This window comes from Ceratosolen solmsi, unplaced genomic scaffold, assembly GCF_000503995.2.
Source record: "Ceratosolen solmsi marchali unplaced genomic scaffold, CerSol_1.0 scaffold6, whole genome shotgun sequence".
NCBI lineage: Eukaryota > Metazoa > Arthropoda > Insecta > Hymenoptera > Agaonidae > Ceratosolen > Ceratosolen solmsi.
In genome coordinates, this window is record NW_011948414.1 from 121,344 (window position 1) to 262,535 (window position 141,192).

General features: G+C 26.7%; 9 protein-coding genes across 14 annotated transcripts in view; 5 read left to right on the forward strand and 4 right to left on the reverse strand.

Annotated features, from left to right (window-relative positions):
- Nucleotides 1–2,913: 2,913 nt before the first annotated feature.
- LOC105367749 (perlucin-like protein) lies at nt 2,914–22,201 on the reverse strand. 2 transcript variants are annotated; one of them, XM_011506519.1, is made up of 5 exons: nt 21,733–22,201; nt 18,411–18,554; nt 6,131–6,240; nt 5,168–5,403; nt 2,914–3,309 (listed from the first exon to the last, which is right to left on the reverse strand). In XM_011506519.1, the coding sequence occupies exons 1-5, from the start codon at nt 21,809–21,811 to the stop codon at nt 3,195–3,197; spliced, it is 684 nt and encodes a 227-aa protein (XP_011504821.1). In that variant the 5' UTR covers nt 21,812–22,201; the 3' UTR covers nt 2,914–3,194. The 2 variants fall into 2 exon arrangements, with proteins under 2 accessions (XP_011504821.1, XP_011504822.1); XM_011506520.1 differs by lacking the exon at nt 18,411–18,554.
- Nucleotides 22,202–38,083: 15,882 nt separating this feature from the next.
- Nucleotides 38,084–54,346, reverse strand: arm (armadillo). 4 transcript variants are annotated; one of them, XR_913071.1, is made up of 12 exons: nt 52,711–53,039; nt 48,504–48,549; nt 47,915–48,151; nt 47,325–47,757; nt 46,541–46,902; nt 45,659–45,927; nt 43,896–44,237; nt 43,238–43,411; nt 42,444–42,746; nt 40,497–40,593; nt 39,446–39,510; nt 38,521–38,597 (listed from the first exon to the last, which is right to left on the reverse strand). XR_913071.1 is itself a non-coding variant. In XM_011506523.1 (11 exons), exons 2-11 carry the CDS (start codon nt 48,523–48,525, stop codon nt 38,413–38,415), a joined length of 2,424 nt encoding a protein of 807 aa, XP_011504825.1. In that variant the 5' UTR covers nt 48,526–48,549; nt 53,990–54,346; the 3' UTR covers nt 38,084–38,412. The 4 variants fall into 4 exon arrangements, 3 of the variants coding, with proteins under 3 accessions (XP_011504825.1, XP_011504823.1, XP_011504826.1); XM_011506523.1 differs by lacking the exons at nt 39,446–39,510; nt 52,711–53,039 and adding an exon at nt 53,990–54,346 and having other exon boundaries at nt 38,084–38,597; XM_011506521.1 differs by lacking the exon at nt 39,446–39,510 and having other exon boundaries at nt 38,084–38,597; nt 52,711–53,037.
- A 1,513-nt stretch (nt 54,347–55,859) lies between these two features.
- On the forward strand, nt 55,860–58,171 carry WDR79 (Telomerase Cajal body protein 1 homolog). Its single transcript, XM_011507329.1, has 5 exons — nt 55,860–56,275; nt 56,667–57,142; nt 57,276–57,508; nt 57,606–57,839; nt 57,919–58,171. Exons 1-5 carry the CDS (start codon nt 55,988–55,990, stop codon nt 58,146–58,148), a joined length of 1,461 nt encoding a protein of 486 aa, XP_011505631.1. The 5' UTR covers nt 55,860–55,987; the 3' UTR covers nt 58,149–58,171.
- A 243-nt stretch (nt 58,172–58,414) lies between these two features.
- LOC105367751 (putative histone-lysine N-methyltransferase 1) lies at nt 58,415–66,872 on the reverse strand. Its single transcript, XM_011506525.1, has 12 exons — nt 66,430–66,872; nt 65,358–65,674; nt 63,408–64,997; nt 62,160–62,665; nt 61,291–61,670; nt 60,464–60,930; nt 60,119–60,217; nt 59,882–59,980; nt 59,476–59,562; nt 59,159–59,407; nt 58,842–58,937; nt 58,415–58,663 (listed from the first exon to the last, which is right to left on the reverse strand). Exons 1-12 carry the CDS (start codon nt 66,665–66,667, stop codon nt 58,631–58,633), a joined length of 4,161 nt encoding a protein of 1,386 aa, XP_011504827.1. The 5' UTR covers nt 66,668–66,872; the 3' UTR covers nt 58,415–58,630.
- Nucleotides 66,873–68,123: 1,251 nt separating this feature from the next.
- On the forward strand, nt 68,124–93,825 carry LOC105368330 (nucleoprotein TPR). The gene is given in 32 exon segments (XM_011507330.1): nt 68,124–68,461; nt 69,219–69,341; nt 69,530–69,787; nt 70,157–70,324; nt 70,458–70,661; nt 71,438–71,785; nt 72,006–72,219; nt 72,709–73,359; nt 74,257–74,610; nt 75,011–75,207; nt 76,017–76,160; nt 76,547–76,785; nt 76,942–77,328; nt 77,576–77,915; nt 78,870–78,923; nt 80,483–80,653; nt 82,494–82,571; nt 84,359–84,652; nt 84,969–85,328; nt 85,645–85,863; nt 86,363–86,515; nt 86,969–87,436; nt 87,771–88,238; nt 88,458–88,835; nt 89,231–89,343; nt 89,345–89,612; nt 89,902–90,202; nt 90,404–90,789; nt 91,384–91,677; nt 92,111–92,266; nt 92,586–92,974; nt 93,394–93,825. Coding segments are annotated over 32 exon segments (8,340 nt in total). The 5' UTR covers nt 68,124–68,410; the 3' UTR covers nt 93,506–93,825.
- Nucleotides 93,826–95,054: 1,229 nt separating this feature from the next.
- On the forward strand, nt 95,055–108,525 carry LOC105367752 (Rap1 interacting factor 1). The gene is made up of 20 exons (XM_011506526.1): nt 95,055–95,370; nt 96,883–97,089; nt 97,239–97,868; nt 98,246–98,828; nt 99,001–99,203; nt 99,264–99,404; nt 99,581–99,746; nt 99,858–100,068; nt 100,414–100,820; nt 100,949–101,176; nt 101,312–101,616; nt 101,861–102,084; nt 102,359–102,612; nt 103,026–103,506; nt 103,746–103,906; nt 103,998–104,154; nt 104,342–104,937; nt 105,160–105,878; nt 106,250–106,871; nt 107,517–108,525. Exons 1-20 carry the CDS (start codon nt 95,276–95,278, stop codon nt 108,114–108,116), a joined length of 6,990 nt encoding a protein of 2,329 aa, XP_011504828.1. The 5' UTR covers nt 95,055–95,275; the 3' UTR covers nt 108,117–108,525.
- Nucleotides 108,526–111,161: 2,636 nt separating this feature from the next.
- ZnT63C (solute carrier family 30 member 1) lies at nt 111,162–121,342 on the forward strand. Of its 2 annotated transcripts, XM_011506528.1 has the most exons (9): nt 111,162–111,435; nt 111,707–111,929; nt 114,469–114,654; nt 115,432–115,654; nt 116,738–117,011; nt 117,425–117,542; nt 117,878–118,093; nt 118,267–118,377; nt 120,204–121,342. In XM_011506528.1, exons 3-9 carry the CDS (start codon nt 114,478–114,480, stop codon nt 120,405–120,407), a joined length of 1,323 nt encoding a protein of 440 aa, XP_011504830.1. In that variant the 5' UTR covers nt 111,162–111,435; nt 111,707–111,929; nt 114,469–114,477; the 3' UTR covers nt 120,408–121,342. The 2 variants fall into 2 exon arrangements, with proteins under 2 accessions (XP_011504830.1, XP_011504829.1); XM_011506527.1 differs by lacking the exon at nt 111,162–111,435 and having other exon boundaries at nt 111,585–111,929.
- A 7,048-nt stretch (nt 121,343–128,390) lies between these two features.
- Nucleotides 128,391–134,385, reverse strand: LOC105368331 (trypsin-3-like). The gene is made up of 6 exons (XM_011507331.1): nt 134,062–134,385; nt 132,798–132,904; nt 131,907–132,157; nt 129,958–130,194; nt 128,871–129,072; nt 128,391–128,552 (listed from the first exon to the last, which is right to left on the reverse strand). Exons 1-6 carry the CDS (start codon nt 134,189–134,191, stop codon nt 128,391–128,393), a joined length of 1,089 nt encoding a protein of 362 aa, XP_011505633.1. The 5' UTR covers nt 134,192–134,385.
- A 5,622-nt stretch (nt 134,386–140,007) lies between these two features.
- Nucleotides 140,008–141,192, forward strand: part of LOC105368332 (putative uncharacterized protein DDB_G0277255) — a 5,576-nt gene continuing 4,391 nt past the window's right edge. Inside the window, exons 1-2 of the mRNA XM_011507333.1 lie at nt 140,008–140,256; nt 140,481–140,687. Coding sequence (XP_011505635.1) covers nt 140,160–140,256; nt 140,481–140,687 — 304 coding nt within the window. The 5' untranslated portion in view covers nt 140,008–140,159. The remainder of the gene's footprint in view (nt 140,257–140,480; nt 140,688–141,192) is intronic.

Genomic DNA, 141,192 nt, shown 5'->3' on the forward strand with positions numbered 1-141,192 from the left:
ATTTTTAAAACTATTATTATATAAAAATGTATAATAAAAAGCAAATCAACAAATTTCTATTGTAAGCTATTTTAAAGAATTGTGAAAAAATATAATTAATTTTTGAAGTTTATTTATTAGATTTATTTATAAAAAGATCAAAATACCACAAACTATTACTGCTTACTTATGTCGCAATCTAATTCTATATACATATATATATATATATTTCTTTTTTGAGAATAGTTTTATTAATTTTTACGATAATTATAACGAATGAACAAATTTATAAAATAATATTTATAATAATGTTTATTATCTAGAGTGTAAATCCACACATACCCACTATGTTTATATAAGGCCTTCATTGATATACCTGTATAAGAGTATTTCTTACGTAAACCTTGCCTTCACAATAAAACAAATTGCAAAAGTAAATGTCATTCAAATTTTTAATACGTGATTATTTTATTAATTATGCATATAATTATTTTAAATTATGATATTAAAATTTACAGTTGTCAACATATTTACGTACTTAAAATTCGTTGACGATAAATCTTCAAAGAATTTTATCAATAGAAATAACAATTTTTATTCATATTAATAAGAAATGCAAATAGATGGTTGCATATTTAAATTTATTTGAATAAAAAATTATACATATATAAAATAGAAAAATTAAAGCTTAAGTTCGTATTATAATCAGATATATTAATACGAAACAAAAAAATGATCATCTAAAATATTAAATCCTATCAATTTCTATTTATTTAGACAAGGTCTCGTTAATATATGTAATGACTGTTAAAAAAACATTGTAACTTATTTTTGCATCAATCGTCAATTAGTTTTAGTATAAAGGGACTGTTTTTTTATAACAATTTTTAAAATCATATTATTTGTTTGATTAAAACAAATTAAGTAGATATATTCTCATTGAAAATGAAAGTAAAGTCAATAAAGTGGTTTCATTTAATAAACTGTTAAATTTATGATATAGCAGCATTTTTGTAAATTGTTTTATAACAATGAATCTTATAATTTTATTAAATGAAATTAAGAACGTTCAATCTTAACAAATTAAATAATGGATAAACATATAAAAGAGTTGAGTACATTTTTTATTTATAAATTTTCAAGCTCTGTAATAAGATCTTAATTTTATTGCAGATCACAACAATATTCCATTTATCGACAGTCGATATATCAAATACCAATGATAAAAAAAGTTGATTTTAAAGTACATAATTAATTTATTTGTTAATTAATAATGAAGAAAAACCTATATTAATTGAAATATAACTCCGAGCATATTGTTCTTATAAATAGTTGGTATTAAATGCAGTAATATAGATTATTAAAATATTGCTATTAGAAAGTAAAATTTAGAATATAGCAATTTTAAGATAAATGTAATTGAATAGAATCAAATTATTATGTATACAATAACTATTCATAAGTATAAATACGCATCTACTTAAGATTAGTTAACTACTTAATTTTCGTATACAGACTATTGTTTAATAATTTCAATTGAATCTTGATTGAATTTGTTTGCATCCTCTAATTGGTTAATAAACGTTTCTACATAATGTATTTACTCTATTCACTTAAATATTAATGTATTGCAATATAAAATCGAATATTTTAATTATACATAGTTCATAGATTATTAAATAAAATTCAAAAAGTATAATGAATGCGTACAATAATCTAACAATACATACTGTTTTATACTCATACTGGCCCGTACAAGAGAATGAGAAATGAGGTAATTCATTAAATAACAATATACTTTTTCTCAAATATAGTAGCAATAACGAATGCAAAATTTTTTCACACCTAGATTTTTATAAGAGCTACATTTATACTGAAAAATAATGCATTTATATTGATAAAAATGTAAATTCAATGCAATTTACGTATTACATAATCATCTTTAAAATACTTAATTTACTTACAAATTTCTTTTGAAAATTAATTAATATATATGAAAGGTAGAAATACAAATAATTTTTATGTAAATATTATTCTACATATTTTAAACTCAATTTTTTTTTCTTTATTTTTATTAAAATTTGTTAATTTTTATCATGTACCCTATAGAAATATTAGGACAAATAGATGTATAAAAAAAAAAACATGAGTTAGTTATAATGGACTATGTTATATTTATATTATTAAAATATGTGTTAAAATCCAATGTTTTTTTATTACATTTGATTCTACGTTTGGAACTGTAAATTGGCATTCAAAATAAAATAAATAAAGCAAGGCATTTGTATGACAGATATTAGTAAAAAGTAAAATATTATATAAAAATACAAATTTTTTTTTGTAACTCTATTTATTATTTAGTTAATAAAATAGTAAAAATCATGTATACCCAATATATACTTAATATCTTTGCGTAATCTATCAACTATTTACTAAACATTACGTTAAATTGTCTTTCTTTCTTTCGTACTTCCTTTTCTTCTTTATAAAATACAGTATACGATTTTATTATAAAATTAAATAGATATATGCTATGTAGTAATCGTTAAAGTAAAATTCAATTACTTTTAAATATATTCGTTTTTTGATTTAAGAGAATCGTATTAATCATGATTATCGCTCTTTACCCTTTAATTTATTACATTCCTTTACAGAGTATATTTTATCAGCTAGATATTATTGATAATATATAAACACGTAATGAGTAGTAATCAAGTTGAAGAATACAATATGTGAGTGTAAGTTGTTGATAATTATATAAAATTAAGCTATGAGATAAAACATTTATCATTCAGTTGCATTTGAAAACGTTCATCAATAAATAATATTTATGAGCTATTGTGGAATGCGCGATAGCTTTAATATAAAAAATACGAAAGAGCATTTTTCTTTGAAAAGAGTTGATGTCAATTTACCAATAATATAGAGTTAAGAAAGCATTCTTTTGCAAACGATATCTCGACGATGGAATAAAACATTATTTCTTCCGTGCGAATTGATGTGAATCGTTACGGAGGCCCGAAAAGTCTCGCATGAGATTCTTAAAGTCCTGCTATACAACCGAGCCTCTTTTCGTTCTTCGTCGGCATAAAATACCATTTCATACCATCGACAGACAATCTCTCGAGCTTAAAATTTTTTAAGTAAGTTTTATCGTCCTTCCTCATCGAAGAAGAGAGATTGAAGAAAAGAGAATAAAGTTATAAAGGATGTCACTACACTTCACACACAAAGAAGGTTTCGAAACTGCATGGGCTGTCGTTCCATTTGAGTCCTTTGCTATCGCGGTTCCACAACTCCAAGCAATCCTCCTCCTCGCCATTTTCATACCTACGAGGAGAACCAGAATTATATGAGACGGTATTTTTTATTCATTAGAAAGCGTTGCAATGATTTTTCTCGTACTATTCATTGCTTTTAACGAACTATTATTGTAATTACGATTTTATTTTTAATCATTTGACGGCCAATGAGAGAATAAAATATATGCTTATCTATTTCATTTATCTCAAGTTTGTATATTCGGCATTGTAATTGACGTTGATGTAAAATAAAAATAAACATAGAAACAGTTATTTGTGCAATTTATAATATATATATATATATATATATATATATAAGTTTATTTTCATCAAATCGTTACTTTGTATAATTTTCACCATAAAAATAATTAATTCATATTTCATTTAAATCTTTAACCTCGTTTTAAAATATTTTACACTTAAATTGTACACTCGTGAAAGTAATTTATATATTATATTCTATTTAATACTAATTAAGTATGCTGATTCATTGCCCCTTAAATAAAATTTAAAATTTTTTTTTGAAAATTTATACTATTATTAATGGAAATGCAGCATTAGATTCGATGACATTCAATCAAGAATTTATGTTAAAATTAAGATTTTTTTTTTTAATTCGAGAATTTAAGAATGAGAAATATATTTTTATTTCCAATATAGTCAAGTAGATTTGAATCAAAGTTCTTGCACGTTATTATAATTTGCTATACAGAAAGACGTTTGATTATTTTATTATATATATATATGTGTGTGTGTGTGTGTGTGTGTGTGTGTGTGTGTGCGCGCGTGCGTGTGTAAATTACATAACACGAACGCTACAATGTAAGCGTAATAGGCACGTCAATACAAAAAGTACTCTAATTTCAAATAAATTAGAATCAGTACAATGCAGCAATTGCATTGAATTAAAAAATTCTTGTTACGTATCCGTGATACGAGAATAATTACGAAATGAAAGCTCTAATGTTCTAATTACACATCGTTTAATTCATGTCCGATTGGGAGACGGTGATTAGCCTCGTCTTTGCGTAAGTCCCAAGGAATATACATTGAACATTACCCAAGCTCCCGAGGTAGATCCGAGAAAGATATGCACTCTTCTTTGCAACTCTTTCCTTTCATTCCTTTATTTTCCGAAGATAATTAGTAAATAAGAAAACTTAAATTTCCGCCTTGAGATTAAGAATTTCATATTGCTTTTTCTATCGAACTTCTAAATATCAATTAACTTTACTTTTTTCTATAGATTTTTGTAATCATTAAACTTTTCGTTCATTAGTGCTCTTGTATATGATATGTATTATCGAAAGAAAAAAAGAAATGATAAAATGAAAGATCGAAAATTTATTGTTATCAATTTCTAACGAATAATATTCGCATTAAATTAAATTTATATAATAAAGGTGCTTAAGTAAAGTAGCGAGTATCGGATTCTGATTTACAAATTGTAATTGACCTGAAAAAATAACAAAAAGTATTATTTCGAAAAATTGACGGAAGCCCGTAGAATTAATTATTCTCAAGATTTTCTTAAACCAATAAGAAATTCTTTTTACGTGCATTAGACCATATCCTGCAATAATTATTCCATTCGTATGTTATAAAATACTTAAGTAATGGCGAATACCATGCGAGTAGTGAATTTTTTATACTTAATTGCCGTTTGTCTATAATTTCAACTACAGCCTATCAATCTCAATAACGTAAACGGTCATTCAGACTCTCACCCAAATTAATGATGCAGGATGCTCGGGGACGCTCAAATATCTCACATTAGTCACATATATATTACTGGTACGCGCAACAATATTTCGCAATGTATAATCCGTCCATGGACCAAAATATACGATTCTCAAACTATCACGATAAACGAATGCTGTAAATACCGAAAGTTATTAGGTTCGCCGGCGTTCCAATTCTCGAAAGTGATAGGCCAGCCATTCGCCATCCAGAAGAAAGCCCCTTCCACGCCTTGATCGGTGCCCGATGTCCAGAAGTGCTCGTGACCCAGCCCGAAGTCCTTTATATGCTTTTCCAGCTTATCATTCTCTTCCTGGGAACTTATGCTAACGAGGTGCATACCATGATAGCGACAGTACTGGGCCGCCTTGTACCAATTAGCCTGCGAAAAATATGCGTGTCATTTCAGTTATCCCGCTTTAAGAGGAAAAGATATGTTTCATTAGGACGGAGCAAACAGGATTGAGCCGATAAAGATGACAGGGAAACGAGGTTATTGTTTATACACGATGATACTCGTTGCTATAAATAATGGACGTTATAGTCATATTACGAGGGAAATTTTACTCTAATAGAAGTGTTGTTTACATATAATTATAGATTGAAGGAGCGATAAGAGCCCGGTTTCTTGTGGCTATGAAACTTAGTAACTTATGATTTTAATAGCTTTATTTGGACATTATTTTAATGTAAATAAGTTCCAAGATAATCGTTGATGTTATAATGTCGTTTATGAAATAAGCTTAAACAACTGTATAATCAGACTATGAAAACAATTAAGATAATTAAATCTTTCTGCAACTTGTAGTCTGCAGTATTATAGTAACTGGAGATAAAAATTATTTGTCGTAATAGAATTTTACTACAATATTGAAGAATTGAGATATTAAATTATTGAAAAAAGAATATGTCAATGTGTTATAATTCAAAAAATAATTAAACAATAGATATTTATAATTAATAATATGAATTTCACTCTAATTATATATACAAATTTCTTATGATACATAATACACACACACACACACACGCGCACACACACACACGCACACACGCACACACACATAGATTTACGTTTGATTTATGAATGTCGGAAGCTTCTTTATTACCTTAAAGAAAATTCCTAAATAATAGCGCTTCTCGCCAAGTTTTAAAAGTGGCATAGTCCATTTCGTGGTCCTTGAGCTTATCGTTTCATCAGCGCAATTCGGACAGTCATCTACAATATATAAACATATCTAAAATATTGCAATAAATGCCAATGTTTAAATAAAACTATTAATATTACACTATTATCAGATAATATCATTCTTATTCTAATAAATTGTTCATCTCTGTCAAATCTAATATCGTATTAATAATCTATATAATGAAATAGAATAATTGATTGGTAATTTATATCGTAGCATATAATTGGTATACACTTCTCGTATCCTTTATCTAATCAATTTCAAACGAATTTTTCACCTTCTATCGCTTAACAATTGGTACATATAATTGAAAGAATTATTTGCTAATAAATAGCTAACTTTTGCAAAAAAAAAAAAAAAAAAAAAAAAAAAAACCCCGAAAAAAAAAAAAAAAAAATCCCGAGTAAAAGATAAGTGATCGACATTTATTGCCAATTATCAGTTACTTTATCGATAAACTTTATCTGTACTGACATAAGGTTTCGGCAATTTTTCTCTTTATTAAACTTAAAATTAATAATAAATTAGTAATACCCTCTGCGCAATTACTTTATAATGATAAATGAGTTAAATAGTTCATACTGCATTTGATGAATAAAGTGACGCAAATTTAATCAAATCAATTACAATCAAATCAATCTCCTAATTCTAATTACATTACAAACGAACTTAAGACCAATTCAACCGAATTAATGCAGAGTTTTTTATCAACTGTTACGCGCAAAAATCTGCAAACGACGCAAAAACCTCCAATCCACACAATAAATTAGCTATATTGCAATAAAATGCTTTGTTGTTGGTTTAAAATTGTTATACAAAAGATTAATAATATTAAAGTCATGGAGAAATTTTGAAATATTAGTTATAGCGAATAGAGTTATTCTAAATGATAGTCTATCTGGCATGCACACGCAAGGTTAACTACGAGTATAATCAAAAGGAATATTAAAATTTCAAGCGATATGACTATAATCTAACTTAATAATTCACTTTACCTTCTTCATTACATTCAAATTAAATATACATTCAGTCCTTAATAATACTCAATAGAGAAATGGATTTTGTTTTCATAAACTATACAAAGATAATATTATCATCCCTCCCAAAATATAAGGAGATTAATTTAGCCTATGGGGATTATATGTCACATAAACATTTATGATTCTAAGTATTTACGCTTCATCTGTTATGAGAAGAAACAATCGATACATTTCATTTGATTGGATCAATGAAACATTGTTTCGCCTATTTCGTAATTATATTTTATTTTTATGTCTCAGTATCATAAGAATCCCGATTTATATAAATTATGCACTTCTATAAGATTGTTTTCACTATTACATTTAGTAATGACAAAAAATTAATAAATACTAAAACAAATAATTTCTCATCTATTTATCATACGATTCTTCTTATTAATTATTTGTATTGCTAGAATTTGTTTAAGCGACTGAACTTTAAACGTTATGAAAATGGTTATACAATTATTAAAGAAAATAAGCGTTGCGCTGTGAAAATCGAAATCAACCATTTAATTCAATTCCAACAGTGCGCCACTAGAACATAATAAGACTGGCTCTTACGTAGGGAAATCATTTTCCAGAATAGGATAGTAGGAATGACACAGGTTTCATTTCCTGATCTTTCTTTCCAAGAATGAATGCAATGTAAAATATGTACGAAAAAAATTCAATGCCTTCATATAGTTTATATATATATATATATATACTCTTAAAGAATTTCTATTTCCTAATCCTATTCAAAACATGATTTAAAATTTATTAGAATAAGGTAATTAGTGTTAGATTTAACCATCTGACTTGTCAAAATAATATATTAAATAAAATACACTAGTCATAGTGTGTTTTTCATAATAACATTCAATTTACGTTTTTTCGTAACCAATAATTTCATTGTTAGCAAAATCAGAATTTCATTTAAATGTGCAAGTGTAAGTATCCGAGCGCGCGCGCGCGCACGTACACACGTAAAACAATGCATACATGCACATCGCAGAACACGTCCGAATTAATATAAAACACATAAGAATTGACAAATATAACATATAATTTTTTTTGCATTTATAACATACATGCACACATTTTTTCGCTGTTTCCTACTTTTATTATATTTCATAATAAGTGGAGTATCGAATAAGTTTAAAGAAAATTCTTTTTTACTTTGTATTAAGCTTTCTCAGTTCGTAATTCATAACTTGTTTCGTCTCATCTTCCTTTCCATATTGATGATACTTGATATTCATATAGAAAGCAGCCAACTAAAAGAAAGTTAAATCAGATTATGAAATATGTCTAGAAATAAAATAAAACCAAAACTATAATTTGTACTGAAAAAAAAAGCTAAATATTAAGATTAAATTATTTGGATGGTCATTTTTTATCGTCTCACTTCAATATTACAGTGCTCACTGTTATATCACATATCCAATGTTAATTGTATATTCTATTTTATTGAAGAGTAATTAACTTGATATTTTTAAACGTGAAGAAATTTATGCCTTTATGTAATTGTGCATTAAATAACAGGTATGCAAGTGTGTCGATAAATTATCAATATTCCAAGATAAAGCGAAGATTTATTAATCGCCATATTAATATCATCAAATAACAAAAAAAAATTAAAATAGTTTTTTAAAAAATTTGAATGACTGATAGATTTTTGTTAGAGGCTCATATAATAAATAGTACATTAATAGTTTTACTAGAAAAACTTACATACCAACGATATTTAACTTTTATTTTTATAATATACAATGTATTTACACTCACATCGACTTTTTCTTTTATAATTTTGAATAAATTTACATACTTATATGTTTTTATTTTTTTCTAAATTGAAAATTTGCAAAAGAGTATTTAATTAACAACACATTATGAAAATGGTGAAAAAATATTTTGACATTTCTGCATGCATCAAAGTATATTATTTGTAGAAAGTTATAGTCAGCGTGTTTTTTCACTTGTATATGTGTATATTATTCGTATCCAAGTGAAATGCACGTGTGAATATACGACTCGATTAATTAAAAAATGACTGAATAATTTTTATCTCGGTTGATTGATTTCATTCTTTTAAAAATAGTTGATGAAATTGTTTCGCTCAACATTCATAAGATTGAATTAATTAACATTGAATATATATATATATATATATATACATATATAATAAATATCTTTTACATTGCTTATTTTTAATTTTTACATTGATTTGAAAATTTTAATGAATAAGTTTAACAATTTACAATGTTATGTTATGTTATGTTATGAAAATAATCTGTAGTTTTCAAAGACATTTCCAAATAAATTTTCTTGTAATTTTTTATTTCATTTGCTATTGTTCTTGTTGTATTATTATAGTGATTGTTATTGTTATTACTTTGAAATTACAAGAATAAGTAAACAGTGCACGGTTCCTTTAGAATCGGGTCAGTAGGAGAAGTGTGTAAAAAAATTTTTTTTTAAGCAACTTACGATAACTTTTCACAACATTAACTACGTTTTATAAAGGTTTGTAAATTGCTGATTTTTAACGATTTAAACTTATTATTACCCTTAAGATTTTTAGCAGTTAAATTATTAAATTTTGTAAATCATTAAAATAAATTGTAAATTACTCATTTATTTGATAAATGCATTTTTTATTTATTTTATATATAGTGAAAAATTTGTAATGAAAAGTGCACCATTTTGCTATGTTAAATATATAATGCTAAATGCTTATATATATATATATATATATGATATAATATTATGAGATTATTAGATAATATAATGATATGCTAAATATTTCTAAATATATATTCGACTATAAATACGTAGAAAATTATAATTCTTGTACAATCATAATATTCAAAAAATTAAACTTTTCATATTATTAAATAAGCATTGCTCTGAATGTACTATCTTAAATTATAAGAGAAACTGCATGAATAATTAAAGAAATATTAATAAATAATTTTTCAGAAAATAAATTTTAAATTGAAACAAGTCATTGACAAGTTTTGTGAAATAACTTTTCAATTTATATATTTCAATTTTAGAAGAACACTAGTAAAATAGAAATCTTACAGATTCTTTTATAAATATTAGATTATTCAAACATATTGTATAGCTCTTTGTTAAACTATTTTTCAATAATATTATAACTATTAAATTTTAAATTTACATAAATGCAATATCGTGGATATAATTCATTTAGAATAACGTATCGTCTGACTTTTGATAATCTTCTGAGATATCACGAGTTAGTTCTAAATTCTTTTCTGAAAAGAAGATAACGAACGGGAGGCAATAAAGCAATCAATCCACTTTCATATCTGTCACATCGCGAAAGCGCCAACATACCGAGTTTCGCATTAGCCGGAATAAATGATAGAACGAAGGTACAAAGTCAGGTGGATATGCCCCAGGTGGTGGAGTTTCTCAATCAAGGTTAAAGGATGGTTGCTGAGTGACGTTGGCAATAATAAATACCTGAATTATATCAAAAGGTGAGTTTATACAGACGGAATAGTTTAATTATTCATTGTACATATATGGAAACTCACAAAATCACAATATTAATTTAAATACTTTGAATTTGAATGACAACAGAGTAAACGAAGATTGAAAAACAAAGAATTCAAAAGATTCAAGTATCATTTTTGACAATAATTTTAAGAAAAATAGAGTAAAAGAATTTTTATATACATTACAGCAACAAAGGAAGTAAACTGGATGTGTAAAACTGGAAGCTATTATTTCTAATAATATTGTTTTATTTATTAATAAATCATTATTTAGCGTTAAGCTTTTGTTTAAAGCTTAAGTATTAAAATCATATATTTAATTGTCGAAAATCAATATTTCATGCGATTAAGAGAATTTGTTTAATTTTAATCTTATATTCCTCTCATAATGTTGTTAAATATATTAAATTACAAATTGTTTTTGTATTGTGTTGAAATGCATAGAGTTAGATTTGTTTTACATTATAAAAGAAGCAGCAACGTGGAAATCTCAATTAAAAATAATTTAAAAAATTTTATCCGAAGCTATAAAATTAAGATATTAAAAAGCAAAATATTTATTAAAATCATAGAATTAAAAATGACTCTGTTAAAAAAAAAGATAATAAAATTAATTTTGAAATATAAAATATGTTTATTGAAATAATAGTAGTCATTTATTTACTTTAAAAATACTTTTAAATGAGAAATATATAAATGATATACAAGAAAATTTCTATAATTTTATCATTGATAAATATGTTAATTTCAAAATTTTTAATCAATCACCGATAATGAATGTTACAAAAAAAAAAAGAAGAAGAATTTTCAAAAACTTTCTAAAATTTTTCTAGATCAGTTATGAATTCTTTTAGATTAATTAATTTGCATTCCAAATTAAATTCTAAATAATAATAATATTTCTTATATCAATAACTTGGGTTTAATAATAATATTTTAATTTACAAGAATATAAAATCGCATTAAATGATATCATATTTCTATTCGTTTTTACAGACTTTTCCCTTTAATGTAAGCAAATTAATAATTTAAAAATAATAAAAGCTTATTCCATTTTCGAATAGTCAAGTTTTCATAAACTACAAATTGCAACAATTAATTATTACTATATTTAATAAATTATAAATTATTTTAAATTTAAGTAATGGTAAAAAAAAAATAAACATAGATTTATGCAAATTTCGTTTTCTATAATTGATTGTTAAATTTCTCATTGCATACCTTGAATTTCAATAATTCACTTTTCTTGTTACTTGCAAAATAAAAAATAAGGTAAAACAAATACTACACGTTTTATTATATCTGTTTTATCATTATATTTAAATGATTATGTTAAACGATAAATATTAATATGCCCATAAACTTGGTTATTGAATGTTTAATTATTATGTCCTTAGACCTTAATTAATGTCTAAACAAAATATCTTAACTTAATGCATAAATTTTCTTTGCTCGACCATGATTTCATATTAATGAAAACCATAAAAACAAGTATAATAAATGTCAGCATATGTTGTTAAAATACAAATAAAACTTGGAAAAAAAAAATAAATAAATTACATTTTGTATAAAGTAAAATCAATTCTTTTATATACTGTTACATAAAAATAAGAAATCTCAAATAAACGGCTTGACTCGATTGGAAATTGAAGCCAGGACCTTCCATTTTTTACTTTGGATTCTCTCCACCCAACTAAACCTACCGGTTATTATATGCTTTTTATCGTCATATCGTAATCGCAATACGAAACCAGATACCAGCAAAGCATACGTGACAATATAAATATTATAGTAATTTATTAATAAATAAAGTAACGAAACATTCGTTATAACGACTAGCACTCCAATTTTCAAATATAATTCAAAGAAAATTTTTCATTTCTTTTCGCTTCAATTAATTATGAAAATCTTTCCATGTATAAAGTATATAAAGATAATTATTATTGAATTATAAACCTTAGTGATGTACAAATAATGTTTTTAATAGCAATCGTACTTCACTTTTTAGTTATTTACAATTTATAATATTAATTGTGAAGGAAAATCGGTGTCAATTTAGTATTCAAATTAAAATTTAGTATTAAAATCTTGTACGAAGAGAGTGTTTTTGTAACAAAATAATAATTATTATTTCAGCAATGAATTATACTTTATTCGTTACTTTAAGCTATAAAAATTATGTGCAATTTTAGTTTCTTCAAATTCAGTTTCTCAGTTCTTCAAATTTAAAAGTATAATTAAATTCTAAATTTATCAGAGAATATATTTATGGATTCATAGTATTTTATTATTTATTTAATTTACATTCATTATTAATAATTTTTATCGGTGTCTATTTTATTATGTATTAATTTCGTTCATTTTCATTTCCATGTATATTAATTTTATAAAATAAATATTTTATATATATATATATATATATATAATACAATTATTAAATAAGAATTCCTAAAGATGTTTCGATTATCAATGTTATTAAAATTTTCATATATTCGTAACTTTGGAAAATTAATATATACGGAATATGCATGATTGTAATGATTAGTTTTTGTTAAATAGATAAAGTAATAAAATTAATGAAACTATTATAATACACAAAAATACTGTATTTTTTTTCTAAATGAATTCAAATAGATGGCACTATTATTGATAAGAGTTATACACTGAAATTGAATAGTCAAAGCGTTATTTAATATGAAAAATTTATTGCAATAGAGGTATGAAATTTATGAGAAATTTACAGTTACACACAAGTAATTTGAACACATTATACAATAACATAAATATTTATTCAAAATTATTATTATTTTTTCCGAATTATTATTTTCATTATATATCGATATATTAATGTACTTTTGTAACGTATAAGCCAATTGTTTAATAATTATATCGTATCCGTAATAGTCATAAAGAAAATCGACAATATTCATAAACACTGCGCGAAAGAATTATTTTGAATAGGAAAAAAACTTTTTTTGTTGATAATCGTATCTAATTAATCATATAGTAATTTACCTTCAAAAATGTTTTCAAAAATCGTCGAAATAATTATAAAGAATTATTTTTTCTGGACATATTTATGCAGGATTATTTTTGCCGATATGTCAATATTATTCTGCCCATCAATCTCCTTTATACTTCCTAAGATAAATGTTTCCCTCACCTCCCCCCCCCCCCCCCACAACCAACTGATATTATTATGATTATATTGCCTTATTATCAGAGTAGTACGAAAAGTCCACAATTATATTTTTTACAAAAGCAAGTGATTATGCATCGAGATCTTCATGTAAGAAGTCTAGGTGAAAGTGGACCACACTTTATAAATGTTTCGTTTTCATCGATATTTGCGCAATAGTTAAATAAGAGACCATCATAATTCTTATGAGTAGAACAAAAATCATGGAAAATAAAATAATACGAAATATTGTAAATATATTTAATAATACATAAAAATTATCTAATACAAAATACGACGTATAATTAAGTTTTAAATTCTTTCCAAGGGTCATAAACAAAATTTTAAGTGAACGTACAGATATAGAGCAATTAAATACGAAATGAATAAATGTAGAATTATATAAACATGGATTAATTATATATTTGGTTTAGTTTATAAATGTTATTTTTATCATTTAATTCGTAAATATTGTAATTAATTAAATGTGATTTGCTTACTACTCATGTAATTAACGTACTTGAGTAATTAATAATACTTGTAAGTATATATATATATATATATATATATATATATGATTGAAAAAAATAGGACAAAATATTTATTTATAAGATTTCTTGAAGTATAATAATATATTAATAACAAATATATTAATAAATATATTTATTTAAGAAAACACTTAAAAGTATTTATTTACATTATGATTTGTTTTATAGTTTTCACTTATTATTATTTTTTTTTATTTTAACTTTAATTTTAATTTTTAAGATATTATATGGAAGATTTAATTTCGGAGTTGTGCACATTTCCAGTTCAGTAAATCATTTGGAAAATTTAGTTAAATGACTCTAAATTCACTAAATTTCAACTAGCTAAGCCTACCTAACCCCTACCCAAATGAAAAATTAAATCAACAAAGAATCATTATAATAGTACCAAAAACATAAAACTTTTAGTAGAGAAATTGTTAAACGAAGTCTATTTTTATAAAAGTACATATAAGATGGTAATTTTAAATGATTGAATAGACGTATTTTAAGATAAATTAAAATAAAATATAAAAAACGATTATTAATTAGTGAAAACGTTCACAATTCTAATATAGTCGCGCACTTTTTTTTTTTTTTTTTTTTTTTTTACCTAAAACCGTATGAGTTAGTTTAAAGGAGTAAAAATTTATTAAAAAATATTTCGCTTTTTGATATTGATTTAGTTTGATGAAGCGAAAGCTTCACTCACCACCAATCGCAATTGTATAAGACATAAATAAAAATTTGTAGAAAAGTATAAAGTAATTAGAAGTATTACTAATGTTCTAATATACAAATGACATTATAGAAGAATAAATTGCAGTAGAACTACTTTTTGAAATAAGAATTGTAACGAAAAAAAGTTACATAAAGCGTCTCCGTCTCAATTAATCTCAGCTGCACTGTTTTTTTTTTTTTTTTTTTTTTTTTTTTTTTTTTTTCATTATAATTCCTATAAACGATCCCAAAAAAGATCTCAAGCCGTTCTTTAAACGTTGGCCAACGTATTTTAAAAAGTTTGAAGCTGCAACAGGATCTCGCTTCTCCCTATCCATCCTTTGCAGAAATACGTTACGCAGGCGGAATCCTTTTACCGAGTGTACACAACGCAGTTACAAATCGTCGAGCGCCTTCTCCCTCATCCGTATAAAGTCAGATATAAAAAAATGAAGGCGTAACGCGAAGTATCAATCCAATCGCGCGCATCTCATCGACTGCGCGAAACACAATGGCGCATTATAATAATAGAGTAAGAACTTGGAACGGAAGTTCTGTTTTCAGAATGAGGAGAGTATTGGCGCTGGTCCCTCTCGTTCCTCCACTCATGAGCTTCGCGCGACGTAACTTTCTAATTAGACTCGATTAGACAACGAAATTGGCTACGACGGCTAATGGTTGATATGTGTAGCCGCTCATTGCGGATATACATTCGTTTCACCGGGCGAATGGAGAGAAACGTACGCTGTGAGAAATATCGGCTGCATAGCAAAGCCGTTGTGTACGCTGTCGCAATGTTACGGCCGTTACGTTATAACTTTAAGGTATACGATGCGGTTGAAATAAAAAACGCGAGATCTTTTAATTGCATGGAGAATCTTGAATCTTTCGACCTTATGCGGTTATTGTGAACAGCTCCGTCAATTGCTTAACTCCGCAGCATCCACTCAACCTTCATCGCTTGTTAATTGGGAATAAGTTTATTTTTGTGGAAAGATTTGCTTAATTTGCATATGAAACGTGAAATATTTCTTGGGTGCAGAAAATTGGTGATATTTTTGAGATGAAGGAAATCCAGAAAATAATTAAATACGAATTTAAATACGAAAGTTTCGAATTTAAAATAGAAATTTTCTCTTCATTAATTCCAATGGGTATAAATATATAATTTTTTTTTTTTTTTTTTTTTTTTTTTTTTTATGAAACTAGAGATAATATATTAAGTTCACGATTATCACATAAATCAAGGCCTTGATAAAATACTGAATTTGAGAAAAGAACTTTTTCAAGACGGATATTTGGTTTGTTTTTCGAAAGTTCGCACTTAATTAGAATATATTATTTTCCTTAGCTTAAAGTTAATCATTTTAATACACGCCAATATATATTAAAAAACTTTTGAATAATTCTTACATTTTAATCTTTTGATACATTAAATCATATTATATTAGTATCATGAACTAGCACCTGTAGGTAGAATTTTATTAAATTAATGATATAATGGTACATCGTATATTATGATTTTATGATAAATCGACATGCGGCGAGGACTATATCACCGATCATTCAAGCCTACCGTAATGAAAATATCAATAGTTTTTTAGCACATTATTATTATTAAATTTGCTACGAATATCTTTTTAAAGTAAAATAATGATGTAAGATTTCATGTGACTTTTAAACATATGAATTATTATTATATGGAAATTATTTCAAAATAGATAATGTTTAGAAATAAATAATAAACTGTAAAGAAATAATAAGAATATTGTATTTCATGATTTATACAATATTTTTATATTAAAGATTAAGTAAGTTTAGATAGATGCTATCCTTATAATTTGAATATATCAAGTTATATTTGATTGATTATTATCAATATTATGAGCTTTTTATATCTAATTATTATGTTGTTCATACATTTTTATGCGTAAAATAAATGACAGGTTAAGTGTTCACTTATTTAAATACCATTATTTAGATAAAATGTGTAATGCTTATACGTGCAATTACATAAATAAAAAATATGAAATATATTTTCATTCGATAAAAGAAGAATTCGGTAAGAAAAGCATTATGAAGTTAACTTTTCATATACTAAACAAAGGTTATTTTACTATTGTTAAATTATTCCTTAAAATAAGTAATCGTTATCACTTATTTTATATAGCGTACATATTATAATTGTAATAATTAACGCCTTTTGTTATTAGCTAATCAGTTAGGTAAATTCGTTCATTCAACGCTTCATTACGAAAAAATAATTGAAAACTTATTTAATAATTAATAATTTGATACTTCGCATAAGTTTTACAAGCTTCATCTGAATAAATAATTAAAGATGATTTTAATAACAATAGATAATAAAATAATGTAATATAGTCATTTGATATTAGGAATATTAGCGTTTGTTGATTAATTTAAAAAAAAAAAAGAAATTTTTTATCATTTAAAATACATAATTTGTCTCAAGAAGATTTAATTGGCGACAAAGTTACAAAAAAATATATATATATTGTTCAACGTGATATATGTAAGTGAAAGTCTTTTATTACATATTTCCTTGAAAGGCCAAATCAAGTTTAATACTAAGATTAAAAAATAATACAAGTACTAATTTATAATTTATACTTGATTTCTAGTGTAATTTCGATTAAAAGCAAATTTTTTAAATAAGTACCATTAATTCGTGCACAAAATTCGAAAAAATCAGTCTTCAATCGGTATAGATATTATTGCATCGATATTAAATGTTATTTAAATATAAAAGCGACATCCTTTCAGTATGGATAATGAAACAACATATTATATAATAATGCAAAAAATTTGCAATATCTGTACGTAAAATATGAAAATTGAGTAATTTATTATAATTTATGTTACATCGTATATTGATTCATATTGTTATTTAATCAAGAAAAATATGACAAATTTCTAATATTGTATAGGAGGCTTTTATTATTTGTAACTTTTACAATCAAAGTAATTTATAGCCATATTAGGTCAGAAGACCCTAATATTCCAAATGAATACTGGAAAGAGATAAAGAATTCGGTTATATTCAGGCATTTTTAGCGATAAAATTTCAAATATTTAGTATTATTGGTTTTTTTTTTTTTTTGTTGACTTCTTTGTTTTGTAATAAATCAATTTTTCAATTTACAGCATTGAATCGCTCTATTATGCTAAATGGATAAGGATGATTTAAGCGTCTACCACCGAATAAGAGCAGAGAAACGAACTTACATGTCAGCTCGTTTTCAATGTTTTGCAGCTTAACATTTTCAGCAAAGGAAAATCTGAGGGGGCTCGAATGTTCGCGCTGTCGCTGATTGAGATCGAGCTGGCGTTTCTTCGCGTTTCTCCCCTGATAGTGCAGGTGGCTTGTAGCTGTGTGCACGTGTATTGTTGTTTTTCATTGAGAGTGAAAAAAAGTAAAAACAAAGAGGACGGATAATAGAGGAAGGATGACAAACAAGAATGAGATAGATTAAACAATGTATGCTACGCATTATGAGCTTATATATTAGTATGCACTGACAAAAGTATTTTTGACATTGACGAGATGATAGATTGTTGATCACGATTACAATTGTGCGATCAGGAGCTTGGGAGTATAAAATCGAGCTATGCTATATAATTACGAAGAACGTTTGCATGAAGCATTTTACTCTTTTCGTTTATAAGACTTATAAGAATTATTATTTCCAAACATAATTAAAAGTTCCTCTTACGAATCACGTTAACAAAATATTCAAAATAATTTACATACCATTGGATTCAGTGCAACGAAATTAAACATAAACTTATAAAATACATTAATAAAAAAAAGAAAAAAAAAGAGAAAAAAAGAAAAGAAAAAAGAAGAATAAAATTTAAATCGACGTGTTAAAAATATCATTTTTAAATAATTAATTTTATTTATTAAGATTTTTTTAACCATGTTTAATTAACTTCCTACATTATTTTCATACATTATACGTACACAGTTTTTGATTTTGATAAAATATTGTAATAATATTTTATTATAAGACTTATATTTTGTTAGTGCATAATAATAATTTATACTTTCCAAAAATCACAATCAATAAATGCTTTTATAGTATCTTGATAATAATAAATTTTACATAATTTTTTAATTAATTATTAATTCTATTGATTATAATTACAATTTTATCAAAATAATAATTGAAAATATTATTTTTAAATTATATTTTCGGAGAAACATTTATTCGATAGACAAAAATGTGCTCATAAATTTGTATTATAATTGTCTTAAAATATAGAATGATACAAAATTATAACTTATAATCTATGAAAAACTTTATTATACAACTAAAAGTTTCAACTTTTGACATTTTTATATTATGTCATACCACAAGTCATACATGTATTTTATAAAATTATTTGTAAGAAATGAAGGGATTAATTTGTAAAATAAAATCTCTTATTAAATTAAAAATTACTTTATATATGAAAAATGGGAAAACAATGATTATGTATTTCTTAATTTTTCGCGTTGGCTCTTTAATTACATTAATAAGTAAATTATACAGAGTCAATTGACTTATTATCTAAATAATAATTCAATCTAATTTTATATATTTATAGTAAAAAATATATTTATCTTACATTACTATACATAAATACAAATTTTTTAATTACATTATAATTTATTTCCATCGATTTAGATCACTTTACATATATTATACATTATAAATGTAAAAAAGTTGTTCGATTTTATACTATTTATTATACATTCGAATGTAAATGTAATTTAATATTCATCTTAAATTTATATGGGTTTATAATGCAATAATATTGCAATTAATATAATAAAAATATTATCAACGCTATTAGCTTTATTATTTGTTTTTGTTTTGTTTTGTTTTTATTAAATTAAAATTTAAACCATTAAATTAATTTTAAAATCCTTGAAATATATTTATATTTAAATTGGAAAGTTTGAGTTTTTTTACTGACTAATTAATTAATTCTAATTTTAACTGCCTTTTTGAGTTAATGATAAAATCATCATATATTTGTTATAATTTTTTATATAAATCATATTACGTTACTTACGTACTGCAAATATTACCTCACAACTGCAGATTATGCTTTAATTGTGATATATGATATTTTTAAAAATTTATTAAATTTAATTAAAAATTAAAAATTAAAAATTAAAAATTAAAAATTAAAAATTAAAAATTAAAATTTTTAATTTATATTAAAAAATCGCATGTAATTTAAGACTGTCGTTAAATTATTTTAATTTAATTTTTAAATAAACAAATACATTTTATTATAAATAATATATATTTTATATTTGATGATAAAGCATTGTTAGAGGATAATACATAATTATATCAAGGAACTGAAATTGCTTTTACCAACAAAATTATTGCTATCTAGGCCATTCTGAATATATAGTGTATTGTTTTAAAGTGGAAAGAATAGTATTTAATTCGAGAATCGTGAATATTATTGAAAATTCTAATCAATTCTTATATTGAAAGTCAATCTCTATAAAATAAATGTTTAAAATTTTCTTGAATATGAAATATACACACTGATAAATGTTCTTTAATACGTTAAGAACAGCATTATGAAATTACATCGCTAAAAATATTTTATATAATTATTTATTATTGAATTATTGAATAAAGCCATTCAATGCTATTTTAATCTGCATATTTTAACATTATATATATATATATATATATATATATATATATATATATATATATATATATGTATGTGTGCGCCTGTTTCTTTGTGTCCATGTGTGTTAATACTAGGTTATACAGGATTCCATATGTGTGTTCAATAATTTATGTTGAAGTATTTCATATTATTATATGCAAATTAAATCTATTATTTATAATACAACTTTTTTATATATATATATATATTTTTTATATAATTCATGCTCAATGATGGTATATCATAAATTTTAGAAAACGTTTACAAATTTATATGTTTTTTATTTTAATCGAATTATCTTTGGCTGAATATCGTCGAATAAAATATTTAAAAATTAAATATTTATTTATTGAATATTAACAAAGTGAAATAAGTGCGTCGAGAATCTTTAGCATTTTTTAATCGAAATGCTTTATATTTTCTGGGTGTAATTATATTATTCTGAATTAAAACTTGTCATCACTATAAATCTGATATTGTATCGTATATTAAAAGTAATTAATATTTAAATTGTATGTTACAAAGGGGTGTTGCAATATGCTGTGCTAATGCAAAATATACAAATATCATAGGTACGTATGCACATGTATGTAATACATTCATATTTGAATATGTAATAGATGTAACGTAAAGCTAAGTTTCGCGAAAAGTTAAGAAACCCGTGTCATGAATTTAAAAAAATCTCTTATCGCCTTTATTTTTTGAAAGGATTACCTTGTTAGTCGGTCAAATCTTCTTGTAAGTATCTTATAACGTCTGTTCAGTGATCGATGAATCGTAAGTAACAATGATGTTGGGATGTAAAAAAAAAGAAAAAAGAAACTTATATCGAGCATGATGTTATTACGCGTGTTATACCTACCGTTCAGCCTACCGGGTACGGCATTCATCCCGGCGATACTCGTCGCCACGACCAGCCCCAAAATAATCGTCACTAACATCCTCTCGTATTTCGTTCGGTTTGATATTCGGTCAAAGAAAGTTACTCTTCCACAATCGGCGCACAACCTTGGGAAAGGACTTTCACAGGTACACTCCTATAGCAGCCTTAGCACTACAGATTTCTTACAATCTGAAGCTGAATGTTATATCGAAAGCTGAGACGAATTATCTGGCGAGAGGATCGTTTGGATTGCTAGCAAGGATGCCGGGAAAAGCTCGACGAAACCTCAAACGAAAGGTTCGCGATGATGCTCCGTCAACTCCGGAACATCGAAATGCCGTCGCGAACGCAAAAACTTTCTCGAAGGCGCGAGTGCTTTTCCCGGGGCCTGCGCCTCTATGCGCACGGACAAAAATGTGCGGGAAGGAGGTTCGGAGACCGTGACGGCCGGCGAGAGAATGTCCCTTCAGATTTGGTGCGGGACGGCCGTCGTAGCCGCCGTCGCCGTAGACGCCGATTCGCGCGTTGTAAAATGAACAGGGAAAAGGAGCGCCTCCAGAGGTATAGCGTTTCTCTTTTGCCGTGCGCAAGGAGGGAATCTCTCCTTGAAGCTATGGGCCAAGACGAGCGAGGCCTCGTTATCGGGGGAGGAGGAGTAAAGGGAAGCTGCCAAGGAAAACGTGATCCTCGTCATTGGAAGCACGAGGGTGGCGAGTCTTGGCTAGACTGCCCGAATACCTCGACATCTCGTTGGAATTTAGTAATAATAATTGCCTTCATTGGTAAGAGGACGTGAAATGATTACGACAAGACTCATTGAATAAACGATTTGGGACTTTGAGAAAGATGTATTATTCATATTGAATAATTATTGTTCCGAAGAGGTCAACTTTACGATACTTCAGGAGCTTTAACAAAAATTTTACAAAGCTTTGATAATGAAAGTACTCGTCGTATAGATTTTGTACAAACTCATTATCTATATGACAAATGTAGCAAAATTTCTTTCTAATAGTAAATCAAACACCTCACTCGGTAATCTCGAGAAAATAGAAGCAATATTTGAAAAATAAAAAAAAAGAAGAAGAATTTAATTGGTTTGGCATCTATATGCATTGATTATTATTCATCATTCAGAAGATTAATGATCTGTTTTTTAATAGGAAGAAATATAAATTTATAAATATAATAAAAATGTTATTTGAAAGTATTATAACAATATTTATATTTACATTATACATTGTATTATGACTTATCCAGTAACAAAAATCTGTTTACTATGCGAAGGTTTTTTTTTTTTTTTTTTTTTTTTTCCACGGTAGTAAATAACATAACGATATTTATTCCTTTATATTAAAGCTATGAAAAAGAATTATTTCATCAGTTTTCGGAAATTACAATGATAAAGGTACTTAGATATTGCTGTCTTTTCATAATACGTATATATATTTCTTTATTTTTAAAGGTTCTTCTTAAAGGTATTTATTGCCCGTTCAATGTATAACGAATATTTGCTTGATTCTTAACGTCAATTAAGGTTAATTAGCCTTTTATATTAAAACATAAAATAAAAACAAGGCACGACTTTTATTTAAACGTTTACATTGAAAAAACGAAATGTAATAAATAAAAAGATTTATACAGAATCGATGTAATTTAATGAACAGGTGGTGCAAAACATTACAGATCTCATATCGAAGGAATTATAGGCCCGAATGTATAATGAAATATTAAAAAAGTATTTCATGAATTATTGTTACAAGCTTCTATTAAATAATTTATTTAAAATATTTATTACGGAAAATGTAGGCAGTACGTGTATTATATTTGTTAGTAACTCACGATAAATAAGTTTAAACAAATCTTAATTTCTAAGTGTAATGTTGAAATATCGTAATGAAATTTGGAAATTTTTACTACATACTTAAATAGAATTAATATTGTAAGAATTTGAATTAATAAGTACGAATCCGAATTAAAATGCGTATAAAAATAGTAACTTCATTTTAGTAAATATAAATAAAAAGAAAGTAAAAATTACAGTTCATTCGATTAATTATTATGTATAATTTTTTAATCGTTTATGAAAATAATTTCTTGACTAATTATAAGGAAATTTTAACATTTTATAATAATGATAGAATAGACTTTTATATTGTTTGATTATATTTTATTGGCATGCCGTAAGATAATAAAAAAATATAAAAATTAATTTAAGACAAAAATTAATTGTTTTACTAAATTAGGAATTAATTTACATTAATGAGAAATTTTTAGTTTCTTGCAATACAAACTAAGGTCATCATAATCAGTATTTTTCATTAATGCGTATTCTTAATGAACTTTCTTCTAGTTTCAATATAAGTAATAAAATAGAATAAAGATTTCATATAAATAATAAAATAAATATCTATTTTAATTAGATAATTACAAATGTAACAATAAGATAAAAAATATTAAGTTGAATATCTATTGTAAATAATTTAAATATAATGAATTAAACGAATTTTATTCCACTGGTTAAATTATACTTTTTTCCAAGCATGAATCATTATTCAGCATTCATCATTTATTACTTTAAAAAGAATAAATCGTTTTATATGCTTATAAAAAGCTTTTGTGATTATTTTATCTGCAGTGCTATAAAATAAAAATTATAATTATGTGTAAATAATGAACAGCTTAAAGTAATGCATATCGGATATCTGGAGAATACCTTATAAATATTAGCATTGAAAGTATATCTATTTTACCATAACAATGTTGTTTAGAAAGTGGTTTTTTAATAAAATTGAGAATGACTTTGTATAAATGAAGGGGAGACGTAAAAATTGCATAAAAATTAATTTAGCCATAATAGTTTTACAAGTCATTCCTTTGAGAGAAAATCTGGCTTGCAATTGGTAGGTAATAGCTTATTTAAAATTTTGCATTTATATTTTGGTTGGCTTCAGGCTTCCTGTAATTATCAAGACTTTCAATAATTATTTAGAATAAATTCCTATGATTTGTTATGCTTTGTTTACAAAATATAAATACGAATAATATTCAAGCAATATATATATATATATATATATTTTTTTTTTCTTCAAATAAAAATATGACAGTTTGTAAATCTAAACATTAAAATTATAATATATGGCAGATTGGCTTACACGAATGACTATTACTCGTGGAATTTCAAGTTGATACATCCAAGTTTTATCAAAAGCGAAAGTACAAGTAATTGGTTCATACTTTGATTATTAAATGCCATAACAATACAAAGAAATTTACATAGCGTGAATGTATATTTTAAGCATTAAAACTTCATTATTAAGTTTACAATGTTTCAATAAGCACAAGTTTCATAAATAATCGCTCATTTGGTGTATATTTTAGAAGTTAAAAATAGAACAATAAATTGTATGCATGTCAGTTAATACAAAGTATTTTCGGTAATAAAAGTTAAAAGTCATCAGCAGAGCATATATTTTCTTCCTTACGAATTCTTAAGTGGCAAACAAACCGATAAATTTTCTAATATATCCAAGAATGCGATAAGGCAACGCTACTAGTTTGCGTACATCGATTTAAACTTTTTTGCGCGGAAAACGATGACACAATTTTCTTTTTTAATTCCACGACGTCGATTGTATAAAATGATTTTTTGTCCTTATGTTCATTCGATGACGAATGACTAATGGAATTCGACCGGATTTTCTTAATAACTTGCTAAATATAGAGACAAATAAACAAACAAACAAACAAACAAACAAACAAACACACACACGCACGCACGCACGCACGCACGCACGCACGCACATACGCGCGCGTATATATATATAGGAATTATTTCATGAATACAAATACTTTTGCTTGTAACATAATTGCACTTTCTTTTTCATTTAATTCAATTAAATTAGGAAAAAAATTATCTAAACTTTATCATCTAAAATTTTTTTTAGCATTTGTAAGGAATGATCTTACAATCAAAGTGATTGGAAAGTGAAAATAGAAAATTAGATCATAGAAACTGAAATATAGATATTTAATTTTTACTCGATATAGAAATCGATATTTCACTATTAAATTTTTTATTATAATGAGTTAATAAAACACGATTTGTATTTAAATTTCATGTAATGCAAATAAAATCAAATTGTAGCATTTTTAAATATTAACAAATAATACTTTACTTATTGATTTTAAATGAAAAGTTATATTCTTATTAATTCTTATGTATATATTTTGAATGAATATAGATTACAATGTAAGTATTTGCGTATATAATTTCATTCAAATGTTTATTTTCATAATTTCTAAAATCTCTATTTACATTTTGTTACTTTGTGAAAGTAATTATTAATAAAGTATCAAATATAATTTACATTAATAATTAATTATACGTATGTGTATGTAAAGGTAATTTTTTTTTCAACATTTATTCTTTTCGAAAATATTTTATTAGATATCTGTTATTCAGATACGAATCATTTTATTACTCTACAAATTTTAATTAAAAATTTGTCTTAAAGTTCACAACCTCTTGTATGTTACATTAATTTAACGTATTACTAGAGTTGCAAATTTTAAATTGGACCATAAAGTCTCTTTGTGGTTGTATTTTCAAAAGAATATCGTGCGTATAAGCAATAATTAAAATTTAAGTTTCAAGAAAGAATGACGAGTGATAGTATCATCGATCCACTTTCTATTTAAACGAATGAATGGTCATATATAGAAGTAAGGTTTTTCAATACATGAAGGATTATGTAAAAAGAAAAAATACAGATCTTGATAATTATAAGAGATGTGCCATACGATATGAGATATCCCGGATACTAAGTTGATAAATCGACTACACGTGTATTTAACTATTTCAAATTTAAGATAAATAATAAGGTAACGCAACCTACGTATACTAATGTCGTTCATCTTATATTTCTTGTTATGAATGAACATTGCGAGGATTAGAGAAATTAGAGAGTTTTAACGAAACTACCACTCATTTATTACTCAAGTATGTACATTAATATTCTTCATGTATTATATAAATAAACAAGCTCAATGAATAAACGAACCACACGCCGTCAGATGTACAAAGAAATTCTACATACCTCACTAATGTTGGACGACTATTGCAATTTTTATTCCCGCTTAAGAGTTAAATTATAAAACGTTAACTTTAATTGTAAAGTAGATAATATTATTTACGCAATCGCCAAAAAATTTATGAACACATGACTGATATCTTAAGGATTGCAAACAGCACAACTTTTGCATAAAATGCACGTGCTTTCATGCATATTGAGTCTATATGCTTGTTGATACATATATATATATATATATATATATATATATATATATATATATATATATATATATATATATATAACATAAATATATCGAATACTTATGAAAGCTTAAATTTTTAAGAAGAAGAGCACAAAAACCAAGATGAAACCTACGTGAATGAAATCATTAACGGACGACGTCATCATATACACAATAGAAGAGATTCAATAAACAAACTAACAAAGTCCAATGCCTATAATAAACGTTTAAATAAAGATATTATTTTTCCATTAGATAATTATCGACAATATTTTCTATAAAATAACGACGGCACAAGACGTAACTAAGAATCTACTTAGATATTTATGAAATATCGATCGCTACCTAGAAGCAAGATTTTAATATTTAAGATTTTAATGTTTTGTAAAAAATCTTACATCAACGTGTTGTCAATCATCAAATTTTTATTTATAAAATTTTGTAAATGTAAGCGAATAGAATAAATATATTGGATTAGATTAGATTGGATGAGAAATTAATTCTTATAAATGCAATATGAAATCGACTCTTTCTAGAATATATATATATAATGTCACTGTTTATAAACGCAAGATACAAACCCTTTAAAATTAAATGAACACATTATTTAATTTTTGTTAATTTTTCAATATCGTGAATATTACTTCAATGGGAATTTACCGTCAAAATTTGACCTTCCTGACTACATTAGTGAGATTAACAAGCCAGGCGTGAGCGAAAGTAACGAATGTAATTTATAAATATTGAATTACAGCTAGTTATTTTCAATATTTCTCCATTTACTACATTTATAATTTGTATTTATTACACGCGCAAGTTCCAACATTGTTCAATACACTTACGAAATTATATGATAATTTGATAATTGAATTTAACATACACGTTTATCCAGTATATTTATCATTACCACTATAATTATCATTAATCATTTGAAGTAAAAAAACAGCAAATGCTTTAGTAAGCAGTTAAATTAAAATTTAATTACAAATTTTTAATGTCAATTTTGTACTAAAATGGTGCATAATTTACATAAAACAAAAACCATAAAATTATTAAATTAATTGGCTAGATACGTAGAATAAATTTAAAAAATGCTCGATCAATTATTATATTATTATTGAATTTTTTAATATTCATCGATAAAAAAAAAAAATTATTATAATAACAACATGATGCTTTAGTAATATTGTTAATATATCAATTAGTATAATTATTGTTTATTACTTGTATTATATAAATAATATTACATTTAAGACATTTAAAATAAAACTATACATATTATTGAATTCAATTTCAACTAAAAAGCATAAAAGTGCATGAAAGTCTTGATTTTTGTAGTCATTTATATTATTAAGATTCTTAACGTTCTACAAAATTACACTAATTTTCTTTTTACATAATTAAAAAATACCCACTTTCTTTTTATTTAATACTTATCATTTTGAACTTTGAAATAAATGTATATATATTCTTGTTCCACTTTCTTCGATTCTGTATAATATTAAAATGATGTTCGTGTAAATAAGGACCAGCTGGATAAAATCTTTTATCGAATGGATTCTCTTATACGTAGTTTCATTAGCATAAAACTATGGAATTTATGACCTCATCTAAGCCCTTAGTTACAATACATGAAAGTTTCCCTTCTGGGAAAATAGTTTATTATCAGTTGCGCTCTAAATCCATACTGTGAATGAAATCACAATTCAATAGCTTTCCGATACGCGTAACTGAATAAAACAACATATCTACGTCAATCAGTAGCCTCACAACGTGCCTAATAAGTATGCATTTTATCAAGTTTCTTTTCCTATTTAAAAATCTTGTCGTAATTATGCAAACACTCGTTTATTAAATATAAAGAATATTAATTTAGCATGCTTCCGTATATTAATTGTTGTAGGCTTCTGATTTTTAAGTTAGAATTTTAAATTAAATTATACAACATAGAATATTTTGTAATGACTTGTAACCGGTAAAAATTCATTAAACTTATTATATATATATATATAATATATATATATATATATATATATATATATATATATATATCAGTGAATTTATTCATTAAAATTAAATGATAGAACTGATCTTTTTTCAATTTTACATATTATTATCAAGCATTTTATTCTTTTAACAATTTATTAATTAATTCTTCTCATTGTTCATAAATTCGTAATAAAATTTTAAATTACTATAACTAAAATTTATAATATGAATTATTTTATTATAATATAATTGTATTATGTTCGATATAATATTTTATCACAATTTTGTATATAATAAAATTTCTTGATCTATATATAATTTAATATTATTTTAAAGATAAGTAATTCAATTTGTATTATATATAAGCATGGATATTTTATTCGTAAATACATACATTTCATGATGGAACTATGATGCATAACTGATCGCAATTCTTTTGTAGTTGACTAATTCTCTAGGAATAATTAGAGAGACTAGTTCAGTCAATAAGGCGTCACATTAAATGATATAAATAAACATTTTTTGGTCTTTTAAGAATTAATGATTATTTTATTAAGATTATCATTTTTATATCATAATATATAATTTTTCTCTGTTTGGATAATGTGCGTGTGTGTGTGCGCGCGTGCGCGTGTACTGTATGTGAGTGAGTGAGGGAGGGTGTGGTGTGAATCACGTTATAAAATAACATATTTTATTATTATTCTATATATAATTTAAAGAGCACATACTCCTATACATATATAAATATTAATATATGATAATTGTAAAAAAAATGTATAATTAATATTATTGTGATACACGAATTGTGATGCATACACATATGTGTCATTACGTGCAGTTAAAATAAGTTATTGCTTTAAAATATATCTGTACTTACGGGTAAACATATTTAAAAATTATAATTCTTGTTATTATTATTTAGTTAAATTATTCTTAATTATTTACTGTAGTTCCGTTTTTAAATCATTCATTCCAGTATTAATGTCAGGAAATATGTAAATGCAAATAGTGAGAAATAAAATTCAAATGATCTGTACTAATTGTAATAAATATCGCTTTGTACATTAATCAATGGACAAATTATTTCTCAGAAACTTAAAAAAGTATTACTATTGCATTATCTACTATACGCTTTAATAATTAAAAATAAAATAATTTTTTTTTTTATTTAATTTAAGTTATACCAGGCTACCAATTTTTATTTGTAAGAACTTTGGTAATCGAGTACGAGGGATAATAAATTAAAAAATTTATTATTACAATCGATTCAGTTTTTGAATTTCGTTAGTCGATTTTAGTGTGTTATTACTTGAAGACAGAGTCTAATAATTGTTGAAGTACATGCAGTGTCAAAGCTTCGATCATTTTCGAAATTGTTATAATTAGAATATTTTTCTGTCCAATTTATTTAATAATTTACAATTGAATTGATTTATTTAATCCTCGCTAAGAGGCTCTTTTTACCTCTTGTGCAATACTGCATTACTTTGTATTAGTTTTCTGTCGTTAAAAAAACTAAAGAAGTCTTCATTATATTGTAGATATGAATAGCATTTTAAAATTAATATGAAGTATAACGTAAAGTAAATGTTCCAAATTTAATAATTGTCAGAGCTAGTAATTAAATAGTCATTGATTTGAAAATTTTGTACAAGAGTCAAGATTATTAAATATACGTAATATTATTAACTGTCCAAAGTCTATGTTTCACGATTTGATGAAACAACAACTTTTATGTATGGATTTATAGACGTTAATAGATCCCCATTAAAAGATTATATTTAATTAATTTTAGAATTAATTTTTTATACGCAATTTCGAAAATTTGTTTTTATTCCTTTTTTCAACGGTAAGAGATATATATTTTTTTAATATAATATTTCTATATAACAATGATTTTATTGAAAATTAAAAACTATCATGGATTAGTATTGCTGCTTGCGCGTGAATACTTAGGCGTCAATCAATGACGCTATAATTCAATGATAAATGCTTTGCATTTAAATGCTTAATATATTGAACCAATGTTAATACAAAGAATTCAATTATAAAAAAAGGATTAAAAACTTTGAATAGATATTAAAAAAAAAAAAATTAAAAATCTTAAAAATATATTTAACATTTTTTTAAAAATGACCATAAGTATAAGTGTGCAATTCTTTACATCATGGCATTGTTTAAATAATGTAATTATTCATTTATATTATACATTATATATAGATTATAATTCATTTATTATATAGACTATTTAAAATCTATGGATTCTCGTATTATTAATCAAATCACTATTAACATATTAAGCATTATTCAAATCTATTTTAATTTATTGCAACATTAAACGAAAAAGTAAAATAAATATAAATCAGACAGATAAAATAAATCTATTTGTATATTAATATTTTATATAGTAACAAAGTCTTTCCGAGTGTTCAGATTTTATCTGAAAAAAATTATAATCAGTTAGTAACCGAATGAATCAACATTCTCGTCCATTAAGTATCATGACATACAAGATTTTAAAACATAAACAAGATTAGGAAAGTTTATTGATTATCTGAATTTAATTATGGAAAGAAAATATTTTTCTATTTTTGTCTTCCTTATTTAATCAAAAGCCAAAATGTGACTGTACTGTGAAGATTAATTACAACGTATTAACAAGTATTTTTAATTTTACATATAACCATATCAATTGCAATATTACTTTATCATTCTTGTATTATACACACATATGCCATTGTCTATAATTTATTAAAGTATAATCTTCATTTTTACTCTACATGACTTTAATCCTGTAATATTTAGGAAGAGTTATTTTGGATAATCTCTTTTCCAATTTGATTAATTATTAAATCCTACGATGTATTAAACTTTTTTATTTTTTAATACACCTTTTGACAGCACTATAGTTGAATATTAGCGACTAATGCTTAAATAATTATTTCTGTTTTTATAATTTTTAGATCTAGATATATGTTTAGAACTGTAATTTAAACATCTCACAAAGGCTAATATTAACATTTATGATTTCTATAAATCTCACTACGATGGAAATCAATCTAAGTAATAATTTCAATAATAATTTTAAAAATCTAATTAGTAATTTATGAATAATAAAGCAATAAATATCGATGTTTGAAAATTAAATTTGTATTTAATGCTCGGCTACGATTGAATTAAAAAGATTTAATTAATGCATAACGCGGGGAAAAGTTATCTTAATTTGTAAATCATTTTAGAATTTAAAAAATTTATTAAATTTGATGTATGTTTGTACATTTATAGATCTAAAAGTATTTCATGCTTTAATTGATTAAACTGCTTTTCAATAATTCATCCAATAGTTTATCATTAATTTGATTCCAATAGCGAATCCAACTTAAAATTATTTTATCGTTTTAAAATCGTTTTAATTGTGATTAAATAACATCTTTGAAACTATAATAATTATTATTAATAATTATAATAAATATAATACATAGTGCCGGAAAAATGAAATAAATAATGGCGATATAAACTCACATTTATATGTTAAACGAATCGTAGTGTATAATTTTTGAAAATTAGAGATTAATATATAGAGATAATACTACGCACACTACAACTTAATTGTACAATTATACGAAATGTCAAAAATACATTATTGAATTGAACAACATTGCTAAATAGCTTCGTTCGCTATTAAAATCAATTTAGTAATCATAGCCAATAAACCATGAAAGAGAATCTCTATTTTTTAATACAAGTAAATCCGGCATACTGAAATAAAGGAAAAGAATTTGTAAATAAGTTGCCATTTCAACTTGTCTAGAAATACTAAGGGAGCTTTCGCATAGCATTTTTTAAATAGCAAAACAGATGCCGAATAATTGAAAAATCATTCTAAAAGGAGATGTGTAATCTGCAGTACTTCCAATTAAAGAAACTCAGAATCGAGGCCATCAACTCAAAATGCAGAGATTCTTGACTTCACATATTTTCACACCACTGATTTCTTAGATAAACTATTGGCAATTCTGTCGTAGTCCCTAATTTACAAGCTTTAAAGTGAAATATTCACATATTCGGATAGTAAAATCGATGAAAATGTTCAAATGTGACGAATTATATAAATTCCAACAATGGATTCATAAAATACATAATAAGATTAATTAAAATATTTAAACGTAAAGAAGGCTCGCTACAGCTTAAATAAATTAGTCGCTCAAGACTTTTAAGATACAACATTATGCCCTTAATTTTTTTCCAAATCATATTATGGCTTGTGCAACTTAACCGAGGCTAAACTTCGTATCTTTGAGACCAGCATTACAAAATGTACGCGTTGCATCCTTAAATCTCGCTATCGTAAACAGCACTGGCAAATATAAAAATGAAACTCAACGATACAATTGAAAGATCTTGAGAGAAGATCGTTTTCTCTGCATTGTGTTTGATAATATTTATGAATTACGCACTCCGCCAATGTCTAATAATTGAATATAACTGATAGAAATACTTGCATAAAACAAAACATAAAAGAAAAAAGGAAGTGGATGAGAGAGAGAGAGAGAGAGAGAGAGAGAGAGAGTGAGAGGTTGGGGGATGAGGTGGATGATGTGGATGAGGAGGTGGGGTTAGAGGGAGATAAATAGATAGACGGAGATGTTAAGTATAGACTAAGCAGCAGGTGTTCGGACTCTCGATTATTGCAACACTATGCAGAGCTGCATGTATACTTGAACCCGGCGTTTGTGGAATCTCAACTTTCATTTTCTGCATCGCGTAAGGATGGCGTTCATTCTATATCACGTCCGACAAACAGATGCATGTGCGTACGTGTATGCGTTATTGCAAGAGACATTTCAGGGGCAGACGCGAGTCGATGCGATTATCCCCATTTCAGGCGAGTAGTCTGCACTCGTCCAAGTAATCCTTCGAGCGCAAAATTACTATTTTTGCTCCTAAATCACTCACTTATTTACTACATTGATTTATTGTCGTAATGGAAGTTTGTTAATTTTTTTTTTTTTTTTTTTTTTTTTTTTTTTTTATATAAAACGTGTTTTTCTTTCCTGAATCGTCGCAATGTTATTGTTTTTTTTTTTTTTTTTTTTTATCGTGTCGTGTAGACGCCATTAATGAAATACATTGCGTGATTTAAATCGAATTTGGGCATCCGTTGGTTTTCTTTTAACTGGCTTTTAACGATAATTTAATCATTTAAAACAAGAGACTCCGTGTATATAACAACTTCATACCTTTGAAAAATCGACCTTAATTTTTAATTTATTCATATCATATCAGGTATTGATTCATATCATTGTGCTTTTGTTTTGTTTTCGTTTCTTTTTTTTATTAATATTACTACTTTATGCTTAAAATAAATGTAAGTATTGGTGAAGTTATAAAGGGAACGATACAAACGATGCCTAATTTATGTAACTTTCTACTTTTTGCTTTGCTATTCGAACTATTTATCTCGAGCTGATGATGTATGTGCAGTAAAAGAAAAATTAACGGTATACGATATAATCAGTAGCCTCAAAATTATACTTGACTATTCATATCTGACCGATCATTATATAAGATTTCATACCAATAATTTAATGACTTTATAAATTATATTAGAAAGTATCAAAAACCATATAACAAAAACCATTTTGATGTACAATGAAAACTAAAAAATTCGTCTAATGATTTTATCGCTTTATAACATCTATTTATAAACTATATATTTAACGCTGATATATTCATGCGTTGATTATAACATAATTAAATTACAGACTTGTACCGTTATATTATTATTTCGATATAAGGAACTTGTTTCCTTATTTGTTATATATTTCCTTATTTGTTATATACCTTTATTTGTTATATTTTTATCATACTTTCATATACTAACTATTAACTTTTAAAATTACTACAAAATACTAATTTATTACTCAGAAACCTTCATGAAGCATTATTTTCAAATTATTTAAAATATCGATCTATCTTAAGAATCATATTCTTATAGCATAAATAGATCCTTATTCTGTATTGATAATTCTATAATTGATATAAAAAAATTATACTTTATTCACTAAGATTCTTTCAAAAATGAAAATTTTGCTACTTTTAAAATTGTTTTTTTTCTGCGTTTTTTTTTTTTTTTAAATAAAAATACTAATTGCTTAAATTATTATAAATTATTGAAGGAAGATTGACTGCTAATAATTAATAGTTAATTAGCAATGATAATTATTAAGAAAAATATCAATGTTTATCAAGTACGTTTAAATTTTTAATACTAACATATACACTAATACATTATTTACAAAAATTTTCAACAACAGTTAGATAATGTAAATTAAATTATGAAAATAGAAAAATTATCATTTAAACTACTTTATCATAAAAATTATTTTTTTAAGATAATTTTTCCATTATAAATACATCCAACCAACATAAACAACAATAACGTATAAAACTTTTTATTTTTTATTTTTATATTAATTTTTATCCAAATACAATATTTTAAGCTTCCACCAAGTAAATATATTTAATTGCATATATAATTTTTCAAACAAAATAGTACAGGATTATTTATGGCATTTTAATTTTTGCAATAATTGAATAATTAGAGTAATGTGTCAATAAAAAAGAAGAAATTATATTTTTTAATTGACGTTTAAATAAAGATAAATATGTCATTACATCTGCAGACGTAACGATTTCACATTGGTGTCGTTACATGATTCATTAGACGACTGTCATATTATTACATGACTTGCTTTAAGTAGAAAATAATTTTTAATATTTCTGAAACCATTCGCTGCTTTAACACAAGCATTTTGTATGCCCTGCCTTTACTTTAATTAATAATAATTAATATTATTAATATATATATATATATATATATATATATACACATATATTTCGATGTAATTGTAAAGAATTTTAATTCGCAAATATTTACATATAGAATTATATGTAAAGTAAATGAATTTATCTATTATTACTATACTATTACTATCAACACACGGAGGTATAAAAAAATTGTTGCATATAAATTTCGTGTATATGAAGCTATGATATATACAATGGATACAAAGAAAAGAGGAAAATATTGAAGAAATTAGAATATCAAATCTCTTCAGCAATATTTCATAAATTGTCAATGTACACTACGTATTGATAATACAACAATCTTTATAATAAACTACTTAAGATTTAAATATATTAAATCATATTTATGCAATAAACAAGAATTTCTCATAGTATATAAAAAAAAAAAAAAAAAAAAAAATTATTGTTCAGTTATATTTACCTAAATATTTAGTAATTTTATTATGCTTTTCAATAAAATCGATACATAGTAGGGGAAAGTATGTTGATTTTGTATCTGTAAAAATATGCAAATACATTGCAAAACTATATAATCAAAAACGAAAACTATTATGTATTTTTGAATATAAATATTATATGTATAAATTATGAATTTTTTATTATATTATTTTGAATTTGAAATAATGAATTTTCTAATATATTTGATTTTATTATAAAACTAAATTAAGAAGTTTTTCTCGAGAATTGAATTATTTTTCCTTGCTCTTGAATATGAATTACACATAGTAAATGGTTATGCGTCAAATTTTCAGAAAAAAAAATAATAGAAAAATCATAACGAGGATGTATACGAGGATATAAAAAGAAAAACAAAAGTCTTACGACCATTTATGTTTTATTTGCAGATTGTACCTAAAATTCTAAAATACAAATACAATATTGTATATTCGCAGTATGTGTTATTAATATTCTGTCTTATGAAAAACGACGTATTGAAATGTACAACAATGTTACAATAGTTTTGTTGTATTTTTTTATTTTTAATTTTTCATCTTGTACATTTCATATTAAATTTATTCCAGTAATTCATTTAGTCGTCATAATTGTATTTTACTATGGACAATTAAACAATACATTCGTATTTATATCTGATAGTGAAACATTTTATTTAAGCATAATGTGAAATAATTTTGTTTCTTATTCATTAAATGTAATTACGTTTGTGTCTGTATATGCTTGATTTTTTTTCCAAGTGTATAAAGATGTGTATAAAGACAAGCGGATCGATAGTAAATACTTAATCATTAGATTAATAAGGTGTAAATACTCTCTCCTTATGGCTTACTTACAATAAAAATGAATAGTTCTAGTAATATATAAGTATATAGTTTGATGTATTTTTTTTTTTTTTTTACTACAATGACATGCAGCTTTTTCAAACTCCCCTAATTAAAAAAAATTGCGGTTTCTTGTTACAATTTTTCCTATTAACAACGATTTCCAAGGTTTTTCTTTTTATTTTTTATTACATTAATCAAGTTCTAAGCATTGCTTTTAAAGTTCTATAAATTTTTATGTAACTTTAGTAATCGTCGTTTAAATGAGAGTTTGAAACAACTTTGTACAAAGGTGTAAATTTCTTAAGATAGTCCTTTCATAAAATCAAATATTACGGGAATATTGTTTTATTTGTTTTACACTATTTAGTATACATAATAAGATGCAAGTTTCTATATTCTCTTTTTATTAGAAAATTTTTTAAAAGTAAATCACCAACTATAAAAAGAATAAAAAATAACTTTAAAATTGCATAATTATCACGAGTTCTTGCAGGAGTCGCAAGTTAAATGCCTTAAAGTCAATATAATATTTTTACACTAAGATTATATAACATCAAAGAAAAAAGTTGAATAAACTTCAGTTTTGGGATTCGATGATTCTTATTATTTTTTTATTTAAACGAACATTGTAAATACTTCAACGATACTTTTTGTTTTCATTCTGGCTTTGAAAGTTTATAAAAGAACTTTGTAAAAATGACTTAAACTGCGACCGATAAATTCTATTTTTATCTACTAATTACAATTATTAGAAACAAGTTGGTAAATACGTAATTGTCGAATCGATAACATGACAATTACAGTGAATAAAATACCTTTTAGTTATTTACTTTCATTAATTACGATCGTTCGGACGCAGTCGAATTAATTATATCATTTCTGCAAATGCCTCAACCACTGTAAAAGTATAAAATAACAAAAAGTGTCAGCCTTAAAGTACTTGACAATTTATCTCCATTACGAACTTTTATCATTAAGCCTAGTTATAATAATCATAGCGAACACTGTTCGTACTTAAATTTTCACGCCTGACATATTCCATTGAAGGAAGCAGCAAATTATAGCGATGAGAAAGCAGTAAGATTCCTAATTCAGCATACTGCTAAAATATTTGTTTTTACTTTTTTTTTTTTTGATAAATATGTTAAAAAATATAAATGTTTTCCTGTTTTGATGCTTTACTTGAACGAAAGGATAATTTCTAAAGGTCCGTGTCGTACCAAGCGGCCGCGACCGAACTATCCTGAGGTGGCGCAGGGAGCTCTTCCAAATGGTCGAAACTTAGATCACCTTCGTGTGCCACGTCCATGGTGTCCATCGCTCCATACGTCGAACCACCACCTATTTCTAGTCCCTGCATGGAATCTACTGGTATCTGGTCATAACCTGAAAATTCATCAATGAGCATTCGTTAATATTATAGAAGAATTTCTGCTTCCTTTTACGTTTACTACACTTCTGCAACGTATAAGAATACAAAATATAAATACACAATACAAAGTAACGTTCTTTTTCTTCGTCAACTTTGAAAATTCATTCAAACATCGACTAATTATAGAATTTTTCTCCTTAATCCAGAATAATTTACCAAACTGATCAATCTCGGATTCTTTAAATATATATACTATTTATGTATAGCTGATTATATTGAAAAATACTATGGAGTAGCACGATACTCTTCGGTTTCCAAAATGTACATCTAATAATAAGTATCTAACAGTAAGTCACATACATAAACAGTATTATATTAAAATTTTAATATATAAATTAAAAGAATTAATAAAAAGAAAAAAGTATAAAGACAAGTAAAACTCCTATGTAAATTTAAAAGAAAAATTCTGTAATTCTACATACTTCTATAATTTGTTCATCTTTCATTTACCCATACACGCGCGCGCGGGCGCGCATACACACACACACACACAGACGCACACCCACACACATATATAATCATAATTTTTATCTTTTCTCTTTTTTTATGAGAGCATGCCGAAATACTTTTGTTCAGCAAATAAAATTCAATGAATAAAACTATTAAAACATAAAATAATAAAAATAATATTTATAAAAACAACGACACTTGCGTAAAATACTTGTGATCATTCGTCATGCGAGTTGTGTATAACAAATATTACAATAGGTTATCACAATGCAACATCGAAATACGTACAACATCAATATTAAGCAGATAAATAAAAGTTTTTTTTAAGGATAAATCTGAGGAGTTTTTTCACCTATGATCTTATACTGCAAGATATTGTCGATTGCCTGTTACTTATAGTTTAGTCCATGGGTTACGCTGTTAAAATAATAAAGCGATTTAAATTCCTTGATAGATTTTTATTTTTGACTGTAACGAGCCACTAATTAAATTAATTTAACGTTTTGTAGCGTTATTTTATAAAAAAAAAAAAAAAAAAAACTTCACGAGCAAATATAATGATGCGATGGGCAAATTCAATGTTTTCATAACCATTTGTTAATTTTAAGATGTTTTGTAATTCAATCTAATACTATCATCCTATGAATTTATGAATAAAATATAACTAAAAAATAAGAATATCTAACAATACCGAAGATTCTATATTTTAATTATAACAATTTTTCCTTTTTATCCTTTAAAAAATCAGACTTACTGTTAGGAAATATAAAAAAGTAATTGGAATGAGATCATACTGTTACAATTACGATGTTTTAAAAGTATATATTCCCATACTTTACTTCCATTCATTTTTTAAACTTAAGAGACGAAAAAAAATGTATTTAATAATTACAATAGATTTAAAAAATTCTCATATTATATAAAATTTACAAAATAAACATTCCATTCGTTTAGAAATGTTTTTTATCTATTTAAATTTCTTTATTTTGAGATAAATATAATATTATAAAATGAAAATGGAAATTTATAAGTCATTATAAATTGCTTGATATGATTATATTTAAAATGTTATTTCCGAATCTGTAAAAAATATCACAAAATAAATATTTAATCAAATAATTTTCAAATAAAAACTATTCAGCACATTTCCTTTGTAAATGGAGTGACAGATTTAATAACTTTAATTATTAATTTATATATATATATATATATATATATATATATATATATATATATATATATAAATACAAGAAAAATGAATAGAACATGAATAAAACATAAAGTTCAAATACTTTTCGATTACTTAGCCTAAACGCAATACATCATGAAATTTATGATGAATTAACGAGTAATAAAAATTATATATAACTTAAAAGTGAAAAGAAATTGATGATATAATTTACCTTGGGGCTGGTATATACGGCCTCCGTGGCTGCTATGTATACTAGGAGGTCCTTGTCCATACATACCGTCATAAGTCTGATCAGCACCGAGCATGTCCTGAGGATTGTATGAGAGGTCATCACAAAAATTTAAAATGAAATAAAAAGTGGGCAGGCTAAATGAATGATTGCCATACGCTTCAGATGATCTTCCATATACAGCTTATGGGTCATTTTCCCTTATAATTATGATATTATTTTATAATAAACATAGTTTTCTATTCCACTTTGTTAAAATTGAATTTTAATTTAACTTTCAATTCTAGACAAATTTAAAAAGAATAGCATTATTTGTCCTTATTCATATGTTGTTTGAAAATATATATTCTTTAAATATCATGGTATATCATAGTTGTTATTTATTTGATTACAAATTGCATTGCAAGTTTGTGTTAACATGCTCGCGTAAATTTAGATGTAAATTAATTGTTATTTGTCATAAAAAATAAAAAAATAATCGTCGTGCCGTTTTGTTCGTAGATTAGGAAAACTATGTTATTCTGAAGTAAATATGTCGTTTTTAAAAGAACAATTTATACATTACATCAATAAATAATATATTCAAGTACTACAAACGTTTGTTAACATCAATATTGATACCTGATTTGTCTGGCAAGACATAAATAGGTCAAAGTCAAGAGCATTCCCATGCAAGTTATTTATTGCATCAATGTTATTATGCTGCATTGTAAATATTAACTATATTTTTCTAATTAAGCTAGCTTACGTAATTATTTTCCTTTTCATATGATGCTAAATTATAATTATACATACTGGAATTTTAGCACGATTTCATCAACATTGATTAACATATTGCTAAACATTAAAATTATAGTGGTAAGCAAATAAATTCTGACATTTGAACATCATGCTGTTCTTATAATGAGTATAAAATTAATTAAAAAAATATTCAAAAATAATTTAGTAATAATTGTAAAAGATATTCTAAAAGAAATCTTTCTTTCTTTTTTCTTTTTTTTATCAAAATACTAGTTTACATTTCTGTCTTCTTTTTTATATTTCAAAATATTTGACGATATTGAAAATCATATTTTTTATTACAAAAATTTTCCATTTGAATGAAATAAACAAGACTATAACGATTTATTTTTTACAATATTCATTGCAATGTCATATAATTTCATATATAAATTCCTTAATTAGCCAAGATCTATAATTGAAAGACAAATCGGTTTAATTAGAATTTTCAGTTTGATCAACTACTTGCATTTCTAAAGTCTCTGGATCTCAATTATTTAATTTGCAATTACTTTTCGCGATAATTAAAGAAACGATTTATTCTTTGTACACTAACTTAAACTAACCTTTGTTCAGATTTAAAATTTGTTATTCATTTTGCAAAATCTCCAAAAATTTTTTTCATTATTTAACTTGTTTGACAAGTTCAACAATATATTTCACATCGATAAAAATATTTACATAATTAGTTAAATTTGGTATTATACAAAAAAAAAATATTAATAAAAGTACGCATTGCATAATATAAAAGAATATATACTAATAAACATTAATAATAGCCTTTTACGAAGTATTTATTTTACCTTGCAAGCACTCTAAAAACTTATATTACAATACAATAATATCATATCCTTATTACAATATATAATATACTATAATATAATCCTATTATATTAATAATTCTATTATCAAAACTAATAGATTTAATCAAATTTATAAATACTAATACATATGAATTAAAAATTTTCAAAGTAAATGATTTGCCATGAACAATAAATATTTAAATTAAAGCATAATGAAATCATTCCAAATATCTTAATTTATAGTTTGGAAGGCTTCGCGGCATTGACCAACATTTTCGTAAGACTGTTTTGCTTATGACATATCAAATCTTATCTAAATTCAATAGACTCGCGCATCTCGAGATACCTGTAGATCCGGACCCATGCCGAAATCGGTGTTATTCCAAAGGTTGGTATCTTCACGCAACAGTGAATTCGTCAGCTCGACAGAGAGCCGCTTCTTGTAGTCCTGGGGCTTATCCTCGCTCATGCGGAAGAGGACCGCTGCGGCATAAGTGGCCACACCTTCGTTACGCGAATGCAACAGATCAGTGAGCGGAGCCGTCGCCCCGTCTTGTTCGATCATCTCCGCGCCTTCCTTGTCTGCAGCAAGCTCACAGAGCACACCAGCAGCCACGCGCTGAATGTTCTCGATCTCATTGTACAATAGCTGTAAGAAACAGGGATCAAGGATTAAATGTATGTTTTTTTTCGTAGTTGTAGGCTGTGAGAAATAGAGATTTATTTTAAAATATATCATTACACATGTATGAATAAAGTTACGATAGCCACAAAAAAAATTATCGCATGTGTAGTTAAATTTAGATTTTGTTTTTCAAGCGACAAAAGTGAAAGTAATATAATTATTTAATCTATTGTAAGCATTCATTGATATTTCTTATTAAAATGTAAACTATTAAGCATTAATAATTAATTATAAACTAATAACAAACTGTATAATAATAATAATAATAATAATAATAATAATAATAATAATAATAATAGTACATTTATAAAATTATACATTTATATAATAATACGTTTATATTAGATGTACAATTACGTATTCACGTATTTTGGTTAAATATTACAGATTTTTTTTAATTTTCGTTTATGTGCGCGCGCACGCGAGTGTTTATGCACAAAAATTTAAGTCCTTACCTGAACGAAAGTTGTAATAACATTTTGTGATCGAATGATAGTTCTATTATGAGATTCTCTAGCAAGAATATGAAGTGCACCAACAGTGCCTTCAACAATTTCTTCCATACGTACACCATCTGCGTATGCTCCTGGAGCCGCTTGACTTCCAGCGTTAGCCACTGAAGAACGTTGCTAAAAAAAATCGTATACAAATGAAGATATGTACAAATTATGTAAATTGATTTTCCTCTAAGATTTTAATTACTACAAAATAAATATAATTGCCTAATTCTTATATTCAACTAACGTCCTGTGATAGCAAAGTATTGGTTTTTATTTTATTTCAATTTTACTAACATCTACACATACTGGGTGAAAAAACTTGAAAGAAGTATTTGTTTCGATTGTATAAATTCTATTTAGAATTTCAAATATTCCAATGGTTTTATAATATTTAACAAAATCATACGAATTTTTTTGAGTGTGCGCTACACAAATTACTATCATATAGCCAAACAGTTATTTTATATTGTATTTATAACATTAATTATGTTCTTTTTATTATTATTTATTTTTAGAATTTTTTAAGTTTATAACTATATCATATGATAATATATCTCTATCTAAATATGTGTATATATATATGTATGTATGTATATTATGTATATGTATATACCCTTTCTGTGTCAAGATAAGCTCGTGTTAAAAGTCGCACTAAATGATGAATAGCACCATGTTCCCGTAACGGAGCGTAGTTTGCTGGGCACAAGGCAAGGTTCCTAATGAGGCCTATGACAGCTTTAACAAGGGGCCAACGGGAAGGTGGCTGGAGCAGCTTCACAATCACTTGGATTCCGTAATTTATACGCACTGAATTTTGTGCCATTTCCGCTTCGACGTGCCGCGACGTCAGGTGACGTAAAGCACAAACTGCCGGCTCTGTTATCTCTTCGCGATCACCAGCATTTACAATTGTGCGCACCAGCGCGTCAACACCTCCAACTTGGCAAACAGTCACCTAGAAATTCCAATGTCATTATCAAGTGAAACTTTCTTTTTTAATCTAATTATGTTTAAAATGAACTATTATGAATTTTTCAAAATTGTCCTAAATATAAAACACTGACATAAAAAAATTAATAATAACAATAATAATAATAATAATAATAATAATAATCATAAAACAAAAAAAACAAAGTAAAAATAAAATAAAGATTAAATTTTTTAATTATTGTGCCGTTAAAAGGGCATGGCATTGTCGAAAATGGTCACGATTTTTGACTACATTGATTAATTTAGATCTAACATCATCGAATCTAAGGTGCTTATACTCTTATTATAAAACGATCCTTTAGCAATTAACTTACAATTATATTTGATTTATAAAACAATTACTGTTTTAAATGAAATTCAAGGCGGTTATAGGTAGTAAATTAAAGCGAATTGGTATAGTTTTTTTTATAACGAGTTATATTTAATATTTTAAATAATCGAAAAGCATATTCATATCGATTGACACGCAAATACAAATAACACTTATTCTTATTATTGAAAAAATAAAAATATCGTGCATTAAAATATGTACAATATGACACGATGTACTTATGTTTAATTAAATTTGCAAAAATAATTGTTACACTGAATGAATATGAGTTAGAGGCGTATTATTTCCGTATTATATGTATTTGTAAATTGACCACAACTAGTTGTTCGATCATCAATCGAAAGGATTACTTTAAATGAAAACGGGCGAAAAATGTGTTAATGATTCCATTTTTATTGAACTGTCGGTGAAGTATACATTCATAGTGTATACGCATGTTAAGCATATAAGACGGCCATAATTTATTACGAAAATTGTGAAATCATCTGGAATTTAACAGCGCATACTACATCATATATATTTTAACGTTATAAGAAATATATTAAACGTATGAGATATTTATATTAGATGAAGAGAAAATATTGTGTTGACATCTACTTATACCAATGTTAAATATCATTTTGCGCTAAGAAAATTACTATTATTGATATCAATTTAACTTCATATCAGCAACAGGTGAATTCACGCATCTTGACTGCCTAAAATGCAAATTAGACCTTAATCTAATCATCATTTTTTGTTCTTCAACTAATATGGGGAACTAACGTGTTATTTCTTTAAATCTTTCCGTTATCTCGAACCGAAACCATTAAAGGTATAATACTCGATCTGTTAAGTTGTCGTTTAAACACAACAGTATAAACTTTTATCGAATCCTCTCTCACCAATGGCATGTTTATCTTCCCTCATTTGTACAGAGATTTATTTATAACTTAAATAACTCGATTATCCATAATAAAATTGGGGGAAAGTTTTTTTATTAATTGACCGAGGCATCAAATATTATTAAGTCATAAATAGCAGGTAATTTTACCAAATGCATATTGTTTACTTACCTTGTTACGCTGATTATTGCAGGTCAAATTTGAGAGGATTCCAGCAGCGCACGTAACAACATTAACGTCGGTCGAGGCAAGTACTTGCACAAGGCTTTGAAGTAAACCTTCGAGTCCATCAACCTTTGTACCAGCGTCAGATAGATTTCTGAGTGTCCAGAGACAATTTTGTACGAGTCTCTGACTTGCATTACCGAGATGCATCGCCAATGCCTGCATACCACCGGCGTCAACGATCGAAGGTTTGTTACTCACGCATACTGACAGTACTAAAAATAATATTAATGGTTTATTATCGATACGTAAGTGTGCATTTAAATGAAAACGAGCATAAAAAAATATGGGCATATTTGTCATTTGAATTTATAACATTTTTATACGATATCGTGATATTGCCTTTTGAATTTTCATTTTAGTTATTTTCATATAAAAGAATTTTAAAACAAATTTTACGTGAAATATAATACAAACGATTTACTTATACTGCCATATATATATATATATATATATATATATATATATGTGTGTGTGTGTGTGTGTGTGTGTGTGTGTGTGTGTGTGTGTGTGTTAAAAAATGTTCGAAAACAATGGCACAATAGTATTTTTACTACGTACTGAAACTTAAAAAATAAATTAAAAAGTTTTTTTTTCCTATTTATTAATAGGCTAAGTATATTAAATTTTAATTTTGCCTGAATTTCAATATTATTTACTTCAATATTAATAATCATTAAGCATATAATTGCGAACAGGATAATGTGCTACTCAAAATTTAACTGGCACTTTTTACAATTATGAATTAAGGCTAACGGCCAGTCTAGTTTTTCTTCCTAATAACTATAAAAACGTAATTAAATTTTAATTGAAGGAACAACTATAAACCTTTGAGTACTCTAGATGTAGTCCACAGCAGCTTCTCATAGTCATAAGATCTCATGATGCGCACGAGCTCTGCCGGTCCTTGCGAGGCCAAAATGATCAATTTGCTCTCCTGATTCCCGTATGCGAGAATCTGTAGGCAATCAGTTACTATGGCCAAAAACTTTACATTGTTTCGCTGCAACAATATCACCATGCGCTGCAAACCCCCAGCTAAGCGCACCGCTGTCTTAGAGCCGTCCTGGTGCAGCAGCAAATTATGCAGTGTTGTAATCGCATAGAAGAGCACTGATTCGATGTTGGAGCTCAGAAGTTTTACAAGAGCGGGGATTCCACCGCTCTTGAATATTGCCAAGAGACCTTGTCTATCAAATTATCAAGAAATACGTTTTCAATGTTGGACGAACTTTTATGCGACTTTTTGATAATACGTCGACTGTACATGGAAAATATTAAAAATTTTAATCTAACAAGCATTCTATGTAGAGAAATATTATCTTTTATGAGTGTACATAAATTGTACAATGTTAATATTAAAATTCTTGAGTCGTTTTTTTCGAAACAAACTCCACGGTACTTCAAAAAATTAAATTTCTAATTAAGTATAATGGCTCATTACGTATGTAATTTTTATCAATAATCCAACTTACAAATTTAATATACGTTCTTACGTTTTTTTTTTTTTTTTTTTGGTTTTGGTTTTGGTTTTGAGAATCAAAAAGTTATTTATAATTAACAGTTATTCTTAATAGAACATTATTTATGGATTAAGTAAAGCGATTCTCACCGATGGTGCGACAAATTGTGCAAGGTGCCAACGGCAGCTTTGGTCGATTCGAGATCTTCACTGTTGGAAATTGCCCTGACCAATGCCAATACCATCTGGGCACTGTTCATGATTGCGTGCCGGGAAGCCTCCTTCTTCGAGAGCTGATGTACCATCATCGCTGCCTGGGACACGACCACCTGGTCCTCGTCGTTCAACAACTTAATTAACTCAGGTATGGCTCTTGTGGCCAGGTCAGCGTCATCCTGATAATTAATCAGGTTAACCACGGCATGTTTGAGCATTTGGCTAGGCTCGGAGAGACGCTGCACCGCCGTTGGCTGTGCTGGATCAAATTGAGTCGATGGGATCTCGATACCCTCCTCCAGGGTTTCCGGAAACATAGCAGCGCGCACACGCTGCGAGCGCGTATGGCTCAGCTGCTGATTCATCTCTATAGATTGAAAGTAAAATTTATAAATTTGGAGAAAATTGAATTTGAGAATTTTCAATATTGAAAATTACTATACACTTAATATTTACATTTATATATTATTTCATTTAAATTATATATACAATTAATAATAAAAAATACAAATCCTTTGACGTACCATCAACCTGATCCTGCGTGAACCCTTGTGCGAAGCCTTGATCAAGATCGAACATGAGCTGATGGTCGCTTTCGATCTCCTCATCCTCTTTGCCAGAGAGCGAGGGAGCTTGAGTAGCTGCTCCAGAGTGGATTCCTGAATCACCCATGTAGGAATTTTGCTGCCACATGAGCGTCTGCTCCTTGGTCGAGCACATGGGCAGATCCGGTGGACCTTGTTGGTAGTTGCCGTGCGACACTAAAAGAAAAACGTTAAACATTTAGAAAGTATATGATAGATGTAAAAAAGACTAAAATGAAAGAGCTTTCAGCTCCATAATTGATTATCAACAGTTTTATTGTTTTTATAACCAGATATTTTGCGTTAATTACTTAAAAAACGATTAAAGAATGTCCTCATAAAGGATTAACATTTTTCAGACTTAAGTAATATTCGTATGAGAGGAAGACATTCGATTCGTCTTCGGTAAAGTCGCGAACATAAATTCTAAGCTGATTTTCTTAATTAGCTATTTTTATTCAAATAATATTTTTAAATAAAAATTTCTATATAATCTAAGTATTACGACAAAAAAAAAAATGGTACTTACTTGGCCTGGATTGATAGCTCATGTCTTCGTCGTGACTTAACAGCACCTAAAAACAATGCAATAACTAAATAAAAAAGACGAAATTATTGAGAATCAAGTATTACAAATACAATGACTAATGAATGATAATATTTCACTTTAATGCCCAAATACTGAATTGGAATGTTTTCTTAAAGTTCTCGTGTTCTAATTTCTTTTACTTCTAATTTCAATTATATTTGCAATCATTCAAATAAACTGTTATTTATGAACAGAATAAAACAAAACAAAACAAAAATTGTCTATTTAATATTTTTTGCGTATTAAAATTTACGCGATTATAATAAACAATACAGTTAACAGTAAAGACTTTATGTACAAAACAAAGTAAAATATGAGCTAATAGTGCATGTGTTTTATTACTATTTGTTTATAAAATTGTAATTAAAAAAAATTATGTATTAGAATAGAGACAATTCTAGCAAAACTAAATTCAATATTGAATGGGATTTATTATAGGAATGCCTCAAGCATGCTTTCAACACAATATTATACAAATATTATATTATCTATAGAAAAATTGTTTGGGATGAATAACTTTAATGTATTTGAAAGTGCTTTTACTAAAATAAGTATTGAATATATTAATTTAACTTTTACTTTTTTTTTTTTTTTTTTTTTTTTTTTTTTTTTTCTACATTTATACCTAAATAGTTTATGTATAAATATAGATTTATTTAGATAAAGGTATAGACATATTTGTTTTCCATTCATTTGCACACCGTAATATTAATGGATAAACTATCTAATTCATTAGATGCATTAAATGTTCCATCGAATTTGAAATTTTATACACCGAGTGCGCATATTGTTATTATAAACTTTATACTACAAAGTACGTGTTTTAGAATAGCAGTGTATGTGTACAAATTCCTCGAAGGCGCGTGACGCAAATGAAAGTACGACAAAGAATAACAACAAGCATTTATATGTAAATAAAAAATCCTAATGTGTACGTTCAAATTTCGAAAATGAAATTTATGAAATATATTGATAAATCGTGTAATTCTCAACTGATAAATTTATGTTAAACGCTACACCGAATTATTTATGTCAATAATTCGATACTTTCTATAAAATTCCTTAAATTTAATTTAAATTTAATCCTTAAATCATGTACATGCAATTTATAACTAATATTTATAAATTAAAGCCATAGAATGAATATAATGATATTAATATTAATGAAAAATATTCAAATAAAACGAATTGAATTTATTTTGGTTATATAAAACTTTTCTATTTGTATACTAAATACAGGCACATCAAAATTAATATTAAATTTAATTTTTTTATAAAAAACGTATATATATATATATTAATTGTTATAATCTATGTTATGGAAATTATTCAAACAACTTATGCTAAGGTTTTAATTGGCATTTCTTTATGTTCTAGCATTTCAAGCTTCGATAACGTAAGAAAGATATTGTTAGTTTACTAGTTTAAAATGAGCTTCAAATTATCTTTTTAATTTACCTACAATCAATGACAAACGCGTTATTTTTGATGAGCGAGATAAAGCAAAGTTTGTTATCTTGCATAATTTAATACTTCGTATAGAGGATTGTAGATGAATAATTATGAATTGAAAAATGATAATCGAAAGGATGATGATCATAATATGGTTTGATGGTTATTTGAAATACCATCCACCTATCGACTTTTATTCGTTTTGTTTATAGTTATAGCAAATGCAGCAATTGGGAGAAAAACTTGCCGTAAAATACCTTCGGCCACTCTACATAGGTCGAATTAATTTCCGATTAGAAAATGATAAAATCTCGTTTTTGCCGGCGCTAGAGATACGGCGCAACGCAATCTTGAAATATAACCGATTGGGAAGGCAGAGGAGAAAAATCTTCCCGTCGGCTTTGCAGGTAAAAAGCCACCAACAAAATGAAGGAAAGTAGCAGGTAACAGCGGGGGGTACATGGCGCGTCAAAGGGAAAACAAGGGGTCGCAACGCAATTGCGAAGGGGAAGTGGCGGCGGAGGTGGAGAAAAATGTCGAGGAGATGAATGGGAGTGGGGATTGAGGGATGGGAGAGGGAGGGGGCGTACCCTTGTCATCGACGCCGACATTTTTATGCACGAGTATGGGAGAAGGAAGGGAGCTTCCGCGAAGGCCCGCCGACGGAATTCCAAGCTGTCGAGGGAACGCCATTGTGTGTCCGCACTTTAAAAGGACTTTTAATTCTTCGGTTCGAAACTTCAAATGAGACTTTTCAGACCACCGCTGAGCTCTAATTCACTGAAATTCCAGAGGGCCACAACCTACTTTCCAACTGCATGTGTATAAAAATTCACCTGCTTGCTAAAGTTTTCATCACTCTTATAAATTCGCGGTTACACGAGATTTTTACGATTGCGTGATATTGTGGAATTTTTATGTGAAATTACTTGCTTAATGAGTTATTAGAATATTATATTCTTAATGACAAAGATGTATGCTAAACGTTAGTTTAGTGAAGTTACTAAATAGTGAAGCTAATCTAACTTATCGTGTCCTTCGTTATCATATAACTTGTATTGTTAGGATGTATATATTTGCAATTGGCGAAAATTTAAGTGCTAATTGTCGAGTGAGAATGGATTGTAGTCGACTATACTTTCCAAACATTATATTCCAATGTGAAAATACAATTGTACATCACGTTTTTTAGCTGCATTGTAGCTTCCACGTTAGCACAAAATCTATGTGTTTAAAATAGAGAAGAACGAATTTTACATTTCTTTAGGTTATTATTTAAAAATCTAAATTATCTTCATAAATTAATAATTTGATATTACACGATTTTTACAGTCTATTAATAGTGCATTGTGATAGGAATTAAAGCATAACAAAAAATATTATTATTATTATTATTATTATTATTATTATTATTATTATTATTATTATCACTCCATATAATAAAGAATAAGAATTACGGGAAGTGAATGTAATGTAAGAAAATTGAAAATTACATTATTACGTTTGCCAAAAGGCTTTAATACTTGGCCGTTTTCAAACATTTATATTGTATTAAGCACGTGATAAGTTGTCTTTAATTAACTTTCATTCATTAGCTATAATTATTAACATATCCTCTCCCAACTATCTTTAAATTTATGACTTTTGAGAGAACATTATTGAAATATTATTTTCATTTTCATAAAGAAATAATATATAAATAATTATTAAAGAATCCATTTGCGTTACTCAAATTCACTGTAAAGAAAAGTAATGTATGCGAGAGCATTGATCATTGGGGTTTCTACGTTTATTACCTTTTCCAATCAAAAATCTATAATGTAAAACGGTACATATCAAAAGTACGAACGAATGACCATAAAAAAAAAAAAAAAAAAAAAGAAAAGAAAGAAAAACAAAAAGAAAAAAATAGGTCAAAACTCAACCTCAATTTAGCTATATTATTTGAATATTTCGTAAAAAAAAAAAAAAAACTTAGAAATTCTTATTTCATATTATACGCAATTGAAAGTTGGTTATTTACAATTTATAAATCAAGATTTAAAAATGTCAATGATCATAAATTTCTATTAGAATACAATTTATTTTAATAAATGTTAATGGCTCGGTGCTTTTTAAAATGGTTATATATTAACGATTATACGATAACGAAAATATTGGTAAGGATTTCTTCAAATAATACTTATAAATGATGAAAATATAGAAATTTACATTAATGCGTTCGATTTAATTAATTTACGAGAGAACAACATATCATTATAAATGTTCGAAAATATTTACAACAGACAGTCAAACACGTCAGGACATCTTTAAACATTAAATTTCATTTCATTAACTTTGTATAACGAAAAATATTCACGCTTTATATTTTTTTTTCTTCTTTTTTTGTTTGTTAGTTAGTTTGTTTGTTTGTTTGTTTTTTTTTTTTTTTTTTTTTTTTTTGATGAATATGTAAACAAATTGACGGGGACGTCTGAAAAATCGATTTTAACTACACTTTGTGATATAATCGTCGGAAGCCTCGAGGAATATGGATTTGCAGCAAAATGGAAATATTCATCAGCACTGGTTAAAAGATGTGCGTTCAAACTTCAAACAAGTCGACGACATAACCGTACGTCGATTAGCACACACTTATACTTTCAAATAAGCACGGCAATTGTTTAAAATGAGGTATTATTAAAAGCTACTTTACCATTTGATATAGCAATTTCCTTTATCTTGTATGAACAATGTTCGCGCGATACGATGGTTAATTTATAACAATAAACGAATGTTGCTATGTGATGAGAAGTCAAGCTGACTATTCGTGTACCGATCACTGAGAATAATGAAAAACAGGAGCTCGATGAAGGAGTAGAGCAAAGCTTAGGCGAACGAGTACATCCATAAATACCATATCTCGCATTTACGAATTTCGTCGAGGATATCGATAAGACGGTCGTCGTCACTCGGTCGAAAGATTATAATCGCGGCAAGAGCGCGAGTAGACTGTTTGCCCGGTGTGGACGAGAAGGGCCCCAGACTCCGCCACCACTGCTCTTTGCCTGCGAAGAAGAAGGAAGAAGAAGAATAAGGCGTGGGCGGTTACAGGCTCTGGCAGCGGCGATGCGGCGCGCAACAAAGGGCTCGGAATGTAGAGAGCATAGACGCTCGCCTTGCGCGCTCTCTCTCTCTCTCTCTCTCTCTCTCTCTCTCTCTTTCTCCCTTCCTCTCACTCCCTCGCTCGCTCTCTCTCTCTCTCTCTCTCCCTCATCGCATTTCTCGCTCTCTCGGTTTCCTTTGCACTTGTAATCAATGACTCTGTCTATGAAAAAAAAAAATCGCAAATCCCAAGCCTCTCTTTCGTTTGCTCGAGCCGCGAGAAAGAAAAAGCCAACGCACATGTGTGAGTAAGCGCGCGAGCGTGGTATTCGCGTACATATGGAGTGTATGCGCTTTTGCGACGGCATCGTACGTAGGTACGTCGTACACCTATGGAGCCATACATACCAAATGTAAAAAGAAATAATAAAAAGAGGAATTTATAGGAGAGAGATAGAGAGAGAGAGAGAGAGAGAGAGAGAGAATTTATATGTGTCGGAGGGGGGGGGGGATAGTGGGGGCGAAGAATGTAAAAACCAAGACGCCGTGTCAAGCCAAATTTCTTTGACCCATTACGCGCTTATCGGTAAGATATACGTAGAGTAGACACACCCACGGCATGTTTCATAAAAAAAGAATGTACAGCCGCGTTTAAGCACGTCGACGGGGCATAAATAGGCGATGGAGGCGAGAAGGTACGCAGACTCCGAGATTTGTATCGCTTCCTTCTCTCTCGAGCGCATGGTACGTTAACACGAATGAGAGAGAGAGAGAGAGAGAGAGAGAGAGAGAGAGAATGTAACGGATACATAGGAAGATGCTGAAAGGCGAACAGGATCAGACGTTGGACGAAATGGAGGAGAGGCCGTATCACTTAGCTGTTGACTCACCGTTCGCTTCCTTCAGGGGCAGCAGTAACTTGGCAAGCAACGCCAGAGGATCGAGCCTTGAGTAGCGGCTCGTCTTCGACGCGCGTCTCCACGACTCCGCTCTCCCCCACTCTCACTTTGTCTCGCAGCTCGCGCGAGAATCCCAAAGATGACGGATAATATCTATTAAGAACGCGACGACGCGACCGAACCAACTACTGGGGAACCTCGATGCCTTGGCCGACCACAATTCGCGACTCGCTTCGTTATATGAGTGTGCAAATCACCCACACTTCGTAGCGCGGACACATTCACATGCGCACGCACGTAAATGCAGTAGAAGAGATTGCCGAGTATCTTTTACTCTCGCGCTCCTTCTTTCTTTCTTTCTCTCTCTCTCTCTCGACAACTCGCTCACTCGCTCACTGTTATTCCTACCCTCTCATGCATTTTATGTTGAAGGAAATAGGAGAGGTGCCTGTAACAAGACCGTCACGCGTCAACATTTTCCTTCTTGCATTCGCAAGGGTGGGAAATATAATATCAATCTATCTCTCGTTTAGAGTTTTATGTATATATATATATATATATATATATATATATATATATATATATATATTTAGAAAAAGTATACAAAATAGTTTATTATACTAGTTTTATTCACATAAAATAGTTTCAATCGTATAATGCTTGAACACATTATGTAAACGCATAGATTTAATTTGTTTATTAATCTTTATAGTTTCTTTATGTCACCGTGAAGCTACAATACATTTGTATTGAAAATTTATATGTCTTAGATCATTTTTTTTTTTTTTTTTTTTTTTCCAAAGCATTAGAATAGTTTAACAATAAATACTTTAATAAAATCATAAAAATGATTGATATTACATTGTATTGTTCCATATACTCACCAAATTTCAATTTTTAATCATACAACAAATTACATTACTTCATACTTGTTCATCACTGTTGATCAAAGACATCACAATAATGATAATTAAAACGAACAATTCAGTACTTTTATTACTATACATTAGAATATACGATAAATTTAGTTAACTAATTTATAAAACTATGAAGATATAAGATTTCATGATATTACTCGGTAATAAATAAAATATTTCTTTTGTATTTTCGTTTATATATATATATATATATATATATTTCTGTTATATCAATTACTGATTTATTTTCTCATGTTTCTTTTTAATAAGAATATTATGCATTTCATCTGATATTTTAAAATAAAAATCATGGTAATGTGACCGTCATATTCACTTTACCTCCTTTGTTTCTATTCCAGTTCCAAGTTCCCCGAGCGCAAATATTTGTTTGATATGGGATTTGCAAGAGACTTCGTATAAGAATCATGAATGAAAGAAGCTTATCTTTGGACGTGTTTGGACCTCTATTTACTTACGAATTTTTATTTACTAATTATATACTATTCGTAGTTAGAATCCTTACGGTGTTATTTATATTACTTAGGTATATACATAACTAAATATAATATCCTAGCATTAATGTATAATTTTCAATATCTTCCGAATCTTTCTTATAACAATAATTATTTTTATTTAAAATTGTAACAAACTTTTACACTACTTTTACATAGCATTTACCAAATCTAAACTACAGTAATAAATTTACTAAAGTATCAACTTATATATATATATATATAATTATATCCATGTACACATCTAATTATAATATTTTATTATATTTTTAATTTTTCCAGTATGTATATTATAAATTATAATTGAAAGTGGCGCGATTGGCAGATTAAACATTCATTCGGCGATATGGCGTAAGAGATGAGGAATGTCATGTAGTTGAGCAACATTCTACTCTTTTACCTTAGTTTGTCAATGTTTGCCGGTCGGGGCGATTTGTTTACATTAGCAAAAGGTGTAATAATAATGTTGATAATGTATCATATTAGGATTGTATCGCAAAGTATTGCTATTAAAAAAAATTTAATGTTGTAAATAATATTGAGAAGTTGTAAAAAATAAGATGAATGATCGTGCGATTAGTGATCGACGATTTTCCGAAAATCAACCGCAATTACAAGAAAATAATGGAAAAACAGATTTAACAAATGATTCCTCGGACAATAAGAAAAACAAAAATGTTGTGAATAGATGTAAAAATAATTTAAATAATTCGAAATGTAACAATCGAAGTTTATCGCTTGATAACGAAGAATTAGAAGGACAATTAATTAACAATAAGATGGAAATTGATGACAATTCATCCCTGTTGAATAATAAAATAAAAGATGTTAGTGTCAAAGAAAAATTGCAAAATGTAATTTAAAGACTTTTATTTGACACATTTTTTTAATTATTTCATACCCATAATTATTTTAACTTTAATAAATTATAAAAGGAAATCAAAGATTCGAGTAATATTTTTGTAGTTTCAATAATTTTTGAAAAATAAGTAAATATAATATAATATTATCAATATATACGAACCGTATCATACAAATATTTTATTCTAATCTTTAAATATAATAAGCAAACTTTTATTATAAATTCTATATTCGAATCGCTATAAAAATGCTTTAAATTAATAAATATAATAATCTTATTATTCAATAATATCATAATTTAATATATAAAAATTTAATACATTAAGAATATTATAAAAGTGATTATTAAATAATTTTTTATATTTCTTATATTTTCAGGATAATCTTGTCAATGGTGAAACCTTTAATAATGATATTCAAAATATAGATCATACAAACAATGAAGGTCAAGAGTATTTGCAAGTATTATATAATTGGGAAACACCTACTTTGATATGCTCAGCAGTAAATGACTTCAAACCGACAGACACGAATGAAAATTTTACAAAGGGTTGTTATTGGTCACCAGATGGTACTTGTATTTTGGTACCAGCTGAAAATTTTAAACTTCATGTATTTGAATTACCTCGTGAACTGTATTCTGGAAATCTGCCAAAAAATTTTCACGTATCTTCTTTTGAATCATCGTTAAAAGTTAAAGAAGGTGGACTGATATACGATAGTTGCTGGTTTCCATACATGAGCTCTTGGGATCCCTCCACATGTTGTTTCTTAAGTACAAGTCAAGGCAGCCCTATACATCTTTGGGATGCTTTTACAGGGCAACTTCGAGCGACTTACCGTGCATACAATCAGTTAGCATACCAACAATGTTTATTATATGAAAATGAAATAAATTAAAACGAAATATATCCTTTATAATCGTTAGATTGTGATTAAAAAGAAATTATATTGCATGAAAGATTATGTCATTTTTTATTCTTTTAGAGTAGATGAAGTAGAAGCTGCTATAAGCGTTCGATTTACTAATTTTGGTAAACACATTTGGAGTGGATTTAAAAATGTCTTAAGAACATTCGATACTAATCATCCTGGACGTCAAATAGATTCTATTTACTTAAAAAAAGATTTTCCTAATATTACAGGATTAGTTTCATGCATTCGTGAAAATCCTGGAATGACAGGGCTAATTGCTTTTGGGACATACTCTAAATATATTGGTAATATAAATTAATATTTAATATTAATTATTATAATATAACAAATATATTATTTAATTTATGTTTATTTATATATATATATATATATATATATTAGGTTTATACAAAGATGGACCACTTTGCTCTTTTCAAACAAGTAGTGGGGTCACGCAAATTGAATTCAGTCCTTGCGGTACAAAACTTTACTCGTCTGTTCGCCGAGGTAGTGAATTTTTATGTTGGGATCTTCGAAATCCTGGCACTGTTTTATATTCCTTGCAAAATCGTCAATCCGATACCAACCAACGAATACATTTTTCACTTTCTTATAGTGGAAAAGAAATTATTTCAGGTGATTATTAATTTTCAACAAATATTTTTTTCCTTCCAAAAATATTAATCAATCGTATAATTTATTATGCACGTTTTAGGGGGAACTGACGGTGCAGTAAGGATATGGCAAATTCCCGATAATCTTCAAATTGATGAAGAGTTAAACCCACATTGTAATATTCAAATATCAACTGATTGTATTAATGGAGTGGATTTACATAAAAATTTACCTATACTATCAGTTTGTACTGGTAGTAGAATTTACGATAATGAAGAAAACAAATATCGTGATAATAGTGTACGTCTTTATTGGTTAGGCAATAGTTGATAAAAAATGTACAAATAATGAAACTTGTAAATTTATTTTCTATAAATACATGAAAATAAGTTTTTTTTTTTTTTTTTTGCAAACAGTTTAACTTTATCATATAATAAAATATTTTAATTATATTATTTTTATACAACAGATTCAGATTATAAAAGTAATCTTATAATAATTATGTATAAAATTATTATCAAAGATCATGAGATCAACATTTTTTTTTAAGATATTCAATAGAATTATAGATTAATAATTAAATATACAACAAACAGATTCAGCTGGTGTAATATAATAGTCTATCAATAGATTTCAAAGCAAATATAAGTAAAATCTGTTATATGATTTCCTTTTTGTTTTTTTTTTGTTTTTTTTTTTAAGTAGGTATAAAATTAAATCAAGATTTATTGTTAATCTCATGCTCTTACATACATTTTTATCTTTAATACACAAATCAGTAATAAGTAATAAATGTATTCCTATTACTAATTTTAATCTTCTTTCTTTGTGTTTACTCGTGCTATCTGTAACATAAAGCATTTATAGTACGTGAATATCAAATTAAAAAAATAAAAATTAATTTGATTCGTATCCACAAGTCATTATATAAAATGTATATATATTAAAAATCCTATTAGCATTAATTTTTATAATCGGTAATATTTAATATTTTAAATAAATATAATTACATTAATTAATTACCCGTAAACTTTTTCGTCTATTCGGTGTTAATGTTTCACCTATTGTATTATTTAAATCAGTCTGCTGTATGTCTCCTTCCAAATTCTCTGTAAATCTCTAAAAAAATTATATCAGTATAGTTCGTTTATTTTAATTTTATAACACTTAATTAAATTCGTTAAATATACTTTGGAGGAGTATTTTTTTAAACTTGGTATACTTGCTAACTTATTTTCATTAAAATTTGGTTAAGCTACAATTTTCTGTATTCTTTATATTAAAAAAAAAAAAAAAAAAAAAAAAAAAAAAAAAACGACTTATCAATATAAATAATATACCTTTGAATTTCTTCTTTTTGAATTTGGAGTTACAATCTGTTTTGAAATGTTCTTTAAGCTTAATTTTCTATTTATTGGTGTCGAGCTGGTTTTTTTAATATTATTTTTCTCATATTCAATATTATCAATTTTGTTTATATTATTTGTTGAATTGAGAACTTTTGTTGTCCTATTCAACGTTATTTTAGCGATTTCTTCGACAGATATGTTTGCGTTATCTTCCCTTAACTCTGTACCGATAAGCGATTTCTACAGAAAAATGTAACAATTTTATTAATGCGTCCGTAGATTAATAAATATTAGATAAATTAAATTACTTTTGTATTTCTCCTAACTCTAGGAGTTGTTGATGACTTTTTATTTTCATTAGCAATTTCAATCACTGGAGAAACTATTTCTTGTATCTAAACACAAAAACATTCAGAATATTAATATGATAAAATCTTACATAAAAAAATTATTTATACTTAATTAAACATACTTAAAATAAATTAATCATAACATTTTAATATTAAAAGCAAGGATCAAATAAGTTAAATAAGGTAAGTATATATGTTTATTTCTTTGATTAAGTTTTGGTGTATTTAATTTTTTTTTTTTTATATAGTAGTATGTACTTTTAAATGAAGCCTGTACAAAAAGGAAGAAAATCTCAATTATGCAGTATAAACTAATAAATGTTATCATATGTACAATGTAGTATTAATAATAATAGTATCTTACATCAGAATTGCTTCGCTTTAGTTTTGGTGTGTTTAAGATATTTTTTTTTTTTACAATACTTCTTTGACATATGATTCCATCTGCATTCAAATATAATTCCTAATTTTGGAAATAAAAATGATGTTTAAAAATACAGTAATAATTTTATACATAAAATAATTATTTAATCTTAAATAAAATTAGTGAAGCATTTTATTACCAATTTTTTATAATATAGCATAAAAAAAATATGATTACCTTTAACTGATTGTTTCGTTCAGTAGAGCAAGGTGAGTTGTCTGTATATTCCTGTATACTGTCATTCACTTCCATACTTAAATCTTCATCAACCTTTTTCTACATAATACATACTTATAAATTATCGTATATTATAAATAATTATCTTATAATATTTATTGATCTTAAATTTTTTTAAACATTCCCTATGTTATTAAAATAACAATTGAAATAAATTAAAAATTAATCATTCATAACTCAGAATTTTTTAAAAAAGTTTTAAATCAAATCTGCATTTACGAGAGTTCGATTACAGCATATAATCTAATAATAACAATAATAATTATAATGCATAAATTAGCATACCATAGAGCTTTTTAAATTTAATCTCGGTGTTAATGGCACTGTAAAGTTTCTACTTCTAAGATTTCGCGAATAACTTTCATTTAAATCTTCTTTGAACGAAATCTGTTTTTTCGTTTTCGTCGCTTTTTTACTAGAATCTTCGACTTTGCTGTCCATTAAAGTCAAAGGCGACACAGAGAGCATAATACTTTCATCCCTTATTGCAGATTTCGGAATACTTAAATATTTGGTAGATGAATTCTCAGCTGTTGTATCCATTGGAGACAAGGGATTACTTTCTTCACGAATTATGATTTTAGGATTTCTACGTTTACGAGGAGTATTTTTTACAATATTTTTTTCACTTTGATGTGAAAAATTTATTAAATTATTACTTTCTTCTTCATCTTCTGTATGAGAGGTGTTAAAGCTGTCGCTTTCAAAATTCAATTTCCGTTCAATTGGCTCTACGCATTTATTAATTTGATCTACAATTATAAATTATAATTTATGAAAAAAAAAAAAAATAAAATAAAATAAAATAAAAATATTAATATAATAAAATTAACAAATACGTTAAAATAATTTGGATTTCTGAATATTTTTATTGTAAATAATAAAGATTTTATTCCTTCGATTATATCTCAATTATTATTAAATATGAAAAAATTTATCAATGTTAAAATAATATTCTTTAAAAATATATTTTTTAAAAGAAAAAAGTAATTGAGTTTAATTTATTTTAAAATAAAATTTATAATGTTTCCAAAATATTTTGACAATGAAATTTTTCTTTTCAATAATGTCAATAGTATATTATAAATAGCCAATTAATGTAAAATTTTCACCGCCATTACTGCTTTTATTATTTTCTAACTGGTAAAACTCCATAGGCTGCTCTTTAAACAAGACTTTATTTGAAGATTTTCCAGTAAAGCCTATTAAATCATCCTTGGATGATTTGAGAATACTTTTGGCTGGAGTACGACCTGAATTGACGTAGACGATCGAGTCATCTAGCTGAATCTCCGGCGTTTTACACATTTGACTAAGTTTCATTACAATCAATGGACTTGTAGTAGCTTTTTGGCTTTGTGACAATTTCTTTATTAGAGGCTGTAACTTATTTGAAGATTTTGGCGTAGAAGTTCGACGAGCGATTTTTTTTGCACTTTTGACGCTTGAATTTCTAGAGTGTTTTTCTCCGTGAAAGTTAAGATTTTTATCTCTATAAAATTTAAAGTAAAAAATTCACAGTTATGTTACTTGTATATAAATAATTTTGAAGTATAATATATAGAAGTTATTTGTTATTATTTCAATAAATTCAATTTTAGAAAATAATTTATTAATAAAAAATACCAACGATCATAATTATAAATTGTGAAATATCGTAAATATATTTTTCTTAAACAGATTCCCAATACCCTGTTATTTATATATTCTTTTATTTTATTTTATCTACTTCCATCTACTTTTTAATTAGATTAAATAATCAATATTTTGTTAAAATATATCGTTTATTATTTGTTTACACCATTGTTATCATATTTATAATCAAATAAATAAAAATGATATTTAATTTCTTTATGAGTTTAGAAATGAACGTTTCTTTTTTTTTTCTTTCTTTTTTTATCATTCATACCTACATACACTAGATTATTAAAATTGACGTTAATATAAATTAAAAAAATGTTTTTCGAAATTATTAGCTTACTTGTGCATCTCGACATCAACATCGATATCTCCACCCCCAATCTGTTTCTTTCTTGCAGCCATAATATGAGCCCTGAGTGAACTTGGCTTTGTAGATAAAGTTTTTTTTTTATTAACTATCCTCTTTGCCGCTACAGATTTCTTTTTATGTAATTGTTGTGTGTCCTTGACCTTCTGCGACTCCTTGTCTATCCAATTCATGCGCTTTAGCTCCTCAAGTTTGTTGAATCGATTGTCGCAGTCTTTGATTTCCATATACATCATGTCCCAAAATCCTTGAAGATCTTTACACGTTACAAGCATTTCACCTTTGCCGGTTTCGCAATCAAGTACCAGACTACGAAAGCGCTCAAACTTTTTGTTAATAAGCAGTTTCGTTTGGCCAACTGCTGCTTGTATCACATCGCGGATCTCTTCAGGGGTAGTATCATCTTCTTTTACTACATTCCAAAAGTCGCAGCGCTCATTTAGTCGATCAATTTCTTGATTAAGAATGTACTTGTAGTACTGTAACAAAAATTGTAAATATTCTTATTATTATAGATTGTAAACTACATATTATTATAATAGCACATGCACAAACATACGCATATATACATCCATTAAAAAGTATTGCAAAATTTCATTCCCTTTCGTATGTATATAAATGACAAAAAATCAATAAGCATCTTTTCATAATAAATGATAAATTATTGTTTATGTTTATGTTGATATATACATCGATTTTTAATAGGGAATTATCTTGTTTAAAATTATGATGTATTAATAAAATTAAGGGCTTAATATAAAAGATAAATCTTAATGAGCTTTTTGATTAGATTAAATAATAAATATTTTTCATGAAAACTATACTTTTTTTAATTAATTAGTTATTAAAAAGCTAGTTCCTTGAATTGGTATTGTATAATTCTGCACATTATGTATTGCCGCAAATTGAAGATCGATCTTAATTTTGCAAATAAATTTTCATTCGGAATAATAACCAGGCGCACATTTTTGTCGTTGTTCTAATAAATGAAGCTTGGGTTGAAATTTTATTATTTTATGTTTCGTATCGTAAAATTGTAATTTGAATTCTATATTTAGGCTTACTTGAAACACGAATTTCTTATTTAAAAATTAAAAAAAAAAAAAAAAAACTCAAATAATGAAATTTCATATGGAGATAACATTATTGGACCATATATGAATTTGAAATAATAATTTTAATAAATGTTTTTGGCGTTGAAAATGATTAAAATATTCTTACTTGAGCTGTCCGCTCCTCTTCTTCTACAGATATGTTGAGACTCTGCATGACCGTGTCCTTCGTTGGAATTTCCGTGGGTGAAGATTGATTCAAACAGTGGCGCTGAATTTCCTTACGAACACTACTTTTACCTCGACTCGTTACTATGTAAGGTGAAAAGTACGCAGGTGGTTTATCCAAAAGTGATTCTTTAGTAATCGATAAATTTAAACTAAAATTTTGCAAACTGTCGTCTTTCTTATCCAATGTTTTTCGTTTCACTGGTTCAGAAATAGTTGATACATTCAATGACTCTGCCAACCATGAAAAATTCGTTTGATCGTTAGGCAGTAATTTTGGACTCGTTTCTACTACCATGGAACTTGCTGATTTTGAAGCCTTTTCAGTTTGTTGTCTTAGCGAACGACGCGGAGAAAACTTTATCAAGGATTCATCTTGCAATTCGTTAATGTACTTTTGAGCTTCATTGGCTACTTTCGTTACTTTTTTTCTACCATGTGATTTCATTTTTTGTTGATCAGTGATACTTGAATCCATAAGGTTTAACCCTTTAGAATCAGCATTCAATTGCTCTTCTGACGTTTCTTGATAGTCCAAAATAAAATCTGATTGCTTTACAGAATCATTAATGCTTTTATCTTCGATAAGAGACTTTCTATTGGATATTTTTGATAATTTACTTTTCTTTTTGTTTAAGTTAGCGGAATCTATTGGGCTAGCATTTTTAGTCGAATCTGAATTATTATTCAATTTCTGATTCTCTAAAGGAAAACTGCTTTCCATCTCTGCATTATTAATGCTAACAGTTTCATCGGTAGATATTTTATTAGATTTCTTTCTATTTGTTAATAATTTCGTCTTCTTTTGTTTCGAAAAGCTAGAATTCAATTTGGGGCTTTTACAAGTTGAATGGATATTTTTCTGAGTATTTGTTCCTTTTCGATTTTCCACAATAGAATGAACATCATCTGTTTGGCTTGTAGAACCAGCAGCTCTATTTGTAAGTCTTGTAGATCTTTTACTTACCATTTCACTCTTTTTTGATAGGTTGGAGGTAACATTATTTTGATCCTTCACAATTTCTTTACTCTCCATAGAATGTGTCATCCGCTCTATAGTTGAATCCATATTGTTTAAGGAATTCTTTTTATTCGTCGTTGACCTTGTATTTTTTTTTAAACTAGTATCTATTTTACAATCAGTATTAGTATTTTGCTCATTTTTTAGAATTTCCTGATCGTCGAATGAAATTTTTAGAGATATTGCTTCCACGGATGAATTATTCATCGAATCGTTCAAACTTTGATTTGACTTTTCACAGGGATCGGTATTATAATTTTGATTTAAGCATGTATCCGTCAATGTAGGTAAGATCGATGAGTGAGTGGTAGATGAAAATATGTGGTTTGAATTATAAGATGAGTTTTGGCAAGCCTCGCTGTTACTGAACGATGTATTCAAATTTAAATCTAATTCCATATTTTCATTGGTACTTTCCAAAGCATGACGACCAAACATTGGAAGTGGTATGATTCCAATGGGAGCTTTAAATTGGTGGTCCTTTGGTATAACAGGTATCTCCTCTGTAATCTTGTGGTTATGAAAAAAGTGAACGCAGTTAATATCAGTAACATAATGAAAGAGGGAAATATTAATTTTTAAAATAAATTAAATTATATTATTATTATACATTCTTTTAAATTATCTCAATAATGTAATTAATTTTTTTTTTTAAGTAATTTATTAATACGCTCTTATTTTTGATTATTAAATCGTAAATAATTAAATAATTAGAATATTTAAAATATTTACAATTTTACATCTGAAAATTTCCACACATTAATAAAATTATTAATGTTATAATGATAAACACTTGCACGCATTTGTATTGATAAAATCTTAGTAATTTTAATAATTTATTTAACATTAAATATATTTATTATAATATACCTTGACAGTCGTTTTTTTAGTTTTCAAATTTTCACGTTTTTGATGATTTGTTACAGATTTTATAGCTAAACGTTTTTCAGTTGCTCTAGTCACCCTTTTTGGCAGTACTTCTGGTTGATTTTCTTTATTTCTACAAAGTTTTGTTATTGGTGTAGCTGTTGAATTTTTGGTCAATGGTGGAGAGTACATACGATGATGAACAACTCCAACTTTAAATACAGGTTTAGCTCGTTTTTTTTCTTGAATCCTTCGTCGATTCCTTTCTTCGCGCCATTTCATTAACTGCTGGAAACGTTTCTGAACTGCGGCTTCCAAATCTGTAATACATTTTATCAAAATTAACTAATGAACTGTTAAATAATATTTGTTAAATATACTATATTATTTTATATTGACAAAAAGCGTTTGCACCATTTTAAAACGACATTTTAATTATAAAATGATTTATAATAATTGAACAGTATATGGATTTGTTAGTATATTTTAATAATAAATTTAAGAATAACTTTAATTTAAAATATAAATTTGAGACTAATGTAATTCATAACAAAATAGAAAATAAATGTAAAGAGTAGCTTTAATCGTTGATTAAAACAATTTTATCTTAAGATACAAAAAGTCAAAAAGTCTGAAGATATATTTTTGAAAGTATGTGTAGTTATCAGAGAAACATGTTAAACCAGTCAATTTTATAATTTGTGTAAATACATTTGAAAATTTAAAATATATACAGAATTTCTTTTATAAATAAAAGAGTTACTTTATATAAGAAATTTATATTTCAAAATAAACTATACCTCTTCATGATTCAATGAATTTATCGACATTCTTTTTTAAACATAATTACTCTGACTTATAGTTATATCTATTTATATATAGTTTAAATGATTATCCATTTATAAAGATAATATAATATTTATTATGCATAAGGGTGATGCTAGTTGGGATTTGTTATTTGGGAAAATTGATAAGCCTGCTTAGGTAGTTTTCATTCATTTTCAATTGAAAAAGTGGCGGTAATGAAATACAACGTAAGGGTAAACTAGCTCCGTTTGGATGATATAGAACAAACCTGCAGCAGCTTTTTTCTTCGCCTCTTCTTCAGGATTCATCGGTTTCGTTTTGTTCATATTCTCTTTTTTTCGCTCCAAACTATCGTCCCAATTACAATTCATGCCCCGTTTTATATTGAAACATTCGTTGCGCATTTCGCGACGAGCCTCATCGCGACGTTGACTTCTAAGCGCCCGGTTAATCTCAATATCTTCGCGGCCGAAGCCGATCCTCTTGTATCGCTCCCGAAAATCCATTATCTCACGTTTTTATGTTCTATTATTATATGTGTTTGATAATTGTTTGCTGGTCTGTTTGTTGTCACGGTTAATGACCGGACGGACAAAAAACACGTTAAAACGTGTTGATTTTGCCTCAAGCGAGCCTCTCCGACGTATATCATACGCGCGCCCGTTGCAAACTGCTTTTTCCTGTTGTTTTTATTTGAAAGTCGTAACGAACTATCATAATCACCAAGTTCGATTGAATCAACGAACTCGTGAGAGCGCCGCTAGAGGGATGAATGATTTTTTGCGCATGCGCCTCTAATTTTCACGCTGAACCAATTGAACCGATTCTTAGATTATTATACATTTGCAGCAATTATGAGCGATCCACGAAGAGTTGTATAAGTTTCTATTAATTCTTAATACTCTTACGCGTCGTCCCTTTGTACGTTACATTTATTGGAAAACTATAGATTATTAAATATATGTAACAAAACCAAAAGAACAAACAAAATTACAAATGGAAATTAAAAGTTCTCTACAGTTAAAGAATGCGTATCTTGCTACACGACTCCTAAATTATTCTCAAAATCATAAATTATAGTGTTGTTTAAGTATCATATTATTATGAAAATTAATAAAAAATATAATATTATCGCTTGTTGAGAAGCTATTATTATCATAAGTTTATTTGACTAAAATTTAATGATTGGCGTCGTTTCATCATTTGGAGAAAGCTGCGAAAAAGCTTATATATAAATGGCATTCTAATTCATAATTCGTTTTATTATACTTATATGCGCTTGTTTATTTAAATTAAATTGCATCATATGTTTGATTTGTTCTAAATGAAATGTCACATTTGACATTGTTAATATTTCTCGATGCATACAATACAACATACACAAGCATTAATAGGCTTATATACATATATATATATATATATATATATATATATATATAATAAGAAATATATAAACAATACATAAAAATGTTAATTTTATTCATGTATAACATTTGATATTATTAGACGTGTCTATTCGATGTAAAATTGCATTTTCTATTCTAAAATGGTCTCCTATTATTCAATACAACATTCAATAATACTTTATATTAAATTTCGCTTGACACATTAATACGCTATACAATTACTTACATTTTTATAATGCTTATAAGAATGTTTATTTATTTGTATAAAGGTATAACCGTTAAAAAGTTACACGCCGTGACCTTGGTATTTGGGGAATCATTTCATTAATTACGAACGCTTAATATATTTATATTGAACTTTCAAGTCCCCACCATCTTGATATCGCCCGCAGTTTAAAATCTGGAGTTGGTTTAATGTAGACTTATCGATACTTTATTGACAATAATCTAACGACAAAGGAACAATAAAATTATTAAATATTATTTAAAGGCAATGATTTGTACTACCCTGTAAGAATGCATAAATTTTTTCGTTTACTTTGCGATTACAGTTGTATAAAATAAATATGTTGCCTTAACTGCCAAACCAAAGTGGGGTAGAACGCGTGTAAGAGATAGAGACAGAGAGTCGAAATCGAATTGGGCGGTTAGAGTGTTGAACTGTTAGAGCATAATATCTCCGTCTTTTTCTTTTATTAAAGTTGAAGGAAGTGAAGATGTAGCAACACAATTGTACGATTGTCATTTGTAATAGAGATAAAATGGTGCATTGTTATTAAATGAAGCTGCGAAGATGAAACAAAAATCGTGAGATTATTCATCAAGGCATCGAGAAATTTGAGAATGGATGACGAAAAGCGTAGAAGGCAGGCTTTGGAGACTGGCAGGGAAATGGTAAGAATGATAAAGATAGATACTGAATTTAAGGGCTCTTAAAATGTAATAGCACTCGGACTATTTTTATCTTTGATTTTACTCCGAGAAGCAGTTGTATGCATTTTAGAGAAAGTAGTCTCTATCCGCATTACATACTTTGCAAGGGCATTTTCCTCATTTTTAAACAACCTTTTTAAATTAGATTTCGTATTTATTAAAATTAAATAATTTATTAATTATTTTCCATTTGGGCAATAATTGTTAAGCTTTTATTTATTTTATTAATTATGTATTTTGATTGAACAATAATCGTATGTTATGTGATTGTCAATTTTAAGAAATACAGTAGTATGCTGTTCGTTCTTTTTATTTATCTTCATAATAAATATTAATTACTAATTTAAATGTCTCGTTGCTATCTTATAAATTTATGATAATTTTATTGATTAATATTAGTGATATTTTAACTATTATCATAAAATATAAAATATAATAAGAGTATATATAATAAATGAATTCGATCATAAGTTGTATATAATGCTTATGAATCTTTTTATATTAAGTTTTTGATAAATTGTATTCAATAAACATTACCCTTATATTTCATTGATAAATTATTACGATAATAATGGTAATCGATGTAAACGTTTTTTAAATATTTATTTCAACTTAGAATAACATAAATCTTGTTTCACAATGTTTATATTGTAAATATTATAATTAATAATTATATATTATAAAAAGAATTTATTGTTTTTACTTTTTTTATTAACAGTTGGAAATTTATAAATTAAAACGTGCTAATAAAAAATTAAGCAAAAGTGTAGAACAAGCTTCGGATGAAGAGTCAAATAGTAATGAAACTGAAAATCGATCTATCGATTTAAGAAGTATTGATGTAAGTTTTATTATATTGTTATTAGTTTTACAATTATTTTAAAACTAACTTATGTAAGTACAAAGTTTGATAAACACTTAAATTAGATTTTTTTAAATACCGCTAAATTTAAACTATAATCATCTTGATAATTAAAAAATAGCGATTAAATTAGTGATTTATTAAAATATAATTTTTAATCTATTCAGATTAATGAAAGTGCATTATCAAGAGACATAACCTACAGCAGTATTAGCATGAGCGAAGGAGAAGGTGATGGTGACTTGGAAGGATTAACTGGAAGGGTTACTGAATTAAATGAAATACTTCAGGGAAAAGAAGCTGTTTTTGAAGAACTTCACGCAGAGTTCGATCACTTAGAAACCGATGTATCTTCTCCGACATCGTCTCACAGTCAAAACAGTAATATCCCTAACAAGAACATCATTGAAACCTATCGCAACAAGGTTAGATTTAAAATTTTTTACATTATTAATATTTCAAGACACAAATTTCATAATTTCAAACATCCACTAAAATTAATATATCTTGTTGTGAAAAATGTTATCAAAGAGAAACGAGTTAGGTTTTACTGTATTTTAAAAATTCTTTCAATATTTGTATTCAATTGAGCTGTAAATAAATTAAAATTTGATTTTATTAAATTTTAATACTTCAATGTAAGCATAAATTATATTTATAATTGAGACATCTATCTGAAAGTAGTAATATTTAAAAAAAGAAAAAAAAACAAACAAAACAAAACAAAACAAAACTAAACTAATATCTAAAACTATGTGTAAATAAATTCAATATCATTCAATTTCACTGGAAAGTTTCAAGAGTTTGAGCGAGCAATAAATCAGCGAGATAATTTAATTGAAGACTTGACGACATCATTAAAACAAGCAATAGCTTCTAGAGATGGTTTACTTTCTCAGATTAGTATTTTAAATTCGACTCAACTAGGAATTTCTAATGGAGAAAATGCTTATGATGGAAAGGTAACGGTTATTCTGTTCTGCAATTAAAAACTACAATATGCTTTAGATTTACATATATATTTATTTTAAACTTTGCTTCAAAATTGCCTTAAAAGTCCATAACTACTGTATTAAATCAATTGTATCTATTTAGGATTCTGCAATTACAAATACTTCGTACAGTGAAAAAGAGATGAACACAAATTCAATGGAAAATACTAACAACTTTGGAACTAACCAATTACAAAAACAATGTGAGGAACAAGTTGAAAAAATAAAAAAGGAAACAAAATTAATTATTGAAAAGTTTGTAACTGAAACGAATACAAATAATCTAAAGCATGAAAATGAGATTCAAGTTAGTATAATTTCAATTTTCTTTATAATTAAACAACAATAATATTATTTTATTAAAATTGCTTAATTCGATGTAAATTCTATTTACAATTGATAGTAAAGATAATTCATATGTAATATATTTCGTTTAATATAATATTACAAATATGTATCATTTATTAAAAGATTAATAATTTGTTATGCATATAATTTTGTAATATTAATCAGAACTACTTAAAGCAAGTTAATATTCGATTTTACTGTAAAGAACATATTTCTTTTTAACTGTGTTTTATTATTTTAACTTTATAAATATTTAATAAATATATACATATTTATATTTTATATTTATGATTCTTAAGCTATATGTATATATTTTTTTTATTGTCGAAAAAAAATAACGAAGTGTTTTAAGTTATAATATTTGAAGGGCTGAAATAAGAATCGAAGAATCAAATGTCAAATTATAGAAATTCAGATAAAGAAATTATTAAGAATTATTAATAACGAAACATTAAATATTTATGATTTTTATAAAGAAATCATATATAATTTCCATACATTTTCATTTTATAATATTTTAACAATATTTTTTGTTAACATTAATAATATTTTATTATGAATGATAAGCAGGAATTTTTATACAATAATAGTTTAACCAGATAGTAAAACATTTTGTTATTAAAATAATTATTTGAATCATTAAGAAATAGTTAAAATATGGTTATTTCAAGTAAATATTTTAGGAAATTAACCAAAACATAGTTCTATCAATTTAAATAATATTTTTATATATAGGAATTAATGGCAAAACACGAGGTGGAACTGCAAAAGCTGAGAGACAAAAACGAGGAGAATGAACATTGTTATAGCAAGAAATTATCTGATTTTCAGTCGCAAATAATTGAGTACCAACATAATATCGAATCTCTTAAATTCGATTTAATTAATATTAAAGAGTCACACACCGTAGAAAAGGAGTTGCTTAACGAACAAATTAAATTACATAAGCTCCAGCTTGAGGATATGACAACAAAATATGTAGCAACTGCTTCTGTTCTTGATTCAAAGGAAAGTATCGAGTTCTCTTTAGATCAAGCGTTAAATGATGCTAATATATTGAAGGCAGAGAAAGAGTCCCTTAAGGTAGGATTAGAACGTAATATTTTTACTTATTTACATTTTCATATTTCTATTTAGAATAATGTTTGTAGTTTTGCATATGTGTGTGTGTGTGTGTGTGTGTGTGTGTGTGTGTGTGTGTGTGTGTGTGATGTATAAAAGTAGATTAACAAATATTTTATTTCTTTATATAAGTTAAATAAATATATTTAATAAAATATAAAATATAAAATTTTATTTTCAGTTTAAGTTAGATGATCTAATGTCTAGATATTTAGATGCACAAAATTTAATAAAAAGTGGTCAAATACAAGAGAGGAATTTAAGTAATAAAATATTCTCTATGAGAAAGTCTTCATCCGCACTTAGCAGAGTTAGTCTTACAGAAATGGATGAAACAGCATATCAAAGTATTGACGAGATGGCTTTTCAGAATCAAATGGCAAAACAGATATTAGGTAAGAAAAATGATTGTTTTTATAATATAAAAAACAATATTTAAACAAATTCTATATATAGGTTAAACATTTGATTTGTAAATATTGTAATATGGAATTGCATTTGGGTATATTACAAAGTGATTTAAGAAAATCAGCTTATTAACGTCAATATTAAATAAATATAGATAATTTATAAATGAAATTAAAACTATTATTTTAATCATGTGAAAAAAAAATTTGAAAAATAATGATTTTATTTTTCACTACATAATGTTGTTAATTTTATATTTCTTTAGATTATATTCCTTACATTTATTTATATTTTTCATTACTTGAAATGAATTTAAATTTAGAAAAATCTGACATTAAACATTTAATCAATTTTTTTTTTTTTTCTTATTTAATTTCGTAGTTTATTTTTAATACAATATTTATTGTAGTTGTTTGATTGTATTTAAAATTTCAAATTTTATAACAAATAAAAATTAACGATCTTTAATTCTTTAGATGAGAAAGCTAACTTAGAAAAAGAATTAATAGACAAAATTGACAACTATGACAAGCTAGTCGCTAAAATGGAAGAAGCTAAGGAAGGCTACGAAAAACAAATTAAGGATTTAAAAAATACGTGTGATCAGTTGAAGAATAAGACTGGTTCCAACGTGGAAGTAGACCAACAGCAGCAACGATTTTCCGCCGATAGTCTCGACGTTGCACAGATGCCAAGCTGTGCGTTTGAACAGGAGATTAACGCACTTAAAAAAATAATTGAAGCTCGCGATGAGACAGTTGCAAATTATATTAAAAAGTTAGATAAATTTAGTGAGATTAATCAGAAACTGGTAGAAGAAAGTAATAAGTTAAAAGCTGGTTTAGCAAGTGCTTATGCCGAATGTGCTGTTATTGAAGAAAAATTAGATGAAACATTAGGTTTTGGAGAAACAAAATTAGGTGATTCAACAATGTTAATAGACCAAACTGGATCTCCGGACTCGTCTACTTTGAATCTTGAAGAACTTTTGCATAAGCAAACCAATTACAACAAAGTGCTACAGAAACTAGATTCATGTCGGCAACAATTTGAGAATTATGAAAAAGAGAGGAGTGAGTTACTACACGAGATTGAAACAAAAACAAATGACCAGAAGGAACTCTTACGTAAATTATTTTATCTAAAAATATATTTATTTTTAATGCCTTCATTTATTACAATGTAGATTATTTATAGTTTATTTTTAAAGTTGCAGAAATAGACTTGTTTTATTCAAAACAAGATTTAAAATATGATGTTAAAAGTAATAAAAAAAAAAAAAAAACAGTACTATTTTTAGAATTTAGCATATACTATTATTATTGTCTTTTTACTAGGATTTTTATTATTACGAATATGTAATACTGCATTAAAAAAACTCAAATTATTAAGATTATAACTTTAATTTCATTTTAAAATCATTTAAAATCTTTTAAATATTTTTATTACATTACATTATGCAATGTAATTTTAAATAAACATAAATATTTTTAAAAATTTCCACGTACGTAGTAATAAAATAAGCTAATAATTCTCGATATCTTTTATTATAAAACAAATAATAATGAAGTAATTTATTAAAAATTATAATTAATAAAGCTAATGTATGTGAGAAATTGGCATTCAAAGAATGTGTAGAGTAATAAATACACAGTGTAATTATATAAAAAGAATAATATATATAAAAGTATATAAAAGGTACATTTAATGTAATTCTTATAATCAAGTATTTGAAATTAATTTTTTATTTAATTAGATAGAATGGCATCATTATTTATTTTATTTATATTCTATTTGCTTATAACAAATTATATCCGATTCAAATATTATATTTCATTATAATATAAAATTATTTATGCGTACGATTATTAAAACTTCTTTTACTTTGATTATGAAATACTATTAAAATGTGTACGGTAATAGTCACATTGATATATTTTTATATATATAGAAATATATATATATATATATGATATATATATAGAAATAAAAAGTTTTTTTGTTTTGTTTATATGTCTAATTAGAAAAAGCACAACAAAAAGAAGAAGATTATCGTGAAGAAATCAAGTTATTAAAAATGGAAGCTTCCACTGAATCTCAAAGATTTGAACAATTACTTTTAAGTTTTGAGGAGAGAGAAATTAGATTGAAGCAGTCGATAGCGGACATGGAGATAAAGCATACTCAAGAGGTGGAAGAGTTGCGAAAGTACTTTGAACAAAAATGTTTGCATATGGAGAAACAGTACTCTGAAGAGGTTTTCAGTTTGCAATCAAGAAAGATGTCGGATAACGATAGTGAAATTGAAGATTTGACGGAAGATTTATATGTTGGAGGCAGCACTGTCAATTGTTTAGGAGGTGGTGGCGATGCCCTAGGTATGAAAAAGTAAATTGTTGTATTATTATAAAATTATGTGTATGTGAAAGCGCGTGCTGTGCTTATAATCAACTAATATAAAGAAAACTTTTCACTATTCGTTAAAATGAAACTAATTTATATATAGTACTATCATTTTTTGATAAATTAACATATTAACTTTAAAAACTATATATTTTTATTTCAATTTTCAAGCAATAAATGTAATATTTATCAGTGCAAATGTATACACCCAAAATATAAACAAATTTCTTATATAACTTATATAGAAAAATAAAATCAAAATAGTATCTTCATTTATATCCATTTAAAAATAAATCAAATCAAAAACAAAAGTGGAAATCTAAATTTGCGTTTATTAGTAATTATTTAATCATTTGCACTGAATACGCCTTTTAGGTGTATTAGAGAAGGAAATGAAAGCTGATCATTTGTCAACAGTGCTTTCAACAGCCTTCAACAGTGAAGAACAGAAAAATAGTTTCAACGAACGGATTATAAGCGATTATGAAGAAAAATTGGAAAACCTTCGGAAACAATTACAGGAGGTCAAGGATAAACCCGGACGTACCATTTTAGTAAAAGCTGTAAATCAGGTATATCAATGTACTCTTTATTTTATATGGTTCGTTTCTTTTGTTCATTTTCGATGTTTTATGGTGCTGGATATGGCTTACAAAAGAACGGATTTATTTAATCGTATCGAAGAGTTATTTTTAATTATTATAACATATTTTTTTTTTTTATTTTTTTTTTTTTTTATATATATATATATAATTATCATATTTACATAGTTTCAGAGTAAGAAACATCAGAGCATTGAAAGTGCATAATAGATTTTGTATAAACATATAATTATTCTTAAAAATCTAATTTTATTTGTCTAAAATAAAAACGAAGCAATATTAGAAGTTAATTTTAAAGCAATTAAGCATTTGTATTTTCAATGTTATTTTCTAGAAATTTTTTCAATAAATTATTATAAAAGTTGTGAAACTTTTTTGTTAGTAGCTTCGAAATAGTAGACTATCTTGATAAAAATATTTAATAATAAAGTTAAATGGTATTTAGAATAAGGAAGATATTTGATCTTTATTTATGTGGTAGTAAATAAAAAATAAAAAAATTAATAAAATTAATTAAAATGCCTCGTAAATATTTTCAATTCGAAATTAAAAATTCAAAATTTATAAATATAATATTTTCTTTACCATACGTTTCTGTTCCATTATCATATGCAGGATTTTCGTTTTAGTAATTTAATTCATTATAAAAGATATAAAAGATGAATTAACGTAAAAGTAATTTCATTATAAAATAAAGGGATTAAATAAAGAAACAATTATTGTTTTTAACTTGTGCTTGTGACTAACTTAATTGTCTTCATACTTAAAACTGCATGTAGTTTTGTCAAACCGAGCAAAGCTGTACAACTGGAGTGGAGAGTAACGAGTTGAATGAATTACGAGCGGATTACAATCGACAACTCAAAGAGCAAGTAGGACTTGCTCGTATTGACATCATCAATGCCCTTCAAGAACAGATTGAGGTAGTTGTCGCGTGCATGCTATTTGCTTTAATTCATTGTTTAAAATGTCATAAATAAAGAAATAAATGCTTTCATTCAATTAAAATTTTATTATTGATGGAGGTTAATTTAAAAATGCATATAATTCTAATAATATTTATAAATATGTTAAATTTATCTAAAACAAATAGTTATTATAAAATGAATATTGAATAATGTAATGCGCTACTTTCGAAGCTTCAATTTCAAATAAAATTTTTAACGATTGATTAATAATAATTTAACTTTAATTGAATCAATTCAATTATGTTACTCAATTAATTTAACAAATTTATTTATTGACCGAGCGCATTTGATAAATCCGTAATATATTATGCTTAATATTAAATGGTAAATATATGTTTTAGGCCTTAATAACTGTTGAATCTGAGTCCGATGAAAATTGGCCGACAGAATTACTTGAGCTACGAAACAAATTCACAAGTAACGCGGAAAGAAAATTTCAAACTTTGAAAGAACGGCACGGGCAGGAAATTAAACGTTTGAAAGAAGGAAATAATAAAATTATTCATGATTTGCAAGAGGAAATTAAGCGACTTAAAACAGAAACTCATGAATCTTTACAGAGTAATTTAATCCAGGAAAGGTATTTTAAACTCCAAAAATCAATTAATAAATAAATAATAAAGTCACAAGATTGTAATTATCAAAGTATAATATATATTAGATGTTATTACATTTGTACAAAATAAAATATTAATTTTTCAATGGAGAATAATTGCAAAAATTCATTTTCTATCAGGGATATATTGCAGAAAACTTGCGTAACTCTGAAGGATTTAGTTTCACAACTCATTGCTTATTTCAATGAATGCGAGGAGGAGCTAAACAGTACATTGATAAATGAAGTTCTTAAAAAGCAATTTATAATTCGCTCAGATAGTAATTTACCCTTTGATGCGGATCAAATTTCAAAGTCTAAGAGAGTACATTTTGCACCACAATCTGACGAGATTGCTTCGATAATTGGCAGCGACAATAATTTACAAAATTTGGTTAATAGGGAACAAGATATTAAAAAATTATTGCAGTCTGATTTAGATGCTTGCTTACAGCGGCTTAAAACTGATAGTGCCAAGATTTTAAATGTGTCATATTCTGATTCTGAGTCTTGGTCGACTGGACCTAGGTATATTATATATATATATATATTTTATTTTTTTTTTATTACTATGATTGTTTATTGTGTAATTATTAGAAGATATTCAAATTTTATATTTAATAGTACTTTTAAATTAAAATGTTCTAATAATTTTCTAATAATATATTACACAATTTTTGTAAAATACTTAATGCAAATGCATTTGCTTTGTGACGATTAAAAATCTTTACGAAACTATGGATTAATTTATTGATTTTTTTTTATTATCCAATAGTGATAATCCAGTCGACAAATTGATGGAGGTTGAGAAGTTACTTGCCAACTTCCAGGAAGAGAACGAACATCTAAAAGTAAAGATAATCGATTTACAACAACGTTTACTACTTGCTGAAAGTAAAAAAGAAGTGATATCAGAAGGATATGGCGTGCAAGATGAGACGGGATGTAAGGAATTGCAAGAGGACTTTTCTGAGCTTCAAGACCGTGCCAAATATGTCGTGTCGAATGGTAGCAACGATACGGGCTATCTCATTCAGTTAATCGAGGAACTATACAAACATGCCGATAAGATTTCAGAAGATATGAAAAGGGAGAAAGAAGACTTGCAGCATCAAGTAATGTCAATATTTTACACTTATCATTAGTTGAATACCTTCAGCACTTAAAAATTGTCGTTTCGTAGATGATCGTTATTTTTATAAACACGTAGTATATAACTTATTTGTTGCATGATGGTTATCACTTTTCCTTGTGAATTTTTCTTATTGAATATGTCGTAGTCACGGTGAATGCACATTGCACTTTTTCATTTTACATGCATTGTAAAGTCGATACTTTTATGATAATTAATTATATAAAAAAAAAAAAAAAAAAAAAAAAATGATACTCTTATCACATTAAAAAATCTTAGCATATGATTGAACTATTCAAGTAGATTGGATATTCTTACTATCTTGTGTTTCAAATTATTAATTAGAGCAATACACATAAAAGTTAGCTTTTTGTTATCATGTTTTTAAATAACACGTTATGAATATCCACAATATGCTTTATTTTCATTTGTGCTTTTTTTATAATTAATGTCATGAAAGTGCTTTTTTATATTTTTAATTAATTATATATTGTGCGACTCCTTCTCTTCCCAATCCTGTCGTATAATTTATTTGCAATTTCTTGTTTCAATTAGACTTTATTTGAGAATTAAGTTTTTATTACTATTAAACGACAATTATAAATTTTTATTTAAAAAAAAAAAAAAAAAATTAAAAAAAAAATTTTTTTAAATGTAATTATCATTTACTTTTACAAATCAGATTTTTAAAAATGGGGTAAAAGCATGACGACGTTTTAAAAATAATATTAATAAACGAAATAGATTTAAGCCAATTTCAAAATTTAACTATTTAAAAACCATCGAATTGTTACTTTTATAAAATTGAACTAATCAACTTTTTTTAATTATAATTTTACATTTGCATTTATTTGTGAGTTATAATAAAAAGAAAAGAAACTACTGATTGACAAAGGATGGAAGGATTGTGATTGGCGTTTTGTTATCTTGTCGGCAGATCTCATTAGTTCCTACTCCTCCCCAAAATATTCACAGGGTTCGCTGTATAAAGGTAAATAAATACTAATTTCAATTTTGTCCCCAGTATTATTAATATTAATATAATAGAATGCTTCTATCTCGTTGACTAATTTAACTTTGAAGGGCATTTTTATAAATTACTATGAAAAAACGTATAGTTTTTGAGGTAAATAAAATTAAAATTATAAAGAACGGGAATATGTTTTAAAATAATTGATAAGTTTTAATTTTCTATAACAATTGCACGCTAGATTTTGATTTTACGTGTTATTTTGAGCGATTGAATATGATTTTAATGAATATTAGTGAAGCCTTGATCATTGGAATGGCTTTAAAATGAAACTTTGTTCTAATTTTGTAGCACAAGACAGGTTTCATCGTTAGTTTACTTACAAATTAAAATAAGAAGGCACAATTACTATATTCACTATTCGTATTGCTTTAACAAATTTAAATTGAAAAAATTAAGGCAGCTTTATTTTTTGAATTTTATTTCGACAATATTTTAATTGTATAATGTCAACATTTTTAATGCGTAGCTCTGCGCTAAAATGCTTATTATTATTAGGATATTTGACTGAGTATTAAAGTATAATAGAAAATATCTATTAATTTTATATTGAATATGTATAAGCATATGTGACTATAAATGACGATAAAGTTCAAGCTTTACATAACCGGTCAAACTTAATAATTATTGAACATTTAAAATATATATACTCTCATATAGACAGTATTTACTAAAGAAATTGACAGTATTGTAAATTAGCAAATTCTTTATTAAGTTGAAAGTTATGTCAAAGCTTCGTTCGAAAAACCAAGCATGCATATATCACCATTTTTGCTTACTCCTGATAGCTTTTTGGTACTTTTTTTTTAACACAATACGCAATGTTTTAATAATCTTGACAATTTAATTTATGGCACTTGATAGTATAGTTTCCGTAGATATTTAACGTAATTAGATCAAAATTGTCAAATTTAATTTGAACACTACATACATTATATGACGAGTTTGATAATTAATTAAATGCCAACGATTAATAAGTAAGATAGAAATGCTATTTTTAGAATATTTTCATATTTATATAAAAGTTTTAACTCGAATATTGTTTAAGATCAATTGTATACATTGTATTCCTTTTTATAAAATAACAGATAAAAGAAGAAACAACATTTTTTTTTTTTTTTTTTTTTTTTTTTTTTTTTTTTTTTTTTAAGAATTAATGTAAAATGAATTGTTTTTACTGTTTTACAAAAAAGTAAGCTATAACAACTCGCATAATCTCTATTTCATCATATGTTTATGATATATTTATCAGGAATGACATAATACAGAAAATTCACAATATTAGTAGTCGTCAATCATTTTTTAAATATATTAATGTTAGCTGCAATGAACTCTTCATATTAATTTAATATTCGTTAAATTGTAATTGAGCTGGAAAATGCTTAGTCGATTGTCATTGAAAAATTGTAGCATTAATGAACGAAAACACCGCCACATTTTATATACACAAACAATCGATTAAAATATATATAAGATAAAAATTGTGACTTAAATGACTACGTCCCCCCCCCCTAAATTAGATCGAGGCTGCGGATAAGCAGTTGCGCTCGACCCGGAAGTTCCAGGAGGAGCAGGCGGTCGAACGCGAGGCGGAACGCGACGAAGCGACAAAACAGATTCAGCAGCTCCAAGAGAGGCTGAGAGAACGAGAACGTGAGAAGGATCGCGATTATCGCATTACCTCCGCCGAGGTATTCCAGACACAGAGGCTCTTACAAGAAGCTTCGTCTTTCTCATTACTTATTATTTACTATTTCTCTCACTCTTATCTCTTCTCAACTCTCTCTCTCTCTCATTTGTTAATTATTTTATTTTATTTTTTTAATCTATGTACAATACACGAGTATTTACTTGGATCAGATTAATTTCTAAGAATCATCAATTACGGACTTATATTCCATTATTGTCTATGAAATTTGTTTTGTATGGATGTGGCTGTTCCGCGAGCAGATGGTGAACTTTCATTCTATTGTTGATAAATTTGTAATAAATTGCCTATTTGGGTTAATATTTGATCCAATTTCTGTTTAACGTAAATTAAAATTTTAACTTACGTGCATTTTTCATTTTGAAACTCGAATAATGTAAATAGCTTAATAATAAGATGAAAAACAAATGAAGGTCAAATACAAGCTTAGGCTATTTAAATATTCAATTTCATCTATTATTTATGAAATTACATTTGATGATACAATACAAAAATACAAATATTTAATTTGTCTAACATTTTCAATTCGAAAATTAATTAATTATTTTTAAATAACAAAGTGAGAATAGGGTTTAGTAATAGGTCACGGATTTACAGACTGAAAACAGTGAGAAGTAAACAATATATTACTAGATAGATATTAATAATAAATTATAGTTTTTTATTACATATTCTTACAGAATTCTTTTTACCAATTATTGCCTTGCTACAGTTAATATTTTACAATGATTTAATAAAAATTTTAATTGAAAGAAAGCAATAAATTCCGTATTTAGAATTATTTAAAATGTTTATTACAAGAATGAAAGTGTTACTTTTATAAAGAATAATAAGTTTTGTGTGTGTGTGCGTGCGTGCGTGCGTGCGCGAATGTGTATTTATGTATGTACGTATGGAGATATATATTTATATAGATAAGTTTACATGAAATATGATTCAATGTTAAATAGTTGACAATTTTACATTTTATTAATACAATTGATGATTCTTGGATCTTAATAATTTTTAAAAAGCACATTGGTGGTAGGATATTTAACACATTGTATTAATTTTTTATTTAATTTTTTATATATAAAATAAACAACGCAACAACGGTGCTGTGAGATAAAAACGAGTAATTAACAAAAAAAAAAAAAAAAAAAAAAAAAAAAAAAAAATCGGTGGATAACTATTTTATTTTGTATCTAATAATTAAAAGTTAATGTAATATAGGTTAGCTTATAACATATCACTGCTGAATTATCGTATTAACACATATTGATAAGGGGATGTAATGATGCTACTTTACTAATAAAATTTATGACATTTATTTCTTATTTTTATGAATTTTGGGTAGTTTTTCCTTTATATTTAATATTTGTTCAAAAAATGATAATAAAAAAGACGAATATAAATGTGTATTTAATAATTATTTAGAAAGTATTTTTTATAATTATATTAAAAATCTATTTTATTTAGTGCATTAACATGAATTAATATGAGAATATGCTAAATTTATATTTGATAATCATAAATAAATATACATTGTACAGTATATTTTTAGCAAATATTAACGGAGAATTTTTGATTCTATAGTTTTCAAAATCCACTAAAAACTTATTTTGAAAGAAGCTTGAATTGAAGCATTAAGTATTGCAAAATAATTATGTTGTTTTATAAGGATTTTTTATTTTTTTGAATAAATATTGAAGGAAAAGTATGAAGGCAAATAATCATAATAAATTAGGTAGCGCATCCCCTTAAAACAAGAAGTTTTTTTCTCTATGCACTGTGGTTTTGGTTTTTTCTCTGTTTGTTGCACCTACACACACACACAAAAGCAGTCTTCGCTATCGCCTGCCTCATCCTCCACAGGCAACTCCACGCTTCGACAGATCGATGAATCAGAGATCGATGTATCAGTGAGTTTCACTTCAGGTTTATCTACTCATGATCAAGCATGAACGTAATTGCACAACGTCAATTATTAACGGATTGTGAAAGTTTTTAATTTTTCAATGAAGCCTTGATTAATCCAAAAATCAATGCCTTACCTAACACTTATTTAATTGAATATGTGTTTTTTATTTCATCTAATAAATTATAATATTTTATTTACAAATAAATATTTTACGGTTTCATATATAAATTGTGATAAATAAAAATCAAATTAGTAATTAAATAATATCAAATTATTATTAAGATACTGCAAACGACTTTTTCTTCGTTTAGCTAATCCGCATTTATGCGCATATGTTGCATACAAGTTTGATTAATCATTTATGTTTAATTCTTATTTATAAACAGTAAATATATTTTAAAAATTTTCAAATATCAATAGATTATATTTGTGATAAAATTATATAATTTTACTTTTTGAAGACGTTTGTAAAATAAATGCCAAAAGTTTTTGATTGAGTTTTTGACAAAATTGATTTTATTAATATTTTAATTTCTTACACAGATGTTGTGTAATATGTAAAATTTGTCTAAAATATGTTCATTTATTAAGAAATTATTTAAAAAATATTTATTATTTAAACATTATTAAAAAAAAATTTGTAATGACTTCGACACACTTTTAAAGTACATAAAAAAAAAAAATCTGCGCTAGTAGGATAAATTCACGTATTACTAATATTTACTATAATTCTTTTAAAACAGATAAATATTTAAGTTTTTTTGGGATATGAGCCAATTAATTATATCCTAAGATCGTGAAATAAAAGAAACAAACTTTATATAAGAGTTTGAAACAATTCCAAATTGAAATTTAGTTTTAATGTATATCAAGAATATTTTATATTAAATTCAGTTTTTGTTTAAAGAACATAACATTTTTAAATCCATAGATTTATTTGATAAAAGTCTTAATTTAATATGGCATAAAAATCCTTGCAGTATAGTATCTTATAGTATCTTGATAATACAATTATCTATTTTTAGAACTAATTTTAAAGCTGAAAATATTTTTAAACAAAAAAATTAATAATTACGCTTCAGGATCAATCTACGTTTTCTATAAATGCAAATAAAAATACAACGTTTAATTACATAAACTTATAACATAAATGACCATAAAATGTATTTTAAACCATTTGGAACAACGTTTTATATATAGAAATATAAAATCATTATAAAATTTATTATTATAATATGTTATTAAAAGTTTATTAATTCAACATATAACAAACTGTATTATGTTCACTTGAAAAATGATATATTTCATTATTAATATTCAATCATTAAAGTTGATTGAATTAGGTTTTTATTTCATTTACTCTCAAATTTACGTGAATTTACCCAATGATTATTTTTGAAAGCAATAATATTTACTTTATAAAATATTATGTTTTAAAAATGAACATTATAATATAATTTTATTAATAATTAAAATCAACAGAATTAGATATTATTAATTCAAACGCTTAGAAAAAAATAATAAAATAAATAAATGGCTTTAATTGTAATAAAATTCAGTAATACATAAACGAGTTTTATTATGTAATATAATGCATGTAACAATACAATTATATTTGCATATTTCACACATCTAATGCTTGAATTATTAATTCACATGAATAATGTAAATGCTTTATTTGTGGCAGTTCTGAGAATTGTAAATAATTCTTTTTAATCAATAATTTCATCTACTAAGCCAAAAATGATTTCGATCATTTGTAAAAATAATCGTCAATGATTTATCCAGGTGGAAGGTTTAACGTCACAACTGCGAGAAATGGAAATGAAGAAGATAGAGTCGGAAAACGAATTAAAAACTGCCGTTACCAAAATCTGGGAGTTGCGTGAGATTATATGCGATCTTGATCAGCAAGTACAGTTGAGATCCGAAAAAGAAGATATTCTAAACAATCAGATCGAGCATCTAAAAGAAATCATTATTTCACAAACAAGGAATCAGGAGAAACTTGTGCAGGAACTTGAAGTTGTCAAATCTGGCAATGAAAGCAATCAGCTTAGTAATCATATCGGACACTTACAGGTAAATATCACATGAATTATAAATTTAAAATTTTTTATTTTGTTTATTAAATGAGTTTGATGTTAAATTATTAATAGTATCGTGATAAATGAATAAATTTTAAAAATTTGGTAAATTTATGATGGTAAGGTAAACAAATTTCAATAAAATATTTCACAATTCCAGCGATTATTATATAAAATTATTATTTAATTTTTAAATTAAAGCTCAACTCTATCAATTATTATTATGAGAAAAATTATTTTGAAAATCGTATTACAATCTGTCTTTATTTCAATTAATTATTATATTATTCCTTATTTCAATTATTTCATAGGAGGAACTTCGGAAGCACCAACTCAGCTCCGAGCAGCTGACAGCCAATTCCTCGGCTTTAAAACAGCTTCGGCTTGAAATTCGCGACATGCAAGCGCAAGTCGATCGGAAAACCCGAGAATTGGAGTCACTGCATGTATGTGGCTCGAGTCTGAGTTTGAGCCAACCGAGTGAAGATGTGTCTATTAGGGAACAGATCGAGGCAACTCGTTGTCCTACTCCCGATGATCCTTCATTACCGCTCGTTTTGCCGCTCGATCACTTGCTCAAGTTGAAGGAAACACTCTTGAAACATTTCAGAGCTGAAGATGTGGCATTGAAAAGATTAAAGGACTTAGATATTCAGTATTCTAGTCTTCAGGTAATAATAATTACAGCGGAATGACCTAACTTATTAAACTGCGATAACGAATCTTTATAGCTTTTATAAAGGCATCTAAAATTTTTCAATCCGATGTATTTGTTGTTATATATTTTGTATATTATATATATTGTTATATATATATTATATATATTGTTATATATATTATATATATTGTTATATATTCGTTGTTATACAACTATATGTGTGTGTGTGTGTGTTATAATATATTTATTTAAAAAATGACCAATTGTACAATTTGTTAAATAAAATTCTATCGATGATTAATAATAATAATGTAATTTTTATACTGCAGAAGCAAAATGAGGAGCTATTAGCCGAGCAGGAAATACTTCAACAAACAACGTCTGAACAGCTTTTCCAAATTGAAACATTGCGTGCTAGACTTGAACAGCAGAAGCAGAATGCTCCATTTGCACAACGGCAGGCGACTTCGAGACTAGAGTCGCAGTTATATGAAATGAATGACAAACTGGAGAGTACCGAACGTGCCCTTGTAGAAAAGGATATGGAGGTATATATTTGATATATTTGATATATTATTCATATTTTTTTTATATTAAAAAGTAACAGAATTTTTCCGATATATATATATATATATATATATATATATATAATAGCAATCTTTAAAATAATAGTTATTATTTGTAATTTATATATTGAGCTTATTCATGTAGGAAGTAAATAAAATATAATTTTTTTTTTTTCAAGAGAGATAGCAATTTTATAGTTATAATCTCAAATTTATTGTACATTGTATGAAACTAAGGCTATCATATATCATTTATTATAATTATTATTTTGTTTATTAATATGTATTAACAGATATATAATTCAATAATTTCGATAAATGAAGTAGAATAAAAGAAAAACTAAATAATGGATGACATGGATTGAGTACGAATGATAATATAAAACATTTTGAAAAAAAAAAAATTTATTTTCCTTGAATAAGTTTATAGAAAATTCATTCATATATCTTAAAAATATTTTATAATCTTATAACATTATAGTTAGCTGAAACAAAGGATCAACTTGAACATATGAGCCGCATACTTGCAGAAAAAGAGGTTGAGATTGCAAATGTTGTTCAATCGGAAAATGACATTATACAAAAGTTAAAAGATAAATTAGAAGTTGTTGAAGAAGAAAAACGAATAATGAAGGTAGTAACTGAAAAAATTTTGCAATTAAACATTTTTTATTATACATGGCATTAATTGATACAATCTCGATATTTAAATTGTGAAATTATTTATAATTTATTAATTATTGATATTAAATTATTAAATTATTTAAAATTGAATATTAAATCATATATGCAAATTTGTTTTTATTTAAGATAGTGTAAAATAAAGTGAAATCTCATAACAAAATTTGCTTAACAAATGAATGAATTATAAAAAATTTCAATACTTAAAATGATTTTTTGGCAAAAATTATAATGTAAAATAATTTTGAACATTATTTTCTTATCGTCAAAAAATTAATAAAAACCGATATATCCTAAATAATATTTTAGAATATTCACTTGACGTCCGAGGTAACTAAGATTAAAAAAATATACGCTTAAAAATGTTTAAGAATAAATCAAATTACATAATGCTAATTTTTTCCAGGCCAAATTAAATATACAAGAAAAAAATCAGAGTAACTTGCCACAATTAATCGACACGATGCTTGCTGAAAAGAATGAAGAAATTGAACATTTAAAACAACAAGTTATTCAGCGTGAAAAACAACTTGATATTTATCTATCACTTGATGAAATACAACTTAGAGAACTACTGCATCAAAATGAGCAGAAAAATAGTGCTCGTACTTTGAGTGATATCCTTTCAATAAAATCTGACTGTGAGATATCCGAAGCAATAAGAGAAGCTCCAAATTTCAGCAAGTTACAGAATACATCAAATTTAAAGATGCCAAATACGATAGCACATTCAGTAGTTTCGCAGTCAAAGAAAGACGTCGTAGACTTCTCGCAAGAAATCGTCGAAACTCCTAAGGTGCCAAGATTAAATTTGGAATCGATTAGTTATAGTTCAGATGGAGTCAGTTCAAATATAGTAGAAATTTCAAAAGAGGTATGTTCTTGCTTGTTAATTACTATTATAAATAAGATGTTATAAAGTAATAATTTATTTTAAATTCTCATACGGATGCTAATTTATATCATTCTTTCTTTAAATAATATTTGCATGTTTTAATAAACTGTCATTCGAGTAGGATAAATTAATTAATAATAGACCTCTTTTATCTTCATATTTTTAAATTATATTATTTTAATTATATTATTTTAATTATATTTATTTATAATTTACCTATTAATAAACAAATTTATTAATTTATTTATATGCACGAGAAATGTATAATACAAAATTATATGTTTAATTCAAAAGTTAAATATTGTTGATCCAGATTGAGTCTCTTCAAATGTACGTTCGGGAAAAAATATCACTAGCTCCGGTATCCCCATCCGCTGAAACTGATACTGATATTCATGAAGAAATTTCAGAGGATCCCAATAACTTTGTCTGCCCTCGTCATGATAAAGTCAATAAAAATAACAATGAAATAGTAGAACAGGAGTTAACGACTGTTAAACGTCTAAAAGATCTTGAAATGTTTCTTAGTGAAATCAAGTCTGAGCTAGAAAATAAGAGTATAATTTTGAAACAAAGGGATGCAGAATTATTGGAAATACAAAATAATCTTCAGCAACTACAAGAAAACATTGAATCTCTTAATCAGGATAGATTATATTACAAGGCTGAATATGAAATGGCTAAGATGAATGAGACTAAAATACAAAAGGATCTAGAAGAAGTTGAAAATATTTTAAAGAAGAAGACCGAAGAACTAGAGGAATTTAAAGGAAAAATTCAGGTAAATTGGTTTTATTTCTTCTTCAAAAGTATATAAAATTTGAAGAAATAAAAATACATACACTTAAAGGAGTACATGAAAAACTTTGATGCCTACTTTTAACTTATATATTTTTACACTATATTTTAATCATAAATATAAACGAAATGGGTTTTACTTTAAGTATATTTAAATTATTTACATTTATTTAATAATAAAGGTAATATATGATTTTTGTAGATGAACGAGCAGATTTTATACAAGGAAACAAAACGCTCTAAGGTCAGTGAATCTACTTTGCAAGAAAATTATAAAGAAATTGGAAACCTTAGAGAAATTCTTGCTCAGAAAGATATTTCAATTGAAAATCTCCAGATCCGTAATGCACAGATCGAGAAAGAAATAAAAGATTTATATGATTACCGACGGAAATTTGATACCTATGAACAGGAGATTCTCGAATACCAGAATGAAATACAACGTCTGAGTGATACTTTAAATAGTCGTGATCAAATGATTCGTAGATTAGAAGAAATTACAAGAAGAAATAGCTTATCGGGTGGATCATCCCCTAGTGAAAAAGATCAAGAAATTTATCATTTACAAGAGTATCTCAAGGTTTGTCAAAATACTATTTTTTAAAACGTAGTTATAGAACACGGAATCTCTAGCTCTATTTAATATAAATTTTTAAAAAAGTGACAGTAAGATTGTAAAAATAAAATATATAATTAATATTTTATTAGCTTAGTTCATGTAATGCGAAATATTGAATAACTTAACTATTAAAAGGAGAAATATCAAGACGATGCTCGATAAAAGCAATCTTAAAAGCTAATTTATATTACAAATGTTATTTAAAGAATCTAAACCCTTAAGAATATCATAGTTTTTTTATTAACCATTAAATGATAAAGTATTATGATATTTTATTTTTTGGATCAAAATGATAATGAACCAGATTGAATATTTATTTCAACTGTTCAAATTATCACCTTATAATTTAATTACAGGAAAAGGATAAAGTCATACGTCAAATGAGCGATGATAGCAAAAGCTTGCACTGTGCTCTAGAAACCATTCAGAGCAAAATGAAAGAATCTGGCAATATTGTAGAATTACGCAAAAACGGAACAAATAGCTAAACTAAAAACTGAAGTGGAGATGCTAAGTAGTTCTAGGCGAGCCGAAGAAGACAATGATATTGCAGAAATGGTGCAAAGAGAATTAAATCTTTCAGCACGATTAGACCAACAATTACTTAATGTAATTGATGGTGAGCCAGAAAATATGCTTCAAAAGTGCGAAGACTTGAAGCAAGCAAAGAAGGAAATCGATGAGCTTAATAGATTTAAGGATGACTTAGAAATTGAGAGAGAGATGCTAAAATCACAGGTATAAAATTTAGAATCAAGTAAATATAATTAATTTTATTATATTTGATGAATTTATATGAAATTAAGCACAAAATAAATACTGCTTCGAACAAATAATAAAAGCAAAAATACCATAACATTTTTTAATAAAAATTGATATATTTTTTTCTACATTATGTTTATGTTGTGGTATTATCCTATTTTTAAACAAATTATTTCGAAGTTATAAATTTGATAAAAGAATATCCTACTGTTTAAATAATTCATACTTAGCGAACATTGTTTAAGATTAATGTAATATTTGACAGATTTGTGAATATGAAAATCGAATAATGCAACTAAAATCTGATGCAGAAGAAGAAGCGATAAAAATTGTAAGATTAGAAGAAGACTTATCTAAGGAAAGGCACTTGGTGAGGTCTCTACAAATGCAGTTGCAAAGGGAGAAAAATATTGTAGAAGAAGATAAGCTTAAAGATACAGAATTGATTAGTCAATTAAGAATTAAATTAGATGAGGCCTTGGAAGTGAAGGATAGATTAGTAATGGAACAGAAAAATATTGAACTGATGCATGCAATGAAAGATTTGGATAAAGATAGCTCGACAGGTAATAAAAATATTTTAAATAAAAATTTACTGTTTTAAATATGTTAATAAAATTTAATTTTCATTCGGTAATTACTACATAGTTACCCTTCACATATTATTTAAGTCAAATATATATAGTTTTTTGTTGTTTTTTTTTTTTTTTTTTTTTTAATGGTATTAAATAAAAAAATGATCATTTATATATATATTTTTTTAATAGATTTACAAGATCAATTGAAAAAAGAACTTCTGATTCTCACAGAAAAGTTAGAAATTGAACAACGCAAGTGTGAAGAATTGCGAGATAACTTACAGAAATTAAGTAATGAGAAGGAACATGGACAAAAACAATACGAAACAGTGGAGGCTGAGATTAAGAAGCTTACAAGCACTATAGAATTTACCGATTCACTTAAAGACCAATTGAAGTCGGATTTGAAGAGAGCTAAAGAGGAACTTAAGGCCAAAAATGAAGAATGTAATTGGCAGAAGTCATTACTTAAAACGATGAATGATGCTGATAATAAAAGAAATCAACGTAGAACTAACGAACATTCCGAGTTGAAAAGTCTTAGGAGAGAATTGAAAAATGCGCAGGAAGTTATGGTGTGTATGAAAATGTTAAAAATGAAATTATATTTAATAAAATTAGCTTTAGCAGCACTATATTTAAAACTATAAACTACTTTAAAATTAATTATTGCTCTTGGAAATACACTCGGGCAAAATAATAAATGTATAAAAAATAAACGTGGTTATTTAATTCATAAAAACAAGCACAATATTAATAATATAATAAAAGCTTTAAAAAATATTGTACATAATAAATAAAGCATAACTGTTTTCAAAATTGAAGAAAAAAAAAACAAATCCGTAGTATTATATTTACACTTGGACATTATTATATTATTTGGGATTTAATTAATTTTTATTTAACCAAAGATTCATTTTTAATTATATTCATAGAATATTAAATAATTTATGATACATAAAGCAATAATTATATATAGTTGCTAATAAAGAATATATAGAATTCTAGAATAAATCCTAGATTTAGTATTAAAAAGCGCATGAAATTATTAATTCAGTTAAAATAATGTATATTATTTTGATTAAATAGTTTAAATCGTGCCAAAGTGTCGTATACATCGTATAAATTATTTATAATTTTATTATAAATTAAAAATAAATTTTTTCTAGCTTGATTTTCAAATCGACATGAAGACACTGAATAAACAGTTATCCGAGTCCGGTGAACGAGAATCTCAATTATCACGTCGTGTTGAGTCATTAATGGATAAAGAAACGGAACTTACCGAACAACTAAATGCCATTAAGAAAGAAAATAAAAAATTGAAGAGTATAATTGTAGATCAAAAGAATGAAATAAAAATGTATTTAAGAAGAGAGATCGACCTTACCGAAGAGTTGAAGAAAGAAAGATCGTTCCCTGATAAGTTCAGTTCTCCAAGTAAAATTTTCCAGAATGCAAAAGTAAGTCCTAATATCCAAACAATTTTACCAAAACCATATTTGTAGCTCATATATGCAGGTCTCATTTATTTTTATAATACATAACAATACATATGAAATTATTTTTCATTTAAATATTGTGCATCACATACTTTACCGAATATAGAAAAACGACTACTTGTTGTATATAGTTAAAAATACAAAACAAAACAAAATAAAAAGAAGAAAAAAACTCCCAGGATTACATTAAATATTTTTATATAACAAATGTTATTTTCTTTAATATTTAACAATTTTCGTCGATTTTAATTTCTTTAAAAACCATTCACTCGGATTAATCAGTTAAAATATCGAGTTAAAAATCAAGTTAAAAGTTATTTAAAATTTAAAAACAAAAATTATGTGTATCAGTGATAATAATATGTAATGAAAATGTATTCGTTTATATAATTAGGATCTTACCGCAAGTATTGAGAAATTGTCTCACGATAAAATGTGTTTAAAAGAAGAAAAGGATAGGCAATTGGATCAAATACGAGTTTTAGAGGCTCAATTATCACAAATGCATCGTAATAACCAATGCAGCAGCAAAAGTGACGTACAAGAAAGAGTAAGTTTTACACAATAATTTATACATTTTTTTCATATAAATTTGAAAAGATTGCATTTCAATTGCAAATTCTCACGTAAATTTTGAATAATTCAATAGTTCAGTAGTTTAATATCTGTTGAGTTTTATAATGATAATCTAACGATACTTAATAATTTACTAATAATTCTATGATGTGATGTTCCATTATCTGTCATTTCTGAAAGTAATTGAGATAGAGAGATAGTCATAGACATTGATAGATGAATTAAAAATGAAAAAATTTCTTATTCACAAGTATGCCTAAAATGAATAATATAAAAAACATTATTATTTTCAGATGCAATACTTCTACGGCAAGTATTTGAGGTTCGAAAGTCGTATCAAATCATTAATTTATCAAAAGAAATATCTACTTTGTATACTCGTGAGTTTCGAACGCATTGAAGAGAATTCCTTAGCTACATTAGCCCAATTAACGGATAAACAGCGTGAAATTAGTCGTGGAGGAACACACCATCGATACAATCCTCGAATTAGATTTCGTACTGTAGTTTTGTTTCTCGTAGCTATTCAGAGAATGAAATGGCTAGTTTTGCGTTGGAGGACAGGTTTGAGGGTTGGAGCAAACGTAGTCCTTAATATAGAATCACAATTAATTTCGCAACCGAGATATAGGAATGTAGGAACGACTGAGCGCTCACCACCCATAAGGGATAGACACTATGAGTAAGTCGCCCTGCTTTATAAAACTTTTCAATAAAGTTTTTACTAGATCATGTTGTTGCTATAAATTATAAAAATTGTTTAAAAAGCTAAGTTTGCGCACATACAATACACGTGTCTGAACAAAAAAAATATTATGAATATCATACGCTTAATTGTTAAATAATATAATATAATAAATATTATAATTGATTTTATTTCGAATTTAGTATAATGTAAAATATGGTATAAAATTTCTTATGTATAATATATTCTATAAGAAAGAGAAGATATATAATATATCTTTTTTGTATTTCATATCTTAAGAATTATAATTTCGGAAAACTTTGTCGTTTAACTTAAAAAAAAAAAAAAAAACTTTAATTGCTACGGAACGATTTTTAATGTACCATTACAATTTTACATAAGAAATTTTTTTTCAGTGGACTTAGCGGTTTTTCTCATGATCCCTATCTTCGTCGATTTAATAGCATTCAACAGAATCTGCATCTAACTGTACCTGAACAAAGCAACAATAATTTTAAATCAAGTTGAAACTGTTATTGGAATAAATTTGAATTCACTAAATTATTATTGACTAATTGTGTAAATAAATGTATAATAATTGAGACACATCAATAACTTGTATCTACGACTGATTATTGTGGAATTTGACAGTAAGTGAATGTCAGCGAAAAGGCAAATACAAACATCGCTCTACTAAATTATGGAACCAAAGTCTAATTTTAACGTAATGTAAGAAAACTCTTTGAATATCTCATCAATAAGAGTCATCCTTTGTTACCAGAATAAGTAAAGTAACTAGTGCCTTTCTAAAACTTGTGAATTTATATTGTTACGAATGATGAATTTTTTTTTTTTTTTTTTTTTTTTTTTTTTTTTTTTTTTTATTGAAAATAAAGTATCCCTTTTGAAACATATGTGGTCTTTCAATACTTTTAATGCTGATGTCATTTATAAGGTATAAGTTTATAATATGTAAATATTTTTTATACAATTAAAATATATAATAAATAATAATGAAAATGGAATGTATTTAATTTAATAGCTATTGTTTTTATGCGTAAAATAACGACTATCATAATACATTTGTTTGATAAAAATACAAGAACTTGTGAATTTCTGAAATCATGTAAAAAGCAACTGCAATGAGAACTTATAAATTATGATAGTTGAATAATCATCGATCCTTGTCATTGCTACTGTTTATAATATAAATTAACTTACCCGAAACTAAAATTGCAACTAAAGATGAAATTTACTGATCAATAATGAAACTTAAATAAAAAAAAAATAAAAGCAATTTTCAAGTTGTTTTTTAAATGCCATGGTCTTATCAAATAATTGTTGCATTAAAATATTAAAAGCAAAAAAAAGAAAACAAAAGAAAAAGGGCTTTTTAACATACTTATTAACGTGTGAATTATAAATAAACGCGCCTGAATTTATGAAATTTTTTTAACATGACAGGAATATGCTGCATGCTGGGCTCAAGTTCTTCGTATCTTCGTATCTTTGTGCCTTTGACATTTCATTTTGTGTAAATATAAATATCAATAATGTGATTAATTGCGAAAGCATACAATACGTCACGCAGGTAATAATGAGAAAATAATTGGCGAGTTACCATAGGTCGGCTATAAAAAATCATGGTACCGTTTGGTAATTTTTAAGCTCAATAATTTCCATCAGTCAAAATCGGTCTTTGATCATTGTACCATTGAACTAATAAATTGGCTCCTAAAGCTAACCAATAGTAAGCCCAAAGTACATTATTTCTGAAACTCATTTTATTATTCAAAAAGTCTGCCGCGATTCGCTAAAGAAAATTGAGACGGACGTGAGCGAAGCGAATATTTTATAAAATAACTATCGATAAACTTGAGTGCGGAGTTATTGATTAAGAATATAGAATGTTTAAACGTCGGTACATTTAACCCAATAAAATCAGCAGCATGCGAATAGAAACTGTCGCTATGTAAACGCGCCTACAGTCTCGTAAATATAGATTCTGCGCGAGAAATTCGCGGAAAGCAACGATTGCCCAGTCGAGTCTGGCTTCCTCGTTCCCGCGTATATTTTATACACCTCGTATCCCTACCCCCTCCACCGTCCAATTCGATCTTGCGATAAAAGTTAAAAAAAGAGGGAAGATTTTCATCCCTTCCCCTAAGCGAGTGAATACGCAGGTGCTGTATGCTACATTACTACTGCTTCTTTTGAGAACGCAAACTGGAGTAGTGCCACTGAAAAGCAGAAAATTTCCCGCGCGTTTAAGAATATCGGAGCCACGGGGACGTTGACATGGCGTCAGCGGCGAATTTCCAAAAAATGATAAAAATGCTTAAGGAAGAGAGCTCCTCGGATTCCAAGATTCAAGCCCTAACCTCTTTGCGAAGGTATGTGCTAAAAGACTCCTTTGTCCCTAAGATTTTTTTTTATTAAGCTTGTTGTGCGCAAGAAAATGCGAATGCGGATGGGCTTACGATTGCAGCACTCTTTCATCCTTCCTTCCTCCAACACTGCTATTTAAGTCTTACGAAATTCCTTAATTCTATCGCCCTGTTGTAAAACCATGCATTACAATTTCTAAGAGACAATAACATCATTTTTCGGCAGAAACAGTTCGGAGTTGATGTTAAACTTTTAATCATTTACAATACTACTATATATCACGCAATGCCTTTCACTGTTTTTCATCACTTTCTATCACCGATTGCCAATCGATTTTGCACTTTCGGAATAGTTATAGTAATGGATTATTAGCTTAACAAATTATGCATAAATACTTTTGTGTAAAATACATTCTAGGCGAAAGATCATACAATATTATGCTGCATTAATTATTAGTTAATTTACTCGCGAATTACTTACATTTCCATGAATATACCATACCTTGAATAGAATTTCTCTCTCTCTCTCTCTCTCTCTCTCTATATATATATATATATATATATATACACATATATATGCCTATGAATATATATGTGTGCATGCATATATGCATGCATAAATACACACATGCATACATGCATGCATATATATATATATATATATATATATATATATATTACATTGTAATAAATATAAAGTAATGTATGAATTTCTTTCGTTTTAATTATTATGTAATTATTATTTCATTGAGGAAATGAAATATTTAAAGATAAAATATAATAAATATTACTAGAACGTGATTTAAATTATTCAGTTGTTAAGTGTCATTGCCTAATGTAAAATTTATGGAGCAGTCATAGAAAATTTATATTTTAAATATAAATTATATATATATATATATCTTTTGTTTTTATGGTCTTAATAAAAGCCTTTGGTTCTTAAATTTTATGATTATGTACTTACAGATTTAATTGTTATTAATAAATACTAACGAATAATATTATGCTTATACAAAAAATTCTCTTTAATAATATTAATTTGCGATGAGAATGCTTTAATTCTTTGTTTTCTATTTATAATTAAAATTTATTCACTTTTCTTATTATTTAACTATCAGCCATCTGTATTGATCCGTATTGAAGAAAAGTTTTTTCTTTCTGAATTATTATCTATAAGCTTTATTGTATATTATGCACATTTCTATATTTTTTCCTACCATTTTAAAATTATCATCCTTTTTTTTTTTTTTAATAACAACTGTATAAATAGTAAGAAAATTCTACTAAATAAAATCAAATAATGATAAAACTTAACTTTATTTGTCTTGATAACATTTTTTTTTTTTTATTATGCTTACACTAGTCTTAGGTACAGTAAACTTATCTATAATAAAATTGATATCAAATTTAAAATGAATCCTAAACTTAAATAAGTTATAATAATTATTTGCAAAAGATAGTGCAAATCGCGTGATTATTTTTTAAAATTATTTATTTAAAAAATATTTAATTTTATAGAGCATGTTTGGAAGATCAAAAAATTATAAAGGCATTGAAGGATGAAGAATTTTGCGAGCTTTGCAATTCAGTTATTAATGCAAGTGTCAAAGAAGATGATAAATTATATATTGAGGCATGTCGTACTCTTGATATTGTTTTACCAGAAACAAAAAAGAGAAATTTTGACTTCTTCCAGTCAATTTTACAAATTAATCGAAAAAAAAGGTTTGTCATAATATTATTCATCACCACAATTCACTAGACTAACTTTTCAACACCTTTTCAAATACATTATTAATTTAATGCCATAATAATTATTATATTATATCTACATTAATTTAAATCTACAATATGTATGTTTTGATCATTTTTAGACTTAAGATACTTGTATCTTTAAGCATCTTAAAGGATGAAACAATGGCAATAATTGCCAATAAATTGTCAATAATAGAATTTTTAAATAATAGTATGAAATCAATTCAGCCAAAATCAATGACTTGGCTTTTGTCGGAAAATGCAGAAAATGTAACTGTACTGAAAAACGTGGAGAATAGAGTTTTGAATGAAAATGATGAATACGAAGAAAAAATTGTAGAAAAAACTCTACAGCTTCTTGGTAGATTATATAATTTGTCTGCATTAGGATTAAATATTCGACAATTTGATGCAATAGTAATGGATAAAATCATAGTCATGGGCTACCTAGGGCATCGCAAACAGAGAACTCAAGCTCTAATTGTCTTACAACAAGCCGTTAAAAATCAATTAGGCATAAGAGTGCGATCGGTTCATCGAGATATTTGGGAAAAATATAAGGCAACTCTTCAAAATATTTATTGCAAACGAATGACCCTGTTGGTCAATGCTTCTGATCAAGATTGGGCTACACAATGGGAAACAAGTATTACTTTCATTGGCACTGATCTTCATAGAGGTTCTGGCTTAGTAAATAGTCTCCTAAAGGTCGAAGAACTTGCTTTTAAGTCAGCCGATCCAAATCGAAGGTCAGTAGAATCTTCATAATTTAGCATAATTATTATAATAAATATTAATTTTTTAATAATTGTCCATATTTATAATTTAAATTTATAGTTAGATTTAAAATAATGTTAAGGTTCACATGTAATTAATATTAATTCGAATACAAACTAATTAAAACATATGTAATTATATATTTAATAAGTATGAATATTAAAATTATTATTTAAAATCTTATGCATTTTCCACTAATTTAATAACATACATTGAATATGCAATAAAAGTCAATTTAAGTCAATGAAAAATCTGTTATAAATAATATTCAATTTTAATTATTTTACTGTATAATAAGCGACAGGTAATAAAAAAATACAAATTTTTTTAAAACCACAATATATTTTAGGCAAGCTTTTCTGTCTTGGAAATTATTGATAGATAATTTTGCTTTGGATCAACGTGAACTAGCAACAAATCGTCGCATAAAACTACTATGTGTACCTTTAAATGCTAAAAATAGTAAAACAGAATTAATGGTACTTACGAAATTGGAAGTCTGGTGGCATTTAATTTTCAAAGTTTATCCCAGTATAGCTGAGTGCACCGATACAGTTTTGATTCCATTCTTAAATTTGTGCTTTGGTCCCTTTGGTGATAAACCACTTTTTATTCAAAAGACTGATAATAATGTTTCATTGGGTAAAAAATTTATGAAAACTCAAATTTTTGCTATCGATGCTTTTCAACAGCTAATTGTGTGCAAAGAGGATCAAATAAATATATCATTCTCTGTTATAAATGAGAAGCTACCCGATTCAGTAAATAATGCAGTTTTCGAGGCTATTTATAAAATTTTCATTCATTGTTTTGGTGAAATTGTACTTATTTTGGGATCGATACCAAACGAAGATATTAAAAATAAAGCAAATATTTGTCAAATTTTATGGAATAATTTAATTAAACGAATTGAGGAGTACGATAAAATGAAGGTAAATCTTAGACAATTACAACCGTATTTCTAAAATGATATTAAAATAAATTACATTGAAAAGCTAAAATAATATATGATTACGTATTTATGTATAAATAAATATATATATGTACGTATTTATTTTTATAAATGCTTCTAATAGCTTATATATTGGAATTTTTTTCTTTTAGACATCAATGTACAAAGAAGTTATGAATGTCATTATTGAATTGATAAAAAATCGTTATCACAAAGTAGTCTTTATAAGAGATTTCTTATTCTACATATTAAAGCAGTTCGACGTAATTTCTTGTAGTGTTCATTTTACCGAGAACATGTTAGAGGATCTCATACAAACATATTTGCAAGTGGATAACTTTTCGTATTTTATCAAGTACGTTTAAAAGTAAATCATTATAAATAATTTGGTATTATAAAGTATGAATTCTTTTAGTGATCATTATGGATATATCGAATCATTACTTTGGCAATTGATTAAACCAAGAAATTCAAATAGATATTATTTACAAACAATTGAATTAATGCAAGTAATATTACAGGTTTTAGAGGATGCAAAAAAAGTCAATTCGAATGCGTAAGTAAATCTTCTATATAATATATATTATTAATATATAGAATATAATAATTAATACATAGAATTACTATATAATATATAAAATTCCATAGACAAAAATTCATTAATTTTATTTAATTTGTTATTAAAAATTTCGTTTTTAATTTAACAATTAATCATGCTGAATTTGTTTTCAGAGTTGGAGTGTGTAGAATCTGGTGTATCCTTGCTAGAATTGCGAAGAAATATATAGAAGATTCTCAAAATATTAATGAAGGCACATTGATAGAACATAACTTTAAAACAATTGAAAGTATCATTACTTTTCCTTTCTCCAGTATATTTACCGAAGATTACGCTCAGGTAGGAATTTGTATTATTATATTATTAAATAAATTAATTATATATAAATTATATAATTAATAAGAATTATGTATTATATTTGATCTTTTTTTTTTTTATACTTATATATAGTTAACAACTATAGCTGAAATATGGAGAGAATTGTACAAGCAATTTGATTTTCAAGTTGAATTAATTGTATCTGTGAAACCTAATGAGATATTGGAAAAAATGTCAAATACAATTATAGCAATTTTAAAAAAAGAAAAAAGATCTTGCAATTTTGCAGTTAATTGTATAGATGGATTACTTAGCACTGTTAATTACGACAATTTACCTAATGGTAATTAAAATTTTTAAGTTTAAAAGTTTTTACAGAAGTTTATTTGCTACGTGTTAAAACCTCTTTCAATCTTTTGATCATCAATTTTGATACATGTTTTTACCTCATTTTAATTATATAATCAATAAAATTATTATTTGTTTTGTTTACGTCAAAATTGCAATAATATATAATAAAAAACAATAATATATTTAAAATAATGAAAATACAAATATTTTATATAGATACTAACTAATGCAATAGTGCGAGCGTTCTTATAATTTTTCAATAATGTAAAATAAAATATGTTAGTAATTAAATTTTAATACAATTAATATATATTTAAATTTAGATATATATTTTCAGATAAAATGATTCCAGCATTTGTTCAATTATTAAAGGAACTGACCTTACAATGTTTTCTGAATAAGAGTTTCGTTACAGAAAAAATTCTTAAGGCTTTGTCTGCCTTTCTTTTAAGAGTTTTCAGTCATAGTATAGAGAAAACCGGTGTCTACTTAAAGACTATCGAGCCTGTCGTAAAATACATGCTCGAAAATGTTGATGACAATAGCTTAGAACGTGAAATATCGACCATGTGGAGTACCATTGTCGGACTTTTTAAGAAATTACAAAAATCTCTAAATTTTGAACTACTCAGTTGTTATCGACAAACTATAGTTCTTGCCATGCTTCATCTTAATATGGACATATCCTCCATGGCCTTTTCCATTCTGGATATGAAAGACAGTGTCGATGATAAATCTAAGAAGGTATACTGTAATTATTAACTATGCTTTTATTTATGTATAATTATTTTTTCATTTTAAACAAAAAAATTATGTAAAAGTTATTGAAATATAAATTTATCTATTTTTTAATAACGTATAAATGTTTAAAGGTTTTGGAAGATATAATGAATGAACTTGAAGAGACGTCGGTTAAGAATAATTTTGACATAGTTGAAATACAAGAAAAGTCAAAAAAGGCGAAAAATACACGTGTTAAACAAGTTGGAAGTTTCTTGAATCGCAAATCAACGAGTCCATCTAGTACTGTATCCATTGTGCAGAATGGAAAAGAAAATGTACAGAAGATTAAAGTTGTTAATATTGAACCCGATTCACAGGTAATTTATCCACTGATTTACAAAAATTTTTACAATCATAATGTATATATATATGTACAAATATGGACAAAAATATTTAAATTTCATACATTTCAAATTTGAATTATCTTTATTAAAATATATTGTTTTATGCAGGATTTTGTTGTAATAAATACAAATATAAAATTAGATGTCGAACGCTTAACAGAGCATCAAAAAGAAATGCTTAAAAAACGAAGAGATGATATACCGGCAATGTATAATGAATTAACTGTTTCCAACTCGCAAGATTCGCAAGAGCTTCAACATTGGTTTGATGCAAAAACGGGACAATCACCTACACGATTGACAAACGAAACATTATCAAACAATAATGAAATAATGAAGATTGTACCGACTACCTTGCATGTGAAAAATGCTGGACAGGGCTTATCTGCTGAATTGCAAAAGACCATAAAAAAGTCAGTAGCATAAGTATAGAATACTTTGAATTGTTCACCCGTAAATAGTTTTCATACGATATTCATAAAATGTTTCGATGTTAAAACTAGAATTGCATAAAATTTAAAAAACAACTAAATTAGTTTAATTTATTATATTTAATTGTTTCATCGTGAATTATAAATTCACGAATAGAAATCGTTGTTACTTATTTGCCACGTTTACATATTATTATTTGAATTAATAGATTTATTTTATTTTTAGTTCTACTGCTACTTCATCAAAGGCACAACCAAAGAAACAATCGGCAGATAATGATGTTCCGCCAGTAGATAATAATTCGTGTAAAGACGAAACAATACCGGTTGTAGCAAAAACGTTGGATTTTGAATCGCGCGAAGAATTTCCTGTTTATGCAGAGCAAATTTCACCATCAATTATAGATAAAATACGACGTAAAAATGTAACAGAAGAGAGCAACCAAGCAGGTTGGAGATTTATATTAAAATATTATAAACTACATCCTATGAATGATCGAAAATTTCATTTCGCGAAATATAGTAATCAAACTATTGTTAAAGTTTATCTAAAAGTCAAATATATTGGTAAAAGGAATTAGTAGTAATTAGTAGAAGAAAGTAGGTTTGATTTGGTGTAATGATAAATATATTATTTATAATTTGCTTCTTTTCAATGGTACAATCAATTTATTAAAATGATTCCACAACACTCCCGCATATATTTATTACATAATTTTAACTGTCTTTTTAGATGTTGATCATAATAAGATTCATAATAAGGATAAGATCATACGCCCGACACGGCGATCATTACAGCCTCAGCATATCACTCTCAGAAAGTTCAATAGCACCGAACAATTAAATAAACGAGGCAAAAAACGCCGAAACTCTGAGAGTAATTCCGAGGGTACGCTTTGCATTGAGCGAGAAAAGCGTCCACGACGCCCAGATACACTTGATGGACTATCAAATATTAAAATTAGTGAGGATAATAAGGTAAAGGTACATGCAATAGTATAGTTATTCAAATCATTGAATATTGAATTTGAATATATTTTCCATATCTTATACAAATTATCTTAAACTTTCCAAGTCTTTTTGAGGATACCTTTTAAGCTTCCTTCTTCTAATGTCTGTTTTTTTGTTTTGTTTTGTTTAATATAATCAGAGTCCAATTTTTAAACATTGTAAATATAATTAATATTATAAAATTTCTATTTTTCGTACATTCATAATAAAATATTAGTTTATTTTTTATAAAAAGAACGAGTGCTAGAATTCCCGAGCTTAAGTAAACTTTATTACTTTTTCATACCTTCAATCGAACAAGTGTAGTTAAACTAAAGTTCAAATAAAAATGTGCCTAGTTGAAAAAAGTGATTAATTTATAAAATTTATAAAATATATAGGAGCCTAGTGGGAAAAAAATTTCGAAACGCCAAAAGAATGAGATGTCACGTTTGAAGATTGATATGAGATTCGAGGCTTTACCAAGCCGGCGTAGTATTATCAAAACGAACGATGCTCCAACTAATGATAAGAAGACTGTCCATTTAAAGGATGAAAAGGTAAAAGATGATAAAACGGAAACGAATAACCAACAAAATCTTATCACGAAAAAACATCAAAAGCGTTCTGTAAATGCCAATATAGTAAAAGTCAATGATGACGAAGCTACTAATCAGAAAAAGGTAACAACGACACCATTAGAAAATATGGATACAAACAACAAATTGGTTCGCAAAATAATGCTTGGAAAGACGGAACCAATTGTTTCGTTTTTAAAAAAAAATAATGTACTGGATGATACGCAGGAGACTATCGATATTAAGGATACTTCAACCCTGATAACTTGTTCCCAACAAATTAACGATACAACTGACGATAGTGGTGAGGATCATATTTTATCATATTTTCACACCTTATACATGCATAGTTTTCATTTTATAAAAGCAAATAAAGTTAATTTACCGACGCTTTTTCATTAATTTTTTTAATTAAATTTCTTCTTGAAAGTCTTATATAACGTGCTTCGAATTGTTAATTAATATTTTATTTTGATTATCATTTATCATTGAAGATGTACATAATTATTTAATATTTTTAACCATTTATTCCATTATTTTAAGATATCCCAATTTCAAATGTTGAAACTGATGAGTCCTTAATGACAGATTTGAAATCTTCTCAAGATTCAGATATTATAGAAAGTTCTCAAGAGCCGAGTTTGAATTCAAAAATGGATAAAGTCGAGTGTTTTATAAAAATTAAAAAAGTTGAATTGGCACAGGTAAAAGTAAATTTATTTTGATTATTTGAATAAATAAATAATTATGTGAATGATTTATCATTAATTGACTTTGTTTTAATTGTATTTTCAGTCGGAAATGAATTCGGACGAAGAATTAGAAAAAGAGACGAAAATTATTCAAGAAACACCAGCTGATCTTAATGAAACGTCAGTCATACCGGCAACACTTGATCCTGAAAAAGTTATCTATGTACAAGTAGAAGTGAAGAAAGGTGAAAATAATCCCGGTAAGAATATATTATCCTATCTCGTTTTATTAGCAAAATATTAGCAAAACATTAAATAATATAATACTTATGGAACTACCAAATCAATTCGCAAGAGTTATATGCAAATAATTATAGCGTTTATAAAATGCTTGAAAATTCAATACGCGATTATTAAAGAAAATTAAATTATTGTTTATTTAAATAGCCAAACCACCAATGCCGGCAATCCACGCCTCATCTCCAAAGAGCTCGAATTCTCGTATATTCAGGTCGAAGGGCTTTCCGCTTCAAGGCCGAGCCGCGCAGATGCTTGGCCTCGTAACGAAACAATCTATTGCTGAAAAATTGGCCGCGGATCCTTGTAAGATGGAGACAGCATTGAGTGACGAGGTAACGATAATACCTGTGCCCAAGAGAGATAAGATTCAAAAGGAATGCGAGAGAGTCTCGAGTCCGAGTACTGGTGGTCATCGGCAAGAAAAAATGTTCAGCAATATGAATAGCAGCTTGAGACAGGAGACGTGCTCTTCGCCATCCATGACAATGTTTTGTAATTTGAGAAACGATGGTGAGCGCATATGCATGAGGATGGATAAGCAAGATTACGATCGAGATGCCGCGGAGAAAGAGAAGGAAACTTCACAAAATGGTGCTAGTGGCGATGAATCGCCAAATAGTAAGTCCAAAAGAGAATTGCCACTCCTCGAGTGGTCCAACGCTAATCCGCCTTCCTTAACTGCTTCCCCGAGCGCCAGTATTTTAAAGAGGATGCCGGAGATTAGCATTGAAACACCTAGTCGGGTAAGATTCGTATTTTTATTCTTTTCTCTTGATTTATCTATGCGCGTTTTCATTAACTTTATATTGAAAACAACCGGTACCGCTTAGTTTAGATAGTGCAGTATATAGTAGAGTAAGGCGGAGCTTTTATTTTCATATTATATTTATTGAGATAATTACGTATTATTATATGTACGATGCTCAGTTTCTTACAGTTTATTATTTATTTATTGTCTTTTTCAGAAAAAGAGGGTTAGCTTTGCCGATCCCCCGGTGTCTCGAGAAATGGGATATGAGATCATGACAGAGTCTTCGTCGCCGCCAAAACTCGAAAAGCTCCCTTCGTCTCGAAGCCCCATCTCCCGAAAGGAATCCAGAAAGCATGCGAAACTGAGGCTCGTTCAAATTACAGATCCGGAAAAACTTGAAAAGGAAAATGAGATTATCCAGCTGAGTAGTGCGGAGGAGAAGTCGAGTAATATTGAAATTAACGATGAGATTTGTAACGATAGTGATAACGCTGCTTCCACCGATCATAAAATTAACTTGGAAACGGTTTTATGCGAGATATCATTGGACGAATCGAAGGTCGCTGAGATTGACACCAACGTTCCTAATAATTTACCCGACGTCGATATATTCATCGATAATAATAATATGCCAGCGAATGACGAAAATATCGACGCCATAAAAACATCCACGCAAAACGATCAGAATAACTCTTCCATTAAGCTCGAATCCATTAATTTATCTAATATCCTTCATAAGTCTGATAATCACCAAAGCTCTTTAGAAGACACCGTCGACGTTGAAAATATCTCTTCCAGTCTCGATTCAACGCCTAATTTGTCAGATAAGCCCGCGGGTAGCTCCTCGCAGCAAAGCGGAGAACAAGGCGATACCCTACCTGTCACTGATTCAATATTCTCAAACCTGCCGCTTACTCAAGAAACACAAAACAGGTATAATATATAATAGAATACAGTGTGATGTCAATTAAAATCTTTATTTAATTTGCAAATTAATAAGCTTTCTGTACTTTTACTATACTTTTACGATTAGCCTAAACGATTGCCAAACAATATTTAACATATATACACTAATTGAGACGTTTAATTGCGTAAATTAAATTGCTTCGATAATTATTTCGACGTATTGTGAATATTGCGCAATAATATATATATATATATATATATATATATATATATATATATATATATAGCCGATACGTCTAAAGAAATTGCGTTTGCTTCAATTTATTAAATACAAAGAGTCAGCCTTTCATAATTTAAATAAACATTCACATTTAAAGATGGATAATATTTCTCCACAGTGTTGCGCAACTAAACGAGCCAGAGAGTTTAGACTCCACACTGCCGGTTTACCCTTCGCTAATATCCTGCGCCGAGGCCGTAGAGAACATTAGCGCTGAACTAGTCGATCCCTTGTTTACGAGCCATCTAGCGAAACACTTATCCATCAGGTCGATTCGATCTGTAGGCGACTTGGCTCAGCTAACCGAGCGTGACATAAACAGGTTACCAATTAGAAGCCCGAAAATACCATCGGTAAAGAAGGCGCTATCGAGGTATCAGGAACGGCTACTCGAGAAGACACCGGAAAAAAGGACGACGAACGTAGTGTCGTCGAGTACGCCTTTGGGAAACAAGCGCAGGGATAGGATTCGAAATGACAATGTGTCGCTCGAGGATCTCATGAAGAGTAGCGGAAACAATAGCGATTTGGGCTCAATCAATGTGTCGGCTGTGTACGATTGTAAAAGGGCAGTGAAGAGGCTATCGATAGATTCCTCTATGCAAACCAGCCCAGCAAAGAGAATCAAGACAAACGACGAGGAAGCCTGTGCGGAGATGATGGATCAGTGCGACGAAGCTTTTCTCTTTCAGGCATTCATCAAGCGATTTGATGCCGAAAGAATCCTAAAGGGATACAAAGTAAGTAGATAACGAAAATAAAGTACATCCAACGATCATCGATTTTGTTGATAAAAAAAGTAAATGCTCCTGTTAATAATTTTAATTTAAAAAACTGACGAATAATTGATAAATAATTTCTTTACAAATACGATATGAGCTAATAATTATTCAAGTATAAAGAAGCTTGTCAAAATTAAATAAAATCTGTATAAGCTAATGATGCAACAAATATTTTTATTTATTACAATATCCAGTATCTTAACTGCTAAGCATCAATGGTATATATAATACATTTATTATTCACACGATAATGCAATTGATTAATATAAATAATACTATGATTACTACTAGAATCTTACATACATTCAAAAGTGTATTGGCGTATTGTTAAATGACAATTAAATAATTAAATAAATTAATTAAACAATTAAATAAAAAACATCGAAAAAACGACAAATTAAATAACAATCGTATTGTTAAATAATGATATAAATCAATCGATTATTAATGTCATGTATGTTAAAATTAAGAGAGAAAAAATTTAAAGCCAAATCATATACGTTGTTAATTTATCGATTTTCGTTTTTATCAAATTTTTATCGAATTAATTTATATATATATATATATATATATATATATATTGTTTTGTTTTTTGTTTTTAAGGAAAAAATGATCTATAAATCAGAAAAAGAATTGAAGAAAGATACTTTGAATATGCTGGGATTGAGTATAGAGGATGATAGCGAAGACAGCTTTAAAATGTCAACGAGAAACGTAGGTCTACAAAAAGTCTTGCAGCAATTACCAAAAATATTTGACGCCGAAGATGAATTTTTTGATACGCTGCTGAAAACTTATAAGAAAAAGCTTAAAGCCACGGATGTGCTGGACGTTTTAAAACCAAGTGATATAAAAGATGCAGTTACGAGTAAATTCAATTTAACAGAATTATTAAATATGCTGATCAAAAGGCTTTCACTAGAAAAGGACAATAACGAGCCGTTTCCTGACACAAGTGATGTTGCAGTTTTATTAGACAGAGTTTCGATTAAATCGATCCTCGATCAAGTGAGAACGAATAAGGAATTAAAGTCTTCGGAAACTTTATTGAATATCGTCCTGAAGAATATTACGGAAACATTAACAGGGAACACAAAAGAAGCACTTTTTAAAACTCTAACTAAAAATCTCGACGTCTGCGAATTGGCTGACATGTACAACGAAGCTATAAAATTTAAAGTGCGTAAAATGCAAGAAAAATGAAGATATTGTTAATTAAAAATTGTAGATTATAATAATTGGAAACTTGTTACTAACAAGTTATAATTTGGGGCATGCTTTCTTTTTTCTTGTTTTTGTAAGATCGTATAAAGACTGATCATGCCATGTACGTTAGAATTTAAGTAGTTGCCTTTGCATTCGTTTTTATTATAGTTATAATATCAATTAATATTTTACATTTATCATTATAAAAATACGCTCGTTGACAACCCAACTTTATTGGTTAATAGTTCTGTGTTTTAATTTAAGCAATTAGGGACGTGTAAATATTTTTATGGTGAAATCCTATAAGCTGTAAAATGAAGTGTATCAATAACTGTAGGAAGTGACTTTAAAAATCACTTTTAAATTGACTTTTAGGTGCATTAAAATGGAAAGATTGACCGAAGAAGTTGCAGTTACTGTTTAAATATTGTAAAAATTGAATAATCATTCAATAGAATTATTATGAAAGAAATTCAATTTTACATCCATTGTATGTAAATTAACAGTCTAAGATTAAAGGTAATAAAAGAAAAAGTATAGATTCGAAACATACTTTAAAAAAAAACTTTAGTTTAAATTTAAAATTTTAATATTTATTTTGACTATAAGAACCAGTATTTGATAGCACTGTAATTTCTTTAATCGTTATGTTTATATTTTTTACTTTGTAATTCAACCTATCCATAATAAAAAATATTTGGTAATTGTATGTAAAATTTTAATTTTATTATGCTTTTTTTTTTTTTTTTTTTTTTTTTTTTTTTGGTAAAAAAATTTTCAAAATCATTATTTCGTTGTATTAAACGATAACATATAATAAATCCATGCATTATTAAATCGGAAGAAGATGTTAATAATTAATTAACTGTAAGTCATAGTTTTTATAGTTTTTCTTTGTATGTCCTTATAAAGCTTATTACCATTTACGCGTCTTGTACGCTCTTGTTAATTTTAAAGGCTTTATAAATCTATAATAATTTAAAATAACAAATATCATTTACATTATTAAATTTAATTTTAAAAAAAAATATAAAAAAAAAAAAATAATAAAAAAAACCACTAAAAATAGGAAAAACTATTTTCAATTTCTGTAATTAAATGTTAGTTTTAATTTTTATTTTAAATACTATTTAAAATTAGTTACAGAAAATATTAATATATTATATACATTTTTCATGTAAACATTGATTTATTTTTAATATCACAAGATAACAAAATGTAAGTTATCGAATTGTTTTCGTCTTCAATTTGAAGAAGATACGAACAGTATTTTCATTATCTTCGTATGCCACAACTATTGGTCCAATTTTAATATCCAAATAATTTACTACTTATAAAAGAATCTTGTCAATTGGATCATTACGAGACTACAAAAGAAGATTAAACTTCAGTCATCGAAATGATTTACTAAAGACTCACTAGCTGTTTATTCTTTTTTTCTTTTTCTTTTTTCTTTAAGGATAATTCGTTGAGCAATTCGTGTAATATTGTTTTACTTCAAATAAAACCAAACTTCATTCAGCATAAACTGTAAGTGATATTAGTATCTTCGTAAATTTTTCTCATCTAATTGTTTCATAACAGCGATTTGCAGATAACTGTAAATAGCTGTTCTGATTTCATATAGTTTCAGAATATTCATTCGAATACGATTATTATCAAAAAATTATTATTTTTCAAATGATTAAATGTTTAAGCATAAAGGCTAATTTGGATAATTAAATAATTGGAGCATAATTTTTGATAATATTTTAATATAATCTAATATAATATAAAATATATATATAAAATATAATCTAATTTCTAGATAATATACATTGATCGTCCGTAGAACAATATATTATATGCAATAAGACGTTTAGACAGTATTTTCATTTGTTTAAATTGTTCATCATTTTTTGCGTGGTGCACTTGTATTTACGCGACCATTCTTTATCTCAAACAAATTTAATGACCGTTTGTTTCTGATTTGAATTCTATCGAGCTGCATAGTGCCTATTTACCTTTGTATTTCATTTCGATTTTATGATGAAACGTACAGTTACGAAAGTTTTCAGAAGGCCAAGAAAGATATTTTAACGCGACATTTAACGTTATTTGAAAGTACATTTACGAGATTCGGAAATATTTAAAATAAATACATAAATATTAGGAAAAAAACGAAAAAAAAAAAAAACTAACTACGAGCTCAAAACTCAAATCACACCTTTAAAAAATTGTAATTATCTAGTTTCTTTATAATATCGACAATTTTCTTCTTCTTCTTCTTCTTATTATTATTATTATTATTATTATTATTGTTATTATTATTGTTATTATTGTTATTGTTATTATGCTCAATCATCATTATTATTCTTTATTAACATACTTATGGTCAATGTTTGCTTATTCTTAATATTTTGTGATTGAAAGTTTCTTAATTCTCATCTCATTTGCACGATGAGATTTATATAAAAATGCTTCTACTAGACAATCATAGCTCATTAATAATTTAAGTAGATTATAGCCATCTTTACACCTACTATATGTCCACAGATGCGTATGTGCAACAGTTACGATTACCTCATTACGAAGCCTGTCTAATTAGTACTTTTTGTAATCTATCAAAAACAATTTAATTGGCCTTTTTCGCGTGTAAAATAAAAAGAAATATGGTTTTTCTCTTCTTCTTTTTTTTTTCTCTTTTTTTCTTTTTCTTTTTTTTTCTTTTTTCTTCTTTCAAGCAATACATTTATCGTCCTTTGAGTTTTATACATATTCTTATAAAATGTAAGAGCTTGTCAATCGAACTAGAAACTGTACTAATGTCCGGTAATTTTAATTACATAAATACAAAAATCATATTTTCTTCAACGACAAATAACGCTATAAAATTTATAAAAACGATTGAATTTTTGACAGGCTACCAACAATATTATAAATAAAGGAAGGAAGTTTCGGTAGTTAGGCTGTGTGGCTAACGGTAAGTAAAAATACAATAGGGCTGTCGGTACGTTACATTTTCATTGTTACGACATTTAAAAATCGGTAAATATTAAAAGAAAAAGTGAAGAAAAAAGAGTGGGAGACCGTCAAGTTACGTGACGTTAGGTGCTTACGTATTATCCAGTATAATAGCGGTAAGCCGTGCGAGCGTCACTTTACCCCCTCTCTTTCCCACGAGTGTACTCAGCCAGCAATTACTCACTGACTTAGGGCTTCCACAGTTTTTTCTTGAGCCAACTTGGCTCGCCGTCGTCGGCTGTTGGCTCGCTGAGTTAACGACCGAGAAGCACTCGAAATCCAAGTCCCATTTTTTCCACTCGGACAGACTACGGTGTATTTTCGGTCTCAACCATTTCTCTCTCTCTCTGTCTCTCTCTCTCTCTCTCTCTCTCTCTCTCTCTCTCTCTCTCTCTCTCTCTATCTTATTATCAATCTTTTACACATACACTCTTTTCTCTCTCTCTCTCTCTCTCTCTCTCTCGCTCACTCTCGCTCATTCTCGTGCGCGCTCTTTCGTTTACTCTCGCACACACGGTGTGTATCATTGAACTTCAACTCGCACTTTTTCATACTCGAAAATCATCGTCTATTGTGATTTTCAGGAGGTTAGCAGTAAACTTACAATACATAACATTGAAAAGTGTAGTGCGCTCTCCATTCACTTACTAACATGCTTATAAACATTTTTCCCGGTGCTTTTCTCGACATTTTTATTTGATACATATCATTTGACGTCGTTTATCGCCCAGTGGTACGCGTCACGAAGTTAGAAGAGGAAAACGGCCCGAGAGTTTTCTCTCGTGTACGGAAGACCCTTCGGGAGAGGTGAGTTGTTGCATATTCAATTTCTTTTCTCTCGCTTTTGTTGAAGATCTACGGCAGTCTAAGCGAGAAAAGTATGTCGAAAGTTAAGCTATTTTCAAAAGGACAAAAAGAAGCGAGGATTCATTCGTTTTTTGTTCATGCGCGCGCGCGCGCGCGCGCTCGCACGCAACATAACCTATTTTTAAACATTCGAGAATAATATTTTTCCTCGTTCTGGATGATTCACCTTTTTTTCTTACATATTTTATCGTTTGTTCGTTAAAGTGCACATGATGTAGCCTAGGCGAGCACATCATTTCACAGTCAAGTGCTCCGAAATAATCGGCATCACTCGATTTTCTTTTTCATTTTTTATTCCTTTTTAGGCCGATCTTGTCTGCGACGGTTTTTTTAATCCAGTATTCGTGCAAAAGAGAAGTTACTGATCGACAGATTTCCATTCAATTATTAAAGTGCTTTAATTCGCGGGCGTTGTATACAATGGGAGCAGTCGAAAGTGTCAACAAACTAATCTAGGACACGTTGAAAACTAATCTTGATGATAATTAGGTCTGTTCTTGGATTCGCGTTCCATGTAAAAGAACTAGTTCTCACATTACTAAAAATTATAATTATCATTCACATCTTAATTTCCGTAAATACATTTTAAAGAAGAATTGTTGGTTGAGTTAATTTAATCGATTAATGTTTATTAATTTTTCAAAGTACATTTAATGCTTTACATTATGAAAGATTTACATTATCAATGATTGTAATTTTTTATAAATCAATATTACGATAATTGATATATAATAATTGACATATAATTTAAATACACTAACTTTAAAAGATAAATATTTTTATGCTCAAATTAAATATTAAAGTTCTGTAGTAATTGAAATGCTTCAAATACCTTTTATTTGTCACAATATTTTACCATTTATTAAGATTGCATTTAAGAGTAAATATTTATAAAAGTCTCTATTTATTTGTAAAATTAATTTGTACATGTAGTTTGTCCGATTGTTATTTCATTTCTCAATAATAATTAATTTTTTCACATATTCTGTTACTATAGCACATAAATATTTTTAATATTTCACTTTAATGCTCGCAACAATATCAATATCTTTTGTATATATTAGAAACATTTATTAATTTTCTTATTTTATATGTTTATGATATTTTATACGAAAGTATCGAATGGACATATTGATATTGATAATAAAAAACTTTTAATCCTCGCAAACTTTTATGTGTTAAAATACATATAAAAAAGAATCGTTAGTAGTACGCATTAAATATTATGAATATTTATATAAAATCTTTTTATTACTTTTGTCGAATATATTTTTATTTTAGCTTTTAAATAATTAAAAAATATTAAAAAAGAAGTTTAATGTAATTACAGGACATACAAGTTTTGTAATGTATTCTTTGTATTTTGTAATAAATTCTCATTAAAATTTTTTAAATAATTAATAATTATATTTACAGTTGTATAATGCTTGAAGGTTTTTTATCTATCATAAACCATTGAATAAAATGAAATAAATCATATAATTTAAAGGATATTAATTATTATGTACAAAATTGATATATGTAATCTATATACTTGATAATTAAGAAGTTTTATAAATAATAACGATCTGAACATTTAAATATAATTAATCAAATAAAATATTATGCACATTATTCTTATAAGCTTTACACTGATAATATAACGGACTATAATTTTTAAATTGATACATGAGGTAGCAACTAATGCTAGCTGTAGAAAGAGGTATGACAAAGACAAATTAGCAATACAGTTTACTGGTTTAATTATTTAAGTCGATATCTCATGCGAAATTAGGACTTAAAACTAGTGCAGAAGCTTAGATTAATGATTGTTATGCCAAAGTGTAAATTTCTTATATTTGTTTATGATAAATATTAGAGTATAATATCTATGACTTATCAATAATACATTTGCTCGACTTATGATAATAATTGAGTTTGATGAAGCCTCTAAAGTGATTTTTAAAAACTAATTTTAAAAAATTAACTACTCGGGGATCCCGAAATTTATTATCTTAAGTTTGATTTAGCAACGACCGAACAATAAGATGTGCTTTAAATATATGAAAAGTATTTCCATTTAACGAAAAATAAATGAGAATTTATTAAAATTTAAAGTTAGGTTTATCGAAATTGTTTTTTTTTTTTTTTTTTTTTTTTTTTTAAAATTTTTTAAAAATAGTTCACTTGTACAGAATAATATTTATTCTTAGTAATAAATAAATGAACGTTAAAATTTTATTTACTAAATAGCCTATGATAGAAGTATTTGAATAAAAACCTTTAATATTTATGAATTTTCTAATTATTAAACCAATTTTTATTTAGAACTTTATTTGCTTATCTAATGAGAGATATGATGCTGAGATAAATTAGAGGTTGATGATGCGTATAATGTCGCCAACCCTTTTAAGTTCTTATCATATAATTAATGTCTTATTGTCTCAATAATTTATTAAGAGTTTCTTAATGTCCCAATTCTTTTAATTTTATTTTCTAGATAATTAATATGGGGCGCTTTGCAGGAAAAAAATGTCGTCTTTTAACAATGTTGTGGTTGACAGCATTTTTCTTCTTAGTGGAAATAATCGTTGGATATGTTACAAATTCTATGGCTTTAATAGCAGACAGTTTTCATATGTTGTCTGATGTAGCTGCGTTAGTAGTAGCATTTCTTTCCGTAAAAGTAAGTGTACAAATGAAATAATTTCAAACAAAAAATTTTTTTATAATTACAATCCTTTTTCTTTAAATTCAACTATTTATATCGTTATTATTATTATAAACAAAATTGTTACTGTAAAATTATTTGATTAATTTTGAAGTTTTTAATATTGCACTTATTAATCTTTTATAATAAAATTGAAACTTTAATCAACTCATAACAGAATTGAAAATTTATGAAAGAAGGAAGTGAAAAGAAAGAACAAATATAGTTAGTTTAACTGTACTCGATGGAAGAAAAAAAAATCATCAATCCTTCGTGCATTATCGAATATATTTTCTTTACATTTTCTTGTAATGATTCAATAATTATTCAAGCGATATCAGCTATTTAATCTACAATATAATCAAGGATTTTCCTCCTATTACCCAATAAATTTTATTCGTACATTTTTTTTTTTTTTTTTTTTTTTTTTTTTTTTAAAATTTTAAATATTTTTTTTTTTTTTTTTTTTTTTTTTTTTTTTTAATACTTCATAAATAATATTTTATGTTTGCTTTATATTTATATACGTATGTAATATTTTTTAAAAGAGATGCCTAGAAATGGCTAACAATAACGACACGACAAATGAACAAAGAAATTATCTTTAACACGAAGTTTTTATCATCAATAATTGTTTTTTTTTTTTTTAAATTGTATTTTTGAATAATTGTAGTATCCCCTTGAAAAATGATTTTTAAATTAAATTTGCAATACTTTGTTGATTGACTTTTTTTAAATTTATTATATTATCAGATGTCTCCAAAGAAATGGTCAAAAAATACGTTTGGTTGGGCCAGAGCCGAAGTATTGGGAGCTTTAGTCAATGCAGTTTTCCTAGTTGCGCTGTGCTTTAGTATTACCGTTGAAGCCTGCAAAAGGTTCATCGAAGTTGAAAAAATTCACGAGGCCAAATTTCTCGTCGTAGTCGGTGCATTGGGTCTTTTAGTTAATCTGATAGGATTATGCTTATTCCATGGTAAGTACTCAAATATATCAGCCGTTTTCTTTTATTGAACACTTCGCACTAATATAATACAAAGAATCAATAGAAATGAAAAAAAACAAAAAAAAAACAAAAAAACAAAAGAAAATGTTGCCGCTTTTTATTTTAAATAACAATTTGTATTTGAATTCGGTTTAACGAACATTTTTCATTGTGAAGTCAAGCAATTAGTTCGTATTCGCAATGAAAACGCAAAAATAACTTTCATATTAAGTTGCTTATTAACGTTAATGTGTATTGCATAGGTCACGCAGGAGGAATATTAAGTCCATTCTTAACTAAGGTGAAACGTTTACGCCAGTCTTCTACACTTCCTACTCCTATTCCTACCTTAGAAGCCTCGAACGATTCTTTTCCTTCTACATCCAGTCTAGGTTAGCCGCATGGTTGATAAGCACGACACGTTTGTCAAAGTTTCAGTGAAATTAAGTAGTTATTTGCTAATATATGTTATAAAATAAAGCAATAAAAAAAAAAATGTATCTATTAAAGATACATAAAATAACAAATTTGAAATTGAAAAGAGAAATACTTTTCATTATAATTTTGCGATCTCGCGTACGTAATGGATTTTTATTTGAACTCATCGGTTGAAAGAAAACAAAACAAAACAAAAACAAGAACAAAAAAAACATTTCACTCGTGAGACACGCTTTGAATTCTATTTTACAAACGATTTTTTCTCTCAGACACAATGGTTGCCTTATTTATTTAAAATGACGATTATTCAAAAATGCTTCGTACTTACGTGCTGAAAATCTTAAGAATCGTACGATCGACAAATATATTCGAATAAAAATCCATTTATCTTTCAAATCAATATAACACATCGGATAATACCAAAGATAGTCTAAATCAATAATGAAAAGACATAAATAGAGAAAATTCATGCTTTTACAAATAGTAAAAAACTTTTACGAACTTATCAATTAGTCGGCTACCGAGAAATTAATTCCTCGATGCGCGGGTACATTTCGAAAATTTAAGTCCGATAGGGAGAGGCGATGCTCTGTGTGCTTTAACGGCAAATAAAACTCCGTCGGCTTACCTTTACAGAACACGGCCACGGTCACGGGCATTCGCACGGGATATCTCGCAGCCATAATCGGCTAAGCACACTCGTCGGCACCGATGACAACGAGAACGACGAGACTTACAGGCCGCCATCGCCGATGAAGCGTCCCGGTGGCCATTCCCACGGCCACAGCCACGGCGACGCCAGCCAGATGAATATGCGCGGCGTCTTCCTCCACGTGCTCTCGGACGCCCTCGGCTCCGTCATTGTCATCGTGTCCGCGCTCATCGTCTGGCTCACCAACTGGGACTACAAGTGATGACTTTAATAATATTACGCGCCCCGCTATTCCCATGATCGCGAGTAACAGTCGCGTTCGAGTTCTTTCAGTCGTGTTCCTTGTTCTTTATTCACATTCTCTACATACGATCATCTTCTTTTTTTTTTTCATTCTAATAAACCAAATGCCCCGCGTTATTAGCTATTATCGACATTTTACTACAAATGGATTACAATCGTCTTACAATCTTTCAAGTTATTATGTATTCCGATCTTCTACTAGGAGCTTAAATCGCTAGTTATCTTTAATGTTATTATGATCGGTCGTCCCATAATAATACACGTTTTTATTACCAAAAAATTATAATTGCACTGTCGGAATTAACTCTTGGAAATCCCAGATTAAAGTATGTTACAGATTTAATAGTAATTTAACTTATTATCAATAGATACTACATTGACCCCGCATTGTCTTTGCTGCTTGTAATGCTTATATTGAAGTCGGTCTGGCCTCTGCTCCGAGAGTCGGCCTTGATTTTATTACAAACGGTCCCTACGCACATCAAGGTAAGTCCCATCGACATTCACAACTCACAATTATTACTCGAATTATGAACATTTTTCAAGTTTTATTGCATATAATCATGCATGCGCACGAGCTTTCACATTGTGATTACTTCACAGAATTATGATGAAAAGGCGACGAAATGTGCAAGTGTCGCTAATTATTAATTCAAAATCATTTACAATGACATGTTTGATAAATGATATTTCTATGTTAATGTGGGCGGTATTTTTTCGTTTTGCGCTGTACCATTTGCGAACTACGAGCATATTAATTTTACGTTTGAACTTGAAAGCCCATTTAGCAATTTCGAAAATCCTGCACTTTTATTCCTCAGGTCGATGCGATTCAGCAGAGGTTACTAGAAAATGTCGATGGTGTGCTAGCTGTTCACGAATTTCATGTTTGGCAATTAGCAGGTGATCGGATTATAGCCTCGGCACACATACGCTGTCGTAATTTATCCGAATACATGAAAATTGCTGAGCAAGTTAAAGAATTCTTCCATAACGAAGGCATCCACTCCACGACCATTCAGCCGGAATTCATAGATGTAAGCTTAAGAATTTATTTATTTCCGTTTTTTAAATTAGCACATGAACACTTAATAAAAAAACACCGGCTACTTAAATTCATCAAAATCAAATTTATTAAACAATATCATTTTCTATATCGAGGTATTTAATATTTGTATCATTCAAAATTTTATTTTTATTTTTTTTTCAGTATCAATCTAACAGTGAAATTAAAGAAACTCCTACCGAAGACTGTGTACTTGACTGTCCAAAAACCGACAAACCTTGTAATCAAGCTACGTGTTGTGGCCCCTCTAAACAGGTAATATTTTTTATTTAGTTTTCAGCTTTTTACAAGCTCTTAAAAACATTTTATCTAATAAAATCTAAAAAACTTGGGATATATTTTTCTAATAAATACGCCAATATTATCTTTACTAAGAGTAAGTTTACTTCATATGTACCTTATATGCTAATAAAGACATTCAATGTTTCACATCAAATCAATTATAATTATACCCTACATTGTAAATACAGTTGGTTTTTTTTTTTTAATTTTTTTTTTTTACAATATATTACATATATTTTTTAAGGATTAGATTTAAGGTATTGATAAGTCTATTCGGTTTCTTTATCCTATAGTACCAATCTAGAAGAAATGGGAATTTAATTTCAACATTAAACAATTGTTTAAGCTTTGGTCGTTGTTTAAAATGTATCAAGTTTGAAACTAATACTGTGATGGGTATGAAGTTCTTAATTATAAAAAAAGAGAAATAAAATACAAATAAAGAAGTAAATTTACTTTGAGATAAATAGCTTAAGCTTGTAAAACAGATAATTTTTATCTTTTGATCTTTGTAATGAAATTAACTTAAATTAATGAAGAAATGTTAAATTTACTGAAATTAAATTTACTTAAATTTTAACGAAATTAATATTTTCGTTTCAAATTACATTGAATTAATAATATGCTTAATTTTGACAAATTGAATTGCTGCATACTTCTAAGAAATATATGAATTGCTTTTGATGCAGTTGGAATTTAATGCATTTTAAAGAAAAAGAAAATTGAAGCTTTTTGTGATATATAAAACAAGTATCTCTGTTCGAAATTTATTAAATTTGTCAGTTTAACGTACATTTATGGTCAGTATGGATTAACCTTATTTGAATAAATTTTATCTTTCTTTTTTAAAAATTTTATTCAAATGCGTAATTTGACAATTATATTTAGTTCAGTAGACATTAAAAAAGTTATTATTAATAATATATCATTGATTAAATTTTGTTATTGTAGAACTTGTCATAATATGAAAAGTTTCTAATGATTTTCATATTATTTTTCTACTCTAAATATTTCTGATTACTTTAGAAAATTAGTTTAGAAATTGTTACACGTATTTCTTATCTATTACAAAATATTTTTCTTAAATAACAAACATGGCTAATTTTAATAACTTAACAAATTCATAATAAATAAAATAACTTTCAACTAATGTTTAAATAATTAGTAAAAAAATATATCTATTTTAGTTAGAGTAAAATAAAGATTACTTTTCAAATATTCATTAGAAGAGTTCAAAAACAAGTATACAATAATACTATTATTTTAAGTATATAAAACAAATGTTTAAATATTTTAAATTGAAATATATCGTTGCTTTCGTTCTTAAAATTTTATTTCCTTACGCATGCTTATATAAATCAAATTATTCAATACTTATTCTATTGCTTATCTTTATTATTATAATATTAATTAATAACTATACGAAAGTACATTTGTCCATAAAATAATGATAATCATAAATGACTTGCAACATACAAATAATAAGGCATAGAACGATTAACAATATTGATATGTCGGGCCAAAGAATAGAGGTAATATACATCTAAATTATTGTTTTTAACGCAGACAATAGTTATCGAATGCTGTGTCTATTGTAGAAAATATATATAAAAGCAATGGAAATTGGTAAAAATTGAATTTAGCCACTAGGATAAATGGAAACGACGGCGGGAAAGTTGTTAAGTTAAATTAATTTGTTTCCTCAGTTGTCTATCGGTCCAACTGAACTTAATATGTCGATCTTAAAACTAATCTCCATTCTTCTACTGTGCTTTATTTTTTGGAAACGCTAACCCAAGGGTCGAGAAACACCATCACCGGGCGAGACGCCGTATTTGTGTCGACAGCGTAACAGCCTTGCGCGATCGACAAACTCGATTACTGGCGGCGCGGTCGAGCACCAGGAGTTGAATGAGATGGAACGTGGCCATCTGCTGTCACCACCCTCGCTGCCCAATGCCGTACAGCTGCCCCATTCCCATCTCATCTCGCCGACGACTTAACACGCCGCTAACCACGTGTACGTTGTTGATATGTGTGAGTGTTGATGTACCGCGCGGAAAAGGGAGTCGGACAACTGGTATCTGACTTTCTTTTTTTCTGTCTTTCCTTGGACGTTCATTCTATACCCTTACTTTTTTTCGGTTATTTGGCGAGAGAGAGAGAGAGAGAGAGAGAGAGAGAGAGAGAGACGGATAGACAGACAGACAGAGTAGTTGTAGCCTGGTTGGCAGATCTTTGAATTGGGCATGTCGAAGAATTCTAGGCTTAATGTTACTTGAGTTTCGATTCAGAATTACGACTTAATTCGGATTTAAGTAACTTGAGTTACGCGAGTCTTCGTTGGGAAATTTTATTTAAATCGAAGTTTTATTCCTGCATTATAGATTCTTCTTTCATGCACATACGCTATGAGTTCTCGCAAGTTTGCAGCATTCGTAAGTTACATATTAATTCTTTCTGTTAGACTTTATTCAACTCAGACTTATTAATATCAACTGAGAGTTGGAAACAAATTTTATGCAAAATCACCTGCTCAAATTTAAATTAATTTACTTAAGCTGGATGGAAATTCTCTTGACTTTAATTTCTATAACCATTTGAGCAAATTTAACATAAATTTATGTAATTTTAACGTACCATTTGCTTTCACGACCTTATTTATTCTTTATACTTATATAGAATTGAAACTCTGACATGATATTTTTGAAAATAATTCTTATATCTTTGTGTTTGTAAAAGTATAGATAGACGTCAAAACTTGACTTTAGATAGTTAATTTTTATTTATTTTAAAATGTTTTTTGAACTTTCTAATACATGAACTACATTGAATCTGTCGAGGGATGTGCAATAAACTTCTCTTTTTATAAAAATTGCTAATATTTAAATGAAATCTGAATATCATTGCACTTTGTATGATCGTGATTTATCATTGTATAAAGTTTCATTTTAACATATAGAAAATTGATATTGGAATGAAATTTCTAAAAGAGATATTCCAATATTATTTATTAATAGATAATAATTTTTGTTTGAAAACTTCCACAGTGATATATTATATCTATGCAGAGGACAATAGTATTTAAGTTTTACACAAGTTTATATATTTTTTAATTAGAGACATTTATTGATGTCAAATAGGTATGAGAAGAAAGACCATGAAAGTTGGTATTTTAGGTATCTTCATTGCTAAAATGTTAAGACGCAGTCATGGGCTTATTTACGAAAATAGATAATAATTGGAGACGCAAAGAAATTTACAGTATGCATTTAAATAATTGTCCATGACTGGTTAGATATAATTTATATATATATATATATGCGGTTAATGTGTTACAGGTCAAAATTATAGTTGAAATTATGAAATATGACTCTAAAATAATAAACTAATATTTAAATAATAAATTATTAAAATGTTATGTTGGATATTCAGAGTTATTTGCTAACCAGACTTAACAACCACGAAAAGCAAAGCTATCGATACTTTGGTGAGATTCGCTTTAACGAACTTTTTCTAATCGATTTAAATTATTGCACATAATCATTTTTATGGCAGATGTATACCAAATAAATAAATTTTTTGCGTTAGTAGAAGTCTTTTGTGATAAATTAAATTTATCACAATGTTTATATCACATTTTACATCTTGTGTAAACAGGTAATAAATGTAACGCAAATCTGGAAAAATGATAAATGTTGAAAAACGAAAAAAAAAATTAATATGATGAAACCTGTGAAAAACTAGCTTCATTTTTTTCTCGAAAATTTTAATAATTACTTGTGAAATTCTGTGAATTTAAGGATTTGAAACTATGGAAAATAAAATGTTCATATTATGATAAAAAGAAACGTAACGAACAAAGCTATAAATTTAAGCTTTTTATAATAAAATTTTTGTACTAACTTTTGTATAAATGAAAAATATATTTGTGTATCAAATTCATTTAAAAAAACTCATTGTATTTAATAAGAAGTTTAAAACTCTAATTGTAAATATTGTAGATTTATCTTATAGTAATGTTAATAAAAGTATTATGAACGTTAATAAAACAAATTCTGTTTTATACTAACACTAAATTTTTTTTGTCTTTATTTAAATAATAGCATAATATATAAATTTAAGAGTTAAGGCGAATCTCTATTAAAATTTAAAAAAAATCAAATGGTATTAAGAGATTCTTATTATCTAGTTACAAATGTAAGGGAAAGGTCTTTTAACTTCTACACATTCGTTTTCAATTGCATAAGGCATTATGTTTCTCCTATACGATTTATAACTAACAAATTTATAATGATTGTCAATATAGAAATTTCTTTTTCACCATACTTGGTCGATTTAATTTTTAAAATTTGTCAGTAAAAGATATTTTATGGATTCGTTTCTTTTTATGAAAGAATTCATTTTTATATTTAGAATACTAATTATCGAGAGGAATTTTACTTTATAAATAAATCTTTGAAAAGCAAATCCAAATCAATTTTACAGTTGTGAAAGATAAATTCACCTTTAAGCTAAAGATTAAAACTCGTTAATAGCAAAAAAAAAAAAAACAGAAAAAGAAGGTTGAAGAAATAAAAATAAGAATAAAGCGAATATGATAATTATCTCTAATTAATAAAAACGATTACGTCCATAACCGAAGAAAAGAAAATAAACAGAAAGAAAAGACAGCGCGACGCAACAACATTTAAACTAATATTGTATACAATGCAATAAATAAATACATTTATCCAGGGATTGTGATTCTATATGAAGATGATGATAATATTATATGAAAGTATATAAAGTATTATATGACAAGAAAGAAGAAATTCATCGCATAAACGATGTATAGAATACACATCACGAAAGGTATAAAGTAATATTCAATGATATATTTGTATATGTGAGAAATATTTGTTATCTCATTAGTAAGTTTAAATAACTTCTCTAATTGACAGAATGAGCAACAACAAATTGTTTTTAATCATTGATCATAGAATTTTTGAGTCAAGCTATTAAATGCGTAAGAGATGAAATATTTAGTCTTTAGTTTATTTATTTAAAATTTTTGAATAAATATTTTTCGTATAAGCAATTAAAACATATAAAGTAAAAAAAAATTATTGGTTTTAACATTTCGAAAACTTATGTAAATTATTAGGTTTGGTACAATGTCTTAGCTTATATAGCAATATTTGAATAAATTAATGAAGACTCCTATATATAGATAAAATAATAATACTGTATTAGTTACGATGAAAAAGCATTTGTTAAAGAATTATCATGGAGGTTTTATTTTTATGATAAATTAATTATATAATTATGATATTTTTTTTTAAGTTAAATACAATTTTATCACAATTATAAATGCGACTGCGATATTATGCTACGAGACACCAAAATTCCTTAGTCGTTGACGAATTTCATTATAGAAAGAAATTATAATTAATATTATAATATTATAAATTATGTTACATTTAACATATGCTAATTTTTTTCATATTGCGCAATTAAATTAATTATTGCAATATTATAATGGGACAGACAATTCATAATAACTTAGTACCATTTAGATACTATCAATATTTTTTACTACTTTTACTTGTATTTACATATTACAATACATAAAATTTACTTCATTCTAAATTTCGTTGAAATATTATCTATTCTATTATACTAATAATTTTTAAAAACAACATTAAAAAAAAAAAACCTGTTCATTGTACTACCTTATAATTAATTATATCAGGCTATTTGATAGATTTGTAAACAATTTTTCTTTCACAAGTATGTGTAATTAATTTCATATAAAAAGTACATAAATTTTGGAAATTTTTAAAAAGTTGTTAAGTATGGAATTAATGAAATATATTGTTTATCATATTGTGTAATTAAATAAATTCATAAATCTTTTAAAAATACGATTATGGACTAGCACAAACTTTTCCCTAAAAATGTGTGTGTTTTATATTCGTTTCAACGATTATTTAATAAAATTATTAACGTCAATTAATAACGTTTGAAAGATGCTAATAATATTGCAATTATTTTCTAAAACCATTTGTTCAATTAAATTATTACAATTATATTCAATCGTTAATATGAGAATGCCAAATATTAAAAAAAGTTATCAGCGACATTGTTAAATACATTTAAAAGTAAAAGAATTATAAAAGTTGATAGCAGTCTTCCTTTTACTTTCATTAAAAACTATTGACTTCCCCAAATAAATTTTTGTTTATAGGTCAATTGAAAAAGTATTATAACAAATCTAATATCAATAAAATCAATTAATTGTATCGTTAAGAGTGGGTCAAAAATACTATGAAATTTTTAATAGTTGGTTTATTCTAATAATACAAATACTTTTCTTTTATCCAATCTATATATAAATTGTGGCTTTTGCTTTACTTTTTTCAGTTTTTAATTACAATATGAGCAAATAAATGTACAAATGTAATCGATTGAATTTAACCTATATTTATGTTAATTGAATTTTTCAAATTTATGTATAATAATTAAATACTTTCGTAGATTATGAAAATCATAATACTTATTTTATTCATTATATAATTATTTTATTAAATTTATAAGTAACGGACAAATGTATTCACTTATCTTTTTTAATATATTGCCGTGTATTTAAATGCCGATATTTTAAAAATAAATGTTTGATAGTAGATTTAACTGTAGGAATACATAGATAAAAATATTCTATAGTAACCAATTCATGAAAATTAAGACGTAACAAATAATACGATATTACGATGTTAATTACTGTGAATGTAGAGAGAATAATAAGAGCATTTAAGTTGAGATTTTGTAACATAGTCATCGTAATTGTGAGATTAAATAGCCTTTGCGCTTCAAGCAGTTATAAAATCTTTACAGCTACAACATCATTTATGTTTTATTTAAAAATATATCTCTTATTATTTTATCCATCCTGTTGCAATGGCAAATTTAAATCGCTTTAACTACAGTAACTGTCATCTGTGTAAATTAATCTGAAAGAAGTAAAGCATTAACTAATGATTTTTATTCAAGAATTATTAATTTTGTGGAATAATAATAACTTAGCAATGAAAAAAAAAAAAAAGGGTTTAAATTCCTTTTATTGAAAAGTCATATATTCAATACAAAATATAATATTATAGTTAAATGTAGTGAAATATTAGGCTATAATATTAATATTTCGATATCGAGAATGAATTTGTTAAACAGTCATCAAAAGTTCTTTTTTTTTTTTTTTTTTTTAACAATACATAGAATTTAATCCAGTATTTTAAATAAATTATTTGATAATCATGATAAGTTTTAATAATATTGTCTGAAATGTCTGACAGGCATGTAAATACATAAAATGTATTTACATTGTATTATTGCATTAAAGTATTTATATTTGTAATAAACAATTACAATATCTTTATATACCTTATAATTCACTTATAATACAATATTTTTAATTGACTTTTGTTTTAATTAACAAAATTTACGCTATAGATATTCGAAATTTTAGTGTATTTCTGAAAATTTATGTAGTGTCTTAATAAAGGTCGATCGAATATCCAAAGAAATTTATAAGATATAAAAAAAGCATATGTCAATTAGATTAAAATGTTTTCGTTAGTATTGGCGTAATCTTTGTATGAAAGCCATTTTTTCGGACAATGACATCAACGATTAATATTCTTAAAATCATACGGCTTATATCATACCAGTAATAGAAGCTTTTATTTCTCAACAACGAAAGCTGATCTGATCATCATAAGTTATGAATCTTCTGTGTTAATCCGAAAATGCATAAGAGACAAGTTGTTTTTGTAGTAGTTGAAGTTGATAATATTTTTATGCTCGCATTATGTGAGTTGTGCACAGCATAATTGTCATTGTGTTTTAAAGACATTTGAAAGTCTACTAACTTCTATCTTTATATATACTGTAAATTAATCACGCGCTTTATTGTGCAAGGTGATGGAAAAATTAAATCAATTTAAAACGATGTATTTATGGACCATTGAATATATAAATTATTCAAGGTTAAATTTTTATAATAACGTCGAGCTTCGAAAGTTTTCACATTACGTCTACTATAATTAATTTAATTACAATTACTATTCTCAGTTTAGTTAATATCAGTACTATTACAACTCATATTATTATTTCTGTAATTATTATGATTATTATTGTCACAACAACCACAATAATTTATAACAATAATAACAATAATAATAATTTTATTTTTAATTTATATTAAATATTAATAATTGTTGTAGATTTTAATTATGTGAATTTCGAAGCTTTCGCAATGTTAATTCACAAAGAAAAGTGATTGTTGTCTTATTAAATAATTATAATCATTGATTTAAAAGTTAATTAAGAACTTGGCCCTCTGAAATTAAGAAAATTTATATATAATCACTTTTATTTGCGAATGAGTAAAGAAAAACAAAAAACACGCCATTATTGTGTGAAACTAAATTATCGTATCACAATTTAGATGGGAACACTTATAAATTATAGGAATTACTGTCGTTTGGCAACAATTCGTACTTGACTTAGTGCGAGAAAATGTGTTATATTATCATATTAAAGTTGTAGATTGCGTTGTAGATTACATATAAACAACACTTAAGAATATTCAGATTTTATACAATGATATTCGTACAATTTCTAAGAATCGTTCTAGAAGTAATTTTTTTAATTCAGTTATAAAACGAATGAAAAAGATTATAAACTATTTTTCACTAATAATAATTATTTTACAATCATTCTTAATGATATCTTAAGAATTAATAATTATGTATTATACAATAAATTCAAGTTATAATAACATTTAATTTTTTTATTTCCATAATTGTAAAACAAAATTATATATAATGATCTTTTGTATTCTGTAAACACATACAACAATTATTTTTATTTTAACGATTCATGAGCATAAGATCTTTATATTCAATAACTAATCCTTTTTTTTTTTTTTTTTTTTTTTTTTTTTTTTTTATTAAACTACAAGCTAACATTGATTATTAATGCCTTGTCATCAGAAGCTAAAAATGTACAGAATGAATTTGATCGCACTTTCGTACTTATAAACGCTTTATTATTAAAGTAAAATAGATTTTAGAAAGTAAATGTTAAAAAAATAAGGAATTTCTCACACGTAAGCGCTTCTTATATAGTGTATTATACACAATTATTGGTGAATATCAATGATCACCAATGATTAAATGAGATTTTATTGACAATCAATGTTCTCATACATTTTATACAATTAATGAATAAAAGAATTAGGTAAATAATTAAAATAGTAGTTAATAATGTCGCTTTTATTTGAGAGACGAGAAGGCGAAAGGTGAGAAGCGCGAAAAGTGAACGCATACAAAGAATTTTATGAATTCATTGTATTTTTATTTATTATAAGATAATAGTTCATCTTTTGTTTTTTCTCCTGATCGTGTGTTTCTCTCTCCACGTATTTCGTATATAAAAAAAAAAAAAAAAAAAAAAAAAAAGATAAAAATTTAATAAATTGTATTTTGCGCTGTTCTTAGAAATTTAGCAATTCGAAATTCTATAAATTATAAATGTATATACAAATAGAGAAGAAATATTTATAACCAAATGTTGAATGTGAATATAGAAGAGAAAGTTTGATGAAAATTGAAAAATACAAATTGCATCTAGACATTACATCTCAGCATTATTATTTCATTATCGTCTTTCCCATCTATAATAATTTAAAACTCTCCGTATTTAAAATAAAAATAAAACAAAAATAAAAAAAATCGTTTTCTACGAATCACTAATACATTTTGCTACAAAAATTAAACATTGCAAACATAATTCGAAGTTTGAGTAAAAGACATTTGAACAACTTTTTTGAGAAAATTTTAAATGCAATGCCCATAAATGAAGTAGCATTTTTTTTTTTTATTTCCATCTGTGTTAATAGTCTTTTTTGAAAATTCGTTGAAATAATTTGTCGAATGATCGCGTCCTTACATATTTACAATAGTCTGATTAATCCAGCTTAAGAAGTTATAAAAATTGGTGTAGACACCAGGAACGCCCGCAGTACCGCAGCCAATTCCCCAAGCGACGAGACCGACGACTTCCCACTGATTGTTCCGTTGACAAACAAGTGGAGCACCACCGTCGCCCTATAATAATATATTCACTCTTAATGTTCCTTTAAAATTATAAATAAAAAGGTTTAAAACAGCTGTGGGTGAAATTATTAATGGTTGTAATGTCATAATAATGCATAATTTTTTCAGATATTTCATAAATCGTGTTTTGTAGTGAATCTTTTATTTTACTTATTTCGATTGGACTATACTGATATATTATCTGATATACTATCAGACAAATTTCGACAATACAATTGCGATGGAATTTAGTGAGATAGCTTGTTGTACGAGCGAGTGATTGCATGTTCAATTGTAATATTATGAGATATAATTTCTATAGATATTTACCGTGCATGCATCTTTTCCACTTTCTCCACCAGCGCATATAAATGTATTCTTGTTAAGGACGTAGTTTGCTCCTAATCTCGTTTGTCGAAGATAATTTTCACAATCATTAATATCAAGTATCGGTACATCCACTTCTTTTATAATACTTTGATACATTCCGTTAGCACCAAATGCATTCTTTCCCAATCCGGATACGTAACATCTAAAACGATGAAAGAAAATCGTAATACATGGTGGAAAAAAAAAAAATATATATATATATATATATATGTGTATATATATATTTAGTCGATATCTGATAAAAATCGGAAACATTTACATTTTAATTTTAATGTACGTTGTAAAAAATAGATAAATTTTTTTTACACCGAATACAATTATATAAGTTTGATTTCATCACTACAAGTACTGATATTTCCATAATGACAATTTAATATAAATATATACTGAATATTACAAAATTGTATTTCAACATAAAATAAATATTTTATACAATAAATAATATATAGTGACTTTGATATACAAGCTTTTTCAAATGTATCATTTTCATATTTGAATATTTCGTATTGGCTAAGAAAATTTTGATACATCAATATCGACTTTGAAGCCTTTAAAATCAATATATTTATCATAATCACTAATTACTTAACGGAGCTTATATTTATTCTCTGTAATACCATGTATTAATATTTATTATCTTTCGAGAGAAAAATTCTAGTTACATTTATCGTAAAAAATACTCTTTCTCGAGAATCATATTGAAATAAGCCTGGAATTTTTTTTATCTTCTCTTCAATGTATTTGGCAGAAATTTCAAAAGCCTAACTTTTTACTCTATCCAAACAAATATCAATATTAATTGCTTTAATTTACTTCGTTATAATAGAAAAAAAAAAAAAATGCATTTCATAAGATTTTAAAGGGGATTTGGAAATTATTTTTTTTTGTTTGTTTTTTTTTTTGTTTTGTTCTTAACACGAACAGTTAAATGGAATTTGTTAAAAAAAAAAGAAAAGACATAAGTTATAAAAGTACTATAGATGCGTAACATAAATATTCTTGAATTACAGTGTTAAAATGTACCAACCTGGTACCAATTGCCGGCGGCTTCAAAGGCTTACAGGCTGTATTGATGTTTGGATATGACGCGATAGGCGCCATGCCGTTAAGCTTCACAACGGCTACGTCGTTTTCCAAATTATTAGCATTGAAGCTCGGGTGAATTATAATTTTGGCAACGTTTAGGTTGATACTTGGATAGGGCTCGTTGTTATTCTGGGTATTCCATTCGCCCAGACGCACCAGTATCATTGTCGGGTTATTCCTGCATAAGGACGTGCGTGAAATTGAGCTCTTTTAACCGCTAAACATTATATATCTAAATATTATTAGTGTACGTATCATGGACAGATTGGGTAATTAAATATTTTGATTCATGCGGAGTATGAACTGTCAAACTTTTCCATTTTTCACTTTTCCATTTGGATTATTCAATGACTTTGGCGTTCTCTAAAACTATAAAACGCAAAAATTATTTATATTTACAAATGAGTAATTATCGAGCCGAATATAACACGCTTATAACACGATTATATTATATTAATTAATATTTAGAAATACAAATTATGCAAAAATCATTTCAAAAGTAATAAAATACGTTTTAACAATTTACGTATTACATTTATAGTAGTATTAATTATTTGTATAATAGTTGTAATAATTATTATATTGCATATAATATTTTACAATACATTGCTTAGCTTGGAAATAATTTTATAAATTCTCAATTTGACGATTACTTATAATCAATCCATTTGGAATATTTTGCAAAGAAATTGAACTTGATTTTCAGCGCAGGTAAGTACAGTTACAAAAAATTCCAATTGACAATAAGAAAAATAATATTTATTTATCACATTAATTATTCAAGGATTTTTAAATAAAGGTAATAGTAATAATAAGTATATTCACGTGTTTAAAATAATTTTGATAAATATATACGTATAATGGTTAGTTGGAGAAAAAAGTATGAGATTTGAAAATCTATTTAATATATGAATTTTTATATTACGTAATTTTCGTATAATGTTTTACAACACGACAAATTTAATACTTTATTGATGATTTTTTCATCATAAGCAGCTCAGATTACGTGAAAAAGCCATTAACGAAAAGTGCGACGTATGACGAGACGTACGCTTTTCGCGAGTATGTCAGTTGGAAATTCCTAATTGTCATTTCACTAAACGTCAGACATTTTTGTACTTACAGGAGCGGAAACTCCATTTCCGCAGCTCCATTCTGGCATCAATTCGCTGAATACCTAGTATGTTTTTGTCTTTTAATTGTTTTTACGCGGCTTTCGTAATAAATATAATTTAATAGCTGACACAAAGACGACCATTGTTTCAGATTTCTATTTTCATTATTATATAGAAATATTAATATTAATGATAAGATATTGTTTTCAATTAATTTATTAATTTTTATTATTATTATTATTATTATTTATTTATTTTATTTATTTTGTTTTTATATGATAGATATCAGTAAAAGCGTTCTATAAGCGTTCTATATCTATATTATTATTTAAATGAAGTTGATACGATTAAATTTTTCGGGCCTAATGTTATAATTAATTTTAATTACAAATTAAACAAATTAATTAGAGTAGCTAATTTTATATTATAATAATTTATTATTTTTTGTTTTTTAATTGCTTGCTAGTAGCTGTTCTCAATTGTTGGTAAAATATATATTTTTTTCAAATGTTGTCGCAATTTCACATCGCATCGTCGAAAATGTCGGCAAGTCATAATAATATCAGCTACACTCGATGAGATTGGGATCAACCCCGTTGACGCATTGTTGGAGAGTAACTAGACTGCATGAAAATCTATTTTTATCAAGTAATGCGAGAGATTTTTTTTTTATAATTTTGAGCATTGTATCGGGCAGCCGCCATCGTCGTCGCTAGAAGCTTTAGCCATATTTAACGAAGAACTTCAACCGAACTCTCGAAAGATTTCAACTTACACAAAGGCGTTGACCTTGTGGGCGGCTGTGACGATGTGGGTGGAGTCGAGGAGGACACCGGAGCCGAGGTAGAGCTCCTGCTTGGTAATGATGATCGCATGCCAGGGGTAAGCGCCAAAACTCGTTTGACCTACCACCGGCTGTGGCGTTGGCGTGATCTTCCTAATGCCGCAGGTCGAGTCCATCGTGGTCGTGCTATTATTTGGGCAGCACAACACGTTGCCGAACTGACAGTTACCCGGGAGTAAGCCCTGCGAAGAATTTTCAATTGAATCCAAGTCAACTATGGGGCTCGTTTGGCAGCATTCGTTAGCTGCAGTTTGGATTGAATGGCAGAACACTCGATCCTAGCAATGTGATGTTTGAACAGCCGATAGTCGGCTTTATCGAATCGTTCCATAGCATGAATAATGTTCCTACTATTTGAGAGTTTTGCTTTATTTGAATGAAAATTCAATGTGCCCGATTCTGAAATCTTATAAATATATGATTTTCCGTAAAGAGCTCTCCCACTTTCGAACGATTACAATACTTTTTTTTTTCATCTCCGCCATCTAATACGCTATAGAGTAAATTAAAAAATACTTCTTCAATGGTTTTCAAAATTTGTGCCCAGTCCTTATCAAATAGCTGCCCAGTTAAAATTATATAAAATCGAATGCTTTTTGACGTATAAATAGAAGAAAAAAAAGTTTTTCCTATCCTTATTGACATTCATAAAACTATTATGCACAACTTACTGACACATATTTCCCGAAAATTCATTTTAAACAGTATTTTTATTTTGCTTTTTATATATTTACGTACGCATGTGTATATGTATAGCATCGCTAATTTTAATCGATATATCATAGGGTCTATAATTCGTTGAGTTTTATAATTACTACTGACATTATTAACGATTCGAACGTCAATAAATTCACCGATTCCGCCAGGTGGACATGTTCCAATTGGAACGCACTTGCAATTTCCTGAATCAGCGTTAACTATTGATAAACCTGAAACATGTAAGAAACAACATAAGAAAAGAATAATTTTATTTATATATAAATTAGTCGATTAAAATTATGAAATTTAATGAATTGGGTTTATCTAGATCTGCAAACAATAAGCGGTTAAGCAACAAATTAATAAGTAATTATCATATTATGAATTAACATTATTAATAATTATGTAAAATATTGGAAAAATAACATTTATGTTATTAAAGAAAATAATATTTTGTATAATAATTATTTATTTAAAAATTGCTCAAAACTATATACTTTAAAAATTATTGCTAATGGTTTATAAAGATGGAGAAAAATGATTTATCACGTTACCGGGAAAATACTCTTTCAATCTAAATTATATACAATTTAAATTTTCAAGCTATTTTATGTATTGTAATAAATAGAAATTATAAATTTTATTAAAGGAGAGTAAATAACTTTAACATAAGTTTAATAAGAAATATAATTAAAAATTTTTTTTTTTTTTTTTTTTTTTTGAAGTAGTACTAAATTTTATAAATAAATTTTAAATATTGATTGTAATTCTTAATCGTTATATTCGTAAAATTTTTATGTAAAAGTAAATAATTCATTTGATTTACACTATTTGCATAAACATACCCACGTCCTTAAACTTTGAATTATTTAAAATATTTGTTTTTTAACTTTGTTGAATTATATAAAATAAAGTACCGTTATACTGAGCAATAAGTAAACATACTCAGACGTTAGTCGAAGTGAAATTTGATTAAAAATATTCATATTATGTAGCATAATAATAATAAGTATAAATATACTTGACGTTAACGAAAAATCCATTTGATATCATAATTAAATATCAAAATATTTTTACCATATATTTTCTATGCACATGATATATAATTAACTTAATTATAAATTCATGAATTCATTATAAAAACACCACTTGTATGCGAATTTAAGAATTTTCATTGATTAATTGCAGATATAAAAGGATTTTAACGATAATACGTAACGTTAACAAGTTAATCGTTCCCTTATACTTATTGTCCTTTTGTATTAATTAAAAAAAAAAAAAAAAAAAAAAAAAAAAAAAAAACTATCTTCTTTAAAATGAAAATTAAGACATTTATAAATTTATGAAACTTTAAGATTACGAGCCAATTTTAATTAATATTACATACTTGGATTAGGATTTGATGCAGCGCTTGGTGCATGATTTATAATATTGTTACTAGGAAAGACGATGGAGCCGTCTTTGAGTTGGCCGAATACTGCAGTCCACAAACAGGTAATTACGACCCAGAAGATCATGTTCGCAAGATTTGTGAGTTATGGAATTAAAAATGATAAACACCTTTATAGATGTGTCGAGTGCCGACTTCGTAGTGCGACTATTGAGTTGAGTATGGGCTTCGCTTGCTTTTTATAGGTAAAAGATAATTAGAAGCGCCTACTCCGTAAAACAGAAAAATCGTAAACGAGAGGGAGACAAGACATCTGATAAAAGTGGCCTATTTAGTGTAAAGATTCTGCATTAATATTGTTGTTTCGATGCTTAGCCAGAAAAATGAATATTTATGCTTTGTATTGCTAACCGCGTGAAATTTGGTATAATGATTCTTATTTATTATTAACGAACAATGTATTGAAATGCAAAAAATTTACTTATCTTTTAAATGCGCTTCGATATATATATTTTTTTCTTTTTATATTCGATGCAAAAAAGTCAACAGTAGTATTTATAAACAATTTGAAACGAGTATATTCAATTAAACATTCAATGACTTCTAGTATCTCGAAAAATCGTTTTTACTTTAAATTACTCAGAATTTTTCTTCACTTATTAACAATGAAGAATACAATGTATTTATATGCGATAGATAAAAAAAGTTTAACAATTTCGATTACTTAGAAATTAAAAAAAAAAAAAAAAAAAAAAGAAAAACAGTTTTTAAGATTAATAATATCATAAGTTTCAAATATATCGATTTTAAAATTACACAGATAAGAGAACTACGAAAATCTTTATTTAATAATATTTAATATTGTTAGTTAATCTTTTGAGCGTGTTTATAAATTTTTTTTTGAAATTAGAATTTTTACATGTAATGAAAAGAATTATTTCCAACACACTGCGTTGATTTTTTTTAATATTTATTTAAGATATGCTTTTTTATTTGATCCATAAATTATGAAATATAATTTCTATTTATAATATTTAGTATGTATATATAAATTTAAATTATAAAAACTTTAAATTTTCGATTGTCCTATAATTTAGGTAAGGTGATAATAAATCTTTTTTTTTTCATCTTTATAAACCATTAACAATAACTTTCAAAGTATGTATTTTTGAGCAATTTTTAAATAAATAAATTCATTCGCCATTATTATTATTATATATATATATATATATATATATAACATATTTTATAATAAGTTTCACAATGTTTTTCATACAAATTTACCGTTTTACATAAAATTTGCAGTTTTTGGACTTAAGAACTTATAATCTTTAATTAAATTACTTTTTTAGCATTCTAAATATTATTCTCGAATAATTTTGTAGTTTGTATCGATTTTAAAATTTATATCGAATCGTATTAATTTTACTATAATTTATATAAAAAAAATGTCATAAAGTTTATTATGAATTCTCGATGACCGGTTAGTTTTTATTTTCTAAGTAAAATTGTGTTTTTATTTTAGATATCTAAAGTATCATTCATTAAAGAGAATAATCGATCATTATATTATAGTGAAATATCAAGTACGAGAGGAATGAGTAGTTTATAATCGAAGGCTGTGCATAAGGATTTATTTAATGACGTAAAATTATATTCTATCATATAATGTTATAAATTTTCTGAAAAATGAGATTTTTATTTTTATCAATGGCGAGTGCATAAAAGGACTTTTCCTTTTACTTCGGTAGTTTCTGTAAAACGAGTTGATTTTGTAGATAATTGTTGTTATTAACCTGTATTACCTGTGTTTGTGTAATAGAAATCGTAATAGTTATAGTGGTAGTGGTAGTGGTAGTGGTAGTGGTAGTGGTAGTGGTTGTTGTTGTAGTTGTAGTCGGTAGTGGCAGTGGTAGTGGTAGTGGTAGTGGTAGTAGTAGTAGTAGTTGTTGTTGTTGTAGTTGTAGTTGTAGTTGTTGTTGTTGTTGATTATTACAAAAGTAAAGTAGATTATAACATAACAAAGTATGATGTAAAACTGTAGGCAAGTAGTTGACTTCCGGCGCAGGCGCAATAATATCATCACAAGTATTTTTATGCCGTGGAATGACAATATACGTTTCACCGCATGTGAATAAATGGGTCAATCTCATAATAAGTTAGCTTTGAAAATTACTCATCTATATTATATTTGCATTAAACCATAGACATAAAGTCGCATCAATTGAATAATACTATTCCGTACTTTATTTGCATTCTTTCAATTTCGAGGAAAACCCTGCATTAAATAATACTTTTATCTTCTATCAGGTTATTTATTATTATTATTATTATTATTATTATTATTATATTTGAAATTAATACTATTGTTTCGAGTTATTTGTAATTTTATGCTTCTTTACTGTTCAAAGAGTTTTCATCAATTATTGCAAAATTTATAAAAAAAAAAAAAAAAAAAAAAAAAAAAAAAAAAACCAGATAGATTATAGAATTTTGTATTGAAGATTGTTTTGCGTCGAAGATTAAGTGCGACTCACGTTTTCTTAACAGTCAAAATTTAAATAACTGCTTATAAAATAACTATGTTTTAAAAATGCAGTGTAAGGATAAATCAAATAGAAACAAATATTATTCAGTCTTTCATAAGCTACTGGTATAAGTACGATATAAATTAAAAAAAAAAAATTTACCAAACAAAATGAATTTAGTACAATTTGTTTTACTACAGTTTACATTGTTTATTCGCGCGTAGCATTTGTTATCAATACATTACAAATGCAGGTTGTAAAAGAAGAAAAAATAATAAATACTAAAAATATTTTTTGAATTAATTATCTAACGCGGCTAAAGAATAATTGAGCAAAAGAATATTTATTATTAAACTAAGTTCAAATAAATACTGTAAATACGTTGATTTTAGCAAATAATTATGGGTATTAAGAGAGATTCTGTTAGAAAAAATATCCAACAATTTTAGAATTTTTATTCAAAAAAGTTACTTTAATCGATAGTACAATTAATAATATAATACAATGTGGACAATATTTGCTTACACGTTAATGAATTTTGATTCTTATAGGTGTTGTCGAGCTTGGGAAATGCTGTGAAACGTAATACAAGGGGGAAAGCCTTTCTTGTCCTCCTTACTTTTCCGATGCACACATATCATTCCCATGCTCAGACAGTCATATAAATATTTTATAAAAATATTCAATTATTGTCATAATTATCATTATCATAATAAATACATAGCTTGCGCGTCTATATATGGGTGCGCTTGTGTGAGGGTAAAATAGAGAAAAAGTAAAATTTCCAAATGTTGAAATACCACTAATTTAACGGCTGATTGCGAATAAAATAGTTATTGTATTTTTGAACAAAATTAGTTAGATCTTTATCGAGAGAATTACAGAAGGCTTTATAAAATAATTTGTCTCTTGCGTCATTAAAAGGCGACTGAAATAATAATGTCACAATTACAGTAATTTAATTGTTTCTGATAATAATTATGATAATAATATTTATATACTTTACTGAAAGTACAAACAATGTCAATTTGTTGTAAATTTTTTCATTCTCTACACATGCATTCTAATGGAATAAATATAATTATTATTATGTTTATTATTATTGTTAATATTATTATTAATCGAATAAATTAATTCTATATACAATTAATGTACAGTTTTGTTACGTTAATTTAAAGTTAACTTAACAATGGATTATTCGAGTTATTATTATTGATAAAGATAAATTATTTGTCTGGCTGAAGTGGTCATCCGTGTTATTGTAATTTTAATCGATCGTAATAAAATCGATTGAGTTTTAAAAGATTGTCGTTAAAATAGTTGGTTGTTTAACAATTTTTAAAAAGTCTCCGTTGGCTCTTTGGATTCGATTAAAAAAATATCTGAAAAGCCATTCAATTTTATGAATCTTTCGTTAGAATAATTAAAAAAATTACATATATTGTTTTCATTCAAACTGCTTCATTTTTTTTTTTTTTTTTTTTTTTTTTTTTTTTTTTAAATAATTTTTAAAATACAGGACGAAGGACAAGGCCATTTTTCTTTCATTCAAATTAATTTCAAGGGAAGATATACGCAATATTTTTTGCGTATTACGCAAACATATCTCTATACTTTGTTAAAAAGAAAGTAATGCTTTTTTTTTTTTTACTTTATTTTACTTAGATTTATTGTCTATATATTACATTATATTATCTATTACTATATAAAACTACATTCTTATGAAAAATAAAGTATATTAAATATATTCTTATGAAATTATGCATACTATACATTCTTATGAAAAATAAAGTATATTAAGTAAGTATATTAAAAGAAACAAAAACTTTTCATTAAAATTAAATTACGCGAAATGAATTTTAACACTTGCTTTATTAGATAAGAATTTTGATATTTTGTTGAAAAATATTATGATTTTGTAATGATATAACTACCTATCCTGTATTAAAATGTTAATTAATTTATATTTCATACTAATAATCATGGTACAAATAGTTTGCATTATATAAAAATTCCTTTCGCGTAATTTAATTTTAATGAAAAGTTTTTGTTTCTTTTAATATTATTAGCAAGCAATCCAAGCCTTAGTTTTTTATACTCTGCATTTGATGAGATTAATTTTGCCAATTGTCGATACAATATAAACTAGAATAGAAATTTGTAAGTTTACGTGTTTTTGCTCTTTGAGAGATTGATGACTTCGAGACTCGTAATCGTGTACAAATCGGATCAGCTAAAGGCTAAAGCGCAATGGTTGTGAAATTTCAAAGAATTGACAGATTCGCGCTGGAGGCGAGGACGAGGCCGGGACTCGTGATCCAGGACTTCGCCCTCGCGACGCGCGTGACAGCACAATGATAGACAATGGCCAGGGTTACTGGCCCCCTCGATTCGATGATGACGTACATGCGTACATCTGTCGTTGTCGCCGACCTCCGGTATTATGTGTTTTTGCATTTTATAATTTTCTAAGACCTTCGGTTGCTCGGTTCATCCTTCAAGTCCTTCGTCCTTTTTTATAAATAGGAGTTTCCAGCCTTATTGTGAGATTTATATAGAGCACGTTTGGCAAAAAAAAGCCTCATTATCTGAGTAAACACGGCAATACAAGAAAGTCAATAAAAAAAGTTTTTGTTATTTGCAACAAATAAACGACTTTGTATTGTAATTTTAATTTAAGATACATTTCGTGTACATATTTACATCGTACTTCTTCAGCTTGTGCATCCAAACATCAAAACATAGCGCACACACACAAAATATAAATATAAATATTGTAATAAATTATATATGTTGTATACTTTGCAATATTATATATCTTGCTGCAGTATTATGTATTGAATTAATTACCTTAATAGTGAACTTTATAATATCAGACAATTATTTGAACTAGAAGTATTTTTACTTTAAACTTATCTTTTTCTACCTAAAACTGCTTATTTATGCTATTTGTTAGTTGCTATTTATTTCATTTAATCCAATAATTTGCTTTTACTGAATATTGTAAAGTTGTTACAAAAAAAAAAAAAAAAAAAAAAAAAAAAAAAAAAGCTAATGTACACCATTAACTTATATCTTCTCTATCATTATTAAACGAAAATAAAATAGCTCTTAAGCAGTTTACTATTAATATTTATATAATTTTATTAACTGTCTATGAATATAGTTAGTTAAATAATCATCTTTGATATTCGATGCGAATATATATATATATATATATATATTCTTTCTTTATCCGTATGACTATTATTTAACTAACTATATTCATAGACAGTTAATAAAATTATATAAATATTAATAGTAAACTGCTTAAGAGCTATTTTATTTTCGTTTAATAATGATAGAGAAGATATAAGTTAATGGTGTACATTAGCTTTTTTTTATGGCTGAGCATCTCTTTACTGTTTGCAATTTTTACTGTTTGCGGATTATTGTCTAATAATGATGCAGTAGTATCGTGTATCATATTAAAATTTTACCGCCAAAATGAATTTAAGGTTAAGAATATCTATCAGGACGTTGTAAAGTATTTGACAATTGTTATGAAAAATATTTAATTCGTATATAATGGCGCAACGAAGAAGCAGGAATAGGCGCTCGTCCGCCCGTAGATCTAGCAATGTAACTGGCGATTTCAATGAAAACACAAACATCATTGACAATGGTTTGAAAGTTCAAGTGTTTTTTACATTTTCTATATTTCTCATTACATTATCGATGAATTTAATTACAATTTAATATTGCAATTCTTATCCGTATTGTTATGCATATTGTTCCATTATGATTATAACTCGATGTTTTTCTAAAACTTGAACCCCATAATATTTATTGTCAATTTATTTGCATTTATCACGCTCGTCATGATTTATATTATTAATTTTAATATAGATGACCCTTTATGGTTCAACAGAACTATTATACGTCCATCAACATCACTGGTTTTAACAAAACATGCTAGTTCTATTTTAAACTCTGATTCTACTATCGATACATCAGAAATATCTGGAAAATGGTTTGACAATCTTTCACGCTCAGAAAGTTCAAAGTTGATGGCTGACAATGTAAGGAAGAATGTCAAACAACGTATAAATAATGGTATTGATAAAAATATAATTTACAATTTTTCAGTATCTTTGATTTATAGATCCAAGTTTTTTTTTTTAAAGAATTTTGAAGGAATAAAGATTTTTAATTATAATTTACAAAATTATCGTTTTACTTGGTATTAATTTATTTTATTTGTTAAAAAATTCTTTGCAACGTTTATTGTCAAGGAAATGAAAATATTGGTTGGTTCATTCGATCCTCAAATATTTACATCGCTCGTACAACAATTGTTTACACTACTAATGAATTGAAAATTAATTATACGCACATAATATAAATATAATTTCTTATTTGCATAATGATGAAATCTTTAGAGAATAGCAATATCAGAAATGAAGGGCAACATACAGAGTCGGAAAGTGATCAAGAATTTCATAAAAAGCGTTCAAAATTTATTATGAATAAAAGGAAGAAAAATGAAACTGATAACACAAATGCCTTTTTGAACGAATTAGAAAAATCAATCGACTCTCATACGACAATGTTAGCCAGT

What these genes read in the sequence shown, in the direction of transcription:
- LOC105367749 (XM_011506519.1), bottom strand. Translation starts at nt 21,811, where the DNA reads ATGTTAGTGACGATTATTTTGGGGCTGGTCGTGGCGACGAGTATCGCC. An exon ending in CGTACCCGGTAGGCTGAACG is followed by an intron (nt 18,555 to 21,732) that starts GTAGGTATAACA and finishes ACGTGCACACAG; the next exon opens with CTACAAGCCACCTGCACTAT. An exon ending in GGCGAACCTAATAACTTTCG is followed by an intron (nt 3,310 to 5,167) that starts GTATTTACAGCA and finishes TTCTCCTCGTAG; the next exon opens with GTATGAAAATGGCGAGGAGG.
- arm (XM_011506521.1), bottom strand. An exon ending in CTTATCTTGACACAGAAAGG is followed by an intron (nt 43,412 to 43,895) that starts GTATATACATAT and finishes GATTTTTTTTAG; the next exon opens with CAACGTTCTTCAGTGGCTAA. An exon ending in TTATTACAACTTTCGTTCAG is followed by an intron (nt 42,747 to 43,237) that starts GTAAGGACTTAA and finishes TGTTTCTTACAG; the next exon opens with CTATTGTACAATGAGATCGA.
- WDR79 (XM_011507329.1), top strand. Translation starts at nt 55,988, where the DNA reads ATGAATGATCGTGCGATTAGTGATCGACGATTTTCCGAAAATCAACCG. An exon ending in GACATACTCTAAATATATTG is followed by an intron (nt 57,509 to 57,605) that starts GTAATATAAATT and finishes TATATATATTAG; the next exon opens with GTTTATACAAAGATGGACCA. An exon ending in TGGAAAAGAAATTATTTCAG is followed by an intron (nt 57,840 to 57,918) that starts GTGATTATTAAT and finishes TGCACGTTTTAG; the next exon opens with GGGGAACTGACGGTGCAGTA.
- LOC105367751 (XM_011506525.1), bottom strand. Translation starts at nt 66,667, where the DNA reads ATGGATTTTCGGGAGCGATACAAGAGGATCGGCTTCGGCCGCGAAGAT. An exon ending in CTAAAAAAACGACTGTCAAG is followed by an intron (nt 64,998 to 65,357) that starts GTATATTATAAT and finishes CATAACCACAAG; the next exon opens with ATTACAGAGGAGATACCTGT. An exon ending in GAGTTAGGAGAAATACAAAA is followed by an intron (nt 59,408 to 59,475) that starts GTAATTTAATTT and finishes ATTTTTCTGTAG; the next exon opens with AAATCGCTTATCGGTACAGA.
- LOC105367752 (XM_011506526.1), top strand. Translation starts at nt 95,276, where the DNA reads ATGGCGTCAGCGGCGAATTTCCAAAAAATGATAAAAATGCTTAAGGAA. An exon ending in ATATTGAACCCGATTCACAG is followed by an intron (nt 101,177 to 101,311) that starts GTAATTTATCCA and finishes TGTTTTATGCAG; the next exon opens with GATTTTGTTGTAATAAATAC. An exon ending in AAATTAGTGAGGATAATAAG is followed by an intron (nt 102,613 to 103,025) that starts GTAAAGGTACAT and finishes TAAAATATATAG; the next exon opens with GAGCCTAGTGGGAAAAAAAT.
- ZnT63C (XM_011506528.1), top strand. Translation starts at nt 114,478, where the DNA reads ATGGGGCGCTTTGCAGGAAAAAAATGTCGTCTTTTAACAATGTTGTGG. An exon ending in TAGCATTTCTTTCCGTAAAA is followed by an intron (nt 114,655 to 115,431) that starts GTAAGTGTACAA and finishes TTATATTATCAG; the next exon opens with ATGTCTCCAAAGAAATGGTC. An exon ending in GTTGTGGCCCCTCTAAACAG is followed by an intron (nt 118,378 to 120,203) that starts GTAATATTTTTT and finishes CGCTAACCCAAG; the next exon opens with GGTCGAGAAACACCATCACC.
- LOC105368331 (XM_011507331.1), bottom strand. Translation starts at nt 134,191, where the DNA reads ATGATCTTCTGGGTCGTAATTACCTGTTTGTGGACTGCAGTATTCGGC. An exon ending in TGCATCAAATCCTAATCCAA is followed by an intron (nt 132,905 to 134,061) that starts GTATGTAATATT and finishes TACATGTTTCAG; the next exon opens with GTTTATCAATAGTTAACGCT. An exon ending in CACAAGGTCAACGCCTTTGT is followed by an intron (nt 130,195 to 131,906) that starts GTAAGTTGAAAT and finishes GTCCTTATGCAG; the next exon opens with GAATAACCCGACAATGATAC.